The sequence below is a fragment of the Gobio gobio genome (assembly GCF_949357685.1).
Source record: "Gobio gobio genome assembly, chromosome: 22".
NCBI classification, from domain to species: domain Eukaryota; kingdom Metazoa; phylum Chordata; class Actinopteri; order Cypriniformes; family Gobionidae; genus Gobio; species Gobio gobio.
The window spans coordinates 38540176-38677367 of NC_137118.1; the positions used below are offsets into that span (position 1 = coordinate 38540176).

Below are 137192 nucleotides of genomic sequence, written 5' to 3' on the forward strand. Positions count from 1 at the left end.
CAAGAACAACACACAAATAGGTTGCACTGAAAACAGGGGCTAAAACTAACTTTTTGTCACCTCTGCCACTGGACTGTGACTTAAAGGGATAGTTCACCCAAAAATAAAAATTAGCCCATGATTTACTCACCCTCAAGCCATCCTAGGTTTATATGACATTCTTCTTTCAGACGAAAACAATCAGAGTTATATTTAAAATATGTCCTGGCTAATCCATTCCAAGCTTTATAATGGCAGCCCAAAATTTGAAGTCCAAAAAAGTGCATCCATCCATTAAGAAAGTAATCCACACGGCTCCGGGGGGTTAATAAAGGCCTTCTGAAGTGAATCAATGGGTTTGTGTAAGAAAAATATCCATATTTAAAACTTTATAAAGTCAAATATTTAGCTTCCAACAGACAACTTACGAAGAAAGTGTAACGCCTCTTGCAGTTCAAACCGCTTATGCTATGCCATACATCGTGTCATTTACGCTTTTTTCTTAAGTTGAATACGGAAGGCAGTTTTTTGCTGGCCATTTTTGCTAAAACAGGCAGTTATATTTCTTATAAAAGTTAAAAAAATCAAATTCTATTCTAATTTCGATACCCAGCCTAACTAATATAAATTTAAAACGTTATTAACTCTTTAATAACGGAATTTCAGGGTCTGAAATTCAGGTTATAGTATATAAATAATACTAAAATAACAATGTTAGCAACTTCCAGGCAAACAACCAAAACACCCCAACATCTTTTTGAAAATGATAAAATCTAGGTTCTAATTGAAGCTTGTAGCCTAAACATTTTATTAATGTATTGATTATTATTATTAATATTATCAGGGAGTAGTAATGATGATCAACGTTTGTTTATTGCAGGATCATGGCTATAAAAAAATATGGCTATGGCTTCAGACACTAGAGCTACATAAAGCAGAAGACAAGGCACGACAGGGTGGAAAATTCCACTCGTGTTGCTCAAATGTACAAACATTCATAGACAATTGGCTGCAAAACTAACCAGGAAACTATTAAAAATGTTACGTGTCACAGAGAAAGAAAATGGTTATACAACCTAAAAACAGAAGTCAAGGGAAGACTAAGTTTTTCATTACAAATGAATGTTTCACTTGGTTTAAAAGGGCTTAAACCAAGCTTGTGAAAACGTGTTCAACGTTGTTTTGTTTGCGAAAAACGTTTCTGTTCTTTGTACATTGTGGTCTTATAAACGTACCCTCCGAATTACAGACACATTGAGAAAAATATATTGGATACTGGTGGATTTACATAAATCAGCGAATACATTCTGCCTTTAAATATTAGAGGTGGTGTTAAAGGCTCCTTGTATCAAAAGCTGCGTTTCGATTTTTCTGTTTCTTCTGGTGTTTTCTAAAGACTGAATTAATTAAGTTAACCAAGAATTAAGTTAAGGTAAAGGGGAATATATGAAATAAATCTGTAGGCGGCTCATGCTGCGGTTCTGTCCCAGATTTTCCTTCAAGCAACTTCAAAAGACGTAAAGCAGTGGATTCTTCAAAAGCAGTGGCATGTGCCAATTCTTTAGCAGGAACCAGCCAATAGCAGCATGGCTGTTATTTCAATACCTTCATGGCACAGTGTCATTACTGGATAGAACTCATGACCTGTTATTCATCAATCCTGTCAGACACTTGAGAATGTATTTTTTCACACATTACCAAGTACGAATTAAATATAGAGAGCATAAAAAAATAAAAAACCCATTAATGAATTTTTGATAGACATGGCTCTTGATGTTGATCCTCAAATGCAACACACACACACACATTTTCTCAGAGGCAGCAAGGGAGGCAGTATCAGTATCATTTTTAGTAAACAAATAAATAAAAAAAACTGGATGAGAAAATAATCGATGTTACAAAAATAAAACAACGCACATACAAAAATGTGACATTAAAAGAAACATTGACACCAACAGTGACACCCATGGGTAAAGTTACAGCAGGAGGCTTGCCTCCCCTGAGCCCATTGACTTTTAACAGACCCCCTAAAGTGTGCGCTGGGTTTGGTGGGGGGTAATAGACTGGTGCAGTTATGGCATCACTTTGTAGGCCAACCGGGAGTTAGCATCACACTGGCTCCCTCGACAAAAACTCAATAGGATTTTTCCATAGGCTTTTGGTTTCTCGCATTAAACAAGCTCTGTGATCGACAAAAGTTTATGATACTTGCATGTTTTGTCCATCAAGATCACTTAAATGAATTAAGTTATAACTAAAAGTTTATAGAACACAATGCTGTAAACTATATAGGGAGCCCTTACTTGCACATTACTATAATAGTAAAGTATTAGCCTAAATTCAGTTGCTATTTATTTTTAGGTATAATAATCAACACTCAAATAGTATGCAAACTTCACATTAGGCAGTTTTTGCAATAACTTCTAAATCTAATTATAAAATAGTTTTTGGTAAATAATCAAGACATCACCAACAGGTTAAGTAGAATATAAGGAATATATAGGCTAATATAGAGCATATATTTAGTGAAAGAGTTGATTTCTCTAGTGAACACAATTTTGTGGACACAATGACTGCCTGAGGTAAATGTGATGCTACATGACATTGTTTAGTTAACAAGCAGTTTTATTGAGGTCTTTCCGCCGTTGAAACACCGATTGAGTGATTACACCACATATGATACGTGACAGTAAGTTGTACTGTATCCTCAACATACCTTCAGATGTTCATTTATGTTTATTCTTTAGGAAGAGATGATCGAACGCGTTCACAGATGATCGTGGCGCGGCTGCTTGTACTAACGCGCATATGATCAGTCACGCCACGGTAAAAAGAGCGTCAAAACCACATTTATCGTTTGAATTTCGTGATAAAATGGACTGCATACTTAATATGTTCGTGTGGGAACTAGGATTGAAGTGTGTTCCACGCTTTAAACAGGCCGACTGTTAACTGTTAAAGATTGCATTCCGAAACCGTTCGGTACACGCGTGCACCTCACAACTTACAGGACTTAAAGGATCTGCTGCTAACATCTTGGTGCCAGATACCACAGCACACCTTCAGGGGTCTAGTGGAGTCCATGCCTCGACGGGTCAGGGCTGTTTTGGCAGCAAAAAGGAGGACCAACAAAATATTAGGAAGGTCAGACGTGAAGTTTTTGATATTGTTGATCAAAAGAGCAGCAAAAAACAGAGGAGTTGAAAATCGCAAATAAATAAATAAAAATAAATTTATATATAATATAATTTAATATAATATAATAAACAATAAACTGTACATAAAGAAAATAACTTCTGGTTGATGTTTCAGCGTGTCCTGAGGATGTGTTCAAAGGATGATTAATATTAAGGAACAGTCAAAGACGAGACATTTTATCAAAGTCTTTATCATGTAAGGAATATACAGTGAATATACAGCAGATTGTTATATAGCAAAACTAGTATATCCACGACTACAGATTGTAAAAGTGCTTCAATGTTTTCACCACGCCAGATGGTGTGGATGTGACCGTCAGTTACTTTCAGTCCATTCTAGCCCTGCTTAGAAACGTCTACAGTACCTTGGGTTCAAGAAAAGCACAATATCAGCAAAGATACATTAATCTCCAGCCATTTTTACCTACATAAGGCCTCAACACAATTCTGTCACAAGATTCTGGATATTCTGCCTGCTTTGAGACTCAAAAAGGTAGATAGCACTACAAAACACCTTTGAAAAGTCTCATCAGCTGCTCCCTTATACAAAAATACTAGTAAACAGAGAGCAAAGGTGCAGACACTTTTAACATTGCAAAATTTCACAGACGAATTCCAGTCAATTCAATAGCAATCCGTGCGATTGGGAGTTTTGCGTGAGGGTGAAAAAGTTCCCAATGCAGATTTTCCTTTTGTTCAAGTTGGTCACACGAATGTGCAGCGCCAACCAACAGAACGTTTCTTGGTTTAAAACTTTTATTTGAGAACTGCTTCATATATTGCAAGGTAAAAATTTATTTTAAGGTGACCGTTAAATGTTACTACATGTCCTCACTATAGTAATAACAGTAAATGATGCATAATTACAAGCAGAGCTGGGTAGGTTACTGATTAAAAATTACATGGCAAGAATTGTAGTTAGTAACGTAATCCATTACATTACATATTTACGCTAATATAATCTGATTACTTTTAGATTACTTTTGACCTAACTTGTTTTTCACATTGATTTGAGTAGAATAATCTTGTACCATATTGATATAACAATACAAATAGAAAGAATATAGCTGCAAGCAGGCATTATCAGGGCCAAGCGCAAAGACGACAAGACATGCCAAAATGGCTGGGTGTCAGATCAACTGCAGCAATGAGCAATTAAACCAATTTTAAGATGATTGTAGGCAAAAAGGCTGAAAAATGCATTGTAGTCTATGGGAATTTCATGTTTTGTTCTATTATAGCGCCACCAAGAGGCACAATCCCACCATTTTTTTGTGTGTCCTCGGAGTGAGCCCATACATGCGTGTCAATTTTGATGAAAATATCTCATTTCTTTTTGGAGTTATAGACATTTATATGAAACAACACACACAAAAAAATTACTGACACCTGACTTTGATTGGATTTTACTAACCCTTACTATCAATATTTTGACATTTGGGCATTATCATATTGCTATCGACCTATGTTTCCGAACTTCTGATGCTGGTTTCGTCTCAATCGGACTAGCAGTTTCGAAGATATCAGCTCAAGTTTTTTTAAGCGCTAAATTACCACGCTGCACAAACCATATGCCGAAACCTGGCAAGTCTGGTATCGTTGGACTCGGCAATGACTCAGGAGACAAAAAATTATCCACTAGGTGGCGCTGTTTCTAAACTTCTCAGGCTCCTTCAGGGCATCGTGCTGATGACCCATACCGAGTGTCATAACAATCCGTTCATGTTTTCATAAAATACAGCATTTTACCACAATTCAAAATGTCCGAGAGCCAAAATGGCCGATATGGTATAATTGGATATCAGTCGACTCGGCATGACGTCCCGAATCTAACGAGATCACTTTTATGATTGGACAAACAGTTCAGAAGTTATAAGCAAAAATAGCCATTTTTCGTATCTTCGGACCAGGAGATGGCGCTGCGCTGAAACACTGCATGTTGCCTCAGGTCATGCTTGTAATGACATGTACCAAGTTTGGTTTGAATAGGATGAAGCGGTGCAGAGATATAGACTTACGTGTATTTTCGCAACAGCTTCGTAAAATTAGTTTTTTGGCGTTTATCGAAAACGATTTGACAAATCATCTTGAATTCCATAACTTTTGGTTGACACCGTCTGAAGATGATCTAGTTCAATTATCATGCAAATCGGACGAACCGTCTAGGACGAGAAAATTCAAAATGGCGGGAATTTTTTAATGACGGAAAATTACGTCATAGGGTGATTATGTGAATGTGTAAATATATTCGAATACGATCGAATTGACATGAGCTCAGGAATCAGAGGAAAAATATATTTTGTTTCTAGCCATTATGGTTAAAAAGATTATTATTATTTTAAGTTATTTTAAATCTAGCTTTACGAACTTTCAGAATACGCTTTAGTATCAGTGCTAGTCTCTTTTCCGCCGTTTTGTTAATTACATATTTAGTAAACTACATAACTAGCAAAAGCAGTGCTGCTTGCATCTCCTCCATACTTGTTATTGTTGCAGACAGTATCGCACAAAAATTATTATTGTCCGTCGGTGACTGGAGCAGTCGCACGCAGTCCCACGTCTCTGGACTAATTTGCCTAATCTTCGCGGTACTTTAAGCCGCAGCGGAAACGCAGACAATAGCAGATCTGGGGGGAAAAAAGTTCCTGGTACAAATTGTTCCAGGTAATTTCGGTGGAAACAGGGCTTATGACATTCTTCTTTCAGAGGAATAAAATCTGAGTTATATAAAAAAAATGTCCTGGCTCTTCCAAGCTTTATAATGGCAGTGAATGGTTGTGTCATTTTTGAAGTCCATAAAAGTGCATCTTTCCATCATATAACTGCTCCACACGGCTCCGTGGGTTTAATAAAGTCTTCACTTCTGAAGCGAAGTGGCGCGTTCGTGTAAGAAAAATATCCATATTGAAAACTTTATAGACTAAAATAAATAGCTTTCGGCGGTCAGCAGTATGCAAGTCGACTTGCGCTAAAACAAACTGGGCAACAAACTCACCCCCCTCTTCTCTTATATCGAAATCTTCCACCATTTCTCTTTAAAAAGTTCAGCTTTAGACTCTAATTCATGACTTGTGTTTTGTTTTGCTCTATCCTCTGCGCTTCTGTGTTCGTCAATACCATAGACCGTAAAAAAATATGGACGACGCGACTTCATTGACTTCCGCTGACCAAAGTTGAAGCTTTCGTAGGCCCGCTCACGGCGCTGACATCTTGGGACCGAGTCTGCGCAGTAGCGATCTCGGGACCGGAGTTGCGCAGTAGAGAGCAGGAAGTAGAGGCGCGATTATCAAAAGCCCGACCACACTCTCACAGATGCAGAATAATTAATTATGTTGGTGTGAAATAAACAGTTATGGAAGTGTAGAAATTAAAGCTAAAGCTCCAATCTCCTCCCAAAAATCCAGAAAAAAGTCCGTTAGTGCCTCAGTGACAACTTCACTCAGAGAAGCCGTCAATCTCAGCTGTCAATCATGACGTCACACCCCCCGTTTTTATAGCATCAAATAACTCACTAAAACTAAACTTATTTAAAAAACGAACACTTGAAATGAAATTATTGTAATAAAAACTGCCTAAAATGACAGAAACCATATTTAGGAAACAATTATTTGAAGTGTAATTAAATTGTTTAGTGTGTCTCGCGCCCATTCAAATTCATGGAGAGGTGGGGTTTAGGAGCTATACTGGGACCGGCCACCGGGGGGCGATCGAGGCGCAAAAGCTTCAATTTCTGACTGGAGCACTACAGGCTTGGTCAATACGCATGCGTCAAGGGTTACTCTTTTAGCGCAAGTCGACTTGCGTACTGCTGACCGTTGGAAGCTAGTTATTTTAGTCTATAAAGTTTTAAATATGGATATTTTTCTTACACAAATGCACCACTTCGCTTCAGAAGGCCTTTATTAACCCCCTGGAGCCGTGTGAAGCAGTAATATGATTGATAGATGCACTTTTAAGGACTTCAAAAACGACAACCATTCACTGCCATTATAAAGCTTTGAAGAGCCAGGACATTTTTAATAAAAATCTGATTGTATTCGTCTGAAAGTCATATACACCTAGGATGACTTGAGGGTGAGTAATTCATGGTCTAAATTTAATTTCTGGGTGAACTATCCCTTTAATGAAAAGCTATTAATAAAATCATTAAAATAACTAACTTTAAGTAAAAACATTCAGCAGACAAAAAAGTGAATGATACATTTGAATGAGTTTGAAATATAAAAAGCCTTCCAAAGACATTAATGCATGATTAAATAACACTGAAACAGTGATAATTCAAATAATAATGAATGTGTTATTCAGGAGTTGATTAGATATGTAAAAGTGAAATGATTTCTGTAAAATCCAGTGATCAATTGTGGTGTACTGTCTCAGTTTTCAGTGATAGTCACATGACCAGTGGGCTGGTCTGTGTGTGCAGTTCCACAAACCTGGAAGACCTTCTGAATAATCGGAAAATATAAAAGATAAAAAAGTAGTAGGGAGAATCAATGAATTATGGATATTTGACTGCCATTGTGAGAATAACATGAAATCAATAAAAAGTAACAATGAGTATTTTAAAAATGTAATATAATCCAATTACAAGTACTTAATTTTTGGAATCTGATTACATAATCCAGATTACATGTAATCATTTACTACCCAGCTCTGATTACAATTAACCAACCCTAAACTAAACCGTAACTCTACAGTAAGTACGTCACCTTAAACTAAAGTGTAACCCATCGCTACACTATTGACAATGTAAAAGGAACTTTTTTGCCTGCATTTCGCTAATGTGGCCACACCTTAAACTTCCTTCATTTTCACATTTTGTGTCCTTTTAATACTGGACTCAATGTAAAAGTAAGAAATAATTTACTACATAGGACATAAAAAAGCTTGTATAAACCATTACAAAGAGCGTCAAAAAAGAAATGGATGAATACATGTGGATTATAGACCTCTATATCAATCAAAAGATGAAATCGCTCTCTACATGTCTGGTGGCGCGACGGACAGAGGCCGAACATCGTAGTGTAGCGGAGCTAAAGTGCGGTGGAAACACCTGATGAGGTGTCACGGGGGCTGAGGTAGTCGTCTCACGATAGACTACGCCAGATTTGCCACAGATACGACCAGCACTGGGATGGCAAGACGGGGGCGTTCGCAGCATTCTCAAACATTAAGGCTTTCCCAATGGGCTACGAGGTTGGAACGGGGCCGCCAGGAAGGGGTCCATCACCGCTCGAACACCTACTGTCCAGGAGTGAAGGGGTCCGACGGGGACGGAGCTCACGGCTGCCTGCTGGCCCACGCTGGAGACCACGCGATGGGCAGCAATGGGCTGCTGGGGCATCGGAGCCTCAGCGCAATAGGGAAACCGTATCTGACTGTGCACGGGTGGATGGGGCAGAATGGGCTCGTTGCCATTCGAGCACCTTGTAAGATTTTGCGGATCGTTCCTCCTGCAGAAGGGTGCTTGGAGGAAGATGTCAGGCTGCGTATGGGCTCGTTGAAGTTGGGGAAATGGAGCACTGGTGAAGATGTCCCTACTGTCTTGCCCACATCCAGGGAATGGGGCATTTGAGAAAACGTCTGGAGAGGATGATGGCGAGAGTTTGAGCGCGGTAGTGTTAAGGAGTTTGGAGTCCAGCAGTAGAAGCGTTGAGCCACTGCACACGTGCAAACTCTCCTCCTCTTCTTCTGCAGGAACCTCTGAGCTCTGGATGTTACCGGCTCCCGAAGCAGAGACGTAGCCGTTCACATTAGGCAGATCATCTGCAAGAGAACAAGAGCACAACAAATTAAAAGGCGAGAATTCTTGCTTTTCTATAATATAAAAAAGTGAAATTTATGGTGTTACAACAAAAAGCCACCTGCAGTTGCCAGACCTTTACTACAAAAATATGGTAGCAACATTTTAGTCACTTCTTTAAGAAGTGAGTAAATATGAAAAACTATAAAATCTCCTGAAAGGCAGGAGTTTGAAAGAGAATGATGGTTGGTTTATGACAAAGATGAATAAAAATAACAACATGCTCAAGGTTCATATTTAAAAATGTAGCAACTAGGTTACACAGATTACACTTAAATTTACAGTTAACAAAACTTACATTTCTTTAACTAAAACAATAATGTTAATATAGCAAATAACTGAAATCTGTTTTATTAACTTTATAATATACTGACAAATTACCTTAAAACTGACAAATTACCTTAAAAAACACATATGGTAAAGAGAAAGCCACACGATGAACCAAAGTTCATCACCATTACCTTTTCCACAAACTGAGGTAAAGTTGCACAGTATCATACACACAAATACAAAACACCAGCACTGTAACGTACTTAAAACGAAAATAATGCAATATACGTTAATTTAACAAGATAAAACCCTAATGTACATAACTGATAAGAAAAAAAAACGTATTCCAATAAAGACATTAAATGTGAGCTTTGCTTCATTCATTCCAAATTCTGGGAATGTCAATTTACGGTTTTTGACTATAAATAATAGGATTACTTGTTCTATTCCATTAGATCTATTACAGTTTTTCATCAAATAGAGCAGGGGTGTCCTGCAAAGTTCCGATCCAATCCCAAATAAACACACCTGAACCAGTTAATGAAGGGCTGCATCCGAATACCCTTAAATAGGGCATTATTTGAAGGGACAGCCATTTGTAGTCGTGTCCGTAGAGGACACTATTGAGTGCACTTCATTTAATCCCACAATGCACTGCAATAACGAGTGTACAACCGATGTACGCCCAATGGCTACAAAATACCCATAATGCACTTTGAGAGTTGCGAGCTGAATTAATTCCTGCATTTGACCAGAAGATGGCGCCCGCAGCTGAATCATCCATCCATTTTCCAAACCGCTGGTCCAATGTGGCTACAGTGCAAGATCATACAGGTATAAATGCCTTTTTAAATGAATATTAAATTGTTTAATCACGGTTTATACATAGTTTCCTTGACAAAGTTCAAGATAAATCTTTTTATTACTGCTGGAGCTGCCGGTTTGCAAAGTTTCAAGTAATTATTAAACAGCAAGCTATGCAAAACTGGCAGCTCTTCTCAGTGCACAAATTCACTCGCTCGTTTTCATTCACTCTTTCGAGTGGACTAATGTTGGGAATAGTGAATGAGTGTATAGGGGGCGATTTCGGACACAGCAAAGGTCTTACTAGGCACTAGAAACTTCCAGGCAGGCGTGTTGACGCAAGTTGGCGCTAAACTCGAGTTTAGACATCCCTGATATAAAGGGATAAGACTTAAAGGGATAGTTCACTCAAAAATGCTCACCCACAAGTTGTTCCAAAACTGTATGAGTTTCTTTCTTCTGCTGAACACAATTTTGAAAAATGTAGGTATATCAAACAGTTGACGATAGTCGTTGACTTCCATAGTCGGAAGTAAAAAATACTATGGAAGCCAAAGGCTACCATCAACTGTCTGGTTACCAACATTCTTTAAAATACACTATATTGCCAAAATTATTGGGACACCCCTCTAAATCATTGAATTCAGGTGTTCCAATCACTTCCATGGCCACAGGTGTCTAAAATCAAGAACCTAGGCATGCAGACGCTTCTACAAACATTTGTGAAAGAATGGGTCGCTCTCAGGAGCTCAGTGAATTCAAGCGTGGTACCGTGATGGGTTTAAGTCCATTAGTGAAATTCTCACTACTAAATATTCCACGGTCAACAGTTATTATAAAGTGGAAGCATTTGGGAACAACAGCAACTCAGCCACGTAAAAATCACAGAGCTGGGTCAGCGCATGCCAAGGCGCACAGTACGCAGAAGTCACCAACTTTCTGCAGAGTCAATAGCTACAGAACTCCAAAATTGTTGTGTCGCCTTCAGATCAGCTCAAGAACAGTGCGTAGAGAGCTTCATGGAATGGGTTTCCATGGCAGAGCAGCTGCATCCAAGCCTTACATCAAGTGCAATGCAAAGCGTCAGATGAAGTAGTGTAAAGTACGCCACCACTGGACTCTAGAGCAGTGGAGACGTGTTCTCTGGAGTGACGAATCACACTTCTCTGTCTGGCAATCCGATGGACGAGTCTGGGTTTGGCGGTTGCCAGGGGAACTGTACTTGCCTGACTGCATTGTGCCAAGTGTAAAGTTTAGATGAGGGGAGATTATGGTGTGGGGTTGTTTTTCAGGGGTTGGGCTTGGCCAGGTGATTGAATAAGAAAAACTGTATTTTTATTGTATTGTTTTTTTATTGATTTAAATTTCTAAATAAAAAAAAAAAGGGAAAAGCCTCCTTTCAACCTCCAGTGAAACTCTAAATGCTTCAGCATACCAAGACATTTTGGACAACATGACTGCACACCAGTGCACAAAGCAAGATCCATAAAGACATGAGCGAGTTTGGTGTGGAGGAACTTGACTGAACTGCACCTCAACCCGATAGAACACTTTTGGAATGATTTAAAGCAGAAACTGAAGGTCTGTTCACACGGGGACGATTTTCGCACACGCGTTTATTGCAGACCTTTTAATGCCTCGTGACTAAACAAAGGGCGCCAATGTGAGTGTGCACACCGACGCGCAAAACGGCAGGCGTAAAAGCGTAATTTTTTAAAAAACGCCCAGTGATTCGTTCGTTCGTTTTTTTTTTTTTGATGCAGCGCGTTAAAAACTGTCCGACCAATGAGATCAGCGCTTTTGTTCACGTGCCTGGAGCTGCCGAAGTGACAGTAAAACACGACTTGGTGGCGCTCAAGCACAAAACGGTCTTGCCGAGCACACATTAATACGACGAAGAAGTAGTAAGTAGACAAAGAAGATGATGAGCTGCTAATGCTGCTTGCCAGTTAACAAAAAGTCTGTGAATGGTTTTGGTCATAGACATATAGCCTTGGCTTTGGAAGAGTCTCTCTTCTTCTGTGTGACAAGCGAGTGTCAGAAGTGTAAAGTGCCGCAGCACCACCTTGTGTACCGGGAGCGCTATCTACTGAATTTGCACGTTCACTCGGCGCATTGCCAGTGAAAATCGCTTGGGTGTGAACACTCAAGACGCGGCGAAAAACGCGCGCAATATTCGTCCCGGTGTGTACAGGCCTCGAGAGCCAGGCCTTCTCGTCCAACATCAGTGTCAAATGCGCTTCTATAAGAATGGTCAAAAATTCCCATAAACACTATCCTAAACCTTGTGGAAAGCCTTCCCAGAAGAGTTGAAGCTGTTATAGCTGCAAAGGGTGGGCCAACTCCAAATTAAGAAACTTTAAATGTCATTAAAGTTCATGTGCATGTAAAGGCAAAACTTTTGGTAATATAGTGTAACTTCTTTGGTGTTCAACGGAAGAAAGAAACACATACAGGTTTAGAACATGAGGATAAGTAAATTATGATCCCTTTAAGGTTAACCAATCAACAGGTTTTCAATGTAGCATTTTTACAGTCTTTTACTGTTGAAATCGCACTCATTTTTACGCAAACCTTCATCACCAGTCCAACCAGAGCAATCAAAGAAACATCATCTAAAGAGGTCCAAACAATGTGAACATTAACATGATGACACCCACATTTATCATCTATTCAGTATTCAACAACTTCACATAGGCAATCACCAAACAGGTCATTTGTATAAGGAAGCATGATAAGCTGCTTGTGAATTCATCAAAAGTGTAGATAATCAGGCCTTTGTAGATGGCTGTTTTTGTGCTATCGAATGCCAGCAGGGAATGCACAGCCTGAAGCACAATACCAAATTAGTTCTTGCGTCAAAGCCCTAATTTATTCATGAACTTGCTGCCTTAAGAGGTCATTTAAAGTCAATGGGATTTTAATGGAACGAAACTCCATAAAATCTCCTAAACAACTCCCAACAGGCAGCCTGGGAAGTTTGGCTACACTGACTTGTAAACACTATGCTTGAAAGAGAATGATGGTTGGTTTATGACAAAGATTAATAAAAATAAGAACATACCTAAGATTAATATTTAAACCGCTGAAAGCTTGCACTGGCATATCTTGAAATATGTCAGTGCCTTTGTTTTGTCTCAAGACGCACACCAGTATGTTATTTACTAAGGCATGTTCATAAAAGCTACTTAAATGTCCTAAATTGAACGAAGGCCTAATCCTGGCTTTAATTTAAGCCCTGTCTGTGAAACCAGGCAAAAAGATTTTAAGGTTATTCAGGTCTGGATGCAAACAGATCAAGGCTTCTGCAACAAGTAGAACTAGGACATAAAACCAGAAAGTACCTAGACATCCTTGAATTATGTTTTGTAAGATGCGCCATAAAGGAGACAGAAAGGCTGATGCTTTTGTCTTGTGATTCTGCAGGTTTTAAAATGATTACGTTGAGCCACCTGGCCTTGTGTGTCTGCCAGGAGCCCATTTCCTTCAATGAAATGCTTGCAATAACCTTGGCCGTCCTATCAAATGGGAATCTTATCTTGATTTCCAATCAGTAAACATATTTAGGTCTCAGGTGGAGGCCAATAGGATTTACTTTTCACGCCGCAGTCGTATAGTGCCATGTTTTGTTGTGAATGCGCAATTCTCTCATACAAGTGAATGCTCGAAAGACAAGGAAGGGAGAGAAGGAAGAGAAACATTGATGAAGAAATCTTACCTGGAGAAGACGCGGCTGTGTCAGCCAGACCTCCAGCAAAAAGTAGAAACGTGACAAGAATAAGAGAAAACCGTTTAACACCCAAGACCTTCAATATAGTATTCGATTTTTAAAGCCTGCAGTGTTACAGGAACAAATAGAGGCTTGAGTATCATCAATGCGAATCACAAAAAGAAGCTGATAAATATGTTGGCCTTTCTTTAAAAAAAAAAGCAAAAAGACTATTATATAAAAATGTATTGTGGAGGAAGTTAACAATTCAAGTGCAATTGTTTGGTGCATTAAATATTAGGGGTGTAACGATACACCTATGCCACTGATCGGTTCTTGTCACGGTTTTGGAGCCACGGTTCGGTTCTGTTTGCTGTGGAGTCATGGTTCAGGGCGGGCACCAGCAATGATAACGCTAGATTCACTTTTAACTTAATAACAACAACCGCAATAATTTAACTTTATACATTGGCTTCACGTTTTCTTTAGAGCAGTTAGCATACCCGAGTAAACTCAAATGAAAGGTCTGCACTGTAGACTAGTCAGGAATAATCTACGCATTTTACCATTTATCATAATGTTAAAAAAAAGCACATTTATTTCATAAAAATTGATGACACACAAGTAATGATAATAAAAAGGCTTATAAGTTAAAGATTTTAAAGGAACATGCCGTAGTAATCATGGAACTTTGCTGCCGTACCATGGGTGCAGCGGTGCAATGATATTACGCAGTGCCTGAAAATAGTCCCCAGCACACTCCATGTGCAAGCAGGTTGTCACTTTGGTTGACGGAAGTTAGCCTATTTTCAGGCGCTGTGTAATATCATTGCGCCGCTGCACTCATGGTACGGCTCAAAGTTCCTTGATCATTACGCATTGATCATTGTCACTTATTGAGCAGTAGGCTAGCTGGAGCCGTTTACCTCCAGTCTTTGTGCTAAGCTAGGCTAGCAGTGTGTGCGTCAGACAGAGTTATGGCACGCACGGAGATTAGAATGGTATGTATGGACTTATCTAACTCTGGGGGATACGTTGAAAAAGCTAAAGTCCCAAAAAGTCAGCGTGTTCCTTTAAATAGGAGTTTTTGTTAAAGTAGCCACCACACTGATTTAAAAATAAAATAAAGTGAAGATAAAGTGGCATTTTGTGCTTATGGAAACAACAGCTACCATGGCGAATACACAATTCTCCATGAACTGTTAATGAAAACTGCTCCAGATAAAAAGAATGCGCATCATAACTGCATGCTAATGCTTTCCAGCTCTCACACGTCGAACCAGTTACGTGATTTATTTGCACTTTACTTTTATTTCATGACATACAAGTTTACATCGTAACGTTGCATGCTCATAGTTTCTCTTGCGCTTATAATATACAGAGTGATAGGGTGCGCGTGTAACTTAAGAGTGTGCACTACGGGTGCAGTATAACGGCTTACAGGACAGGAAATCTGTTTTCTGAGATTTTTTATTTTGTAACAAGCTACGAAAATGACGATGTTGCTGGGACTCCAAGGTAGCATTTTGCCTACCCGGCTAAATGGGGAAACTGGCTCTCTTTGTCCTTTCACCATGCTGCAACTTGAGCGATCACCCAAGTCACGTGACATGCACTTGGAAGACAAAAGTTAGTGTATACTTAGTAAATAATATTATTATAATAATATATAGTAAAAATACAGCTCTTATTAGTTGTTAAAAGTGTCCTAATTTAATCTAATGTCAAGGAAGAAAAAAAATATTTTGGTGGCATAAGGTGAAGTGAGAGCTGGGCCGGGGCAGCAGGGGACGGGGCGCTTTCGTGGTTTTTCGGTTCGGTTTGAATATCGTTACACCCCTATTAAATATTCATTGAATGTAGTTAACACAGTTTTTAATAATCCCACCATTTATCTATTTGTTGATCAAAAATTTAATTATATATATATATATATATATATATATATATATATATATATATATATATATATATATATATATATATATATATATATATATATATATATATATATATATATATATATATATGTATATAAAAATTAAACATCAATATTTTTATGTATAATATAATCCAATATATAAATATATATATTTTTCTCTTATTACAACAACAGCATTCATATTCAAATTAGATTACATTATTATTCAACAGTGGTTCACATTTAGAAGATTGCGGTGCAAGATTAGCTTGACAACTAAAAGTGCAGGGTTTCAACAGACAAAAAAAAAGAAAGAAATGAACACCGGCACAATTTACATTCACATTTACATGTTTATTTACCACCCCTTTCTTTGTTTATTGGTTTTCACAAAAATAGAAGGTGCACATGAACCCATCACTGTTCTAACACTGGGCTGAGGGTGTTTGCTACAGAGACCAATGAGGTTCCAACTCTGGGGATAAACATGGTCATAAATATTGTTTTTCTCTGAACAAAAACAGCACATAAAAGGAATCTTTGATTTTTGCACAACAACACAAGTCAAACACTACCCGCGGGGCAAAGACCTCTACTGAGAACTACAAGATGAAGCATTAGGATTGCATAGGTTAACATGAGAGTCTGCGAACGGCTGTACAGAGGAGAGGCGAGGATATAGAAATCTCATAAATCGACACTGCCAACAACAAACATCAGTATTGGAGACCCAGCAGCATCTCTTTTCCTCTGTAAGAGCATCACTGACGTGCAGCGCTATTCTGTGGTTTTTCCACCAATGCCTCCAACAAAACGCCTCATAAAATACCCCAAGCTTTCATGGCAGCAGGAGCTTGAAGTTCTTCATTTTTTTGGTTTGATTGCTGCACTTTAGGGGTGGGCGGTATAACTAAAATCTCATTTCTCAATGTTATATAATGGTACATAATATATTTATTTGATGAAAAACAAACAAAAAGTTAAATACAAAAGAAAGGTATAACCTTTGATTTGTTTATCTTGATTATTTATATATAAATAATCACACACAGTGGGGGAAATAATTATTTGATCCCCTGCTGATTTTGTAAGTTTGCCCACTTACAAAACAAATGAAGGGTTTATACTTTTTATGCTAGGTTTATTTTAACAGATAGAGACAGAATATAAACAAAAAAATCCAGTTGTTGGCAAGCAGAGGTAAGATGTTTCTTGTAGTTGGTGTACGCATCTCCAGGGATTTTGGTCCACTATCCTTTAAAGATCCTCTCGAAATTCTTAAGGTTTATTGGCTGTTGCTTTTCGACTCAAAGTTTCAGCTCCCTCCACAGATTTTCTATAGGATTAAGGTCTGGAGACCAATAGGCCACTATGACCTTAATGTGCTTCTTCTTGAGCCACTCCTCAATGTTTTGGTTCATTGTCATGCTGGAAGAGCCATTCACGACCCATCTTCAGTGTTCTAACTGAGGGAAGGTTTTACGGTACATGGCCCCATCCATCAGGCCCTCAATGCGGTGAAGTCGCCCTGTACCCTTAGCAGAGAAACAGCCACAAAGCATGTTTCCACCTACGTGCTTGACTGTAGGGATGGTATTCTTGGGGTCATTGTCAGCATTTCTCACCCTCCAAACACGGCAAGAGCTCAAAGAGCTCAATTTTGGTCTCATCTGTCCACAGCACTTTCTCCCAAGCCTTCTCGGAATCATTTAGAGGTCCACTGGCAGACTTCAGACAAAAAAAAAGAAAGAAAAGAACACCGGCACAATTTACATTCACATGTACATGTGCCTTCTTGAGCAGGGGGACCTTGCGGGATATCAATCCATTGCAGCGTAGTGTGTTACCAATGTCTCCTCGGTGACTGTGGTCCCAACTGCTTTGAGATCAATAACAAGCTACTCCCGTGTAGTTCTGGGTTGATCCCTCACCTTCCTCTTGATTATCCTTACCCCATGAGGCGACATCTTGCATGGAGCTCCAGACCGAGGGTGATTGATCGTTTTTTTTTGTATTTCTTCCATTTCGAATAATCGCACCAACAGCTGGGTCCTTCTCACAAAGCTTCTTTCCGATGGTTTTATAGCCCATTTCAGCCTTGTACAGGTCTGCAATCATGTCTCCAACGGCCTTTGACAGCTCTTTTGTCTTGCCCATGGTGGTGGAGAGGTTGGAATGGAAGATACAGATTCTGTGGACAGGTGCCTTTTATTCACATAATGAGCTGATATTAGAAGTGACAGGACTAATCTGTGTTCCACATGGGCACAAATAATCTGTGGGAGGCAGAATTCTTATTGGTTGGTAGAAGATCATAAACTTATTTCACTCGATCAAATGCAAATCAATTTATAAAATTTTTTGATTGATATTCTGTCTCTATCCGTTAAAATAAACCTACCATAAAAATGATAGACCCTTCATTTCTTTGTAAGTGGGCAAACTTACAATCAGCAGGGGAACAAACAAATAAATATTATTTTTTATATATATTTTATAACACCCTGCTATTTTGCAAGTTCTCCCACTTAGAAATCATGGAGGGGTCTAAAATTGTCATCGTAGGTGCATGTCCACTGTGAGAGACATAATCTAGAAAAAAAAATCCAGAAATCACAATGTATGATTTTTTTACTATTTATTTGTATGATACAGCTGCAAATACATATTTGAACACCTGTCTATCAGCTAGAATTCTGACCCTCAAAGACCTGTTAGTCTGCCTTTAAAATGTCCACCTCCACTCCATTTATTATCCTAAATTAGATGCACCTGTTTGAGGTCGTTAGCTGCATAAAGACACCTGTCCACCCCATACAATCAGTAAGAATCCAACTACTAACATGGCCAAGACCAAAGAGCTGTCCAAAGACACTAGAGACAAAATTGTACACCTCCACAAGGCTGGAAAGGGCTACGGGGAAATTGCCAAGCAGCTTGGTAAAAAAAACGTCCACTGTTGGGAGTAATCATTAGAAAATGGAAGAAGATAAACATGGCTGTCAATCTGCCTCGGACTGGGGCTCCATGCAAGATCTTACCTTGTGGGGTCTCAATGATCCTAAGAAGAAATCAGCCCAGAACTACACGGGAGGAGCTGGTCAATGACCTGAAAAGAGCTGGGACCACCGTTTCCAAGGTTACTGTTGGTAATACACTAATACGTCATGGTTTGAAATCATGCATGGCACGGAAGGTTCCCCTGCTTAAACAAGCACATGTCCAGGCCCGTCTTAAGTTTGCCAATGACCATTTGGATGATCCAGAGGAGTCATGGGAGAAAGTCATGTGGTCAGATGAGACCAAAATAGAACTTTTTGGTCATAATTCCACTAAACGTGTTTGGAGGAAGAAGAATGATGAGTACCATCCCAAGAACACCATCCCTACTGTGAAGCATGGGGGTGGTAGCATCATGCTTTGGGGGTGTTTTTCTGCACATGGGACAGGGCGACTGCACTGTATTAAGGAGAGGATGACCGGCGCCATGTATTGTGAGATTTTGGGGAACAACCTCCTTCCCTCAGTTAGAGGATTGAAGATGGGTCGAGGCTGGGTCTTCCCACATGACAATGACCCGAAGCACATAGCCAGGATAACCTAGGAGTGGCTCTGTAAGAAGCATATCAAGGTTCTGGCGTGGCCTAGCCAGTCTCCAGACCTAAACCCAATAGAGAATCTTTGGAGGAAGCTCAAACTCCGTGTTTCTCAGCGACAGGCCAGAAACCTGACTGATCTAGAGAAGATCTGTGTGGAGGAGTGGGCCAAAATCCCTCCTGCAGTGTGTGCAAACCTGGTGAAAAACTACAGGAAACGTTTGACCTCTGTAATTGCAAACAAAGGCTACTGTACCAAATATTAACATTGATTTTCTCAGGTGTTCAAATACTTATTTGCAGCTGTATCATACAAATAAATAGTTTAAAAAAATCATACATTGTGATTTCTGGATTTTTTTTTTTTAGATTATGTCCTTCACAGTGGACATGCACATACGATGAAAATTTCAGACCCCTCCATAATTTCTAAGTGGGAGAACTTGCAAAATAGCAGGGTGTTCAAATACTTATTTTCATATACACATATATATATATAATTTATATGTGTATTATATATATATAATTTATATGTGTATTATATATATATATATATATATATATATATATATATATATATATATATATATATATATATATATATATATATATATATATATATATATATATATATATATATATATATATATATATACACACACACACACACGTGTATATATATCTGTATGTATATATGCATTATTATACATTATACACACAGCCATTCAAAAAAATTGGGGTCAGTAAGATTTTTTTGCAAGAAACTAATACTTTTGTTCACCAAAAATGCATTAAATTATAATGTTATACAATTTCTATTTCAAATTAATGCTGTTATTTTATTCAGCAACACAACTGTTTTCAACCTTGATAATAAAAATACTTTTTTTAACTATTTTCTTGAGCAACAAATCAGCATATTATAATGACAACAGAAATAAATAACTGTAAATGTAATCAAATAGAAAACAGTTATTTTAACTTTCAATATTGAACAATATTTCAGTTTTAACTGTATTTTTGATTAAATAAATGCAGCCTTGGTGAGCATAAGAGACTTCTTGGCAACACTTTACAATAAGGTCTCATTCGTTAATGCATTATTTTTTACAGCTTTTATTAATCCGTTTTAAATGTTAGTTAATTAAAATGTTCATGTATATGTAGAAATTAACATTAACTGAGATTAATAAACAAGTTCATTGTTAGCTCAGGGTAACTAATGTAGTTAACCAATGTTAACAAATTAAAACATATTGTAAAGTGGTACGAAATATATCTTACCAACCCAAATATATACATACATACATACATACATACACACACACACACACACACACCTAGCATCAAATGGGGGGAAAATAACGTAACATTCTGTAAGACAAAGCTGAAAAAAGAAGACTTAAATCCAGAAAAGGCAAATTTGACAGCATGGAAAAAGTCATTAATATTTTATAGCCATGCAAATATATCTAGCGATATAAACAGCATAGCAAATTGTCTATCGGACCGCCCAACCCTACTGCAGTTGCTCTTATGCATCTTGTGAAATGACAACCACTCTCTCAAACTCATTTCATGCCATTTACAGATACAGCCATGTCAAAAAGCTGATTTTGTTTTTATGATTACAGAACGTTCAATTCTACAGCATTTCTCACTGATTGGGAATCAGCTCTTCGTACAGCATTAGAGCGAGCATTTCCCCTGCTCTCAATCAGGTACTTCAATGTCTAATGACTCTCAGGTGAATGAGGAGAACCTGTGCTTGAAACCGAGGTGCCTGCTGCGGGTCCAGCTCTCCGAACGAAGCAGATAAACCATGTCAAAGACAAAACGACCTCACCACTTTCAACAACTAAGACTAGCTATTTATTTACCTCACGTCCACACATACAGGCACACACATACGTACAGTACTGATATGAAGATTGGCCACAGACATGTCTTAACTTCATATTCATAAATGCTGCCATGCTTCGATATGCGTCTGATTCACGAGAACTGTGCAAGAAAAGCATGGCATCGGGCGGTAGTTCGGAGGAGGAAAGGGTATACGTACAGCGTTGAGGAGACGTTTTTCCTCGAGACTACAACCTGTTTTTGTTGAGAGATATCTCCGAATAAAAGGCAATGAAAACCGAAAACAAATCCAGACGATTTGCTTGCAAATGGCATCAAACCGTGTCACGGTGCTTCGAGATTGTCCTCTTTTCCTAATTGACTTTGTTCAGCGATGGCCGTTGAGGATGAAAACCGACAATTTACATTCGCAAACACGTCTCAACACACAGAACAAAGAGATAAAGTTTCCTCTTAAATAGGTTTCATATACACATATCTGCATTTATATATGGATACTCGATTCATACATTCATTCTCTAACACTCTATTCATATTCACATAGAATCTTAACCTTATATGAAATATTTCTTTTAAATTATTCTCAATGTATACTATGGGGTGAGACGGGGATCTCTGAAAGAATCGCTGGACCAGATGCTTTATACACAGGAAGAACAAATCACTTTTGATGGCGGGAGAGTTGAATACTGCAGATATACAACAATTTACATTGCTTCGAGCCAACGTACAACATCAATAGAGCTATTTACAAAGAAATAACAGAGAAGTGATGGTCTGGAGGTCATGAGATGGTGAAAACGGGTACCACTGATGGCAATGAGGAGTTTCTAGTCTAGTCAGCTTTACATGAAGTGTTCAGATCTGTTCGTACCATGCACTCGGTCTGGATGAAGATAAATTCTTACAAGCTGTGCTTGCCTACCTGCAGGTCTGTAAACATCCAGCAAAAATATTCCTGTCTGTAAACATTTGGTTCCCTTGTACTTTCTGTCTGGAAGGAACCAACAGCATGAGTCTAAAACCCATGTGTGTTTAATCTGGAGACAAGCTTCCTGAGTGCCATTGAAAACACAGCTAAAGACAGAAGAGAAGACGGATTCGGCAAACATCTGATGTTTGAAGCTTGCGCTCTTGAATGCGAGGCAGATGAAATGTGTGACAGTCATGTATGCGTGTTCAAAGGAAGCAGAGATATGGATTGCCAGAGGAGACCGGATTTTGAGCCTGTAAAAAAAAAAAGGTCGCACTAAACTCGAATGAAAAAAAGTTGAACAAACTCATCAGGGAGATAAATGGCATGGTGCAGGGTAGGAATCAAATGAGCGATGATGATGCTGATGACGACAAGAAATGATGGAATGAAGCGACAGGGAAATAACATAAAACGCAAGATGTGACGAGCAGGAAGAATGGAATGATGAAGAACTGATTAAAGAAGGACCATGATATAGGGTGGAGGATAGGACAAAGGATAGCAGGAGGGATTCATGGTTAAAGGCAGAAGACTACAGCGGTTGACGTCATCTTCAGCACAGCAGGAATGATCTGTACGGTCTAGAGGTCGATGAGCTGGTCCACCAGCAGCAGGGAACGGGCCAGGTTGGGCAGGCTGGACTCAGAGCTGCCACTGTTACTGCGAGAGTGACCTCCTAAAAGAGGCCAGATGGACAGGAAGGTTAGGGGAGGAGGAGAGGGAGGACAGCCAAATCGAGACAAGGAGAGACCGAGGAAGGGGAAAGCAGAAGAGAGAGGGAGAGAGAGACACAAAGGTAAGTAAACGTTCACGAAAAGTCAAGAGAGACGGTTACGAGAGATCATGCGCAGGGTTGGGAATCGAGAACTTGGAAACTGATTTCTTTTAAATAGACTAATTACAGATGATATTTCACTCAGTTAAAAGACCCACAAAACACATGAAACATAAGGTTAATTTGTTCATTTTTAGTAGTTTCCTGCACCACTACTGAATCATAAAAAAATAGAAACGTAAGCTTGTCTCAGTGCTGCGTTTGATAACTAAAACGATTTGATCTATTTAATAAAAAATAATAAAAAAAAATGAAATAAAAGAAATAAGTATTAGATACAAATAACTTGAATGAAAATTAGGCACGTTGCCTTGGCTGGCAACTATCTTGAAAAAAAAATCAGTTTAAGTGCTAAAATTTAAAAAAGGAAAGCTACACAGAAATATTTAAAACAAAAAAACTGATTGAATAAGAATAAAATCTGATTTAACATAATACATAAATTATACTAAACAAAACTGGCTTGTCTGCATTGATACCACAAAATAATACAAAGAGTACAAAACGGCATATTCCTTTTGCAATATCCTCACTTGTTATGCACAATAACAAATATATATATATATATATATATATATATATATATATATATATATATATATATATATATATATATATATATATATATATATATATATATAAATCAGTCATGTAAAAAAACTCTATGTATATAGCGTCTAGTGTAGTTTGATTTGAGAAAGAATAACTCTGTGTCAACAATGAATCACAAGCAATATCTTGAACGATGACTAAAGCTTTGTATTACTGGCCTTCTTAAGATGAATCGCTTGTTGTATTCCTCAACTCTAAGGGTGCTTTCACACTTGGGTCGATTGCCTGGTCAGAACCCAAGATCGATTGCTCTCCCCTGCCCCTGCTGGAATGTGTCACAGCCGTGCGTTTGTGTCATCGAAGCAGCAGTTGTTTACCTCGTTGCTTGGTAATGACAGTGATGGAGAAGGTGGCAAAATGCATAGCGTTGAACCATTTTTTGGAACCATTGATTTCCAAAGCTTCAGTACATAACGGCGCTTGCGTCTTATTTGCCACGAATGTACGGCAAATGTAGCCTGGATGCCAGCCGAACTTAGCCCCGCCCAAAACATTTGAGGTCGGGAAGTTTGGTCTGGACTTGATCCGTTGTGGAGCAACTATGCTCAAACCAGGGCTGTTCGGACCAATCAAATTGTCAGGGTGGGCTTTATACGATGATGGACAGATGAGCAACAGTAATGTAATCAGTCACATCACCAAAGAGCGCTAGGATTTAATTTGTTTACTAAACGGAGAACTTTGTATATGCATTCACCGTTACTATTTCTCTCAAAAATGATGATCGTATAACTTAGTCCGTTGCTCTGATTGGTTGTAGGTCTATACAATTGAGTGCAGAGGCATTTTCTTTCCTGGTTCGGTTGAAACACGCCCCATAAAATCATAGCCCAATGGAGCAGTATAAGACTCATATTCTGACTAGAATCGGAGTATGATAACGTAACTACTGCACATTGCAAAAGTGAGTGAAACGCACACAAACACATTTTGTGCAACCGAGTTCGGAAGACAGCGTTCACATCATCCAAACGAACTCTGACGTCAATCGAACACGGGTACGCACCAAAAGCGCCAGTGTGAAAGCACCCGAAGTCGCTTTGGATAAAAGCGTCTGCTAAATGAGTAAATGTAAATTACAAGTAATTCCTTTTGTCATGTCAAACTCAAAATGAACTTTGAACTAGCTGCACAGTATTATGTGCATGAGGCTTAAATCTGTGAAATGATGGATTGGTGGTTCAAATGACAATGTACAGTTGAAGATATTTATCTTCTATATAATCTATTATAATGAATCGAAAAGTGGAACTGGAAACAGAATTTCTATTCCATTCCTAATCTGCCTTGAACAAAACATCTCAATTCGGTATCTTCGCAACTGCCAAAAATAAAAAAACGTCTGCAAAATACAGTTTGCACATACGCAAATATGTACTAGCTGCTTGCTTTCATTACAATGAGAGTGAGAAGCAAAATACTTACTCATTCTCAGAAAAAGGATTTGGTTCATCAAAGCTTTACCTTGGGAGTTTTTGGAGACCAGTACTGGAATGGGGTCAAATTCATCTTCATTGGCTGTCTCAGAGCTCAGAGGCTCAAAGCCGGAGATCAAACAGGAGTCTGCAGCGAAGAGGGGATGAGGGTTAGGGCAAAAGATAGTTTATGGATAAAACGATTTGAAAAAGGAGAAAAACAGAGAAAAATACAGCACTGTTAGCATGCTGTAAACCCTGAAACTTTCACTTTAATATGTTCTTGGCTGACACCTTACAAAAGCTAGACAAATATTGAGAGTCCAAATACGATAAATAAATACTAATTACTTTTCATTTTTTATTTCAATAAAATGTTCAGTTTTGTCCCCAAACTATATGCTTCACCAAGTCACATAAGCTATAAATGCCAGCAAAACAAAACATTGGTTGTACCTTGTATATTCTGGGAGTGGCCTCCTGAGACAGGTGCAAAGTCATCCAGACAGGAGGCGGAGCCAGTAGGGAGAGAACAGCCAAGCAGGGAGTCCTCGCCAATCAAAGAGTCTGTAGTGCAGTGGAGAGGAGCACCAGGGAAATGCATGAAAACATTAAATCATGTAAAGATGTTAACTACTTTTTTTTTTTTTTAATCAGGGGGTCATTTATTATTTTATGTTTTTGGAGATCCACTTATAATGCCAGTCAAGGATTTTGTGCTAAAAAGTGAATATAGTTTTTCATAATAATTTCCTACTCTTTTTCTGACCATCAAAATGTAATGAAATGATCATGTTGATGAATTTTCAGGTATGCTGATTCAAACAAGTTTCTGCTGGCCCATCTGGACACCAAACAGGCACATGTGTAAATGTGGAAGTTCATGCATACATGTGTTCAACATCTGTTAGCAAGTTGTGGAGGTTCAAAACAAGCCTTTTTTTTTATAAACATTTTTTTTTCTACAACTTTTCTATATATGAAATTTAAGGGCAAGAAAAGGTCCTTGTCTATTTGTCAATAGTGTAACGATGTATGAAGGGCAACTGTTTTGCATTGCCAACTTGAACCTGTTGCCAAATCTGAATGGGGAAGTTTTACACAAAAGTCCCAAGCCCAATTTCTTTTGAAAAATTTTGCAGTTTTTTTTCCAAAGTACATTGAAGTAATTTATATCTAAAGTTGAAGGGAATTTAGTTTCCTCATGATATGACCACTTTGAGCACATCTGAAATGAACTGCTTTTTAATGCGTGAATGTCATAGCCTCAGGCATTCTTTCCGCACAAAGAAAACTGCCACCTTTTAAGTATCTGATAGGTTGTTATAATGCTGTCTGTCTCTGATGCATATTTTTACCTGCCAGTGCTGATGATACTGATTCAGCCTCTGCAGGGTGCAGCTGAGCCTGAGGGGGCTCTAAGCCAGGAATGAGAGAGTCCAAACACACATCTGTTTTGACTGGGAGTAAGAGAGAGAGAGAGCAGTTAGGATTATGCCACAATGTACATTTGTGAGCACATTAAACTCATCACTACTATCTTTTATAATCACATTAAAACCAATCATCCATTTTTCTGCTGGACCTTGTGATGCCTTTAACACAGTGACTTAATGGATCATGTCTATTCTCTCTACAATGGACATCAAAATAGCTTCCTTTTGCTACTTTGAGCCCTACATGATAGTAGATTCTTCAAGGTATCTTGGAAAGGAGGGGTATGCAAGTCATATCAGCTAACTACAGGTGTACCTCAGAGTTCGGTGCTTGGCCCCCTCGTCTTTTTAAAATACGAAATATTTCTGGGACCCATCACTGAGCAATAAATCAGCTTTTTCTTCCAATGCAACGCCATAACACACAGCTCTGACTGTTGTTTCAGCCTTTTTTGTGTTTATTTCACAATGCCAAAACAAAACAATTTTTTCCCTCAAGGTAAAATTGTGTGTGGCAAGAAGAGAAAATTGCAAGCTAGCACAAATACAGGGATTGGATGAATTCAGAAAATGTCTTTTGTCTCAGAGAATAGGAAAGTGTTTAGTATAGCTTTTGTAAAAGGAGCAAGCGTGCAGAAGGGGAAGTCAGAGAGAGCTCTTACCATCTCTGGTGTCGTCCAAGGAGCTGCCGAAGGGGTCGGCCATGGACAGCAGATCAGGCAGCATGAGAGAGGTATCTGGAGACTTCAGGCCCTCTATCAGCTTCTCTGTAAGTCAGCCAGTGAAAACAGCCAACATTAGCCAAAGTAAACACGAAAATGTAAACATCCAACTAGGAGGAAAGGCAAAGGACAATGGAGGGTTTGAAAGCCAGACTGATGATTAGAAAAGGGTATCTTGCACAGACAGAAATAAACCCGCAGAAGAATTATCAATGGGTCTAAATTATACATTGCTCAATGCAGGCCAAGAGCAAAATGTAAAATACCCACTGGTTGTAATCATACTTTAGATCTAATAGTCACATGGAATCGATGTTGATGGTGTTGAAATTCTGCAGAAGAGTGATGACATGATAATTATCTAGTCTTGTGTATACAAAATAAACTCCCTGTTACAAATATGGTAGAACCATCACTTCAACCACTAAAGAATGCTTTATAAATATTCTTCCTGATCAGTTTCAACTCCTCAGCATACCAGATAGCTTAGAAGAATTCAATGTTGCAACAGAAACTACTGACTTTTCCTTTTCCAGCACTTAAGACACAGTAGTTCCTTTGCGCTTACAAAAGATTAAGGAAATAGTTCAACGCCGTGTTATAACGAGCACACTCGTGCCCTCTAAAGAGCAGCCCGAAAAATGGAGCGCAGCTGAAAGAAAACAAAACTAGAGGTATTTAGCATTTCATGGAAGGACAGTGTTACTTGTGTAAAGAAAGGCCTCAAATATTAGATCTGCTTACTTTTCGACTCTCTTAGAAGAGAACAAACACAACCCTAGGTATTTATTTGATACAGTGGCTAAATTAATGAGAAAAAGCTTCAACTTCAGAAGTTTCCAAACAGTGCAGCAGTAATGACTTTATGAATTTCTTTACTTGTAAGATTGATACTATTAGAGAAAATTATAAACATACAACCGTCTACTACAGTATCGCATCAAACGTTGTGCTATAGACCCCCTGAGGAACAATTCCATTCACTCTTTGCTATAAAGGAGGAAGAATAGTCTAAATTAGTTAAATCATCACACTCACTAGCATATATGTTAGACCCCTACCTGCTTCCAGGTAGTCATAAGTCATTAAACTTAATATTAAGATTTCATCATTATCATTAGGATACGTACCAAAAACCTTTAGGCTGGCTGTTATTAAACCTCTTATTAAAGAAAAACGCAACTTACAACTATTTAATTACAGACCAATCTCGAATCTCCCTTTTTCTGTCAAAAATACTACAAAAGGCAGTATCCTCATAACGATGTAACTTTTTAGAAAGAAATAGCATCTGTGGTAAATGAAGCAAGTGAATATATGTCATCAATCACAAGTGCAGTATGGAGTACCACAAGGCTCAGAACTAGGACCGTTGCTTTTTACTCTGTACATGCTACCCTTGGGAGATATCATTAGGAAGCATGGCTTTAGTTTTCACTAATGATACTCAGCTCTATATTGCTTTGTGCCCTGATAAAACATACCAATTTACAAAATTAACGGATACTGTCGAACACGCTGCATGTTCTGTCAAATCTTCGTCATCAGTTAGGAACTTGGGTGTGCTCTTTGATACCAATCTTTCATTTGAAAGCCACATTTCTAGCATCTGTAAAACCAAATTTTTCCATCTTAAAAATATATCTAAATAGTTCAGGCTTTCATTGGCCAGACTATAACTGGTCCCCCGACTGAACCTGGTTTCTCCCAAGGTTTTTTTTCTCCATTCGGTCAGCTGATGGAGTTTGGGTTTCTTGCCTCTGTCACCTCTGGCTTGCTTAGTTGGGGACACTTAATATTCAATAATTTATTGCTCTGACCGTACTGATGCTGTTGTATGAGAACAGAACTGAACTGGACGACGACATTTTTTTTTGCAGAACTGCTTTATACAAGAAATTAACTAATTTAATACTTGATCCTTACGATGGAACTGAATCAACACTGAACTGACTTCAGCTGAACAACGGCCAAAATGCAAATACATGCAATACATCTGCTTTGAAACAATCTGTATTGTATAAAGTGCTATAAAATAAAGATGAATTGACTTGACCTCATTATAATGCTCTACTGGGTGGTTGCCATGCATGCTTAACAAACAAACTCCAGCTGGTCCAAAATGCAGCAGCACTTCTAGAAACAGGAAGTTTGACCATATTAGCCTAGTTGTGTGTGTCAATACTGCATTTACTCCCTATTAAACATTGCATTGCATTTTTAAATCTTAGATCATGTTTTCCTATTTAGCACCCAAACAAGCCTTGTTTGGGAAACAGACACAATCTGTCAGTTTACATCTAGACTAAAAACACATCTCTTTAACCTGGCATACACACAGTGGTGGAGGAAGTACTGAATCTCAGTACTTAAGTAAAAGTACAAATACCCAGAGATATATTTACTTTAGTAAAAGTAGAAGTACCACAATGACAACCCTACTTAAGTAAAAAGTACCTGATTTTAAATATACTTTAAGTATTAAAAGTAAAAGTACTTGCATAATTTATTCTCTTAATGTATATATTCTAATAAATAAAATAAAAACATTATGGTCTGTGGCATTTTAACTAAGTTAGTTTTGGGTTAATGTAAATGTGCTTACCATCTGTTGCCCAGTTTACATTCTGACTTACAATTCTGGTTATCAGGGAGATCTGCAGAGTTAAATGTCATTATTCTGAAGCAATATTCTCACTATAGTGTTCAGTGAACAGCTCTGACATATTTAAATCTGCATATTTGTGATATTTTTACCTTTTATAAAGGACATTTTTTGCCCTAATCTTATTAAATATAGGATATGCTCTTAAATTAATTCTTAAATATTCTTAAATTTTATCAATAGCTTACATTAAATTAGAATATGACAATAAAGGGTTTCCAATTAAATGAAATAATTTACACTGAAAAATTACAACTTAATTAAATGATGTTATGAGATTGTTTAAAAAAAACTTTTGAATACAAATAAGAAATGTTGGAAAATGTTTTAACATGAAACTAAACTGCCAGTAGGTGGCGGCAGGTATTAATGAGTGAATCATTGAGTCGATTCGTTCAAACGGCTGATTTATGAACAGGTCATTAAATCTTTGATTCAACCCATTCATTCAAAACACTGAATCATTCAGTAACGCTCCGTTGCTGCTTTGTTTGGAACTATTTTCGCTGCTGAAATAGAACAAAAACAGTCAATATATTGCATCTAAAATGCAAGTAACTTTTTGTTAATTAATTGTTTATGGAACAGTAAGTGTCATATGAAATCAGTGTCATGATGGCATTCAGGAAAACAGCACTCTTGGTCGTGTGATGTTTTTAACTGTATTATATGTTTTAAAAATAAAAACTCCGCATTTTGAATCATTACTGCAGTATGTGACTGAGTTTCTCTCTGTGAGCGGCGCTGATTTGTTTCCATTTCTCCTCATGAGGCTGCGTCAGTTCATTACAAGAGGACAAGTGTTAATGTCGAGCCCTGAAACTGATCAGAAAATGTAACGAAACAGAAATGTAGTAGAGTAGAAAGTATAATAATTGCTGCAAAATGTAACGAAGTAAAAGTAAAAAGTATGCACTATTGATTCTACTGAAGTAAAGTACAGATACGTGAAAAATGTACTTAAAGGTCGGGTAGGTAAGAATGATCTAAAACACTTTTGTCCAAATTTGTTTAAACTTTCTTTATATGTCAATACATAATTCAAATGTAAGTACTCTGAAAAAGAGAGTATAAAAATCGAGTGACTCTTTAGACTTTTTAATCTGCAATAAACACCGTTCATCATTTTCGTTCGGGCCGAAACAAGTGATTGGCTTGGGCGAGTGTCACTCTCTCTCGCTACCATGGCTACCACCGCTTTTGCTCCAGGATCTGCCCACATGCGCGCACCCCAGTGTTGCCAAGTCGGGCTACTTGAAACACTGTTGCCGCGGGCTGTTTTTCATCTCCGCGGGTTGAAGCGACCCCAATTATGTGATATTTTGCCCCGGGATTTGCGAATTTTAGCAGGCAGTCCTACCAAAAAGGCACATATTTTACCCCCCAAATGCGGAGAAGCACAGAAACACGATTGGGCTTGTTTTGGGCTAGTTTTGAGTAGCAATTGGGCAGATTTTGTTGTGAAAACCTGGCAACCCTGGCGCACCCGTTTGAGTTCAAGAGGCTGTATTTCTGCTGGACAGGTAATCTTTCATTTTGATTATTTGATTCATTTTTTTGGTTTATGTTTTCATGAAGCATGTATCACTAGCACACGTAGCTGCCTAATATAGCTAACATAACATTACTTAGCATAAAGTTACAATGTTATACACTTAGCGAGCCATTAGTAGAGATGATAAATACTCAATATGCTTAGCTCAAGTTGATCGCTGTCGTGTTGAATTTCGCTAAATGTAACTTTAGATAACAAAATGCATGTGTAAAAGCTAGTACACCGCATCCAGGAACTTTTTTTAGAACTAAGTCAGCTTTAGCTACTACCCTCTGTCTAAACTATTTTACATGTTCACCGGGAACTTTACCTGCGCGTTTATTTCCGCGGTTTGTTTTTATATACTCTACCAATGTTTAGTACCTGATGCTTTTATCCTGTATCTGTGTGTGTCGTAGACGTGTTGTGTGTGTATTTTAAACTTTACCACTATCGGTATTCTAGCTTGATAGTGAGTACTAAAAGACATCTTATTTGTTTATATTCATAATGATAAAGTTAGATTTTTTATTACATGTGATTCTGACATGATGTCACTACATGCACTTCTTCTCCGCTCGTCTCAGGTAAATAATGCGTCTTTCAGCTGACGGTCGACGTGGCGCGTTCATGTGTTTTGGGGGCGTGGCTTTGGAAAGAGCCCAGAAGGGAGAAGGTGGAGTGAATGGAAATAATGAGCTGTCTTTAAAACAGTCGTGAGAGGTCTACAGACACTCAATTTTCATACTTTCTTTTTCAGAGTACTTACATTTTAATTATGTATTGATATATAAAGAAAGTTTAAACAAATTTGGAAAAAAAGTTTTATAACCAAATCCTACCTACCCTACCTTTAAGTAAAGTAACAAAGTATTTGTACTTCATTACATTCCACCACTGCATACACATAACTCATCAAATTTCTATAATTCACAACCGTTAAGGGATTGTTAGGCTGCATAAATAAAGTCAACTGGAATTGCATTTTTGCCAGAACACTTCCCATAACACCCGATGTACTTGTTACATCACAATAAGAATAGCATCTACGCTAATATTAGGCTCTCTGTTTATCCCGAGATTACCGTATCTCAGCCGTATCCAGTCCATTTCCAGATTAGATGGTGGACCTGCACCTAGACACGACCACAACGCAGCCCTGAAGGTCAGCAGAGATCCTGTCAACTAGACAATCCCCTGTGAAAGCCTCGTCGGCACGACAGCCATCGGCATAGATCCTCAGCAAAGACAACAAGAACCAGATACGTCCTCTGCACAGACCTATGACCAGCTTCATCTCCATACTGGCGTGATGAACCCGATCTTCAAGCAAAAGGAACTGGATGAAATATATGAATGCTATCGATCAACAATCTGCAGCCTGAATCATAACACCATGTTCGTTTGTTGGCCAGAGAAGAACTGCAGAAGGGCAGAACTGCTTTATAGATGAAATTAACTAATTTAATAATTGATGATCTTTACAACAGAACTGAATCAACACTGAACTCACTTCAGCTGAACAATGACACTATTTTCTTTAGAACTGCTGTACAACCGAAACATCACAGAATCATTTTCCTGTTATCACAGTTAAGCTGCTTTGAAACAATCTGCATTGTATAAAGGGCTATATAAATAAAAGGTGAATTTGCTTGACTTGAGAATGTGATCAATAAAGATACAACACATGGCACCAAGGCCATGGTCACACATGTGAAAGGATGACTTTTATCCAAGCTTCTGACAGAGATTCAAAGCAAACCATTAGAGGTAAGGATGGTACTAGGTACAGTTTGAATTGAAAGGCGACTTCTTCCAAACACTTGCATGCATATGTGCTCAAATGAACTTCTTGGTTTAACCATTCAAGCCCTAAATGCCTTTTTAGAGTTGTTGTTTTTTTTGAGTGACACACACAAAAGTAAAGACTCCTACATTTTTTTTGAAAAAATCATTACATTTGGACATTCTTATGCTGAGGAACTGCTGATAAAAGACAAAAAAAGGGTGCTCAAGGGAAATGTTACTTATCTTTCTTATTTGACATGCAATAACTGAGGAAGGAAAGGAAGGAGGAGGACCATTCTTTTTTGTGGTGATAGCACAAAGTAATCAAAAGTTTCAGCATTTGGAACCAAGGTAGCCTTCTTGATAAGCCCTTGACACCCGGAAGGCTTTTTTAAAAGGTGTTCCTCCGTGAGGAATATCTTGTGATCGACGCAATGGATTGTGTTGATTTTAAACTCATTTCAGTCGGGAGCATCCACTGAGGTGCCATTTTTTAGGATCTGTGCAAGTTTCATGATGTTACGAGTTGCTGAGTTCTAAGCTTTAAAATTATACAGATTTTGTGTTATTCCATTCAGTCGTTGCTTGGGATGGGGGGGGGGGGTGTATACATTTCAGGTTTAAAGGGTTAAAATGTCAATTTTGGAAAGGTATTAATGTAAACGTTTATTTGGCTTCCCTAAAGTAAGCAGGATAAAAATAAACAATCATACAACAAAAATCTAGATATAAAGATAAACTAAAAAGAAACCAATTAGTCATTTTTCAGTTGTCAGCATCCAATCAGTATATATTTTAAGTTTCAAATAATCTTGCCATGAAGAATACAGCAATTCTTTCAGTAAATTCAAATGTTTGTTTTTTCAAATTCCTAAATGTTACCGTGAATACTTGATATTTCGAAAGATATCTGATAAAAAAGTTGCTTTATAGAATTATCATTTATAGTTTGTTTTACATTTATTCAATTGCTTTTAATTTCTTTGTTCTTAAAGGAAGACTCCACTATTTCTGAAAATAGGCTCATTTTCCAACTCCCCTAGAGTTAAACAGTTGAGTTTTCGAATCCATTCAGCCAATCTCCAGGTCTGGCGGTAGCACTTTTAGCATAGATATTTTTCCTATTTAAAACTTGACTCTTCTGTAGTTTCATTGTGTACTAAGACCGACGGAAAATGAAAAGTTGTGATTTTCTAGGCCGATATGGCTAGGAACTATTCTCTCATTCCTGCGTAATAATCAAGGAACTTTGCTGCTGTACCATGGGTGCAACGGCGCAATATCATCACGCAGCGCCTGAAAATAGGCTAACTTCCGTCAACATAACCATGACAACCTGCTTGCACAGGGAGCATATTTTAGGCGCTGTGTAATATCATTACGCCGCTGCACCCATGGTACGGCACAAAGTTTCTTGATTATTACGCAGGAATGAGAGAATAGTTCCTAGCCATATCGGCCTAGAAAATCACTTTTCCTTTTCCGTCGGTCTTAGTACACAATGTAACTACAGAAGAGTCAAGTTTTAAATAGGAAAAATATTGAAACTCTTTGGTCATTTTTGAGCGAGATGCTAACGGTCTAATCAGATTCAATGATCTATGTTAAACTATGCTAAAAGTGCTACCGCCAGACCCGGAAATAGGCCGAATGCATTCGAAAACGGTAAAACTCAACTGTTTAACTCTAGGGGAGTTGGAAAATGAGCCTATATTTTTTTTGGAGTGTTCCTTTAAATGTATTATTGAGCATTTATTTTAGAAAAGCCTAAAAGACTGTTGCAGGATTAATTTGAAAATATTTTTCAAAATAAAAATAGTGTTCAGTAATATAAATGTGTTTCGCTTTGGTATCAAAACTATTATTGTGAATCACAATTTCAACAGCGTTGGTATTTGGTATTGTGACAACTGGAGGTGTGTGATGAGTGCTAAGGTGAGCACAGCTGGCATAGAGCTCTGCATTACCTGGCACAGCTAATAAACCAGCTCCTGTTTCCAAGCCTAGAATGTCAGTAGGTCTTTCAGCTGTATGAGAGCAGAGAAAAAGAAGATGAAATAAGGTAGTCAAGAAGAGCTGGACATCAACAGCAGTCAGTAAATGCTGAGCATCAGTGTAAATGAAGTAAGCACACAGACACTGACAAGCAGCTCAGCAGGGATGCTGAGGTAAGTGGTGGGATGTGATTCAAAGGACATAACGCACTGGAGTGTTTCATCTTAATAGGTGTCTCCTGCTGAGTCTGGAGACCAGCTTGACTACCTCAGATGTACAGAGTATTTTCTGACATATAGCGAAGGAGGCCAGGAATAGTATAGAAATAAAGAGAGAGACTGATGCTCTAACACGTACGGGGAAAAAAACAAGGATGTCACAGTTAGGGACTAGTCATATAGTAAATCTACAATATATTTGCCATGCGATTCCAATTCACTCAAATATATTGAGAGGAACATCAGATTAGGGCTGATAGTACACCTACCAGAAGATGGAGGAGCAGGTTCTGCAGCCTCCAGGCCGGGAATAAGACTCTCAGTAGCAGCAATCAGAGGTTCAACAGGTTCTGCAAACAGCAAAAACACTTTGGCTACAACACACTAATCCGGATACATTTGAAATCGCATCTTTTTCTCTATATTTTGGGCATCCGTCCACACCGAAATGTTTTCGTCCTGCGAAAAGCTTTCTGAAGACACTCTCCAAAGCATTGTAAGCATTTCAAACTAGGGATGGAACGGTATGAAAATGTCATATGATGTGCCCCAAATTATCACGATTATCAATATTATCACGGTTTTGTTCAAATGAGATGAAAGTGTTAAAAAAAGAACAGATACACACACTGAAAACAAGTTTTATATTTGAAAATCAACAAACAACAAATAAAACTTCTTGTTTTACTTCCATTCTATTCTTATTTCTAATTCTATTCTGTGGGATTTCCTTCCTTATAATGGCCGTCAATAGCAAAGCATTATCACAACGGACGTGCTCTCTCGTTTCATTCAAATGCAACTTGCGTCTCTGTTTTTGATTGTAATGAAAATGAAATCAGAGGACTTTACTTAGTGCTGGGCGGTATACCGGTTCATACCGAATACCGGTATTTATTTTTGTTATGATATGAATTTTGATTATACCGCAGAACACCGGTATATGTTGCTTATACAACATTTGGAACGCGCCGCAGTGCCACTGTTTGAGAGGGGTCCCATTTCACTGTTTCACTGTGTGTGTGAGAGAGCGAGTTGGCTCGCCCCTCCCTCGTGCAGTATAATTGGTTGACACCGCGTGATTGACAGGAACAGACGAATGAAGCTGATCAGACAGTTGAAACGAATGTGGTCTAACAGCGCTCGTCAATGTCAAAATGATTGAGATGGCCAATCAAATCAAAGTAGGCGGGGTTTACGTTCTCTTTTGGCTCGTGCACACTGCACAGTCTTCACACACAGACGAGCGCGTCAATCTATCGCTTAATGCCGTTGCTGAGAGAGATTCTATTCTTTCCGGTGAAATCACAAAACAAAATGCAAACGTGTCCATGGTCTCATTATACAATCATTGATGAACATCTTTGATTTTAATGAAGAAAAACTATATGAGAGCGGATTAGTACCCGGAACCTTAGACGCGGTTGACAAAAATTATTGGGACCATATTGGGACATTGGCGGCTTTTCTACAATGGAAGAGAGTGAAGGTGCGTCGTCTATAGTGCAAGGTGGAGAACCAGTAAGGGGTGGGATATTTTGCCAATAAAATTATTGTGCCAAAAGAACACCATAATACATTTAAGTTTGGTCTCTCTATATCATATCTGTGAGATTTCATACGTTTTACACATGCACAGGACAATGATTTTGGCATTTTCCGACATTTCAGTGAGTACAAAAAACTCTGGTGTGGACGGAGAGCGGTTTTCGATGAATCTGGACTGATGTAGATGTAGCCTTAAATATACTGATAACTGCATTCTGCAAAGTGTGCGAGCAAGCAAAGTTACCGTCAGCTAGCTTGGTGAAGTCTTTGTTGAGCAGGTCCTCAGCCGTGAGTTTGGAGAAATTGTCGTCACCGAAGGGATTCCAGGTAGGCTGGTCCGGGGGGCTTGTCAGGCTAGCAGCTGAGGCAGGAGCTTGTGGGACAGAAACGCTGCTTTGCTGGGCAGGCTGGTACACACTCTGCTGGGAGGACTGGGGAGAGTTGGAAGGGGTGGTGCTGGCTGACCTAGTTGTGCACAAACAATGAAAGAAGTGTTCATATATTAGTTTAAGTAGGTTCGAAGTTTCTTCTTGGTTATGTTGGCTCTATAATGGCAGTGTCACATTGCAATGGGCTTAAATCCAATATTTATAGGTTTGATTTCTCACTTTGACTTATTAAGGCTGGCTTCTGCTGTGGCCGCCTGCAGCTGCTGAGTGGACTGGCTGACCGGCACTCCGAACATTGCACTGTGGGTGACATCACTCTGGATGCGTCTATGCCCCGCCTTCTGGGCCGTCCTTGGGGACGAGGGAGGAGTCTGAGACAGGCCAGGGGCCAGAGGCTGACGAGATGAAGAAAACAAGAGGATAAAGCAACTAAGAACTCAAAATACAGAGAAATTTGAGTGTGACATGCAAATGAAATTTAAATGCGGTGAAGTGGCATGAATTAAAAACTAAAAAAGGTGATTGATCAAGCATTTGTGAACACAGATACATAATAAAAATATAAACAGATGACTTTTTCAATAGAAACTGTTCAGACAGGCAGTAAAAATATATTTTTGTAAACCCAATCCAAAATTACATCTCTTTGTGGTTTGATATGGTGAAATGGAAAATTTACACTCACATGTACCTTTAGAGCTATACTACCATTCAAAAGGATGGGGTTGGTAAGATTTTTTTATACTTTTATTCAACAAGGAAGCATTCAATTTATCAAAAGTGACCGTAAAGACATTTTTAATGGTAAAAAAGATTTCTATTTCAAATAAATGCTATTCTTTTGAACATATATTCTCCAAAGAATCCTGAAAAAAGTATAACTGTTTTCACAAAAATATATAAAGCAGCATGTTTTCAACTTTGATAATAATAACGAATGTTTCTTGAGCACCAACTCCGCATATTAGAATGATTTCTGAAGGATCATGTGACTGGAGAAATGGCTGCTGAAAACTCAGCTTTGCATCAACAGAATAATTCAATAACATATTCAGAAAACAGTTATTTTAAAATGTAATATTACTCTTTTTACTGTGTTTTTTAATCAAACAAATGTAGCCTTGGTGAGCATAAGAGACTTCTTTCAAAAACATTTTTAAAAAATCGTACAGACTTCGACATTTTGAATGAAAGTGTATATAGGGAATGTGGAAAATAGTGTATAAATAGTGCAGCAAATAGTGTTACTTTTGTCTCTCTTTGCCTCATGACACTGATACTAAAGTAATTTCTAAATCAAGTGATCTAATTACACAGGATATTTACTACACTGTCTGAACAAATGGATCGCATTTCATCATTTAACAAATAAATCAGATTTGAATGCAGTGTAAACGAAGCATACAAAACCATTCGCTTTTAACTTCATTTATTCAAAACGTATTGTCTGTCAGAGTCTTTTCAGACACTTTTCAGAGCAAATAAACCAAAACGAGCAAACATCCCTCACACAAACAATCAAAACCATCTACGCTGATCCAAAATAAACCCAAGGATGGATGGATGCAACACAATGGATGAGGCGGCGCCAGCACTTTGAAGCAGACGGGACAGAGCAGCATGCACAGGATGGAGGTGATTACCCTCTCCTCTGCGTTCTCTGGGCTGATCTGGGATTGAGGCGCTGGCTGTTGGACAGTGGGCGGCACTGCCGTAGGCTCTGCCTGTGCTGGAGGCGGGGCACCGGCCGCCTGAGTGGTAGCGGGCTGGACAGGCCCCGGCTGTTGCTGAGCCGCTGACGCCTGCTTACGACGGGCGCTCCGTGCAGGTGCGGTGGGCGGGGCAGGGCTGGATGGAGGAGGAGTGGCTACCACTTTCTGAGGCGCAGGGCTGCCAGCTGCTACTGGGACGCCCCCTCCTCCTACTGCAGCTGTGATGGGGATCGGCTGCACGGGCTGGCACACAGACAGGCACCAGACAACTATACCATGACTGCAAATGTGACCTTCACACGCCAGACTGTCAGTTTCCTTTAATACATGCAATCTACAGGCTGGAATAGTCATTGAAATGGATTAAACGATGTGATGCCAAAGAAAGACGTCATGTAAATCTCCCTGACTGCCTCTCATTTCTTTTCCAGACTTCACTACTTTCTACTGCTTCTGTAGGACTTCAAACCAATACACAGATTAGAAAACACATGTAATAAGATTGGCATCTCTGTCATTTCTAACAACCAATAGCGTGAGTTTGAAGCAGGGCTATATGTTTGTCCTACCAATGAAAGATGGAAATAATGTTCACAAAACCTTTTGGAAATCAGTAATTTTGCAGTCATATTTGGTGACATTAGATGCACAGAAATTCTTCTATGGAATTAAATGTAAAGTTAAAACAGAACAGCATTACATAGCTACTTTTCTGCCTTTTTACCTCAGTTCACTGTTAACCTGTTTTCTTGTTATTTGTAACAATTAAATACTCATTTGTAACTTACTACTCTAATAGATTATACAATTAAAAAGAGATGAGCATTGTGGGATTGGATTAGTGAGTTGAAATGCAGACAGAGTGAAGACACTCACTGTTTTCTGCTGAGGGGCTGGAGACGCCTGGGCTTTTTGAGACTGAAGCGCTGCAGCCGGCTGAGCCAAGTTCAGACTGACAGCTGGTAAACACACAGAGCACAATTGTGAGGAGTTAGTGGATATACTAACTCCACTAACTATATATTTTTATTAAGAGGCAAAATAAAAGAAACATATATTATATATATATATATACGCAAAGATATATTAAGAGAGAGAAAGAGAGGGAGAGAAAGACAGATATAATACAGTTATAACATATATAAAATGAACATTTACAATTATAAATATTTAAATTAATAGATTTAATATTCACATAAAATAATTTTAAATACTTATTATAAATAGTATATCATAATTGTGCACAAAACAAAAATATGATAAAATGTTAAATGAATAATGTTCCAAATAAAAAATAAACAACATTTTATTAAACATATCATAAACATTTATACAGCATTGCCCAAAGCATCACACTGCCTCCGCCGGCTTGCCGCCTTCCCATTGTGCATCCTGGTACCATGTGCTTCCCAGGTGAGCGGCGCACAAGCACCCGGCAATCCACGTGATGTAAAAGAAAACGTGATTCATCAGACGAGGCCACCTTCTTCCATTGCTCCGTTTACCTATTGGCTGGGCGACTCCGGCAGGCAAGTTGGCTCTCTTGCGTGGGGTCAGGGCAGCAGGCTGGATGGGCAGGATGCCTCCGAGTGCCTGAGACTGGGATTGTGCTGCTTTGGGCCGCTGGCGTGGGGTGATGGAAGTTTCAGTGGTGGGAATGGGGTCTGTAAGTCTACAGGACAAAAACAGAGACCATAAGTCTGGTCAAATTTACCGACCATAAAGCACTATGTAGCCTCTGGACCCGTACCTCGTCTTGGTCTGCGTTTGGCTCTTCTTTGCGGCTGCTTCGCTCGCTCTGATTGGCTCAGGAAGTTTAGCAGGAATGGGACAATTCTAGGGGGACATATTTCAAAATTAGTTTTGTTTTTAGGATTTCAGGCATTCCTTCAGGCTGACGCACACAAGGACGCAATCAAACAATTGATCCCAGAGGTAAAAGTGCTGACCCAACAACAGGCTGAGAATGACCCTGGAGGAGAGAAAGGAAAGAGACTAACCTTGACGTTTTGGACAGGGCAGTCCCGCCGGGCCAGTTTGAAAGCAAAGTAGGACACCTGATAAATGTCAGGCCTCTTATCAGGGTCTGGTTCCAGCATGTACCCTGATAAAAATCACCACCACAGAGAGAAGAAAAGAGGAGGGAGAGTGGGAGAAAGAGAGAGTGTCACAACGCGACAGACAGAAAAAAAGGGGAGAGTGGATGATCGGTATAAGCGTTCATAAATAGAACAAGTTGAAGGAATGGTTCATCCAAAAATTAGTCTTCATCATTTACTCACCCACAAGTTGTTCAAACCCATTCATACATCCATGAAACACAAAAGTAAAAAAAAAATCCATGCCAATCTTTTCCTTGTAATGAAAGTAAATGAGGATTAGGACTGTCAAGATCCTAAATGACTAAAAGTACACAAAACCACAAAAGTGATAGCTTTGTGTGAGAACAGACTGAAACTTAAAGGGATAGTTCACCCAAAATGTTTAATTCTGACATTTATTCATCCTCATGTTGTTCCAAACCTGAACATCTTTACTTTCTTATCTGGCTCCCATTGACTTCCATTGTGTGGACAAAAAATAAAATGGAAGTCAATGGGAATCGAAACTGTTAGGTTACCAACATTCTTTAAAATTTATTATTTTATGTTTAGCAGAAGAAAGCAAGTCATACAGCTTTGGAACAACATGAGTGTGAGTAAATGATAACAGAATTTTGGATGAACTGTTCCTGTATTTAACTTTTCTAAAATAGACCGTCATATAGACAACAAAAATACTGTGTAAACACCATTTCAAGCCAAACACCATTATTTTTTTGCAGCATGTCTCCTAAACAAACAACATTGACAACAATGTTGCCAGAAGGGAAGATATTTTGTGTATTTTGACTTACATTTTGCTCTGTCCTTCACACAAAGCCACTTTATAACTTAAGATTTTAAGTATGGTGGACGAGTCATTTTGACCACTTTTACATAAATGTTTTGTCATTTTGGACAGTTTTCTAATTCCATATCCTTTAATTAATGACTAGGATTTTTTTTCTCCAAATATTCCCCATTTGTGTTCCACAGAAGAAAGAAAGGACTTGAGGGTGAATAAATGATGACAAAAATGTCATTTTTTGCCTGAACTACCCCTTTCAAGTTAGACCCACAGCCATACTGAGCCAGTGGTGAGACAGAGAAACACCTTAGTCCCGTTTCCACCGAAATTACCCGGAACAATTTGTCCCAGGAACTCTCTTTTTTTTTTCCCCAGACCTGCTGCTGTCTGCGTGCGTTTCCATCGCAGTCTAAAGTACCATGAAGATTAGTCCGGTGACGCAGGACTGCATGCGACTTTCCAGAGCCCACTGGATTTTGTCCTCCGCAAATACACTTAATAAAGCCTGAACCTTGGCGCCGGTCCATCGGTCGTATTTTTTAAACTCCATTGTTGATTTGAATAGCAAACAACTCTTCCTGCACGCACCACAACAGACTTTTAGGTTGAAATAAAATGCTGGGTGAGCTCAACCAATCAGCATGTTCAGCGTCCGAGTACTACCTCGCAAGCAGGGCCGTTTTGAGGGGAAAATATTTCCCCCCGGAACTTCATTTAGACCCCGGTTCCTGCGGTCAAAACACACCGAGTACCACCCCAAAGTCCCAAGTTCCGTGGGAAAGTTGAGTTAAGTTCCATTAGAAACGCGAGCAGCGACAGGCAGATACTTACGGATGAGACGGTGCATGTCCTGTGAGTAGCGGGAATTGTCTGGAATAGTGAAGTTGCCATCACAAATGGCCACCTGACTCTCACCGAAGGGCAATGTGAAGAAACAGAGTTTATAGAGCAGACAGCCCATCGCCTGAAAGAACAAAAAACCCATGTCATTGTACAGTATAGGAAAAATTACACTTGATTGGGGTCATAAGGTAATAAAAGCCTTGAATGAGGCCTAATTAAACCTTACATCTAACTTCTGTTCTTTTAAATCAAATTAGTCTAGTTTTTTTTTTTAAATCCACTTTCAGGCAATTAATATAGACCAGAATACTCTTATTGAATGTTTTTCAAAAAGGCCATATTCCACCATTCTGTGTAGCATTTGATTTATTTCCCTTTGTATTATTTGAAGGGATAGTTACTCCAAAAATGAGTTCTGTCTTCGTCTCATTTTCATGTTGTTCCAAATAAATAAGACTTTTGATCATCTTCATAACACAAACGAAGATATTTTGAATGAAGTCTGAGAGATCCAAAATGCTTTGGGTGAATAGACTTTCAATGGAGGGACAGAAATCTTTCAAATGTCATTAAAAATATCTTAATTTATCTTTGTCGTCGTGCTTGCGAAATCTAAAATGCTTCCATTCCTCTGACTTTTTAAGTGAAGGTGGTGTTAAAGGATTAGTTCACCCCAAAATGAAAATTTCCTGATAATTTAACATTCCATCTTTTTAACCTAAATTGTTCATCTTGTGAAGCTCTGCGAGGTGCTAAGGATGACGTAAATCACGTCAGGACGGTCACGCTAGATATAGGCAGAAGTACCGCCCCCATGAGTGAAGAGTAATACAAACGCCCTTTAGCAAAAAACACTCCATTTTCAACTTCAAAATTAGGGATATATCGTTTTTATAACTTTTTTTTTTTTTCTTTTTTAAAATGACCAATCGTTTTGCTAGATAAGACCCTATTCCTCATCTGGGATCACGCAGAGCCTCTGGAGCCCATCGAAGCGCTTTGAAACTGCATTTATTTGGACCTTCAGCATTTTGGTTGCAACTGAAAAGCATTATATGATGAAAAACCCTGGAATGTTTTCTTCAACATACTTAATTTCTTTTCGACTGAAGAAAGAAAGACATGAACATCTTGGATGGCATTGGGGTGAGCAAATTATCAGGAATTTTTTTTGGGGGGTGAACTAATCCTTAAACTTTGAGAACGCACCTGAATCAGCCATTTTAAGTAATTCATGAATGATGGGCTCTCTGTTGTAATTAGGCCTGTCGCGATTGGTCGATACAATCGACTGCGTCGACGCTGTTAATTAGTTGACGTCCATATTTTTAGTCGACTGGGTAAGTTGGGTACGATATGAAATTGTATTAGTACCGGTAAATGACAGCACTCTAATAAGAGCAGCATTTCTTAATTTGCGTCGATGTGTGACGATGGGTTTGAATGGTAAAAAATATGTAAACATGCACGTCTTGGCGAGTATTCGGGTAAACGCAGTCGGATATGTCTTTAGTGAACGTATACAGTTTGAATGAGAAATCTGGTTTTACAATGAATTTGGTCCGTGCAGCTCTTAAAGGGCCGGACCTAATATACTGTGTGAAGCAGGGCAGGGCAGGAACATGCCGGCCAAGTGAGTTTTTAGGGTTTTTTAACCCTAAAACAATGATAAAACAATGAATAGTAAGTTCTGTCATAATACTCAATTACTTTTACAGTTTTTTTGCCATGGTATCGATTCAGTATCGGTATTGAGGTATTTTAGTCTGGTATCATATCAAAGTCATAATTTTGGTGTCGTGATAACACTATTCTATATAAAAAGTATGTGCTGATATTTTTTTTTTTTTTGTTATGTTGGTTTACAAATTTGTACCTTTTTACTCTTTTAGTTTTACATTTTGTCAAGGGCTTGTTTACATTTATACTAGTGCTGTCAAACGATTAAAATATTTAATCGCGATTAATCGCATTAATGTCATAGTTAACTCACAATTAATCACAATTAATCGCACATTTTTATTTATTCTAAATGTCCCTTGATTTCTTTTTGTCCCATTATTTTTTCTTATTTTAATGCTCTTATCAACATAGAAAAGTGGATCGGCTTGCTTTGTTCAAATGTTTGTTTTATTGAAAACAACATTGGCATACTTTAGTGTTCGATTTCACACCAACATTCTCACTTGGAGCAAATAATCTCACACAATGTAACACTGCCCATCAATAAAAGGGTGAAACAAATACTTTGTTGCACAAACAGCCCCTTCAACAGCCCTTTCTAAGGGATCAAAACAGGGTGATACAAAATAAAATTACAAAGTGCACATGCAAGGTAAACTAGGACTCCGCCTATAGTGCAGTTAAACCAGGGGTCGCCAACTAGTGAACTCCGGTCCGAATCCGGACCGCGAGATGCGTCCATCCGGACCGCGAAGCCTTTTGACATAATGAAACAGTTAACGTTGCAATGCTCTCTGTTACTACGTTCAGACCCAGACGCGCGGTCAAGCATGCAGTGAAGAGGAGACTGATGGTGCGCTCACACCGGACGCGAATGACGCGACATGCACGCCGCTTAATCCGCGCCGCAGAATGTCTATTTGCGTCTTTGCATTGACTTAAATCACTCGCGCAAAACGCTTCATTCGCGTCTGGTGTGTAGGCTACGCACCATCAGAGCAGAAAGCAGCGCTCAAGACAAGCACTTTTAGTTGAAGACCCCTGAGTTAAACCATGGCTTAATACGTTTCTCATTTCGGCGTCTCACGCTTGCCATCCACGTCTACTCTTTTAATGGCCCAAACGAGTGCGGGCAGCCGCAGCGTGCCTGATGTTTTGTTTCCGGTCTAGCTACATCCGGAGTGGTGTTGTAGTTTTTCTAACGTTACTAGTTGTTGCAACAGCATGTGAAAAAACTACAAAGTTTGTTAGACCAAAAAGAACGTTAATCTCGCGATAAAAAAATTGACGCCGTTAAAATAGGTTTGCGTTAACGCCGTTAATAACGCGTTTAACTGACAGCACTAATTTATACTTTTTTTATAGTACACTACTGAAGGCCAACGTTGCAAGTTAAATTAAATGTTTTTAAGCAAAATTGTTGAAAATTATTGTGATAAATTAGTTGATAGATTAATCGATAAATTAGTCGATAGATTAATCGATACAGCCCTAGTTGTAATATCACGCAAGGCAAATAAGGGGGTGACATCTAGTGGATTAGACTAGTAATAAGATTAACGTTAATCTTATGTTAAATGTTTGCGGAACTAGATATGAAAAAAAAAAAAACGATTTGTGGCCTTTGCGAATCGACCAAATTTTTTTTCCCAGCCCTAAAAATAAGCATAGAATAAAGTTAATAAGAAAGCAAAACTGACCATGCTTATTTTTTAAATACACATTCTGGTGTTATTGCGAACATTTTGTAATCTCTTCTTGAATTAATTTCCTTTTCTGTTGACTACAATATAACCAATAACCAAATAACTATTTAGGCATTGATTTATCAAACTTGCCATTAGTCTGGTGAAAGATAGATTTGAAAAGCGTAAGAAAAGCCAATGACTTTAAAATATCGTCTGATTGGCTGTGATATTTTTGATGTATTTACTTACCCAGACATCTGCTTTAGTGGTGATGATTTTGCCGTTGTACAGGTTCACCATTTCAGGAGCGCGATAGGACAGGGTTGTGTACCTAAACAAAACAGACAATTTCATGAATGCTCCATTATAATTAGTGTTATTATTAAGGAATGCATGATATGTGTGTGACCATATTGGAAATGTCCAACATGAGTGTTTTTTTTATTTTTTTTTATTAAAAAAACACTCCACTATTTTCAGGCGCTGCGTAATATCATTTCGCCTGCTGCACCCATGGTACGGCAGCAAAGTTCCTTGATTATTACGCAGGAATGAGAGAAAAGTTCCTAGCCATATCGGCCTAGAAAAATCACAACTTTTCATTTTCCGTCGGTCTTAGTAAACCAAGTAACTACAGAAGAGTCAAGTTTTAAATAGGAAAAATATTGAAACTCTTTGGTCATTTTTTGAGCGAGATGCGAAGCTATGCTAAAAGTGCTACCACCAGACCCGGTTAAAGGGCGAGAATCGACGAGAATAGTTTTTGTGCGCAAAAAAAACCTAAATAACGACTTATATAGTGATGACCGATTTCAAAACACAGCCTCATGAAGCTTCGAAGCGTTATGAATCAGCGAGTCGAATCATGATTCGGATCGTGTGTCAAACTGCCAAACTGCTGAAATCACGTGACTTTGGCGATCCAAACCGCTGAATCGACTCACTGATTCATAACGCTTCGAAGCTTTATGATGCTGTGTTTTGAAATCGTCATAAGTCGTTATTTAGGTTTTTTTAGCGCACAAAAACTATTCTCTTCGATTCATAACATTGTTGTAGAACCACTGTAGTGAGATGGACTTTGTAACGACGTCTTTAGTACTTTTAAGGGTCTTGTGAGTGTAAAGTGCATTGTGCCAATGGAGGCCTTTCTGAGCCATCGGATTTCAACTAAAATATCTTAATTTGTGTTCCGAAGATGAACGGAGGTCTTACGGGTGTTGAACGACATGAGGGTAAGTAATTAATGACAGAATTTTCATTTTTGGGTGAACTAACCCTTTAAGCCCTTTACGGTAATTGTTTCTCATGCGGTCGTAAGATATTTTCATCATTTACAGGGGCTAGTCTGTGATTTTATTGCTGTCTGAATCCAGAATGTCAGTGTTTACCACTGTTTCACTGTTTATATCATTTTTGACCACTGCGGAGCACCGTATCGTTGGACTTTGCTGTAATTTGGATGCATTTCAAAGATCTAGCCTAGACTTTTATTACTGAAATGATGGAAAGTATTTACAAAAATAATATTTTATTACCGCTCAAAAGGGAAAGAAGAAAAGCGCGTAAATATTTTTTATTACGGCAGTAATACTTAAAAATAACCAGGCAGCATTATTTTTTACCTCATCCTCATGTAAATAAGAGGCTGTATTAACTTACTCCTTTCTACATTTTTAAAAACACATTTTTAAAGATAAAATACAAGACAGAAAAGCATTTTAACTATAATGCGTCTATATCTTCCTATTGTTTTAAACAGAAGATTTAAATGAGAATCAGAATAGAATTTTCCTATTATTAAATTATGATTTTATTCTTATTATTATAAGTATATGACATTTTATTTACAGCAGGCAATCAGGCGACTGACCACGTGAGCATAGCGTTCCCGGGTTCGTAGGATCACAATACTCGCTCCTCCACCGTGAATAAATCGCCATCCGAATGCACAAGTTTTATAACTGTGGTGGCATGCAAATTTATTTTTTACAGACGTCCACATGAGAAACAATTACCGCCCGAATAGGGCTTTTGATTATTATTCAATCACAATGGTTATTAGGCTTGCTGCAATAGTCTGTGTTGCCGGTGTTCAGACACGACACCGGTTGCATCACTTGCCCACCGTTGCACTGCCGTCATTTTGATTTTTATAGTAATATAATCATTAAGTTCAGTTATAGAACAGACGCTACAATTAAAAACTGAACATGTCTGCTCAATACAGTGTGAGCCGAACGAGAGTCGCAGCAGGAGTCAGATTTCATTAATCACGAGAGCGAAGAGCTGACAGACTATGGCAAGCCGTATTGACTTTTATTCATTCACAAGATTTGAATTCTTGATATCAACAATTACATTTTCACTAGTGAAATGTCACCAAAGCCAGCCATTCAAATTCAATTGTTGATATCAATTATTGAGAAATTGATTTCTTTATTTTTGCAATTAGTATTCTCCACACTGAAAAATCCTTATATGTTTATTGAACTATGTGTGGAAAATATAGGACAAATCGCGTCACGTATTTATTTGATACAGGACACATCATTTTGCCTGTAAATACAGGACAATTCCGTATTTCACAGGACGGGTGGCGACCCTATAGTTCACCCAAAGATGAAAATCAAGTACTCGCCCTCATGTTGTTCCAAACCTGTACGAATTTCTTTCTGCTGAACACAAAGGAAGATATTTTGACAAATGTCGGTAACCAAACAGTTAATGGGCCCCATTGATTCCCCTATTATGGAAGTCAATGAGACCCATTAACTGTTTGTTTACCCATATTCTTAAAATATCTCCCTTTGTGTTCAGAAGAAAGAAATTCATACAGGTTTGGAACAACATGATTTAACTCTTTAATGAACTTGCAGACCATCAATACAACAATTTCCAACAATATGCACATCCATTCCACATAATCAATAGCCTCCTGGAATCCGTGAGTTCTGCACATTAGTAAGAAATCGATTAAAACTGTTTATTTTACAAGTAAACCTCCTCAGCGGATTACCACTGGTTATAAAACAAATTGAATTTTTTTACAGAAATGGGCTGATTGGAGAGAATTACTTTTTAATTTCGTCCTCCACCACAGTCACTCCTTCACTCTGGGGGTTCTGGAACTTCATGGTGGCGCTGCCAAAATCACACAGAACATAGTGTCCTCTGTCATGAAGCAGGATGTTTTCCACCTGCAAAGAGTCATACACAAATTACACTCCAGTACAACAACACATCTTCAACTAATGAAATAATGTTTGGGAAAAAAAAACAATGAGTAGGCTTCTTGATTAAGTGGTCACTCTGAAGGGGGTTTACCAAGGTAACAGTCAGTCACAAATGGCTGTTAACTGTGACTCATTTAATCAATGGCCCAAACTGAAAGACTCTCTCACACAATTTCCTTTTCTTGGAAAAAAAGTGCTGCTCATAAGAAAAGTAGAAAAGGAGGGAGAGGAGCAGAAAAAGCAAAGCAGATAATAAAGGAACCTTGAGGTCTCGGTGGATTATGGGAGTTTTGTACTGGTGCAGACGTGCCACAGCCTCACACGTGTCACAGAAGATCTGGAGCGCTTCCTGTTCGCTGAAGCCCGTCTGCAAACGCTGATTCATCAGGTTCACCACCTGACCACCTGCACGCAAACAAATGTAGAGATGTTAAACGCTGCTATACTTCAGTAACTAGTTAACACTAATGCCACATTGAGGGAATTTCAAAGAAATCTTAAAGGGATAGTTCACCCAAAAACGAAAAATCGGTCATCGTTTACTCACCCTCATGTTGTTCTAAACCTGGGTAAGTTTCTTTCTTCTGTTGAACACAAAAGAAGAGATATTTTCAAGAATGTTGGTAACCAGTTGATGGGCCGCATTAACTTCCATAGTATTTTTCCACTACTATGAAAGTCAATGGCTACCGTTTACGGTTTACCAACATTCTTTAAAATATCTTCTTTTGTGTTCAATAGAAGAATAAAACGCGTACAGGTTGGAACAACATGAGGGTAAATGACAGAATTTAAATTTTTGGGTGAACTATCCCTTTAAGGCAAGACAGTACAGGTTTTTTCAAGCACTGGTCAATTTTGAGGTATAACTAATATTGGTTGGTATTCGAATTTTGGGATGCATATAATAGTTGTTGTTTTTCTCGCAAACCCGGCATCCCCCTTGAAACAGTTCTCATTCGCGCTTGTATTGTATTTCGCCAGGTTTTATAGTGTAAACATATTACATTTTTGTTTTTTTACAATTATCTTATATCTTAGCCGTTTTAATATGATGGACAGTTGAATAGGAACCCAGCCTCTTTATACTTAATAAATATATTTGCTGCTTCTTAGCGTTCCCTGCAACGGAGTATTCTCTGTCTAGAGCGCACAACTGCATGAGCTTATGCCTGAGCTTGCATTTTGGGTTAAGCTGTTGGTTTGACATTGTGGAAAATAGAATAATAGAATCAAAATGTATTAGCCTTTTTACCCGTCAGGGATGTGACGGTGAGTGACACAACAACAAAACAGTACAATGACAAACTCACTTAAATAGGCGCTTTTACATTTTGCATTGAAACCAAATCTTCCGCGATCATCTTGTCATTCAGCTCCTCACTCTCGTGCTGCTGGTCTGTGCTCACGCTGCATGTTCAGTTTTTAATTGTAGTTAATCTATTCTTTAACTGAACTAAATGATTTTTACTAGCCTAGAAATCTAGACGCACCCTAGCAGCAGCAAATGTAATTTGCAGCCAGGGTAGTCTAGCAACTCGCTGTTGGCTAAAGGCCCGGGTATACTTCGGCCGTCCGCGTTCGTGCACCGCCCGCATGACGTAATTTTCGTCACTCGGAGGGCTCGCGGCCGGCCGCACACCCCGTCCGCGCGCAGCCCAAATTTTGTGACCGCGCGGAAGGTCCGCGTGCAACAGCGCATGCGCCAGCAGTACAGAAGAGTCCACTAGGTGGCAATAAACACAGTATTGAGCACAGTGTTCAGCCGTCGAAGAAGAGTGTGCAAAGACCGGTTTAAAAACAACACACTTGGAAAAAAAAGAGAGAATTTTTGATTCTTCAGTGTTTCTTCCAAACTATGTAGCAATGGTGGATGCACTACAGTTCTTCTCCGATCATGCCCAGCGAATGTCCCGTTGATGACAGGACTCAGTGCTGCCCTCCGATGTCTGGTGGAGCATAGACACTTTTTTACTGCGCATGTGTCGAACGCGATCCTCCGCGCGCATCCGTTGTGTAGTATACTTTGAAAGACGCGCGGACAGGGCTGCGCGCGTGACGCGTCCGGGCGCGGTAAGTGAAGTATACCCGGGCCTTTACGAGCTGGAAAAACCAAACTCTGGTCAGGCCAATCAAATAGTGTATAGAGTCTGTGGGCGGGCTTAACATAATGACGGCAGAGTTGCAGCGGTTCCGTGTGCTACTTGTAAACAAAGAAGCTGGCAAACAGCGGCCTTTCGAATCGGCTTTGGCCGCGACTCTGGAAGACTTGGAGTTAAGTTTTTGTTTGAGAAAATAACAAAGAACGGCACTGAAGTCATTCTTAAAAAAGCAAGATGTGTTCGGAGTTTTGCCGACCGGATATGGAGAAAGTTTAATCTATCTAGCTCCGCTTCACCTTCTTCGTTGCTCTGGTTGGTTGTAGCGCTTTCCTATTGCGTGCAGAGGGAATTTGAAAGACAACCATTTATCCCACTCCTCAGATTGAGCCCTGCCAATGGTGAGTTCCCAGACCCAACATCTTGATGTGGGTCTGGCTTGTCAGGCTAAATTTTTACTACTATAATTAGAGATGCACCGATTGATCGGCCAGGGATCGGAATTGGACGATTTTCTGCATGATTGGCCGATCAGTCTCACGTGTCTCCGATTTTGAGGCGATCCGTCTACATGCGGCTGTGAGCACCAGCCCGGCCACGATGTTGACGTCACAGCCACGCTCGCGTTAACAGCCGCATGCAAACATGTCGTTGCCATGGAAGTTTTTTACTGTGAGCGAAGAAGACACTAATTATGCCATTTGTAAAACTTGTAAGGTTAAAATAAACAGCGGGGGAACCACCAGGACAGCGCACAACACGACAAACCAAATTAGACACTTAAAACTCCATCACCCCGTGGAACTGCCCAGTTTGAAGAAGGTAGTAAAGGCAAAACGGCTAAAGCTAGCCAGAGCTCAGCAGCCTCTCCTATCTCTCCTTAGTATAAGCAACGAAAAGACCAAAGCAATTACAAAGAAAACTATGGAATTCATGGTGCTGGATGACCGCCCGAACGCATAAACCGTCACTTCATGAGAATTTACCGTTTCATTTGAGGAAACTGTGAACACAGACACTCAAAGCTCTTCATGGCAACCCGTCAAAATAAAAGTTTGGTTTAAAAAAAAAAATGAAATTAACAGAACTATATTAGGCTACTGTTGTAGCCTAAAGTAGATTTAGCTATGTCTCTATGTAATAATACGTCTCTACTAATAATAATAATTATGCCTAGATGGTTGATTATTTTTCATTTTATCTTTTTTTATAAACAATGTTTACTTTTAAACAGCATACAGCCTTTCAATATTTATGTATTTACTCATGATGATTATCATAAATAATACACTTAATAGATTTAATTAAAAAAAATGCAAATGGTTAAATAACAATTATATAAAAAAAACATTTAGCTGTACTGAAATTGGTACAGAGTACCGTAAAAGTTATGGTATTGTAACGACTACTGTAATTTTGGTACCGTGACATCCCTAGCTGGCAACATTTATTACCCAATTACGGAACTATTATTTCGAGGAGTACTGTACACTTCAGGTTTGTTCATTCATAGGATCTTTTGACTTTTGTAAGACTAGTAAAAAAAGAGAAAGGGGTCAATTTATAACGCTTTCCCTGAGCATATAAGCCCTGAGGCGTGCCGCTGAGGCGTGCCGCTTCTCGAGATTCCTGCCTTTACTAGAGAGAAGAATATGTTCAGCCCTCTCCCTCCGAAGCTTTGAATATCTTGGTGTTGATTACTACCGAAGCTTCGAATCTCAAAAAAATGGTATTCGGACCAGCCCTAAACTAGTGTAAAGAAAACATTTAAAATGCATGATTAAGTGTTTATTTTATTACACTACAATTGTGTGTCTGTAAATCTCAATTAAAATACATTTCTTTAAAGTAGGGGTGGGCGATACAGCCTCAAAATTATATCATGATATTTCAAGAATATTTGCGATAACGATATTTATGACGATATAGAAAAAAAAATATATGGAACAAAGTTTTATTGGTTATTGCAGCTGGTAGGCAGCAGCATTTAGTGCAAACAAAACCATAACATAACATTTGAGTTTAACAAAAACTAGTGTAATTTATGCCATGGTCTGTCTGAATATTTAATTCTGATTGGCTGGAAGGTTTGCAATAAAATCGTTTAATGCACAGGTAGTTCCAAGTCAGATGAATCGTTCTATATTAATGCGCTGTTTTCATTTCAGGTATGTTTACACGGAGCACTGTAATCGGTTTAAAAGTCAGAAAGTCCGAATGAAAATGCTGCATATAAATACTGCTTTCATAAGGATACACACATTTGTCTGAAGTGTTAAACTTTTTATTTTGTAACAAGTTATGAAGATAATTTTGCAATAATGACACAGACATAGCCTGGCTACACCATCTCATCTGACAGCGTTTTTTCCCCCAGGTACTTTCTACTTCAACTGCACCTGACAGAAGAATTTATTTTTCTGAGGTGTTTCTGAGGTGTTAGATATTTAATCCTATTTTAGGAGTTTGAAAAACTTAAGTGATCATTCACCATTTAAAAGGATACAAATTTATTATGAAAACCCCATTTCTAGAGCTTTTCCGAGAAAAACTTTAAGATTTCTGGCCTAGAAGCAGAGGTTTAATGGACGACTAAAAGAAAGAGAAATCTATTGAACCAAGCGAATTCAGACTTGGTTCCCAATGGGGATCAATTTGAGAGAATAAAGATTGGGGGTTAACATCTACAATAGAATGTAGAAGGGGTCTTCATCCATCCCCCCCCCCCCCCCCCCCCCAAATCATTAAAAAATATTGTGTTAAAGAAAAGCATGAGTTTGGTTTACACTATTATTTAAGACCAGTTATCATACAAAACATACCTTTAAAGGATTCATTAAGTCAGGGGTTTTCAAACTCCTCCAGAAGGTTCTAAGGGGTCCCCAGAACATTTCAGAAAATAAAAAGACAAAGCAAAAATGGATAAAGTCTACCGAACATTTCTAAATGTTTCTCTTCTTTCTTGCCATATACATACTTTCCAGAATTGTATATATTTGCTTTGTATCTTTCTATAGTTCCCTTGGTTGTAAGGCAGTATTCTTAAAGCAGTACATAGCCTAAATTTATTGTGAAAGATGCTTATACAAATCATTTTTAAGGTTTATACATCCAACATTAAGTATAACCAATTTAAGTTTGGAAACAATATGTTGTATTTATAATGTCACACTACTATTTATCTAAAAGTTAAAATGTTTTTTTTTCCCATGCATAAAAAATATAAAGATGGATTTTAGGAAGGGGATCCCTCATAAAAGTTTCATCATATTTGGGGGTCCTTGGCATCATAAAGTTTGAAAAACCCTGCATTAATTCACAGTTCTTGATTTGTTTTTTTGTTTAGTTTTTTACTATAACCAGGACACTATTTGAAGCGTTGCGATTGAGAGGCTATTCCCGGAGGTTCTTGAGGAGAATTAAAGCAGAGACACTACATGAAATTAGAATGAAAAATCCATGGTCCAAATCTAAACAATTAATTATCAATGCCTCCCTAGAAGTCACATACATGAACACAAGAACCCACATGTTGGCCCTTTAATCCATCTGTAAGCACTTCAGAAGTCCATCGGAAAGCAATTATGTCAATTTGCTTTCATTTGACTCCCTAGTGAACGTGTTCAATCGCAATCAATATCTCGCATATGTCAGTATCACAATGGAAGCTCACTGTGAAAACCGCATTCAAAAAATCCAATTGGTTGGCCTTTCGTGAAGACTCAAAAGAAAGAAACAAGCTCTTTTGGAATAATGAAAGAATCAATAATCTTTTCTGGGCTTTACAACATTCTGAGGAATAACTTAAGCAATAAAGACACAGGGAAACCCTTTCAGATGAAGACACTGGAAAATGTTTTTCCAGTAATGAGGTTTAGTCTTTTGTGTAGGTGCTGTTAGATGACATTCCAGCCATAATTCAAATAAAGAATAGCTTTCTCAAGATACACGAAGTTTAGGATATAAGGTCATGTCAGGCTGTGATGGAGTTCTGAAATCTATCTAAATAGCGCCTCCAGGTGGATGAATTGTATACACAGCACACACACCACGAGGAGATACTGTATGCAAGGCCCTGTTTACACCAGGTATTAAGATCTGTTTTGGTCGATTGGATCACCAGTAGATGAGGGAGACACATTCCAGTTTACACCTAGCATTTTAATCCGTCTTTTTTGTCCACTTTCAACCCCTTCTGTCCTGATTTCTTTAAGGGGAGGGCGGGTAACAGAATGGGGGGTTTTTTTCAGATCTTTCAATCTAATGGACAAAATAAGCTCACACAATTTACATATGAATGCGCCCGGAGACAACGGAAAACAGCAGCTTTCGTTTCTGCTCTGATAGTCGCAAAACCGAGCCAAACACTGAGTGCATGTAAGAAATCGGGAATGGTGAGAGAACATTGCACTACCGGCAAAGTTTAAATCCCGTCTGGTTAGCGCACTTCCCATAATGTTTATGCATTAGGTCAGTAGGCGGTCTTTTGTGGCTGTTCGAACACATTTGAGTAGGAGCGTTTACACTACGAAAGCAATCCGGTCGAATGCGTTTTCGACTCCCTCTGGAAATGGTCAAAAGTGGACAAGCTGAAAATGTTTTAGACCCCGTTTACACCTGTATTTAGCGTTGTCCACTTATGATCCGATCGACCAAAGCGCATCTTACAGTTTTTCTCGATTGCTAAGACACATTTCTTGAAAGCTGCTCTCCTTTTCTCTAAATTGTGAACACAAAACCCAATTTTCAAGCTACATTCACAAAACCTCAGACTCTTCTTGCAAAACCAAACTTTCACCTCAAAACAGTTCAATCTGTGCTCAAAACTGAACTATGTTGTCAAATCGTGCCCCGAGTCAATCAAAATAAAAAACACTACTGAACAGTCACTAAACACTACGTAGAAAAATAGAAAACACAATGCTCAGGACATGAAGCTGGAGAAATAAATGTTTATTGTTCACTGTAGGCTAAATGCATGTTGCAAAACAAAAACAAAAAAAACTGCATTTAGCACTTGGACAAAAATCAAAACATAATTCTTATGCGTTTTCCACTGTACAGTAAGCCCATGTAAAAATAAAGTACAAAAATATACATGGAATACTAGGCCTACAAACAGTTAGACCAACCCTCCATTTCAATACTACAGTATATTGGTACAGTGATGTACTGAAACATATTTACTTACAGTATACTGTGGTACAGTATATAGTATGTCATACAGTAATTGCTGTCAACATTTACATACTGTACTATAATGTCAAAAAAAGGTAATTACCTGTTCTCTTCTCTAAATCTTCGGATTATGGTGGACACAGTGAATCTACTGATGTTTGGATGTACCCTTTGTCCAGCCTCCCTCATGCTCATACCATGGACAAGAACATGGTCAATCACAGTAGCTCTGATTTCATCAGATATTACTGTTCTTTGTCTTTGCTGACCACCTTGACCACCTCGACCACCTTGACCACCTCAACCACCTCGACCACCTCGACCACCTCTCACACGGACTCTTCCTCTCAGATTTCTATCCATTGTAAGACCTCACAAACCAGTGCTCTCTGAACTGGCTTATATGTTCCCTCACATCATTAGTCACAAGTGTGATCAATTTTGAGTTGTTGTGTTCAACTGGTGACACCTGTGCTTTCATTGTGTTTGACTTTTGTCACTTGTGCTCACCATTCTGCAGCACAGGTGCATCACAATGAAAATGTGTTGACAAGTTGTGTCTAAACAGGTGAAAAGTGCTTATGGTTTTGCCAAAAGAGTGATTGATTCAATCAGTGGGTTCAGGCAACTGAGTATTTGGTTCAAACAATAGGGTTTAGTGTTTTAGCAATTGAGAAAAACTGTATTGTATGACATACTATAAACTGTACCACAGTATACTGTAAGTAAATATATGTTTCTGTACATCACTGTACCAATATACTGTAGAATTGTATTGGAGGGTTGGTCTAACTGTTCGTAGGCCAAGTATTCCATGTATATTTTTGTACTTTATTTTCACATGGGCTTACTGTACACAAGTGGCAAATGCATAAGATTTCTGTTTTGTCTTTTTGTACAAGTGCTAAATGAACAGGTTTTTTTTTGTTTTGCAACATGCATTTAGCCTACAGTGAACAATAAACATTTATTTCTCCAGCTTCATGTCCTGAGCATTGTGTTTTCTATTTTTCTACGTAGTGTTTGGTGACTGTTCAGTAGTGTTTTTTATTTTGATTGACGCGGGGCACGATTTGACAACATAGTTCAGTTTTGAGCACAGATTGAACTGTTTTGAGGTGAAAGTTTGGTTTTGAAAGAAGAGTCTGAGGTTTTGTGAATGTAGCTTGAAAATTGGGTTTTGTGTTCACAGTTTAGAGAAAAGGAGAGCAGCTTTCAAGAAATGTGTCTTAGCAATCGAGAAAAACTGTAAAAGCCAGGTGTAATACAAATATCTGTAATACAAATACAGATATGCACTGGATCTTTTGCCAACTCTTTTTCGCTAATAATATGCTATTATTATACAGTTATGGGCAGCTTTTCCCTCTAAAAGCAATCAGTAGCAGAAGCAGCAGGCGGCAGTGGTTTGAGTGAGACAATTACACGCTATTATCAAGTCCGTCCATGGCCATGTTCCCCCCATCCGGCACCGGGCCTGGTTTTGTGTGTTTTGTGTGTTTTGTGTGTTTTTCACGGCATTCACGCTGAAAACCAATGCTGCCTCTCAGTCTTTTTGCCACTCAGTGTGCATAGCCGGCGCAGTCACTCCAGCCAACGGTGACGTAGGGCTGGACAATAATTCAATATCACTATATAAATCACAATATTTTTTTTTTTTCCAATAACATTTCCGATATTTCAATATACATTACAGCATTTCTCACTGACTGACGTTAGGGCTGTCAATAGATTCATAATTTTAATAGCGATTAATCACACGCTTATTGTGAAATTAAAGGGTTAGTTCACCCAAAAATGAAAATTCTGTCATTAATTACTCACCCTCACGTCGTTCGAGACCCGTAAGACCTCCGTTCATATTCGGAACACAAATGAAGATATTTTTGTTGAAAGCTGATGGCTGAGAAAGGCCTCCATTGGCATTCAGTACACTTATACTCCCAAGACGGATAAAAGGCACTCAAAACATCGTTACAAAGTCCATCTCACCACAGTGACTCTACAATAATCTTACTATGCGACGACAATAGTTTTTGTGCGCAAAAAAAATCTAAATAACACCTTTTTCCAACTTGTTACTGCCTTCCGTGTGTGCCTCCACGACGCATGCGCGAGAATATGACGCAGATCTGGCGTTCGGACAGATGACCCAGAAGTGATTTGTTTACAATCAGAGGAAGACGCGCGTATCTCAGCTGTTGGATTCTACATTGATCGTGCTTTAGGTCTCGGCGTAGTGCTCAAAATGGGGTTAGAGTGTGCATTTCATGGAATCCCGAGCCCCGGCGTCACGTCATATTCTCGCGCATGCGTCGTGGAGGCACACGCGGAAGGCAATAACAAGCTGGATAAAGGTGTTCTTTTGATTTTTTTTTGCGCACAAAAACTATTGTCGTCGCATCGTAAGATTATTGTAGAGTCACTGTGGTGAGATGGACTTTGTAATGACCTTTTAACGCCGCATTCACACGGGGCATCGGCGTCAACGCTTCTCGTTTACTTTGAATGGGTGACGTCATGCGTTGCCGAACTGAATTGTGGGTTCCGTCGCGGCGCTTCACTCGCGTTGCAAGCGGCAAAAGTTGAAGATTTCTCAACTTTTCAAGCGCCAACGCAGGCGTCATCCAATCAGATCACCCTATGCAAATATCCTAGAGCAGACGCTAGCCAATTGCGTTCGTTTAAAACACCGGTGAATGAAGAGTGAATGAAGAGTAAAGAACGATCTAAAATGGAGGAAAAGCTAATAATTGCGGTGGATAATCACCCGGTCCTTTACTACCAATCATTATTTACATACCGGGACACAAACTGGAGAGACCAGGCCTGGAAGGAGGTGGCAGAGACGGTTGGAGAATCTGGAATGTATCATGCTTGTATTCCGTCCGTGTACTCTGTTTATCATTGAATGACAGCAGCATATCATATCATGTGTGGCTCAAATAGGCGCTATCCCCCAGCCAAATGAGGAATCAAATATTAAAGTGATCAGTTTTCATACACAAAATAGTCTCACAGACTAGCTGTCAAAAAAGGCGCTTTTTTTGTGTTGTGTTGTGGTCCAAGCGGCAAGTAATGTGATTAGCTGTTGTCACTATGACGGTCGCGTCAGGCACCAAGCTTCAGCCACGCCCTCCATCAAGCGTTGACGCCGACGCCCCGTGTGAATGCGGCGTAAGTGCCTTTTATCGGTCTTGGGAGTATAAGTGTACTGAATGCCAATGGAGGCCTATCTGAAGCCTTTCTCAGCCATCAGCTTTCAACAAAAATATCTTCATTTGTGTTCCGAATATGAACGGAGGTCTTACGGGTCTCGAACGACATAAGGGTGAGTAATTAATGACAGAATTTTCATTTTTGGGTGAACTAACCCTTTAAGCATACACCATTTAGCTTATTAAACAAATTCATTTTGTCATAATTTGCTATATCCAAAGTAAACTACTTAAGAAACCAGGGGCTTATCCACTTAATTTTGATCATTTTCGCCCAATTTCGAATTTCTCTCTAAGGTAGTGGAAAAGTAGCCAGACGTCGTCATACTCAATTCTAGTCAGAATATGAGTCTGATACTGCTCCGTTGGGCTGTGATTATGGGGCGTGTTTCAACCGAACCAGGAAAGACCTCAATTGGATAGACCTACAACCAATCAGAGCAACGGAGCGACGCATAACGTTAGTTATCAAATGTCAACAGAACTCAACTGCACTGTGTTGCCATGTCCGCGGGTTGAAGCGACCCCAATTATGTGATATACAGACCCAGGAATGCGATTTTTAGCTGCCAGCCATGCCAAAATAACACATATTTTACCCCCCAAATGCCTTTTTTCCCGGAGAACCCCCCCTGGAAAACTATCGGGCTTGTTTTTAGCTAGTTTTGAGGAACGTTAGCAATTGGGCGGGTTTTGTTGTAAAAACTTGGCAACCCTGTAACCTGCACGCACGCTGGAATAATGCTGCCTTCACGTGCTCTCGGAATTATCGTAAATACGAGTTTCCTGGGTAAACATTGCACATGAACGCCCTCACATTTTGAAACTTGAATGCAATGCGCTCGTAATCACGACTTCAGAAGTCAGAATCATCACATTTCCGATAGCACGTGAAGGCAGCATAAGTAGCCTAACGTTAGAAGAAAAATATGAGTGTAAACGATCTTTGCCGGTTTTGTAAAAAAAAGGATACACAGAGTTTACTTACCAACACGATCATCATTTCTGAGAGAAATAGTAAAGGTGAATGCATATAGGAACAAGTTCTCCGTTTAGGATTAGAACAAACTCAACCCAAGCGCCTTTGATGACGTAGATAATTACGTTACTGTTTATCATCTGTCCATCATCGTCTAAAGCCGCCCTGACAATTTCATTGGTCCGAACAGTTTCTGTTCGGGCATAATTACTTCTCTACCGATCAAGTCCAGACCGAACTGCCCGAGTAAAAATGTTGTGGACGGGGCTAAGTTCGGCTGGCATCCAGGCTAGTGGAAAAGTGTATTTCAATACAAATTCAAGAACATCTTTCTAATAATAATTTATATGAACAATTTCAATCTGGTTTTCGTCCTCATCATAGCACTGAGACTGCTCTTGTCAGCATAACCAACATAACCTATGGAAATCCCTTCCCCTTGATGTTCGCAATAGCGATTGTTAATTGACTTTTAAAACGCGTCTTAAAACATATCTTTTTATACAGGCTTATTTATAACATGTTTTATTGAGTCTTGACTGCACTTTATCTGTATATGCGGAGTGATCGTGTTGTGTTGTGTATTGATCTGTATTTGCTTGTGAGGTGACCTTGGGTGTTGTGAAAGGCGCCATTAAATAAAATGCATTATTAGTGGTGCTTGCCTGTAAAGGCGAAGCACACTATTACTATTCTGTGGGCTTATTATTATTATACATTATAAATTATTCTTCCGTAGAAATTTCGGCACGCTACTCCTCCCGCACCGTTTGTCACAGACCCATGAATAAGATGTCAAATCGACCGGCTTATTCAGGAATGGTGTGCTATGACTGTTCTAAGGGATCGGGGGTACGGTGTTCGCCCCAGGGGCCAAAAAGTAGCCCAAAAAATCCCATGCGCTTAACATTGCGACGAACTTTGACAAGTCATAGCTCCGAGCGAGGATTTCGTAGAAACTCGTGTGTCGCCACATTTGAAGAAGCTGACAGGCCCTGTAAGATGACACATCGCAATGGGGTATAAGTTGTACCCCTGGGGCGCTAGAGCTCCCCAAATTTCCTCAAATTTTCCCATTGACTTATAATGGGAGGGACGTCCCATTAAACGCATGTGTTTCTCTTACTATGGGAAATTGCATAGGGATTTTGTATTGACCACAGCTCTGGCTCACAGTGTCTCAGAGACAAGGGAGTGGGCTCAATTTACTCAGACAGCCAATCACTATCTCAGGATCACTGTGAACCTATCAAGCCACGCCCTAGCAACCATTTAGAGCTCCCTAGCAACTGTTCCCATAGACTTCCATTGAAAGAGATCAAAGGGATATCTTTTGATAGAAGTGTCATAGAAACATGAGGGTGGGTTTGTTTGACTCGGGGCATCAACAGAAAAGCAGAATCGTGTTAAAGAGTTAGAATGGAATTTCCTCTTACCAGGGTTACAGGTGCTTGTGGATGTTCAGTGTGATTGTGATAAACTCCTGATTTCTAAGATCCTCTAACTGTGTGGCAAAAATTACAATAATGACACAGCTTCACGTACTTCTGTCATTTATTTGCGTTATTTATTTGCGTTATTGCGGACTTTACATTAATCACATGTGTTAACATGTTGACGTATTATATATATATATATATATATATATGGGCAGTATGTGTGTAATTGTAATTATTATGGATATATAAATACACACACATTAATGTATATATTTAAGAAATATTTGCATCTATATAGTGCATATACATTTATATAATTTATATGATGTATAAATATTTCATATAGAAATATAAAAAACATTTTGTAAATATATACATGCATGTGTGCGTAAGGAAATATATTGTAGTATAAATTTTGGCCATATCGTCCAGCCCTATGGTGACATCACGTGCCTACCCTATACAGGTGGAAGTCGTCTAGTTACCTAATCTCTAGTCAAGTTTACTCTTTGCCAAGCGTATGTTTGTTTTTCCACACAGAGCACAAGGCGGCTGTGTGCAGAGGCATTATGTGGCTGAAAGGCAGACTTACCTCTGCAGAAGTCCATGAGGATAAACACCTCCCACACGTCTCCACCGCCTACAGCTGTGATGCTGGAGTCCAGGAACCCAACTATGTTCTTGTGACCGGTGAGATCCCGCTGGAACACAAGCCACAAAGAACAGAAATTGTATGAATGAATGAATGAATAAGACAAAATGCTCAGTGGTTAATCACAAAAAGCTAAGTATTTTAAATACTATTGAATTAAATATTGTATGGTACCTACCATTCAAAAGTTTGGGGTCGATAAGACTTTTTTTCAAAGGCTCACCAAGACTGCATTTATTTGATCATAAATACCGTAAGAATAGTCCTATTGTGAAATATTTCTACAATTTAAAAAAAAAGACCTAAATGTAATTTATTTATGTGATGCAAAGTTGAATTTTCAGCATCATTACTCCAGTCTTCAGTGTCAAATGATCCTTCAGAAATCATGCTAATACTGATTTGGTTCCACAAATATTCTTGTGGAATACATTTTTTCCCCAAGATTCTTTTATGAATGAAAACTTCAAAAGAACAGCATTTACTTGTTTAGAAATCGTTTGAAACATTATACATGTCTTTCCCATCACTTTTGATCAATTTAAAGGGTCACTTCAGTGATTTAGCATTAAGCTTTATATCAGTATAAACCCTGTAGTATATTTGAATTATGGTACTTTCCCCCCTCATATCCCCCTGAGACGAGAGAATTATGCAGTTTATTTCTGGAAAAAATTCTCAGATGATGCAAATATCGCCATTTTGCGTCAGAGGATTTTTTGGCCAGAGCCTAAAAACTACAGCCAGTAGTGTTGTAATGTTTTCAACCCGCCCACAGGGGAGGGATCTCACTCACAGAATGTAAATGCGCTCGGCCTCGGGTATTCATAACAGAGCGGAGTGAGTGTTTCAACTTTTTAATGAATTCCTATGAAAGTTTAGCTTCCATATGCGATCAGAAAACGCGCCAGACTAGACGCGCGCTGAGAATGACAGCCGCGCTTACCTCAGCTCTGCTCAGCGCTTACTTCCCTCTCGTGATGAATGAAATCTGACTCCTGCTGCATTTGTCCTGTGACTTTCGTTCGACTCACTCACACTTTATTGAAAACTCCACTCACTGGCAATATTTGAAAAATGCTGGAAAAGTGGGCCGAGCTCAGCAGAGACAGAGGGGACGAACGGAGGGCGAGGCTGAGTGACGGATTGATTGACAGCCGTCTTAACTCCCGATGATGCTAGCGAAGCAGCAGCACAAGAGAGAATGGAACCATTGACCTAATCTATGAACAGTCAAATCCTTATACTGAATGACGGGTACTAACAACTGCATTATTTAACTGTATTTTCTTCATTAGAATGTTGATAGCAAGTGTGAAGCAAGTTTTATTCATAATGTTTCAGCTTCATGTAACATGAGAGTTCATACTGGAGTGAAGCCGTTCTAATCATGTGATTGGGGAAAATATTTCTTAGGGCGTGGTGAGCTCGTGCCAGGGGCGCGGATAGTGAGCCTTTGGAAGAACCAACATATCACGATGACCTACAACGTCCAATAGGAAAATTCAACTGCAGTAGCCACCATTCAACCTTAAGAGGGCAGCACTCAGACATTTTTACACCATATATTGTGGAATTAAAACACTTTATACCCAAATGTCAAAACATTTACTCGAATCAATGAACAGCACTAATAAAGCCCCAGTCTTCCAGATCATTAACTAAAAAAAGTTACTTTAGGGTTTAGTTATCCTTTAAACAGCCACTCATTTTTCTGTATTCGCTACGGTGCACATCACATAACCAAAGAGTTAATACTTAAAGACTTAAGGCTATTTATTTTAAAACTTAAAGGTGAACTATGTAGGATTTTTGCAGTAAAATATCCAGAAACCACTAGGCCAGTGTTATATATTTTGTTCAGTTGAGTACTTAGAATATCCCAAATGTTTTCAACTATTTGTAAATCGTGAGAAAATTGCTATTTTAACCAAGGAACCGGGACGTGTGAGCTATGCGTGTGAGGGAGTCGCTTGTCGATTGCGTCATATCTGCGTCACCCTCGGTCTCCGGTTTTATTCAGTGAAACACTTTACTCTCACTGCATTGTGAACAAGTGTCATAGCAGCCGCCGAGCGAACGTCATAACTTCCTTTTCAACACACTCAGATATATCTAATACGATAAACAGAGTTGGGTTACCTCAGACTCATGACTGGAAAAGAGGAAGTAGCGCCGGCAACCGTGTCATAATAAAAGTCCCGCCAGCGACTATGCCATAATAACAGTCCCGCTCTTCAATCGCTCCTGCGGCCTTGCTCAGCTCCACAACACTCGCTCCTGCTCTACTTCAGACTACAGTAATGTTAATAATCGCATCCATGAACATGATTTCTGCCCGAGTCCTATCCTGACTGTTTTCCACCGGCTGTGAGGTGAAGACCACGTCCCGAGATTCTGCGCTCAAACGTGCCGTCATCAAACTACGCCTTTGTTTTGAACAGGCGACCTCTAGTGGACGGAAAAGTTACATAGTGTAGCTTTAAACATTTTATATTTTAATCTGGACTACATGCCCTAGATATTGTTTGAATATGTTCTGATTCTTTATTGTACAGTCACAAACTTTACAATAAGGCTCTGTTATTTAACATTAGTTAATTCATTAGTTAACAAACTGACAATGAAAAATACTTCTAAAACATTTATTAATCTTCAACATTTAACCCTTAAATGCATGACTGTTTCGCCAAACATTCTAACATATTCGGGTCTTTAGCGACCCGGATCTACATCTAACATGGATAGATCGATACCTGTCGCGATAATATATAAAACTCCTGATTTTAGAGTAACAATTACAGAAGAATAAAATAAAACATATATCGTTACCTTTTGGAGCTTGGAAGGGTTCAGTTTGAGCAGATGTTTTATACCATCATCACTGTCCTCGTCATAACTCATTTCCCAATACATTCTGCATCTGGATCATATTCGCCATCTCACGCATATCCTCAAAAATCATTTTCAACGTCTTGAAAATCAATATTTTGATTACTGACAGCTTCCTTCACCAGATCCATCATCAAGTGACAGTGACACTAATATTTGATTGTGTTCAGTACTTCCAGACTTCAGAACCATTTCAAGTTTTGCAGATTATAATTATTGGTTCGTTTTCAGTCTGCAGTAAGTATGAGTGAAACGTCACTTCATCATTGTGTATCAGACATTGCCACCTTGTGGAATAAAGGTGAATTGCAGTTATTTCGTCATTATAGATTCATTTATTATTTTGCAGGAAAAAAAAATATGTACAATCTTACACAACCCGGGTCGTTAGCAACCCTACACAATTCTGACAAAAAACTAGCGGAAAAACAGCATTAAATTATTTATAAATTTTTTTCTTGTTATATTGCTTAAAATGGATTAATTGAGGAATACTAAGGTGGTTGATGTCTAACTTTAAAAAATGAATGAGGAGGAGGGTAGTGAATGACGTCTCGGGTCGCTAAAGACCCGAGGTATGCATTTAAGGGTTAATAACACATAATTAAAACCAAAAGATATAACTTTATTATTTAACCCTTAAAGACCTAGACAGCCGCCCGTGGCTAAAAATAACTATCGTTCTAAAATGTTCAATAACTTATGCTGTAAAATGCACCGTAAACCGGCGAATCTCCGCTTTTCAGAAGTATCACATTTCACGCGAATGATTATTCAGAGGCTCCGTGGTGAGCGTGGATGCGTCATCAAAATCTGCAGCATTGATTCGTCAAGGAAACGCATGTGGGTTGTTCCCCTGAGCCAAACAGAAACGATTGTTGATCATTAGTCCCACCCTCCCCGTGCCCAGATCCGTTGAAACTGTCATCAACTCAACCAATAAACATAGTGTTTGGTTTTTTGAACCACCAATCACATGTTTCTCTGACACAACGTGAAAGTGGGTGTGTATTTGCGTGCATGAAAATAAACGCATGCAGACAGAGCACTCTCTCACATAGTACAGCACACAAAAGTCAGTATATTTCTCTATTTGTATGTAGTTTGTGTTTTACACCGTTTCAGTTCTGATATTATATAACAATATTTCTATTTATTTTACTCCCTGAACTTTTTTGGACATCTACATTGTCAGTAAATAAAATGCACCTGTTTTCACTCAAAAACGCCTAGAATAATATTATTACAAATAGCTATAACTTGCTGAGGGATTGTTACATGTAGACAAAATTTCATCTGGGAAGTCCAAAACAACCAAGTCTAACTTCCTAAAGGAAAAAATCCAAACTTCATGAAGTTCTTTTTGAGTTCACAGTAAAAACACCAAATTTTGCTGCCGTTTTTCTTAAAATTCTATTAATTTAATCCATTCTCAGACTAAATAAATGTAAAAGTGGGACTTCAAATGAGCTGGAAGGAAACTTCATGTTCTCCTGTTTAAAACGATATATGACACTTGATGCTAACTGCTAGAATTGCTGAGAAAATCAAAGAAAAGAAGAGGCAAGTCAGGCGCCCCAAAAATGTTCTAGGTCTTTAAGGGTTAATGGAGCTGAGCTAACATTAACTAACAGTTGCTTTTTTTTTTAACTAACGTTATCAAAGAAAAATAACTTCTGTAAAAAATGTAGCTATGTTAGTTAATGCATAAACTAGTGAGACCTTATTGTAAAGTGTTACCTTTTGTTCTTTTACACTTTAATCTGTTTGAAACATGCGTTTACTGTACACATTTTTGTGTTTTGCTTTATTGTTTTTAAATGTTCAGTTCTTTTTGTCATAAGAAAAAGTTATAGTAGGATATGATAACACTTTTTTTTGCAACTTATTTTAATACCGTGATAATACCATATAGCGTGATAAAAGCTTCAACAATTAAATCGCAACATGAAAATTTGATACCGCCACATGCCTAGTCAGAAATAACAATTCTCTTATCATTGCTAAAGCACAGAAGACATTACACCACGCTCACCATGATCTGGATCTCACGCTTGCAGACCTGCAGGTCGTATTCGTTGTTGACGTACATCCTCTTTAGGGCGCAGCGCACCCCCTGATTAGTCCGCACTAAGAAGACGATTGCGAAGCCGCCTGCAAAGACAAAAGCACAAAGTTTAGATGCTTTTGTTGAAGACAACCTTGAGAACTGAAGGAGTAAGGTGATATTTACACAACAACACTGCCTCCATGTGGAAATCAGCAGGAAATTGAAATTAGAAATGTATTTACAATAAATACAATTATTTACTTATTTTTAATTATTAATTAGTGATAAATCAAAGCAGCAATAATAATAATATTAATCATTTAAAATAATTTATTTCTATTTGTGATCAATTACTGGTCACCCGGTCTCAAATTGTGCTCGGAACACGTGTATAGACACTTAGTCTAAGCATTTAGTCATGGTGTTATAGTCGATGTTGATGTGTCCAGCCAGACATCAGAGCCTGTATGTTTGCACTCAGATTTGCTGTGTTAGCATAATGTGGAGCAGGGTGTTATTCCTCAAAGCAGGCACAGGGGAAACTGGTGGGGGAAAGTAGGACACATATTTCTTCAAGAATCTAGCTCTATAGCAACAGTGAATTCACAGTCAAACAATAAGTGTGATTATATCTGTTTTTTTATTGCAGAGCTGAAAAAAGATGCTGAGAGGTGTTTGAACAGCACAGATGAGTCTGAGATGCACCAGGCCCGGAAGTCTATTAGCTTTGTTACCAGTTCCATCTGTGAAATGGAAATTAAACTAAACCGAGTAAACAACGGTTTCCTTTACGACACTGATAACAAACGCAATTCATGACGACAAAATTAATGTGCACACTCAATCAATTTAATGCTTCTGTACACCACAAAAGAGGTTTTAGGCAGGAGTTTCATATTGATTTTTTTTTTTTTTTTAAGCTTTCACAGCACCTGGACAACATTCACATCCTACTAGTATGGTCAATAGTATCCTTAGAGTAAATAAATGACAATGTCATTGTTTCAACATATCAGTTTAGAATTAAAGGGATAGTTCACCCAAAAATGATAATTCTGTCATTGATTACGCACCCTCATGTTGCTACAAACCCGTAAGACTTTCGTTCATCTTCATAACACAAATGACGATTTTTTTTAAATGAAATCGGAGCGATTTCCGTCCCTCCATTGACAGCAACGCAACTACCATTTTGATGCTTCAAAAAGTTCATAAAGAGATCGTAAAACTAATCCATATGAATCAAGCGGTTTAGTCCAAATTTTCTGAAGAGAAGCGATCACTTTTATATTATGAACAAATTGTATTTAGGCTTATATCCTGAAGATGAACAAGTCTTACAGGTGAGTAATCAATGGCAGAATTTTCATTTTTGGGTGAACTAACCCTTTAACATACAGTTTAAAGATTTGGGGTCAGTAAGATTTTTTTTTTATATTTAAAAAGGCTGCGTTTATTTTATCAAAAATACTGTAAAAACTGCCCTATTCTGAAATATTACTATTTCAAATAACTACTTTTATATTTGAATATATTTAATCATCCAAAGGTGAATTCTCAGCATCATTACTGTCTTCAATGTCACATGATCCTTCAGAAATCATTAATATGCTGATTTGCTGCTCAAGAAACATTTCTGACTATGATATGATATTTACAACAGTTGTGCTGCTTAATATCTTTGTGGAAATTGTGATACATTTATTCAGGATTCATTATTTGATGAATAGGAAGTCCAAAAGAACATTTATTTTAAATAAAAATATTTTATTATAAATGGTCCCTTGAACAATTAATGCATCCTTGCTGAATAAAATAATTTGAATTAATTAATTAATTAATATAATATATATATATATATATATATTTAAATCTTACCCTAAACTTTTGAACAGTACAGTATATCTTTTTACTAGGGCTGTCAAAAGATTAATCGCATCCAAGATAAAAGTTTGTGTTTACATAATATACGTGTGTGTACTCTGTTAATAATTATTTATATATAAATACACACACATTCATGTAAATATTTAAGAAATATTTGCATGTATATACTGTATATACATTTATATAATCTATAATATATATAAATATAAATGTTTTAATATATAAAAATAATATTTTTTCTTAAATATATACATGCTTGTGTGTGTATTTATATATGAATAATAATTAACAGAGTACACACACATGTATTATGTTAACTAAACTTTTATTTTGGATGCGATTAATCGCGATTAATCTTTTGACAGCCCTACTTTTTACACTGTGACAAAACAATGTTTTAAAGTGCAAATACTCCATATAGTCTCACAATGAATATAAAATGAAATGCCTAGATGGAGTATAACATTTCACCCTGCCGGACATGTCAACACATGAGCAGGGATTTCCAGACAAAGGATTTAGGCCACTAAATAAAGCTGCCAGAGGAGCCGAGAAGAGCACTGAAATCTAACCACAGTTCACCGTCAGGCCATTTGTTTGGTGGATTAAATTATCTGTAACTAACTGGCCTGTTATATTGAACATCAAGAAGAGTTGAAAAGAAAACATTAAGCAGTGACAGAGCAATATGTCAACCAGATGAATTATTCAATATTTGGCCATTTCGAAATGATCAGCATTGGCCAATGACTGTGGCAGAAGTACTACCTGCCCATTTAGCAAGTCCAAAATTAACTGAAAACAACAAACATAAAGCATTTTTGAGTGAATTTTGAGAAAATATAGCGTAAAATAATTGTGTATTAAATTGTGTGTGTGTGTAGATAGATAGATAGCCAGACGTATATTTATATTAAATTACACATATTTCCATAAATGTACCAAACTCCTAACACTTTTACACTTTTCCATGACCATAGGATGACCACGATCATGTTGGGTAAGTTACTCTAAAAAAGTAATGAATTACTAACAACTAGGGGTGTAACAATATATCGTTTCACAATTTATTGCAATACAAAAATGCAACAATATGCATCTTGGATAGTGACAATATATTGTTTATAGCTCACCCAAAATGAAAATTACTGTGTGAGATAAAAAATAAAAAGTTTACAGAGTTTTAGTGTCAGTACTACATTAAAATACTATATAAATGTTGAATATAATCAGTGTTTCCCATAGGTTGAATTTACTTGTGGTGGTGGGCAGGGCCAAGTGGCGCGGTGTGGCTCAGTGCGGTGCTTGATGAGTGTGTTCAGAATAAACAAGTCAAACAAAGGTTTATTTTGATATGCAGATAAAATTAACTTTTAGTAGCTAATTTTTATAGGGAAAATGTAAATATTCTACTCTAATCTATAATTAAATGTACCATTGTTCTTTTATAGCATCACACTGAACTGACAGACAGCTTCAGTGATTATAAAAGGAGTGCTCTTTACTTAATTCAGTCATAATTTGAAGAAAAGTTTTTGTTTTTCATAAAACTTTGTGACTTCTGTTGCATTATTTTCCTGTTAACCACTATGAAGCTGCTTTGAAACAATCAGCATTGTAAAAAGCGCTATATAAATAAAAGTGACTTGACTTCCTTCTTTTTTCCATATATAAGGAGTGGAATTTGCTAACAAGTGCTCCTCTGCCGCTTATAGTGGTAATGTCTTTTTTTGAATAAAAGTGCTTTTTTAAAGCAGCACTAGGTAACTTTTCAACCTTCATAATATATTTTCAAGACTTTTGTGATGATACATCGACTTACAATAGGTTGAATGGCACGTCTGCCATAGCCTGACGGGGTCTGTATCTTTTTTAATCGTACTTTTAAACTCCGGGTTTCGGGTAGTAACCCGAGAACAAAAAAAATACAAAATTCGACTGCTTTACGGCATATACGTCACTACCACCACCACCCCCACTTCCTTAAATTCGGACGTGCGAGCCCAACTATCGTTTGTTTGCCAGATGTTATAGTCATGGCCGAAGCAGCACAGAAAAATAAGAAAGCAAAGGTTTTGTCGGAGGAGAGCAAAAAGAGGAAACGAGAAAGTGATCGGATTAAAGGCAGGACCAGGATCAACATTGGGCCAGCGTTTGCTCGTTGGCGTGAGCTGAAGGAGGAGGGGCTACATTCTTGCAAGTAAATACATAAGACGTACAAAATCTTATTTTAGGATACCTAACATGTCTGTGATATTTGTTTATTTGTCTTGCCTCAAGCTATAATGCAAATCGATTTTTCAAATATGCAGATTCATCTATGGTAGCTTGATATTATAATATTGACGATATATGGTTATTCACTCAAACATTGAATATCATATAGATTCTGTAAAACGGTAACCAATAGACTAGGCTACTATAACGACGCTGGCTTGTAATCGTGAGCATCGCGATCATTTGGCGTTTGAAAAAAATAAAACCCATGAAATAATATTCATATGACATGCTGAAACATATGCCACTGTACCTGGGATGAAGACATTTCACACGCGACGCAAGCAGAACACCTGCATGTGAACTCCTGCAGTGTTCAGGGCTATCATAGTTGTAGGATGACAGAGTTTACGACAGTAGTAGAGGACAATACTGTTTCCCAACTGTAGGGGGACCCCGAGAGCAAAACCTACCTAGTGCTGCTTTAAAACTCTCACCTTTAAACTTTTAGTTTTACAAATCATCAAATTAAAATCAGATTATCTAAATATTATCTAGTGCTGGAAAAAGTGTGAAGCCCTTGAATTTCACTGTCAAAAGGTTGTACAAACCCTGAGATGTATAATGACAACATTCAAAAAACATTCAACTATTTCTGCCACAATAACATGTGGTGTTACTACATTAAATCCATGCTATTGCTATTGCATGCCTTCTGACTTATTTACACTGGTAAAGAGTTGGATTCTCATGCAAAACATGGCAAAAATGTAAACACTGCCGCTGGCGAGAGCGTCAAAGTGGCCGGAAGTCATTCATTTTCAATGGGAGCCGGCGGCGAGACCGGCGAGGCTTGGACGCTTTGGGCATCGAGGAGAGTGGAAATTACTTAATGGTAATCAACTATATGGTAATTAGCTATGACGCGGTTCGGCGGCAACCAATCGGAAAGTAGAAGTGCTCCGCTTGAGATGATTCCAGATAACATCTGTCCTGTAAACTTTGGTTCAGACCACATTAGCTACAAAGCAAAATTAGGAGAGGTTGATCATTGCGGTGGCGGGTTTGATAAGGTGCGCAACACTATTTATAGGCAACATTTTCCCTCTAGAATGCTTGTTTTTCATCAGGAATACAATTAATTTGCTCAAAACACAGATTTGACAAATTGCATTAATGCTGCACTTCAACCAGGTTAAGTTAAGTTCTTTCCATCTGTTTTTTTTTTTTACTTTCACATTTAAACGATTTCTTGAGGTTAACTTATACGGCTATACCCTACTTGTGGTCAGTCAGCACAAATGACGATCAACATGATTGTTTGCTTTGGCCCCTTTAAATAGTTTAAAAAAATATCTAGCATTCGATCTACGTCAGAACGTCCACAAATCTTTCTACAACGTCGTTGGCAGGGTGAGAGCGAATTTTGACGTTCTCGCCGGCGGCGGTGTGAACGCACAGAAATACACTCCTTCAGGATTTGAACAAGTTTTGGAACGTTTTTTTCCCCCGAGTATGGCCCTGTATGAGCTCATAACGGGTGGAATTCCTTGTATGGGCACTTTTCCCGGGTGAGTGTGTGCACCCATCAACGAGCTTCGTTCGGGTTATAGAAGCCGTCGGCAGCGCTGTCATTTTGTTTTTAGACCATGAAATCAACAATGTCACTAAAGAAGTGTTTTTCTGGTTGTGAGGGAAAGAAAACTTTGTTCAGCTTCCCAAATAACCCAGCATTAAGGAAACAATGGATGCAGTTTTATTTTTTCGGAGCAGCAACAGAGTTCTGCAAGTGTGTTCCCGGTCATGAGTTGAAACTGCAGGCGGTGAGTGAAACTGCATCAAATGTTTGTTTTGTGTTGGCATTCGGCACATAATGTAAAAAAACACAAACATATAGTGAATCGAAACTTATCTGGGGATAATGGGACGATGCATTGTGTGTGTGTGTGTGTGTGTGTGTGTGTGTGTGTGTGTGTGTGTGTGTGTGTGTGTGTGTGTGTGTGTGTGTGTGTGTGTGTGTACGCTCATGAATCTTTAGCTCTGCCCACTGCACACATCCATGAGCTCGGCTGTTTTCTGAAAGAATCAGTACAGTGTATCTGTCTTTTATAAATATGATAAAACTAAAGACTCTTCGGCGATATGAAGGATGCAATACTACTCTATGGTACTCAAGATTAACATGAGATTGGCAGAAACTGTGTGTTATGTATGATAAAGGAAATATCAAACAGCCTAACGTACCTTCTGCCAAAGTTTCTTCTACAGTGACCTGGTGTCTTCCGACAGTGAAAGCCCGACCAATGAAATTCCCACCAACATTGCTGGACCCAGAACCTCCAGCTCCTCCTCCAGAACCGGGTCCAGAGCCCACCAGCTCCCTCCGGGAGTCAAAGAACTTCTTCATGGTGTGTCAAAGATCCCTTAAACACTTATGCAAGTCTTTAAGAATCTGAAGTGGGTTGGTTGTTCTGGTGCCAGAGGTCTAGATCAGCTGCGACTGTCAAACATGGACTTGCTGCCCAACTCTAGTGCTGATCACAGCTTAAATGAACCGTACAGCTACAAAAACGTACACGTAAATGATTGTAAACAGTATATGTACTAAATTAAAGCATCGCAGATGAGTATATTCAAATAAACAGCAGAAATCAGTGATGGCCTGATATGATTAATGTGTTTGTCTAGTGTATATACAAGTGACACGGGCCCATATCACGATATAAATATTTAAATCCAGCTCAAATCGATGTAAACATTCAAGCCTAGCTGAAGAGTGAACCTTCAAATGTTAAGTGAAGAGAAATGATTGTTTGAATGGATGAAAGTCAAACTCTCCATCATCAGCCAGCTGTGCAGTTCATTAAAACCCCTGAAAAAGCACCCACTTTTCACAGAAAAACGGATGACATGCGGATATTAATCAGAACGCTGGAGAATTTCATGAGTTAAACGCTCATAATTATATTAATTCGCCTCTTGATTGATGAAAAATAATAATTTAAATTCAATACATAATCAGCTAGGCGCTAACGCTAGCATTCCTGCAAAACCCACTCAGACGCGTTTCGCATCTCATCTGCGCGCTCCCGTCGGTGCCCTGCAGGTGAACGGTGGACGGATACGATTTGATATTAATCAGACAGAATCAAATTCAGGCAGAAATGAGCGTGTTGTTCATGGCGATTCTCGTCTGCGGCTTCGGATGCTGCAGATGCGCCAGCTAACCGGAAACCACACCGGAAGAGTGAAGCCAGCGCCAAAATGACTATGATAAAAGTCTGAAACTCTTAATAGAAAAACTCTTCATTAAGAAGTCATCCACATGTGGGAAATAAATTTAAAATTTTATTATTTCGTATTTCAAATATGACATATGTTATAATTGTACCTATTACATAAGATTTTTTTATAATTGTTATTATACATGAAAAAAAAAATGTAGGCTACGTCCACAAATGTAAATGGGCATCACAAAGACCTATTTTTACTCATTTTAAAATATAAATAGTTTGCTACCTTTATACTTTTAACAGCAATCAAGAAATAACAAAAGCAAAAAGACAAATTCCGTCATTAATTACTCATGTCGTTCCAAAACTTTAAGACTTTCGTTCTCTTTTTGATGAAATCTGAAAGCTTTCAGTCCCTCCATTGACAGATTCGCAACTACCACTTTGATGCTTGAAAAAGTTCATAAAGAGATCGTAAAACTAATCCGTAAGAATACAGTGGTTTAGTCCAAATTTTCTGAAGAGAAACGATTGCTTTATATTGATGAACAGATTTAATTTAGGCTTTTGTTCACAGATAAACAAACAGAAGCTCAACCGAATATGTGTTTTTGGGTGAATCCTTTTAAATATAATCTTTGATTGATTGATTCACAGCATGTGTTATTTTTGTTCTCTTCTATTAACATTATTGTGTTTATCAGTGTTTTATTTGCTATGATCTTTGTAGTGTTGCAATAAAATGTTTTGAAAATGTATTACAGAGACAATAAAGAATAAAAAGGAAGCCGTATATGGACGGGCACATTCAGTTTTGTCAACTTGTACCAAGGCAAGACACCATCCTGTAACAAGAACTGTCCTTCAGATGAGACCTTAAACCGATAGATCTATCTATCTATCTATCTATCTATCTATCTATCTATCTATCTATCTATCTATCTATCTATCTATCTATCTATCTATCTATCTATCTATCTATCTATCTATCTATCTATCTATCTATCTATCTATCTATCATAATGTAGTCTTGTTCATATGTTGATTCTTGTTTTAACTAATATATTAAACATGAAAAACAGAATAAATAATTATTCATCATACCATTCATGAAACCACAAAACTGTCAAGGTGCATATACATATCATGTACAGTTACAAAGTAAAGTTATTATTATTCAAGATATGGTATTTGTATTCAAATACAACATTTCACAAATAACTTTGAAACAAGTAAAACTTGAACAATAAATTGTTTTACTATATATTCACAGTATTGCATATATATACAAATATGTACAAGAACTGGGCTGGATGTGGCAGGGAACATGGCCACTATTTTAACATTTTCTCCACATCTGTGACCTGAAACAACAGCAAAAATCAGGTTTATTATACAAATAACTGGAAGTGAATGAGACTGGAAGGCACGTTCAAGTTACAAATGGCCGCTCTTATGTTAAGAATGAGGTGAAAATGTTCCTTATGTTCCAAACACATATAGTATAAATGACATGAGGAGAAAAAAAAACTTTTTTGCTGGGTAATATATCTTCAAAATATTTTTAGTTCAGTACCTCAAACCATTTATGCAGAAGGATCTTGTCCAAATCGAGTCGCTGGGTTGGCTCACTCTGAAGAAGAGCGCAGATCAATTGGCAGAAATCTGCGAAAAGATAGGAGAGACATTATTACGTTAAACTTATACTTCTTAGGTTAGAAATCTGAAAAAATCCTGCATTATCTACCCTGCCATGTTTTATTAAGACGTTCTATTGTCTGTTTTGTTTCTTTGTCGTGATAAAGATCTCACCTTGAGACAAGCCAAATATAAACCAACGGTTCATATTTATCAGGTCCAGGTCATGGCTGCCTGGAAATTTCCCGCAAACCATCGAGTACAAAAGCATCCCCAGTGAATAAACCGTTGCTGGCTCCCCGTGGTAATGGCCCTTTGACAAATATTCCGGTGGGCAGTACAGTCGTGTGCCTGTAAGAAAGAGAGTTTGTGTTATGGGAATTGCATTACCACAGCATTTTGCCTAGGTGTCCATTAGCATGCTAGAAATCATTAGGTGCTATTTGCTACTTCAATACATACCCATGAATGTAGTGTAGGGTGAGCTTCGAAGGAGGTCGCCGCAGCCAAAGTCAATGAGTTTGACTTCTAAGGACTCTTTGTTGATTAAAAGGTTTTCGTGTTTAATGTCTCTATGAAACACTCCACGTTGGCAGCTGATGTACGCGGCTTGTGTCACTTGCCGCATTATTTCCCTCGCTAAATTTTCATTAATTCGGCCTCCATGGCGTGTCACAAAGTGAAACATGTCCTCACAGGGAATAGGCCGCTCCAGCACCATGGTGTAGAATTCACCAGTATCCTTCCAGTCCAGCAGCTGGATTATCTGGGGCACTCTGGGGCCTTCATTTGCCAGAATTAACAGAGCGACCTCCAAAGGAAGAGGTTTGGGAGAGCCGGGCTAAAAGTAAGACAATTTTGTATGATGGTTAGATGGAGGTGGTTTTCCAAATATTGAAAACAGTGACAAAGGGAATAAAATGTAGAAAGCAGAGTCTATTTACAAGGCTGATATATTCCAAATCCTCTGTTTTTTGGACAATTTTCACTGCCACCTGATGAACGAAGGAAAGAGGAGGAAGGTGTAAAAATGATAAACAATTAACGCATTGATCAACAAACATGTAAAGGTTACATGAATTGAAAAACATGTAGAATATATTTGGTCCATCTGACAGTTTAAAGAGGTCTATTGCTCTATACTACAGGACTTGCAACAGATATTAAAAGGAAGAAGATAATAAATTACTAGTGAATATTGTAAAAAAAAAAAAAAAAAAAAAGAAACCTCAAGGCCATCTTTCATACGCCTTCCTTCATACACGGCTCCAAATCCCCCTTCACCCAGCATATTGCCGACTTCATAGATGGCAAAGATGTCTATAAAAAACAAATAAGGTTATTTGACATAATAAATCAAGCAGTGACATCCTACAGAGTGACATGCTCCATCTGAAACCATAATATTATTTATCAACCACCCAGTAAAAGTATAAACCTTCAAAGTGATAATTAAAAATGGCTTCATACTTGTGCAAGGATGCAATAAGGACGTGGTGCAGGCTGGAGCTTGATAGGCGTCCGCACTCCAGTCCGACTGAATCCGGCCTGGAGCTTGAAAGGCGTCCGCACTCCAGTCCGACTGAATGCGGACTGGAGCTTGAAAGGCTTCTGCACTCCAGTCCGACTGAATCCGGGCTGGAGCTTGAAAGGCTTCCGCACTCCAGTCCGACTGAATCCGGGCTGGAGCTTGAAAGGCTTCTGCACTCCAGTCCGACTGAATCCGGGCTGGAGCTTGAAAGGCGTCCGCACTCCAGTCCGACTGAATCCGGGCTGGAGCTTGAAAGGCGTCCGCACTCCAGTCCGACTGAATGCGGGCTGGAGCTTGAAAGGCTTCCGCACTCCAGTCCGACTGAATCCGGGCTGGAGCTTGAAAGGCTTCCGCACTCCAGTCCGACTGAATCCGGGCTGGAGCTTGAAGGCCATCCGCACTCCAGTCCGACTCAATGCGGACTGGAGCTTGAAGGCCATCCGCACTCCAGTCCGACTCAATGCGAACTGGAGCTTGAAGGCCATCCGCACTCCAGTCCGACTCAATGCGAACTGGAGCTTGAAGGCCATCCGCACTCCAGTCCGACTCAATGCGAACTGGGGCTTGAAGGCCATCCGCACTCCAGTCCGACTCAATGCGAACTGGAGCTTGAAGGCCATCCGCACTCCAGTCCGACTCAATGCGAACTGGGGCTTGAAGGCCATCCGCACTCCAGTCCGACTCAATGCGAACTGGAGCTTGAAGGCCATCCGCACTCCAGTCCGACTCAATGCGAACTGGGGCTTGAAGGCCATCCGCACTCCAGTCAGACTGAATGCGGGCTGGAGCTTGAAAGGCTTCCGCACTCCAGTCCGACTGAATCCGGGCTGGAGCTTGAAGGCCATCCGCACTCCAGTCCGACTCAATGCGGACTGGAGCTTGAAGGCCATCTGCACTCCAGTCCGACTCAATGCGGACTGTAGCTTGCAGGGCATCCGCACTCCATTCCGACTCCTTAGGTCTCCTGTGACCAAAAAGTACCATCCAAAACCTTTTCTTTTTACATTTTTCCTCCTTTTTTTCTCCTTTCGTCACTTCCACATCAGAAGCGGGATGGTGTTGGAGTGGGTCTGGAAATCTGGAAATCTGATCTAAAAATGAATGACATCAATCAAAATTATTATGAATAAATGAAATTATAATAATAATTATAATATATAAATATAAATAAATAATTACTTATTAGTGCCTACTCATATTATGATAGCTATAAATTATGAAGTGATTCTTCTATCCACCTTGTTTTTCAATGCGGAAGTAATGTATACTTTAATGCTTAAAAGATGATTAATTCAGTTTAGATTTTCAATGCCTCCTCGTTCAAAAGTATTTTATATTTTGACACATTAATGAATTATTAAACATTTTTGTGTGTTTTAAACTAATAAGTAAGTGTAGAGCCATGGACAGAACAAATGCATTTCATATTCTCACAACATGGTCATGTAACTTACTTTCAGATGTCCTGCTAGGCTGTGGCACGGCGGCATCAGCACTCTGTTCTTTTTGATCACCCTCAGCCTTGCTAGTTTTCTGGGTGTGTTTTTTATCAGGACTTTTACAAAAAAGTGCCGACCAAGCCCTCTTTGTCTTCTTAGATTTCTTCTCCACCACTCTTCCTTTCGCCACATCCACATTGGAAGCCAGATGGTGTTGGAGAGGGACTTTTACACAGTCAATTTGATCTAAAAAAAGAATGACATGAACCAAAATGATTATGAATAGATGAAATATGACTTATGAGCTATAAATTATGAAATGATTCTTCTATCCATCTTATTTTTCAATGCGGAAGTAAGCTATTTTCTGTGGCTAAAAATTCAAACCAAAAATGTTTTTTTCCACAAGAGCTCAGACACCCAATGTAATATATTTTTAACTGAATTAAAAGGGTTATGCATGAAATTGTGAGTTATTTTGAATTTCAAATGTATTTAAAATTTTGACACACTAATTAATTAATAAACATGTTTGTGTGTTTTAAACTAATAAGTAAGTGTAGAGCCCTGAACAGAACAAACAAATGCATTTCATATTCTCGTAACATGGTCATGTAACTTACTATCAGATGTTCTGCTAGACCCTGGCACGGCTGCATCATATTTTTCGGCTTTCTTGTAAAAAGAATTTAGCTGTCCCATTTTCGTTGCTATTCTGTAGCTAAATTCAAATTTTCAAAATACCAAGACGTGCAGTAGTTGTAAGAAGTAGTTGTTAGAAGTAGTTGTAAGAAGTAGTTGTAAGAAGTAGTTGTTAGAAGTAGTTGTAAGAAGTAGTTGTTAGAAGTAGTTGTAAGAAGTAGTTGTAAGAAGTAGTTGTAGTTGTAAGAAGCAGTTGTTAGAAGTAGTTGTAAGAAGTAGTTGTAGTTGTAAGAAGCAGTTGTTAGAAGTAGTTGTAGTTGTTAGAAGCAGTTGTGAGTTGTGATAAGAATTGCAGGCACTAATATCCTCAAATCATTGTGATGTCACTATTAGAATCCAAAGATTCTATTGTATTCCAAGGATGCCTGGTTTTGCTAAAATAGATGTGCATTAAATGTAAATGCAGACTAATAAACCTGCCACATGTTCTATTACTGTTATGGGTTTCTTGGTTTCTGTGACTTCCAATTCATTTGTCAATATTGGTAAATAATTATAAGTGACATCTGATCACAAATGATAAATTAATGCTTTATAAAAATGCTCAATATTCAAACCAAAAATGCTAACACTTTACCAAAAAATAATTGTATATGTCTACATGTGTATGAACTGAATGCACTGACTTTAGGACCCAGCGGAACAGCTCATTTGCTCCATATAGAGCTATAAGGCATGAAATATCCTGTCATATTATTTTTCCACAAGAGCTCAGACACCCAATGTAATATATTTTGAACTAAATTAAAAGGGTTATGCAGGAAATTGTGAGTTATTTTGAATGTAAATTGAAATAATGTGAAAAATGTGCTTAAATATTTTAGTTTTACTTTTTATGTATCAATAAAATCTAGTAATTTAAAGGTAAATAAAATAAAAAAAGAACAAAAAATATGAACAGAAAAATGCATTAAAAAAATAGAAAAAAATATTATTAAAATGAAATGAAAGAAGCTTTCTGGACAAAATCATTTTGACTAGCGGGTGAAGGATTTGTTACAAAGTGCGAGGGACAAATCAAGGGTTAACAAAAAAAAATTCACATTATGTACATTAATGCTTAACATTTGATTAATTCAGTTCAGATTTTCAATGTCTCTTTTTTCAAATCTAATTTGTATTTTGACTCATTAATGTGTCCCTAATTTTTTTGATATTGCCCTATTTTTATTTTTTACAATGTCCTAAACTAAAAAATAAGTGTAGAGCTATGGACCGAACAAACAATGATGAAGGTCATGGGACAGAAACGCTGCAAATGAAGCATTTTTTGATACTTAAGTTACTTAGATAGTGTGCTTGACTTTATTTTATATATTCAGCTCTGGAAACAATTAAGAGAAATCAATGTTAAGTGATCTCTTCATTTTTTTCCAGAGCTATATATATATTTTTTTTTACAAGTGTCCAAAACTAATAAGTAAGTGTAGAGCCATGGACAGAAGAAATGCATTTCATATTCTCATAACATGTAACTTACCATCAGATGTTCTGCTAGACTCTGGCACGGCTGCATCTGCACTCTGGTCTGTTTTGGTCTTCTGGGTGTGTTTTTTACCAGGTTTTCTCTTCACATCCAGTGGGACTTTTACAGTGTCAATCTGATCTAAAAAAGAATGACATCAACCACAATTATTATGAATAAATGAAATATGACTTTTTAGTGCCTACTCATATTACTACAGCTATGATAGCTATAAATTATTAAATGATTCATCTATCCATCTTATTTTCAATGCGGAAGTAAGCTATTTTCTGTGATTTCCAAATAATTTGTCAATATAAAAAGTACCATTATCTATTATAACCATTATCTGCCTCACAAATGATAAATTAATACTTTATAAAAATGCTCAAAATTCAAACCAAAAATGCTAACACTTTACCAAAAAATAATTGTATATGTCTACATGTGAATGATCTGAATGCACTGACTTAGGACCCAGTGGAAATGCTCATTTGCTCCATATATATGAAATATCATGTCATATTATTTTTTTTCCACTAGGGCTCAGACACGCAATGTAATATATTTTGAACTGAATTAAAATGGTTATGCATGAAATTGTGAGCTTTTTTGAATTTCAAATGTATTTTATATTTTGACACACTTATGAATTAATAAACATGTTTGTGTGTTTTAAACTAATAAGTAAGTGTAGAGCCCTGGACAAAACAAACAAATGCATTTCATATTCGCATAACATGGTCATGTAACTTACTATCAGATGTTCTGCTAGACCCTGGCACGGCTGCATCATATTTTTCGGCTTTCTTGTAAAAAGAATTTAGCTGTCCCATTTTCGTTGCTATTCTGTAGCTAAATTCAAATTTTCAAAATACCAAGACGTGCAGTAGTTGTAAGAAGTAACGTTAGTTGTTAGAAGTAGTTGTAAGAAGTAGTTGTAAGAAGTAGTTGTTAGAAGTAGTTGTAAGAAGTAGTTGTAAGAAGTAGTTGTTAGAAGTAGTTGTAAGAAGTAGTTGTAGTTGTAAGAAGTAGTTGTTAGAAGTAGTTGTAAGAAGTAACGTTAGTTGTTAGAAGTAGTTGTAGTTGTAAGAAGCAGTTGTTAGAAGTAGTTGTAAGAAGTAGTTGTAGTTGTAAGCAGTTGTTAGAAGTAGTTGTAAGAAGTAGTTGTAGTTGTAAGTAGTTGTAGTTGTAAGTAGTTGTAGTTGTAAGTAGTTGTAGTTGTAAGTAGTTGTAGTTGTTAGAAGCAGTTGTGAGTTGTGATAAGAATTGCAGGCACTAATATCCTCAAGTCATTGTGATGTCACTATTAGAATCCAAAGATTCTATTGTATTCCAAGGATGCCTGGTTTTGCTAAAATAGATGTGCATTAAATGTAAATGCAGACTAATAAACCTGCCACATGTTCTATTACTGTTATGGGTTTCTTGGTTTCTGTGACTTCCAATTAATTTGTCAATATTGGTAAATAATTATAAGTGACATCTGATCACAAATGATAAATTAATGCTTTATAAAAATGCTCAATATTCAAACCAAAAATGCTAACACTTTACCAAAAAATAATTGTATATGTCTACATGTGTATGAACTGAATGCACTGACTTTAGGACCCAGCGGAACAGCTCATTTGCTCCATATAGAGCTATAAGGCATGAAATATCCTGTCATATTATTTTTCCACAAGAGCTCAGACACCCAATGTAATATATTTTGAACTAAATTAAAAGGGTTATGCAGGAAATTGTGAGTTATTTTGAATGTAAATTGAAATAATGTGAAAAATGTGCTTAAATATTTTAGTTTTACTTTTTATGTATCAATAAAATCTAGTAATTTAAAGGTAAATAAAATAAAAAAAGAACAAAAAATATGAACAGAAAAATGCATTAAAAAAATAGAAAAAAATATTATTAAAATGAAATGAAAGAAGCTTTCTGGACAAAATCATTTTGACTAGCGGGTGAAGGATTTGTTACAAAGTGCGAGGGACAAATCAAGGGTTAACAAAAAAAAATTCACATTATGTACATTAATGCTTAACATTTGATTAATTCAGTTCAGATTTTCAATGTCTCTTTGTTCAAATCTAATTTGTATTTTGACTCATTAATGTGTCCCTAATTTTTTTGATATTGCCCTATTTTTATTTTTTACAATGTCCTAAACTAAAAAATAAGTGTAGAGCTATGGACCGAACAAACAATGATGAAGGTCATGGGACAGAAACGCTGCAAATGAAGCATTTTTTGATACTTAAGTTACTTAGATAGTGTGCTTGACTTTATTTTATATATTCAGCTCTGGAAACAATTAAGAGAAATCAATGTTAAGTGATCTCTTCATTTTTTTCCAGAGCTATATATATATTTTTTTTTTACAAGTGTCCAAAACTAATAAGTAAGTGTAGAGCCATGGACAGAAGAAATGCATTTCATATTCTCATAACATGTAACTTACCATCAGATGTTCTGCTAGACTCTGGCACGGCTGCATCTGCACTCTGGTCTGTTTTGGTCTTCTGGGTGTGTTTTTTACCAGGTTTTCTCTTCACATCCAGTGGGACTTTTACAGTGTCAATCTGATCTAAAAAAGAATGACATCAACCACAATTATTATGAATAAATGAAATATGACTTTTTAGTGCCTACTCATATTACTACAGCTATGATATAAATTATTAAATGATTCATCTATCCATCTTATTTTCAATGCGGAAGTAAGCTATTTTCTGTGATTTCCAAATAATTTGTCAATATAAAAAGTACCATTATCTATTATAACCATTATCTGCCTCACAATTGATAAATTAATACTTTATAAAAATGCTCAAAATTCAAACCAAAAATGCTAACACTTTACCAAAAAATAATTGTATATGTCTACATGTGAATGATCTGAATGCACTGACTTTAAGACCCAGTGGAAATGCTCATTTGCTCCATATATATGAAATATCATGTCATATTATTTTTTTTCCACTAGGGCTCAGACACGCAATGTAATATATTTTGAACTGAATTAAAATGGTTATGCATGAAATTGTGAGCTTTTTTGAATTTCAAATGTATTTTATATTTTGACACACTAATGAATTAATAAACATGTTTGTGTGTTTTAAACTAATAAGTAAGTGTAGAGCCCTGGACAGAACAAACAAATGCATTTCATATTCGCATAACATGGTCATGTAACTTACTATCAGATGTTCTGCTAGACCCTGGCACGGCTGCATCATATTTTTCGGCTTTCTTGTAAAAAGAATTTAGCTGTCCCATTTTCGCTGCTATTCTGTAGCTAAATTCAAATTTTCAAAAAACCAAGAAGTGCAGTAGTTGTAAAGAGTAGTTGTTAGAAGTAGTTGTAAGAAGTAGTTGTTAGAAGTAGTTGTAAGAAATAGTTGTTAGAAGTAGTAGTAAGAAGTAGTTGTTAGAAGTAGTTGTTAGAAGTAGTTGTAGTTGTAAGAAATAGTTGTTAGAAGTAGTTGTTAGAAGTAGTTGTTAGAAGTAGTTGTAGTTGTAAGAAATAGTTGTTAGAAGTAGTTGTTAGAAGTAGTTGTAGTTGTAAGAAGAAGTTGTAGTTGTTATAAGTAGTTGTAGTTGTTAGAAGCAGTTGTGAGTTGTGATAAGAATTTCAGTCACTAATATCCTCAAGTCATGGTGATGTCACTATTAGAATCCAAAGATGTATTAATCCTCAATACATTCCAACGATGCCTGGATTTGCTACATATTGGCTTACCTGCAAAACTTGCAATACATAATACGTTGTCAATATAACAGTGTACACTGTCATTAGGCTATTTTCTACATGCCCTGCACATGACATGCAGGAAAAACCTAAGTTGGGCTAAATAGTGCACACGATTTATAAGTCGATGGAACAAATTAGTAATCGTGTGGACGGTTTAGCAAGTCGAGGGAACGAAGTAGTAAATCGTCCGCACGATTTAGCACATTGCGCGGACGAATCGTGCAGCAACAACAACAACAACAAAAACTCTGTGATTGACATATATATTTGTTATTTTTCATGTTGCTAAGTATACACACAGCAAAGTTTTAGTAATGACTAACTTTTTTTAAGTACAGGATTGAATCCAAAATTGTATTGATTGACATGGTGATAACCAGCATTGGGTGGGACAAAAAAAATCTGATGTCAAAATAGATGTGCATTAAAGGGATAGTTCACCCAAAAATGAAAATTGTCATCATTTACTCCCCTTAAGTTGTTCCAAACCTGTGTGAGTTTCTTTGTTCTGCTGAACACAAAATATGTTTTCCCCTACTATGGTAGTCAAAGGTTGCTCTATCTGCTTGGTTACAAACATTCTTCAAAATATCATCTTTTGTGTTCAGCAGAACAAAGAAACTCATACAGGTTTGGAACAACTTGAGGGTGAGTAGAACATGTGGTTCTATTACGGTTATGGGTTTCTTTGTTTTTAATCAGCTTTGTCCTTGACTAATATTTTTATTTTTAAATAGTTAAACAAAACATTAAAATAGTTCTAATATTTTTTTTCTATGATACTGACACTGCTCTCGTTCATTTGTCTGAATGTATGATTAAAAAAAATAATATTAAAACAGATTGTATAGTAAAGTCATGGAAATAAACAATGGAAGCTTGTTTCTGCCACTGAATTGTACATGACGTGCAAGAAAAAAAAGTAAATTGTGCACACAATGTAGACCTACTATCGTTCCCTCTATTTATAAATCATGTGCACGGTTTACTATTTAGTTCCCTCGATTTGCTATATCTTGCGGACGATTCACTACTTCGTTCCCTTGATTTATAAATCGTGTGCACGATTTAGCCTACAAATTTTATTTTTGCATGTCATGTGCAGGGCTCCCTAGAATTGCAACTTTTTCATCTCACAATAAAAAATAAAAAAACTTTCACAGTTGTGAGTTTACATCATTTTGATGTGTTATAAAGTAAAACATTGCAAGATATAATTGCTATAAAGTCAGAATTGCATGATATAAACTGTGTGTGTGTGTGTGTGTGTGTGTGTGTGTGTGTGTGTGTGTGTGTGTGTGTGTGTGTGTGTGTGTGTGTGTGTGTGTGTGTGTGTGTGTGTGTGTGTGTGTGTGTGTGTGTGTGTGTGTGTGTGTGTGTGTGTGTGTGTGTGTGTGTGTGTGTGTGTGTGTGTGTATAAAAAATAAAAAAAATATATATATATATGAAACCACAACATTTACAAAGTGCCTATCATGTACAATTATAAAGTTATTATTATTCAAAATATATTTTTATTAAAATACACAATTTAACAAATAAACAAAAACTTTTACAATAAATTGTGTTTTACAAAGAAAGGCCTGTTCACGCAATAAAAAAATATGGACAACGCAACTTCATTGGCTTCCGCTGAAGTTATTGAAGCCTCCGGAGGTCTGAATATGGCGCTGACATCTTGCGCAGATTTGGGACCTGGGGCCTCATTTAAAAACTATGCGTATGATTTGAGTCAGAAGTGGCGTACGGATGAAACATAGGACGTGCGTACACACAGAAATATTCAGATTTATAAAACCGCGCACACGCAGATCCTACGCAGTTTTCCCTTAATAAATCACAATCAATTCTAAATGTAGCGTAGCTTTTGCGGCTTCATGTCACGCCCATAGTTGCCAATAAATAGTCCATGAAACGCCCACAAGTTAATATTCATCGATTGCGAAATCATGGCAAACACAGAGAGGAAATTTAAAAAAACGTAACTTCACTCAATGTGAAGTAGAAGTTATCGTTGGCGAGGTTGAAAAGAGGAGAACAATTTGGTTTTGGAGGGCACAGTGTGGGCATTACTAATGCCAAAAAGGCACTTGAGTGGCAAAAGGTTGCAGACGCCGTAAATGCTGTAGCCTCACAACCTTGGACCATGGCCGAAATAAAAAAGAAATGGTCGGACATCAAAGTCGAGGCAAAAAAGCGTCTAGCGCTCCATCGCCAGAGTGTGTCCTCGTTTGCCAGCAAGTCTTCTTGCTTTCTGAAGATGCGTTCACTCCGAATCCTTCCATTTGCCACATCTTCTAAGAGCGCAAGATCAGCCATTGTGCGTCATTACGCATTCTGATGGGGCATTTCCATCCATTTAATTGAATCTGACAAGCTACAGATGTCGGTTATAATCTACGTGGAAATGGGAAATAGTTCAGTGCAAATGTAATGTCTTGCAGCTTTCTAAATGGTTGAGACGTTATTTTATCAAAAATAAAACTAAAGGCATATGCATGAATGATTCCGTAACTGATGAAGAAATGTTACTATGAAAACAACTTTCCCCAGTGGACAATTAATACATCTATCAATCTATATCCCTAATGATCTATATATCTGTCTATCTAATTGCATCTATATCTGCTCCGCCAGACTAGGCTGATTAGGCTGTTAATTGTAAGACTTGCTTTGTGAAGTCTTCATGTTATTTATGAGAGGCAGTATAGCCATTTCTTTTACACAACGGTCTACAGTTTCACACACTTTCACGTGTTTCTTCCATCTGCCGACGGTGTCGCCATTTCTCATTTCACCCGTTTTTGTGCGTACGCCCGGGTCAGAGCTTGCGTGAAGGACCGCACATTTTCCGTCAAGTTTGCTTTTTATAAATACCAATTATTGCGTAGAGAGCGGCGTACGCCTTCTTTTGTGCGTACGCAACGTTTATAAATGAGGCCCCAGGTCTGCGCAGTAGTGATCTTGGGACCGGAATCTGCATGGTAGAGAGCAGGAAGTAGAGGTGCGATATCAAAAGCCTGCCCACACTCTCGCAGATGCAGAACAATTCATTATGTTGGTGTGAAATAAATAGTTATGGAAATGTAGAAATTAAAGCTAAAGCTCCAAAAAAGTCTGTTGTGCCTCGGTGACAACTTCACTCAGAGAAGCCGTCAATCTCAGCTGTCAATCATGACGTCACACCCCCCGTTTTTATAGCATCAAATAACTAACTAAAACTAAACTTATTTAAAAAATGAACCCTTGAAATTAAATTGCAGACGTTTAACGCCTCGTGACTTCCAAATATTATAAAGATTTGAAAATGTTTTGCCATGAAATGGTTGCACACTGAAGCTAAGCAGAGTTGAGCCTGGTCAGTACCTGGTTGGGTATGGAAGACTCCTGGGAAAACTATAGAGGGTATGCATTGACGTCCCTTTCCCGCCGGAACACGCCCATTTCAGCCGGACTGACTGGCAAAAGAGCTGCTGCATGCCTGGAGTTCATAGGGGAAACTGCGAAAACAGTTTAAAACAAAAAAATTTTAGTTTTAAATTAAAGGTTGGACTAGATAAAAGTGTTCCTTACAACTTACCAAATATCCAGTGATCCATGGATATTGACATACAGCCAGGAATCATGTTTCCTGACATTTATATAAGCCTGATTTCGACGCCAGGGAAATACATAAAGCAAATTGCCTGTGAACGCTTTATATAAATACATTAGGTAGGTCTAAATCCAGTTGATTACTTATATCAATGTTATATATACCATTCATCCCTAAAACTTGTATCGTTTTTGTCAGTGTTTATAACATCCAATTAGGCATGTGCCGGTATCAAATTTTCATGTTGCGATTAATTGCTGAAGCTTTTATCACGGTATACGGTATTATCACGGTATTGAAATTTGTTGCAAAAAGTGTTAAAATGTGTTATTAAATGCTGAAATTTACATTTAACTAAGATTAATACATGCTTTAGAAGTATTTTTTATTGTCAGTTTGTTAATGAATGAACTAATGTTAAAAAATTTGGGCGGACGAGACACTTCAGCCACATGTATAACTGTCAAAGAGTGCATTTTGAAATCAGAATAAAGATTTATGCCTTGTAACCTGAAATTGCATTGTACTGTTGTGTTTCTGCATTTATGTTGTGCTTTAGTGTTTTTAGGAGGCTACTGCAAATGTTTGAACAATGATTTCGTTAACCACATGAATTTTGAAGCAGTTAATTATTTAAATGATGATTAAATAAATGTGTAATTCAACAACATTGTATACACAAAACTTATATGAAATACTTATACTCATATAACACTATGGAAACTGTCTTTAAGAGTCTGAAATAGACGTTGTTCAATCAGGAAATAAAATACACACATCATAACGCTGACTTTATTTCCGAGATGATGCATGGAAAACTTTGAATTGTAATACAATATGCAATATAGAGGCTTGTATTAATATTGTATAAGCTATTCAAATCGATTTCTGCAGCTAAACACAGATCCCAGGTGAAAAAGAAATATATTTAAATTGTGCTTTTTTGGACATATTTATTATATTTAAATTATACTATACTAAATGCATAATAAATGTATTATTTTGAAACAACTTTAAGTATATTAAGTGCATTTTAAGATATGCTTAAGATCAATTTTAAGCTATTTGCAATATATTTTAATATATTAAATTGTGCTAAAATGGAACAACTTTAAGTACATTTAGTGCAATTTAAATGTATTTCTTTAAAATTAATTTAAAATATATTTTTAATAATTCATTTTAATGCACTTCAAAAACATTTTAATAGCATTTTTAGCACATTAGAAATGCATTAGTATTACACTACTAATATATTATAAAGCTGTTTTTTCAGTATTCAAAATGGTATAAAAAGGTGCAAAATTTTTAAATAGAAATGTTAAGACACGTACACACTTTGAAATCTAGAACACTTTAATGTACTATATCATTATATACATTACAAAATAGGGATGAAACGGTATGGAAATTTCACATCACGACTAGTGACCTAAATTATCATGGTTATCAATATTATCACGGTTTTGGTCAAATGAGATGAAAGTGTTCAAAAAGAACAGATGCACACACTTAAAACATTTCAACAAGTTTTATATTTGAAAATCAACAAACAACAAATAAATCAATCAGCTCTATGCACTTTTTTAAGCTAGATTCTATTCTATGGGATTTCCTTCCTTATAATGGCCATCGTCAATAGCAAAGCATAACACATAAATAATAATAATTTGGTGTAAATATAATATCTAATATTATCTCTGTAAATATATTGACACATTTAAATCTACCATATTTTGTGTATGAGCCCAAACAGTTTCCTGGTGAAATAATGCACATCCATATTTTCATATGATTTGAGTTTATTTTATTAAATATAAAAAATACCTGACACCAAGTTGAACACTTTACAGCTGGTTTTATGACTAAGTAATTTTCTTCAAATGCTATTGAAGCTAGACACGTGTATATCTTGTATGTAACTTTAGAGACGGTCCCTAAATTCGCGGCTCTCGAACGTCAAGCCAGCGTTATGCCAGTCATATCAGATGCGCTGTGGTTCTGTTTTCGCTGCTGAAATAGAACAAAAACAGTCAACCACAGTAGGGCTGCAACGACGTGCGTGAAATGCGTCGACGGCACATTATTTACGTTCTAGAATGGAACAGAAGATCTAGAATAATGGCAGCTTCTCCTCCCGGGCATAGTGAAAATGATCATTTATCATATAAAGCCAGACCGCGACATTCAAAAGTGTGGGAGAACTTTAAACAGAAGCCGAATAAAACTGTGCTTTGTTCGCTCTGTAACGCCGGTTTCACACTGCACGCGGTGGCAGAGCAGAAGCTGTGCGCGTGGAGAGCGGGAGCTTTCACACTGCAGTCAGTCCGCTTTTTTTAATTGGGCTACTTCTACACTGTTGCCGCGGGCTGTGTCTCATGTCCGCGGGTTGAAGCAAAAAAACACACATATTTATCCCCCCGAACGCGATGTTTACCAGAGAACCTCCCCGAAACGCGATTGGGCTTGTTTTGGGCTAGTTTTGAGTAACGAATGGGTGGGGTTTGTTGTGTAAACCTGGCAACCCTGCCAGTGTTCTCTCGCGCAGCTGAACCGTGGCGCGTGTATTGCAACAGACGGTCACATTTTCCTGGGTTCTTCTCCGACCCCAGTACGTCTCGTGCTTTTATTTATTATGGGCTGCATATATCTCCTGTTAATGCGACCTGGTTCCGCTCTGTCCCAAACACATATGCATAATAACTTGCTGTATATAGGTAGTTTACATGATTACAGTAACATTAAAGTTAAGATATGCCTCTAGCTTTAATCATTTAAATGTGTCTTTGAAGTTGGGGAAAAACTTCTGGCAGCTTTAGTCGTTGTTTATGCACATGTATCTTCAAAATAGACGACTAGTTATACATTAACACTATGCTGAAAGCTCCTGTATGCAGGCCCGGATTAAGAACATGTAGGGCCCTGGGGCTATGACAAACCCAAGGGCCCCCATAGTAGCCGATCTTAGTGCCACAACGTTTTCTACCACAGAAATAATTAGTATCTTTTAAAAACTAAATCTTCAAAGCACAGAGATACAATGAGTATATACTGTCTGAATTTTCCATTTTAATATTCAGTAGGCCTTAAATGCATAAATGCATTAACTCCAGATATGAGGTCAAAGCAAACCGGTTTCCAGAAAAAGCAACAACTTTTGAGTATATACAACTGCCTTAAGGAGTTTTAAAACCTGTGAGGTCCCAAATTTGAGGTATTTTGGGGGGTTTGGGGGCATGGTCCCCCAAGAAAATTTTGATTTCTCTGATCGTTATATGTGCATTTTAAGATGTTTGAAGGCTAAATTTTTTTTAATAATAAGCTTTCAAAACCATGCAGGTGGGCAGTAGATTGTCATACCCATAGTTGTACCCAATACCCATAGTTGTACCCAAAATGTGTTTGCTTGTTAGGGAAATATGACAAGCAACTTCATTTCTTTACATTTATGGTCGCTGTTTTGTCCAATACATTGACTGACACTGTCTTCTCAAAGCTAATAGCCAATCAGTGCTATGATACAAATGCTGTAGTAATTCGTTCTCACATCCCGCCTCCTTCTCCCCCTCATTGAAGAAAAATTGCATTCAATGTGACATTATAAATGCACGTAATGATAGTTAGTAGACGTAAATAGACGTATACATTTCCACAAACAATGCCACCAGCAGAGATGAACAGAGATGGAGAGGAAACAGGGAGGACAGGCACCTCATTTAATTTTAAAAAATATTTGTATAACATATTTATCATTACAGGCTATAATAAAAATAAAAACTAGTATACTAACAGTAGGTATGGTTCCCAATTATTTTATAATAAATATGTGGCTATATTGCAGCACTCCCTTAGTGCTTGCATACATCCCAATGTGCATACTATCCAATTCTAAATAGCATGTGACATTAGTAATTTTCAATACTATTTAGGGCAGATAGTATCAGATTGAGATGCAGGGCTTGTCTTTTTCACAGTTTGTAGTGCGTGTTAACTACTCTGCACCTAATATGTGTGCACTAACTCCGACTAAATTGGCCTTCACGTCACTTTTTCCATCTCCAAACCTCTTCTGTTCACTGCTGATTGGAGGATATTTCATGCCCTTTATTGCAATTTGATGATTTTTTGTAAAATCACATCTGTTTTTGCTTTTCAAACTCAGAGAGGTTTCAGTTTAAAATGTTGCAGGCTCATTTATTGATAACAAAATAACTGATAATAAATTATATTGATGATAATAAATAATATAATAATATTGGGCTTGTTTTTGAAGCTGTGGTTGCTTATTTGTCTTGCCAGAGTTGGCAACACTGGTCATACCTGCTCTCTCCTCATTTCATCACTCTCTCATTCTTTTTCTCTCAGTTTCCTTCTCTTGCCCTGTCTCTTCCCCTCCTAAAGCTGAGCTCTGGCTGATAGTCTGTTCGTTGTTTAACATTGAACGTTGTTTGAAATATGAAATGTTTAGTTTGGCTATAATGTATAGGCTACTTACATCTCACACCGTTTACTGAAGCGTCGCGTGACTCGCGCAGCAGCTTATGTGTACATAAAGCACTCTATTGGTGGTCAATTATTTCACAACATTTATTAGCTATGTAGCCTACACCTCGGAAAAATACAGCGGTCCGGACCTCGGAGACCTCATAGCTGGCTACGGCCATCGTGTAGTCTATATTTACCTCAACAATACAGACATGGTCGGAGCTTTTCAGTCTGGTTCAGCCAATGTCGCCACAGAGCCTTTACTGTACACATGATGTTGAGCTTGTATCAAATTCAAATGGATAAAACGACTGCCTGGCGCTCGTTATGACTTCAATGGAGCGGCGAAAGCGCCGAACGAGTTTGTCAGCGACGACCCAGCTGCTCTCGCGCTGCCACTGCTGGATGCGCGTGCGGTTTATTCAGGTAGCGCCGTTTCTTCACCTGCACCTGGCTTTTGATTTTCCCATGCACTCGCAGCACTCCAGTAGCCTAAATAACAGCGCTTAATTTGTGGGGGCGTGGTGTGGTTTTGCGAGCGGCCCAACAGGAAAACTTTAGGTGCTCCCGATCGATTGTCAATCATTTTCTCGGCCAATCACGGGCCCCCTCCGTGCTCGGGCCCTGGGGCTTCAGCCCCACCTAGCCCTTATGTTAATCCGGCCCTGCCTGTATGTGAACCTTTTGCAGATAAATACAAGTGCATTTTCGTATACGTATTTCGTATACTCTGTATACATTTTATGATGAATAGTATCATTATATATTATGTTTAAAAAGCTTCTTTTGTTCATATATTTCATTATAAAATGGCATACTATGTACACTACCCTTCCTGAAATACAATTAATATTGTCATCATTCATTGATTTCATGTTAAAATAATATACAAATTCACTACCCTCTTTGAAATACAATAATCAGTAAAAAAGAATAATAAGATTAATCTGGAAAAATAATCGTTAGATTAGTCGACTAATCGAAAAAAATAATCGTTAGATTAGTCGACAGAAAAAATAATCGTTAGTTGCAGCTCTAAACCACAGTATGATGAATGAATCTCCTGCATACGTCGCAACTCTAGTGCTGATCACAGCTTAAATGAACCGTACAGCTACAAAAACGTACACGTAAATGATTGTAAACAGTATATGTACTAAATTAAAGCATCGCAGATGAGTATATTCAAATAAACAGCAGAAATCAGTGATGGCCTGATATGATTAATGTGTTTGTCTAGTGTATATACAAGTGACACGGGCCCATATCACGATATAAATATTTAAATCCAGCTCAAATCGATGTAAACATTCAAGCCTAGCTGAAGAGTGAACCTTCAAATGTTAAGTGAAGAGAAATGATTGTTTGAATGGATGAAAGTCAAACTCTCCATCATCAGCCAGCTGTGCAGTTCATTAAAACCCCTGAAAAAGCACCCACTTTTCACAGAAAAACGGATGACATGCGGATATTAATCAGAACGCTGGAGAATTTCATGAGTTAAACGCTCATAATTATATTAATTCGCCTCTTGATTGATGAAAAATAATAATTTAAATTCAATACATAATCAGCTAGGCGCTAACGCTAGCATTCCTGCAAAACCCACTCAGACGCGTTTCGCATCTCATCTGCGCGCTCCCGTCGGTGCCCTGCAGGTGAACGGTGGACGGATGCGATTTGATATTAATCAGACAGAATCAAATTCAGGCAGAAATGAGCGTGTTGTTCATGGCGATTCTCGTCTGCGGCTTCGGATGCTGCAGATGCGCCAGCTAACCGGAAACCACACCGGAAGAGTGAAGCCAGCGCCAAAATGACTATGATAAAAGTCTGAAACTCTTAATAGAAAAACTCTTCATTAAGAAGTCATCCACATGTGGGAAATAAATTTAAAATATTAATATTTCGTATTTCAAATATGACATATGTTATAATTGTACCTATTACATAAGATTTTTTTATAATTGTTATTATACATGAAAAAAAAATGTAGGCTACGTCCACAAATGTAAATGGGCATCACAAAGACCTATTTTTACTCATTTTAAAATATAAATAGTTTGCTACCTTTATACTTTTAACAGCAATCAAGAAATAACAAAAGCAAAAAGACAAATTCCGTCATTAATTACTCATGTCGTTCCAAAACTTTAAGACTTTCGTTCTCTTTTTGATGAAATCTGAAAGCTTTCAGTCCCTCCATTGACAGATTCGCAACTACCACTTTGATGCTTGAAAAAGTTCATAAAGAGATCGTAAAACTAATCCGTAAGAATACAGTGGTTTAGTCCAAATTTTCTGAAGAGAAACGATTGCTTTATATTGATGAACAGATTTAATTTAGGCTTTTGTTCACAGATAAACAAACAGAAGCTCAACCGAATATGTGTTTTTGGGTGAATCCTTTTAAATATAATCTTTGATTGATTGATTCACAGCATGTGTTATTTTTGTTCTCTTCTATTAACATTATTGTGTTTATCAGTGTTTTATTTGCTATGATCTTTGTAGTGTTGCAATAAAATGTTTTGAAAATGTATTACAGAGACAATAAAGAATAAAAAGGAAGCCGTATATGGACGGGCACATTCAGTTTTGTCAACTTGTACCAAGGCAAGACACCATCCTGTAACAAGAACTGTCCTTCAGATGAGACCTTAAACCGATAGATCTATCTATCTATCTATCTATCTATCTATCTATCTATCTATCTATCTATCTATCTATCTATCTATCTATCTATCTATCTATCTATCTATCTATCTATCTATCTATCTATCTATCTATCTATCTATCTATCTATCTATCTAGTCTTGTTCATATGTTGATTCTTGTTTTAACTAATATATTAAACATGAAAAACAGAATAAATAATTATTCATCATACCATTCATGAAACCACAAAACTGTCAAGGTGCATATACATATCATGTACAGTTACAAAGTAAAGTTATTATTATTCAAGATATGGTATATTTGTATTCAAATACAACATTTCACAAATAACTTTGAAACAAGTAAAACTTGAACAATAAATTGTTTTACTATATATTCACAGTATTGCATTTATATACAAATATGTACAAGAACTGGGCTGGATGTGGCAGGGAACATGGCCACTATTTTAACATTTTCTCCACATCTGTGACCTGAAACAACAGCAAAAATCAGGTTTATTATACAAATAACTGGAAGTGAATGAGACTGGAAGGCACGTTCAAGTTACAAATGGCCGCTCTTATGTTAAGAATGAGGTGAAAATGTTCCTTATGTTCCAAACACATATAGTATAAATGACATGAGGAGAAAAAAAAACTTTTTTGCTGGATTATATCTTCAAAATATTTTTAGTTCAGTACCTCAAACCATTTATGCAGAAGGATCTTGTCCAAATCGAGTCGCTGGGTTGGCTCACTCTGAAGAAGAGCGCAGATCAATTGGCAGAAATCTGCGAAAAGATAGGAGAGACATTATTACGTTAAACTTATACTTCTTAGGTTAGAAATCTGAAAAAATCCTGCATTATCTACCCTGCCATGTTTTATTAAGATGTTCTATTGCCTGTTTTGTTTCTTTGTCGTGATAAAGATCTCACCTTGAGACAAGCCAAATATAAACCAACGGTTCATATTTATCAGGTCCAGGTCATGGCTGCCTGGAAATTTCCCGCAAACCATCGAGTACAAAAGCATCCCCAGTGAATAAACCGTTGCTGGCTCCCCGTGGTAATGGCCCTTTGACAAATATTCCGGTGGGCAGTACAGTCGTGTGCCTGTAAGAAAGAGAGTTTGTGTTATGGGAATTGCATTACCACAGCATTTTGCCTAGGTGTCCATTAGCATGCTAGAAATCATTAGGTGCTATTTGCTACTTCAATACATACCCATGAATGTAGTGTAGGGTGAGCTTCGAAGGAGGTCGCCGCAGCCAAAGTCAATGAGTTTGACTTCTAAGGACTCTTTGTTGATTAAAAGGTTTTCGTGTTTAATGTCTCTATGAAACACTCCACGTTGGCAGCTGATGTACGCGGCTTGTGTCACTTGCCGCATTATGTCCCTCGCTAAATTTTCATTAATTCGGCCTCCATGGCGTGTCACAAAGTGAAACATGTCCTCACAGGGAATAGGCCGCTCCAGCACCATGGTGTAGAATTCACCAGTATCCTTCCAGTCCAGCAGCTGGATTATCTGGGGCACTCTGGGGCCTTCATTTGCCAGAATTAACAGAGCGACCTCCAAAGGAAGAGGTTTGGGAGAGCCGGGCTAAAAGTAAGACAATTTTGTATGATGGTTAGATGGAGGTGGTTTTCCAAATATTGAAAACAGTGACAAAGGGAATAAAATGTAGAAAGCAGAGTCTACTTACAAGGCTGATATATTCCAAATCCTCTGTTTTTTGGACAATTTTCACTGCCACCTGATGAACGAAGGAAAGAGGAGGAAGGTGTAAAAATGATAAACAATTAACGCATTGATCAACAAACATGTAAAGGTTACATGAATTGAAAAACATGTAGAATATATTTGGTCCATCTGACAGTTTAAAGAGGTCTATTGCTCTATACTACAGGACTTGCAACAGATATTAAAAGGATGAAGATAATAAATTACTAGTGAATATTGTAAAAAAAAAAAAAAAAAAAAAGAAACCTCAAGGCCATCTTTCATACGCCTTCCTTCATACACGGCTCCAAATCCCCCTTCACCCAGCATATTGCCGACTTCATAGATGGCAAAGATGTCTATAAAAAACAAATAAGGTTATTTGACATAATAAATCAAGCAGTGACATCCTACAGAGTGACATGCTCCATCTGAAACCATAATATTATTTATCAACCACCCAGTAAAAGTATAAACCTTCAAAGTGATAATTAAAAATGGCTTCATACTTGTGCAAGGATGCAATAAGGACGTGGTGCAGGCTGGAGCTTGATAGGCGTCCGCACTCCAGTCCGACTGAATCCGGCCTGGAGCTTGAAAGGCGTCCGCACTCCAGTCCGACTGAATGCGGACTGGAGCTTGAAAGGCTTCTGCACTCCAGTCCGACTGAATCCGGGCTGGAGCTTGAAAGGCTTCCGCACTCCAGTCCGACTGAATCCGGGCTGGAGCTTGAAAGGCTTCTGCACTCCAGTCCGACTGAATCCGGGCTGGAGCTTGAAAGGCGTCCGCACTCCAGTCCGACTGAATCCGGGCTGGAGCTTGAAAGGCGTCCGCACTCCAGTCCGACTGAATGCGGGCTGGAGCTTGAAAGGCTTCCGCACTCCAGTCCGACTGAATCCGGGCTGGAGCTTGAAAGGCTTCCGCACTCCAGTCCGACTGAATCCGGGCTGGAGCTTGAAGGCCATCCGCACTCCAGTCCGACTCAATGCGGACTGGAGCTTGAAGGCCATCCGCACTCCAGTCCGACTCAATGCGAACTGGAGCTTGAAGGCCATCCGCACTCCAGTCCGACTCAATGCGAACTGGAGCTTGAAGGCCATCCGCACTCCAGTCCGACTCAATGCGAACTGGGGCTTGAAGGCCATCCGCACTCCAGTCCGACTCAATGCGAACTGGAGCTTGAAGGCCATCCGCACTCCAGTCCGACTCAATGCGAACTGGGGCTTGAAGGCCATCCGCACTCCAGTCAGACTGAATCCGGGCTGGAGCTTGAAAGGCGTCCGCACTCCAGTCCGACTGAATGCGGGCTGGAGCTTGAAAGGCTTCCGCACTCCAGTCCGACTGAATCCGGGCTGGAGCTTGAAGGCCATCCGCACTCCAGTCCGACTCAATGCGGACTGGAGCTTGAAGGCCATCTGCACTCCAGTCCGACTCAATGCGGACTGGAGCTTGAAGGCCATCCGCACTCCAGTCCGACTCAATGCGAACTGGAGCTTGAAGGCCATCTGCACTCCAGTCAGACTCAATGCGGACTGTAGCTTGCAGGGCATCCGCACTCCATTCCGACTCCTTAGGTCTCCTGTGACCAAAAAGTACCATCCAAAACCTTTTCTTTTTACATTTTTCCTCCTTTTTTTCTCCTTTCGTCACTTCCACATCAGAAGCGGGATGGTGTTGGAGTGGGTCTGGAAATCTGGAAATCTGATCTAAAAATGAATGACATCAATCAAAATTATTATGAATAAATGAAATTATAATAATAATTATAATATATAAATATAAATAAATAATTACTTATTAGTGCCTACTCATATTATGATAGCTATAAATTATGAAGTGATTCTTCTATCCACCTTGTTTTTCAATGCGGAAGTAATGTATACTTTAATGCTTGAAAGATGATTAATTCAGTTTAGATTTTCAATGCCTCCTCGTTCAAAAGTATTTTATATTTTGACACATTAATGAATTATTAAACATTTTTGTGTGTTTTAAACTAATAAGTAAGTGTAGAGCCATGGACAGAACAAATGCATTTCATATTCTCATAACATGGTCATGTAACTTACTTTCAGATGTCCTGCTAGGCTGTGGCACGGCGGCATCAGCACTCTGTTCTTTTTGATCACCCTCAGCCTTGCTAGTTTTCTTGGTGTGTTTTTTATCAGGACTTTTACAAAAAAGTGCCGACCAAGCCCTCTTTGTCTTCTTAGATTTCTTCTCCACCACTCTTCCTTTCGCCACATCCACATTGGAAGCCAGATGGTGTTGGAGTGGGACTTTTACACAGTCAATTTGATCTAAAAAAAGAATGACATGAACCAAAATGATTATGAATAGATGAAATATGACTTATGAGCTATAAATTATGAAATGATTCTTCTATCCATCTTATTTTTCAATGCGGAAGTAAGCTATTTTCTGTGGCTAAAAATTCAAACCAAAAATGTTTTTTTCCACAAGAGCTCAGACACCCAATGTAATATATTTTTAACTGAATTAAAAGGGTTATGCATGAAATTGTGAGTTATTTTGAATTTCAAATGTATTTAAAATTTTGACACACTAATTAATTAATAAACATGTTTGTGTGTTTTAAACTAATAAGTAAGTGTAGAGCCCTGGACAGAACAAACAAATGCATTTCATATTCTCGTAACATGGTCATGTAACTTACTATCAGATGTTCTGCTAGACCCTGGCACGGCTGCATCATATTTTTCGGCTTTCTTGTAAAAAGAATTTAGCTGTCCCATTTTCGTTGCTATTCTGTAGCTAAATTCAAATTTTCAAAATACCAAGACGTGCAGTAGTTGTAAGAAGTAGTTGTTAGAAGTAGTTGTAAGAAGTAGTTGTAAGAAGTAGTTGTAAGAAGTAGTTGTTAGAAGTAGTTGTAAGAAGTAGTTGTTAGAAGTAGTTGTAAGAAGTAGTTGTTAGAAGTAGTTGTAAGAAGTAGTTGTAAGAAGTAGTTGTTAGAAGTAGTTGTAAGAAGTAGTTGTTAGAAGTAGTTGTAAGAAGTAGTTGTAAGAAGTAGTTGTAGTTGTAAGAAGCAGTTGTTAGAAGTAGTTGTAAGAAGTAGTTGTAGTTGTAAGAAGCAGTTGTTAGAAGTAGTTGTAAGAAGTAGTTGTTAGAAGTAGTTGTAGTTGTTAGAAGCAGTTGTGAGTTGTGATAAGAATTGCAGGCACTAATATCCTCAAGTCATTGTGATGTCACTATTAGAATCCAAAGATTCTATTGTATTCCAAGGATGCCTGGTTTTGCTAAAATAGATGTGCATTAAATGTAAATGCAGACTAATAAACCTGCCACATGTTCTATTACTGTTATGGGTTTCTTGGTTTCTGTGACTTCCAATTAATTTGTCAATATTGGTAAATAATTATAAGTGACATCTGATCACAAATGATAAATTAATGCTTTATAAAAATGCTCAATATTCAAACCAAAAATGCTAACACTTTACCAAAAAATAATTGTATATGTCTACATGTGTATGAACTGAATGCACTGACTTTAGGACCCAGCGGAACAGCTCATTTGCTCCATATAGAGCTATAAGGCATGAAATATCCTGTCATATTATTTTTCCACAAGAGCTCAGACACCCAATGTAATATATTTTGAACTAAATTAAAAGGGTTATGCAGGAAATTGTGAGTTATTTTGAATGTAAATTGAAATAATGTGAAAAATGTGCTTAAATATTTTTGTTTTACTTTTTATGTATCAATAAAATCTAGTAATTTAAAGGTAAATAAAATAAAAAAAGAACAAAAAATATGAACAGAAAAATGCATTAAAAAAATAGAAAAAAATATTATTAAAATGAAATGAAAGAAGCTTTCTGGACAAAATCATTTTGACTAGCGGGTGAAGGATTTGTTACAAAGTGCGAGGGACAAATCAAGGGTTAACAAAAAAAAATTCACATTATGTACATTAATGCTTAACATTTGATTAATTCAGTTCAGATTTTCAATGTCTCTTTGTTCAAATCTAATTTGTATTTTGACTCATTAATGTGTCCCTAATTTTTTTGATATTGCCCTATTTTTATTTTTTACAATGTCCTAAACTAAAAAATAAGTGTAGAGCTATGGACCGAACAAACAATGATGAAGGTCATGGGACAGAAACGCTGCAAATGAAGCATTTTTTGATACTTAAGTTACTTAGATAGTGTGCTTGACTTTATTTTATATATTCAGCTCTGGAAACAATTAAGAGAAATCAATGTTAAGTGATCTCTTCATTTTTTTCCAGAGCTATATATATATTTTTTTTTACAAGTGTCCAAAACTAATAAGTAAGTGTAGAGCCATGGACAGAAGAAATGCATTTCATATTCTCATAACATGTAACTTACCATCAGATGTTCTGCTAGACTCTGGCACGGCTGCATCTGCACTCTGGTCTGTTTTGGTCTTCTGGGTGTGTTTTTTACCAGGTTTTCTCTTCACATCCAGTGGGACTTTTACAGTGTCAATCTGATCTAAAAAAGAATGACATCAACCACAATTATTATGAATAAATGAAATATGACTTTTTAGTGCCTACTCATATTACTACAGCTATGATAGCTATAAATTATTAAATGATTCATCTATCCATCTTATTTTCAATGCGGAAGTAAGCTATTTTCTGTGATTTCCAAATAATTTGTCAATATAAAAAGTACCATTATCTATTATAACCATTATCTGCCTCACAAATGATAAATTAATACTTTATAAAAATGCTCAAAATTCAAACCAAAAATGCTAACACTTTACCAAAAAATAATTGTATATGTCTACATGTGAATGATCTGAATGCACTGACTTTAGGACCCAGTGGAAATGCTCATTTGCTCCATATATATGAAATATCATGTCATATTATTTTTTTTCCACTAGGGCTCAGACACGCAATGTAATATATTTTGAACTGAATTAAAATGGTTATGCATGAAATTGTGAGCTTTTTTGAATTTCAAATGTATTTTATATTTTGACACACTTATGAATTAATAAACATGTTTGTGTGTTTTAAACTAATAAGTAAGTGTAGAGCCCTGGACAAAACAAACAAATGCATTTCATATTCGCATTACATGGTCATGTAACTTACTATCAGATGTTCTGCTAGACCCTGGCACGGCTGCATCATATTTTTCGGCTTTCTTGTAAAAAGAATTTAGCTGTCCCATTTTCGTTGCTATTCTGTAGCTAAATTCAAATTTTCAAAATACCAAGACGTGCAGTATTTGTAAGAAGTAGTTGTTAGAAGTAGTTGTAAGAAGTAGTTGTTAGAAGTAGTTGTAAGAAGTAGTTGTAAGAAGTAGTTGTTAGAAGTAGTTGTAAGAAGTAGTTGTAGTTGTAAGAAGCAGTTGTTAGAAGTAGTTGTAAGAAGTAACGTTAGTTGTTAGAAGTAGTTGTAGTTGTAAGAAGCAGTTGTTAGAAGTAGTTGTAAGAAGTAGTTGTAGTTGTAAGCAGTTGTTAGAAGTAGTTGTAAGAAGTAGTTGTAGTTGTAAGTAGTTGTAGTTGTAAGTAGTTGTAGTTGTAAGTAGTTGTAGTTGTTAGAAGCAGTTGTGAGTTGTGATAAGAATTGCAGGCACTAATATCCTCAAGTCATTGTGATGTCACTATTAGAATCCAAAGATTCTATTGTATTCCAAGGATGCCTGGTTTTGCTAAAATAGATGTGCATTAAATGTAAATGCAGACTAATAAACCTGCCACATGTTCTATTACTGTTATGGGTTTCTTGGTTTCTGTGACTTCCAATTAATTTGTCAATATTGGTAAATAATTATAAGTGACATCTGATCACAAATGATAAATTAATGCTTTATAAAAATGCTCAATATTCAAACCAAAAATGCTAACACTTTACCAAAAAATAATTGTATATGTCTACATGTGTATGAACTGAATGCACTGACTTTAGGACCCAGCGGAACAGCTCATTTGCTCCATATAGAGCTATAAGGCATGAAATATCCTGTCATATTATTTTTCCACAAGAGCTCAGACACCCAATGTAATATATTTTGAACTAAATTAAAAGGGTTATGCAGGAAATTGTGAGTTATTTTGAATGTAAATTGAAATAATGTGAAAAATGTGCTTAAATATTTTAGTTTTACTTTTTATGTATCAATAAAATCTAGTAATTTAAAGGTAAATAAAATAAAAAAAGAACAAAAAATATGAACAGAAAAATGCATTAAAAAAATAGAAAAAAATATTATTAAAATGAAATGAAAGAAGCTTTCTGGACAAAATCATTTTGACTAGCGGGTGAAGGATTTGTTACAAAGTGCGAGGGACAAATCAAGGGTTAACAAAAAAAAATTCACATTATGTACATTAATGCTTAACATTTGATTAATTCAGTTCAGATTTTCAATGTCTCTTTGTTCAAATCTAATTTGTATTTTGACTCATTAATGTGTCCCTAATTTTTTTGATATTGCCCTATTTTTATTTTTTACAATGTCCTAAACTAAAAAATAAGTGTAGAGCTATGGACCGAACAAACAATGATGAAGGTCATGGGACAGAAACGCTGCAAATGAAGCATTTTTTGATACTTAAGTTACTTAGATAGTGTGCTTGACTTTATTTTATATATTCAGCTCTGGAAACAATTAAGAGAAATCAATGTTAAGTGATCTCTTCATTTTTTTCCAGAGCTATATATATATTTTTTTTTACAAGTGTCCAAAACTAATAAGTAAGTGTAGAGCCATGGACAGAAGAAATGCATTTCATATTCTCATAACATGTAACTTACCATCAGATGTTCTGCTAGACTCTGGCACGGCTGCATCTGCACTCTGGTCTGTTTTGGTCTTCTGGGTGTGTTTTTTACCAGGTTTTCTCTTCACATCCAGTGGGACTTTTACAGTGTCAATCTGATCTAAAAAAGAATGACATCAACCACAATTATTATGAATAAATGAAATATGACTTTTTAGTGCCTACTCATATTACTACAGCTATGATATAAATTATTAAATGATTCATCTATCCATCTTATTTTCAATGCGGAAGTAAGCTATTTTCTGTGATTTCCAAATAATTTGTCAATATAAAAAGTACCATTATCTATTATAACCATTATCTGCCTCACAATTGATAAATTAATACTTTATAAAAATGCTCAAAATTCAAACCAAAAATGCTAACACTTTACCAAAAAATAATTGTATATGTCTACATGTGAATGATCTGAATGCACTGACTTTAGGACCCAGTGGAAATGCTCATTTGCTCCATATATATGAAATATCATGTCATATTATTTTTTTTCCACTAGGGCTCAGACACGCAATGTAATATATTTTGAACTGAATTAAAATGGTTATGCATGAAATTGTGAGCTTTTTTGAATTTCAAATGTATTTTATATTTTGACACACTAATGAATTAATAAACATGTTTGTGTGTTTTAAACTAATAAGTAAGTGTAGAGCCCTGGACAAAACAAACAAATGCATTTCATATTCGCATAACATGGTCATGTAACTTACTATCAGATGTTCTGCTAGACCCTGGCACGGCTGCATCATATTTTTCGGCTTTCTTGTAAAAAGAATTTAGCTGTCCCATTTTCGCTGCTATTCTGTAGCTAAATTCAAATTTTCAAAAAACCAAGAAGTGCAGTAGTTGTAAAGAGTAGTTGTTAGAAGTAGTTGTAAGAAGTAGTTGTTAGAAGTAGTTGTAAGAAATAGTTGTTAGAAGTAGTAGTAAGAAGTAGTTGTTAGAAGTAGTTGTTAGAAGTAGTTGTAGTTGTAAGAAGTAGTTGTTAGAAGTAGTTGTAGTTGTAAGAAATAGTTGTTAGAAGTAGTTGTTAGAAGTAGTTGAAGTTGTAAGAAGTAGTTGTAGTTGTTATAAGTAGTTGTAGTTGTAAGAAGCAGTTGTTAGAAGTAGTTGTAAGAAGTAGTTGTAGTTGTAAGAAGTAGTTGTAGTTGTAAGTAGTTGTAGTTGTTAGAAGCAGTTGTGAGTTGTGATAAGAATTTCAGTCACTAATATCCTCAAGTCATGGTGATGTCACTATTAGAATCCAAAGATGTATTAATCCTCAATACATTCCAACGATGCCTGGATTTGCTACATATTGGCTTACCTGCAAAACTTGCAATACATAATACGTTGTCAATATAACAGTGTACACTGTCATTAGGCTATTTTCTACGGAGCCCTGCACATGACATGCAGGAAAAACCTAAGTTGGGCTAAATAGTGCACACGATTTATAAGTCGATGGAACAAATTAGTAATCGTGTGGACGGTTTAGCAAGTCGAGGGAACGAAGTAGTAAATCGTCCGCACGATTTAGCACATTGCGCGGACGAATCGTGCAGCAACAACAACAACAACAAAAACTCTGTGATTGACATATATATTTGTTATTTATCATGTTGCTAAGTATACACACAGCAAAGTTTTAGTAATGACTAACTTTTTTTAAGTACAGGATTGAATCCAAAATTGTATTGATTGACATGGTAATAACCAGCATTGGGTGGGACAAAAAAAATCTGATGTCAAAATAGATGTGCATTAAAGGGATAGTTCACCCAAAAATGAAAATTGTCATCATTTACTCCCCTTAAGTTGTTCCAAACCTGTGTGAGTTTCTTTTTTTCTGCTGAACACAAAATATGTTTTCCCCTACTATGGTTGTCAATGGTTGCTCTATCTGCTTGGTTACAAACATTCTTCAAAATATCATCTTTTGTGTTCAGCAGAACAAAGAAACTCATACAGGTTTGGAACAACTTGAGGGTGAGTAGAACATGTGGTTCTATTACGGTTATGGGTTTCTTTGTTTTTAATCAGCTTTGTCCTTGACTAATATTTTTATTTTTAAATAGTTAAACAAAACATTAAAATAGTTCTAATATTTTTTTTCTATGATACTGACACTGCTCTCGTTCATTTGTCTGAATGTATGATTAAAAAAAATAATATTAAAACAGATTGTATAGTAAAGTCATGGAAATAAACAATGGAAGCTTGTTTCTGCCACTGAATTGTACATGACGTGCAAGAAAAAAAAGTAAATTGTGCACACAATGTAGACCTACTATCGTTCCCTCTATTTATAAATCATGTGCACGGTTTACTATTTAGTTCCCTCGATTTGCTATATCTTGCGGACGATTTACTACTTCGTTCCCTTGATTTATAAATCGTGTGCACGATTTAGCCTACAAATTTTCTTTTTGCATGTCATGTGCAGGGCTCCCTAGAATTGCAACTTTTTCATCTCACAATAAAAAATAAAAAAACTTTCACAGTTGTGAGTTTACATCATTTTGATGTGTTATAAAGTAAAACATTGCAAGATATAATTGCTATAAAGTCAGAATTGCATGATATAAACGTGTGTGTGTGTGTGTGTGTGTGTGTGTGTGTGTGTGTGTGTGTGTGTGTGTGTGTGTGTGCGCGTGTGTGTGTGTGTGTGTGTGTGTGTGTGTGTGTGTGTGTGTGTGTATAAAAAAAAAAAAAATATATATATATATGAAACCACAACATTTACAAAGTGCCTATCATGTACAATTATAAAGTTATTATTATTCAAAATATATTTTTATTAAAATACACAATTTAACAAATAAACAAAAACTTTTACAATAAATTGTGTTTTACAAAGAAAGGCCTGTTCACGCAATAAAAAAATATGGACAACGCAACTTAATTGGCTTCCGCTGAAGTTATTGAAGCCTCCGGAGGTCTGAATATGGCGCTGACATCTTGCGCAGATTTGGGACCTGGGGCCTCATTTATAAAACTATGCGTATGATTTGAGTCAGAAGTGGCGTACGGATGAAACATAGGACGTGCGTACACACAGAAATATTCAGATTTATAAAACCGCGCACACGCAGATCCTACGCAGTTTTCCCTTAATAAATCACAATCAATTCTAAATGTAGCGTAGCTTTTGCGGCTTCATGTCACGCCCATAGTTGCCAATAAATAGTCCATGAAACGCCCACAAGTTAATATTCATCGATTGCGAAATCATGGCAAACACAGAGAGGAAATTTAAAAAAACGTAACTTCACTCAATGTGAAGTAGAAGTTATCGTTGGCGAGGTTGAAAAGAGGAGAACAATTTGGTTTTGGAGGGCACAGTGTGGGCATTACTAATGCCAAAAAGGCACTTGAGTGGCAAAAGGTTGCAGACGCCGTAAATGCTGTAGCCTCACAACCTTGGACCATGGCCGAAATAAAAAAGAAATGGTCGGACATCAAAGTCGAGGCAAAAAAGCGTCTAGCGCTCCATCGCCAGAGTGTGTCCTCGTTTGCCAGCAAGTCTTCTTGCTGTCTGAAGATGCGTTCACTCCGAATCCTTCCATTTGCCACATCTTCTAAGAGCGCAAGATCAGCCATTGTGCGTCATTACGCATTGTGATGGGGCATTTTATTTCCATCCATTTAATTGAATCTGACAAGCTACAGATGTCGGTTATAATCTACGTGGAAATGGGAAATAGTTCAGTGCAAATGTAATGTCTTGCAGCTTTCTAAATGGTTGAGACGTTATTTTATCAAAAATAAAACTAAAGGCATATGCATGAATGATTCCGTAACTGATGAAGAAATTTTACTATGAAAACAACTTTCCCCAGTGGACAATTAATACATCTATCAATCTATATCCCTAATGATCTATATATCTGTCTATCTAATTGCATCTATATCTGCTCCGCCAGACTAGGCTGATTAGGCTGTTAATTGTAAGACTTGCTTTGTGAAGTCTTCATGTTATTTATGAGAGGCAGTATAGCCATTTCTTTTACACAACGGTCTACAGTTTCACACACTTTCACGTGTTTCTTCCATCTGCCGACGATGTCGCCATTTCTCATTTCACCCGTTTTTGTGCGTACGCCCGGGTCAGAGCTTGCGTGAAGGACCGCACATTTTCCGTCAAGTTTGCTTTTTATAAATACCAATTATTGCGTAGAGAGCGGCGTACGCCTTCTTTTGTGCGTACGCAACGTTTATAAATGAGGCCCCAGGTCTGCGCAGTAGTGATCTTGGGACCGGAATCTGCATGGTAGAGAGCAGGAAGTAGAGGTGCGATATCAAAAGCCTGCCCACACTCTCGCAGATGCAGAACAATTCATTATGTTGGTGTGAAATAAATAGTTATGTAAATGTAGAAATTAAAGCTAAAGCTCCAAAAAAGTCTGTTGTGCCTCGGTGACAACTTCACTCAGAGAAGCCGTCAATCTCAGCTGTCAATCATGACGTCACATCCCCCGTTTTTATAGCATCAAATAACTAACTAAAACTAAACTTATTTAAAAAATGAACCCTTGAAATTAAATTGCAGACGTTTAACGCCTCGTGACTTCCAAATATTATAAAGATTTGAAAATGTTTTGCCATGAAATGGTTGCACACTGAAGCTAAGCAGAGTTGAGCCTGGTCAGTACCTGGTTGGGTATGGAAGACTCCTGGGAAAACTATAGAGGGTATGCATTGACGTCCCTTTCCCGCCGGAACACGCCCATTTCAGCCGGACTGACTGGCAAAAGAGCTGCTGCATGCCTGGAGTTCATAGGGGAAACTGCGAAAACAGTTTAAAACAAAAAATTTTTAGTTTTAAATTAAAGGTTGGACTAGATAAAAGTGTTCCTTACAACTTACCAAATATCCAGTGATCCATGGATATTAACATACAGCCAGGAATCATGTTTCCTGACATTTATATAAGCCTGATTTCGACGCCAGGGAAATACATAAAGCAAATTGCCTGTGAACGCTTTATATTAGGTAGGTCTAAATCCAGTTGATTACTTATATCAATGTTATATATACCATTCATCCCTAAAACTTGTATCGTTTTTGTCAGTGTTTATAACATCCAATTAGGCATGTGCCGGTATCAAATTTTCATGTTGCGATTAATTGCTGAAGCTTTTATCACGGTATACGGTATTATCACGGTATTGAAATTTGTTGCAAAAAGTGTTAAAATGTGTTATTAAATGCTGAAATTTACATTTAACTAAGATTAATACATGCTTTAGAAGTATTTTTTATTGTCAGTTTGTTAATGAATGAACTAATGTTAAAAAATTTGGGCGGACGAGACACTTCAGCCACATGTATAACTGTCAAAGAGTGCATTTTGAAATCAGAATAAAGATTTATGCTTTGTAACCTGAAATTGCATTGTACTGTTGTGTTTCTGCATTTATGTTGTGCTTTAGTGTTTTTATTCATACAGGAGGCTACTGCAAATGTTTGAACAATGATTTCGTTAACCACATGAATTTTGAAGCAGTTAATTATTTAAATGATGATTAAATAAATGTGTAATTCAACAACATTGTATACACAAAACTTATATGAAATACTTATACTCATATAACACTATGGAAACTGTCTTTAAGAGTCTGAAATAGACGTTGTTCAATCAGGAAATAAAATACACACATCATAACGCTGACTTTATTTCCGAGATGATGCATGGAAAACTTTGAATTGTAATACAATATGCAATATAGAGGCTTGTATTAATATTGTATAAGCTATTCAATACGATTTCTGCAGCTAAACACAGATCCCAGGTGAAAAAGAAATATATTTAAATTGTGCTTTTTTGGACATATTTATTATATTTAAATTATACTATACTAAATGCATAATAAATGTATTATTTTGAAACAACTTTAAGTATATTAAGTGCATTTTAAGATATGCTTAAGATCAATTTTAAGCTATTTGCAATATATTTTAATATATTAAATTGTGCTAAAATGGAACAACTTTAAGTACATTTAGTGCAATTTAAATGTATTTCTTTAAAATTAATTTAAAATATATTTTTAATAATTCATTTTAATGCACTTCAAAAACATTTTAATAGCATTTTTAGCACATTAGAAATGCATTAGTATTACACTACTAGTATATTATAAAGCTGTTTTTTCAGTATTCAAAATGGTATAAAAAGGTGCAAAATTTTTAAATAGAAATGTTAAGACACGTACACACTTTGAAATCTAGAACACTTTAATGTACTATATCATTATATACATTACAAAATAGGGATGAAACGGTATGGAAATTTCACATCACGACTATAGTGACCTAAATTATCATGGTTATCAATATTATCACGGTTTTGGTCAAATGAGATGAAAGTGTTCAAAAAGAACAGATGCACACACTTAAAACATTTCAACAAGTTTTATATTTGAAAATCAACAAACAACAAATAAATCAATCAGCTCTATGCACTTTTTTAAGCTAGATTCTATTCTATGGGATTTCCTTCCTTATAATGGCCATCGTCAATAGCAAAGCATAACACATAAATAATAATAATTTGGTGTAAATATAATATCTAATATTATCTCTGTAAATATATTGACACATTTAAATCTACCATATTTTGTGTATGAGCCCAAACAGTTTCCTGGTGAAATAATGCACATCCATATTTTCATATGATTTGAGTTTATTTTATTAAATATAAAAAATACCTGACACCAAGTTGAACACTTTACAGCTGGTTTTATGACTAAGTAATTTTCTTCAAATGCTATTGAAGCTAGACACGTGTATATCTTGTATGTAACTTTAGAGACGGTCCCTAAATTCGCGGCTCTCGAACGTCAAGCCAGCGTTATGCCAGTCATATCAGATGCGCTGTGGTTCTGTTTTCGCTGCTGAAATAGAACAAAAACAGTCAACCACAGTAGGGCTGCAACGACGTGCGTGAAATGCGTCGACGGCACATTATTTACGTTCTAGAATGGAACAGAAGATCTAGAATAATGGCAGCTTCTCCTCCCGGGCATAGTGAAAATGATCATTTATCATATAAAGCCAGACCGCGACATTCAAAAGTGTGGGAGAACTTTAAACAGAAGCCGAATAAAACTGTGCTTTGTTCGCTCTGTAACGCCGGTTTCACACTGCACGCGGTGGCAGAGCAGAAGCTGTGCGCGTGGAGAGCGGGAGCTTTCACACTGCAGTCAGTCCGCTTTTTTTAATTGGGCTACTTCTACACTGTTGCGGCGGGCTGTGTCTCATGTCCGCGGGTTGAAGCAAAAAAACACACATATTTATCCCCCCGAACGCGATGTTTACCAGAGAACCTCCCCGAAACGCGATTGGGCTTGTTTTGGGCTAGTTTTGAGTAACGAATGGGTGGGGTTTGTTGTGTAAACCTGGCAACCCTGCCAGTGTTCTCTCGCGCAGCTGAACCGTGGCGCGTGTATTGCAACAGACGGTCACATTTTCCTGGGTTCTTCTCCGACCCCAGTACGTCTCGTGCTTTTATTTATTATGGGCTGCATATATCTCCTGTTAATGCGACCTGGTTCCGCTCTGTCCCAAACACATATGCATAATAACTTGTTGTATATAGGTAGTTTACATGATTAAAGTAACATTAAAGTTAAGATATGCCTCTAGCTTTAATCATTTAAATGTGTCTTTGAAGTTGGGGAAAAACTTCTGGCAGCTTTAGTCGTTGTTTATGCACATGTATCTTCAAAATAGACGACTAGTTATACATTAACACTATGCTGAAAGCTCCTGTATGTGAACCTTTTGCAGATAAATACAAGTGCATTTTCGTTTACTATTGACACAAATCAATAAGTAAATCATATTCAACTACTATAGTAAACAACTTTTCCTAATTAGGCCTACTCTGTATACATTTTATGATGAATAGTATCATTATATATTATGTTTAAAAAGCTTCTTTTGTTCATATATTTCATTATAAAATGGCATACTATGTACACTACCCTTCCTGAAATACAATTAATATTGTCATCATTCATTGATTTCATGTTAAAATAATATACAAATTCACTACCCTCTTTGAAATACAATAATCAGTAAAAAAGAATAATAAGATTAATCTGGAAAAATAATCGTTAGATTAGTCGACAGAAAAAATAATCGTTAGTTGCAGCTCTAAACCACAGTATGATGAATGAATCTCCTGCATACGTCGCAACTCTAGTGCTGATCACAGCTTAAATGAACCGTACAGCTACAAAAACGTACACGTAAATGATTGTAAACAGTATATGTACTAAATTAAAGCATCGCAGATGAGTATATTCAAATAAACAGCAGAAATCAGTGATGGCCTGATATGATTAATGTGTTTGTCTAGTGTATATACAAGTGACACGGGCCCATATCACGATATAAATATTTAAATCCAGCTCAAATCGATGTAAACATTCAAGCCTAGCTGAAGAGTGAACCTTCAAATGTTAAGTGAAGAGAAATGATTGTTTGAATGGATGAAAGTCAAACTCTCCATCATCAGCCAGCTGTGCAGTTCATTAAAACCCCTGAAAAAGCACCCACTTTTCACAGAAAAACGGATGACATGCGGATATTAATCAGAACGCTGGAGAATTTCATGAGTTAAACGCTCATAATTATATTAATTCGCCTCTTGATTGATGAAAAATAATAATTTAAATTCAATACATAATCAGCTAGGCGCTAACGCTAGCATTCCTGCAAAACCCACTCAGACGCGTTTCGCATCTCATCTGCGCGCTCCCGTCGGTGCCCTGCAGGTGAACGGTGGACGGATACGATTTGATATTAATCAGACAGAATCAAATTCAGGCAGAAATGAGCGTGTTGTTCATGGCGATTCTCGTCTGCGGCTTCGGATGCTGCAGATGCGCCAGCTAACCGGAAACCACACCGGAAGAGTGAAGCCAGCGCCAAAATGACTATGATAAAAGTCTGAAACTCTTAATAGAAAAACTCTTCATTAAGAAGTCATCCACATGTGGGAAATAAATTTAAAATATTAATATTTCGTATTTCAAATATGACATATGTTATAATTGTACCTATTACATAAGATTTTTTTATAATTGTTATTATACATGAAAAAAAAATGTAGGCTACGTCCACAAATGTAAATGGGCATCACAAAGACCTATTTTTACTCATTTTAAAATATAAATAGTTTGCTACCTTTATACTTTTAACAGCAATCAAGAAATAACAAAAGCAAAAAGACAAATTCCGTCATTAATTACTCATGTCGTTCCAAAACTTTAAGACTTTCGTTCTCTTTTTGATGAAATCTGAAAGCTTTCAGTCCCTCCATTGACAGATTCGCAACTACCACTTTGATGCTTGAAAAAGTTCATAAAGAGATCGTAAAACTAATCCGTAAGAATACAGTGGTTTAGTCCAAATTTTCTGAAGAGAAACGATTGCTTTATATTGATGAACAGATTTAATTTAGGCTTTTGTTCACAGATAAACAAACAGAAGCTCAACCGAATATGTGTTTTTGGGTGAATCCTTTTAAATATAATCTTTGATTGATTGATTCACAGCATGTGTTATTTTTGTTCTCTTCTATTAACATTATTGTGTTTATCAGTGTTTTATTTGCTATGATCTTTGTAGTGTTGCAATAAAATGTTTTGAAAATGTATTACAGAGACAATAAAGAATAAAAAGGAAGCCGTATATGGACGGGCACATTCAGTTTTGTCAACTTGTACCAAGGCAAGACACCATCCTGTAACAAGAACTGTCCTTCAGATGAGACCTTAAACCGATAGATCTATCTATCTATCTATCTATCTATCTATCTATCTATCTATCTATCTATCTATCTATCTATCTATCTATCTATCTATCTATCTATCTATCTATCTATCTATCTATCTATCTATCTATCTATCTATCTATCTATCTATCTATCTAGTCTTGTTCATATGTTGATTCTTGTTTTAACTAATATATTAAACATGAAAAACAGAATAAATAATTATTCATCATACCATTCATGAAACCACAAAACTGTCAAGGTGCATATACATATCATGTACAGTTACAAAGTAAAGTTATTATTATTCAAGATATGGTATATTTGTATTCAAATACAACATTTCACAAATAACTTTGAAACAAGTAAAACTTGAACAATAAATTGTTTTACTATATATTCACAGTATTGCATTTATATACAAATATGTACAAGAACTGGGCTGGATGTGGCAGGGAACATGGCCACTATTTTAACATTTTCTCCACATCTGTGACCTGAAACAACAGCAAAAATCAGGTTTATTATACAAATAACTGGAAGTGAATGAGACTGGAAGGCACGTTCAAGTTACAAATGGCCGCTCTTATGTTAAGAATGAGGTGAAAATGTTCCTTATGTTCCAAACACATATAGTATAAATGACATGAGGAGAAAAAAAAACTTTTTTGCTGGATTATATCTTCAAAATATTTTTAGTTCAGTACCTCAAACCATTTATGCAGAAGGATCTTGTCCAAATCGAGTCGCTGGGTTGGCTCACTCTGAAGAAGAGCGCAGATCAATTGGCAGAAATCTGCGAAAAGATAGGAGAGACATTATTACGTTAAACTTATACTTCTTAGGTTAGAAATCTGAAAAAATCCTGCATTATCTACCCTGCCATGTTTTATTAAGATGTTCTATTGTCTGTTTTGTTTCTTTGTCGTGATAAAGATCTCACCTTGAGACAAGCCAAATATAAACCAACGGTTCATATTTATCAGGTCCAGGTCATGGCTGCCTGGAAATTTCCCGCAAACCATCGAGTACAAAAGCATCCCCAGTGAATAAACCGTTGCTGGCTCCCCGTGGTAATGGCCCTTTGACAAATATTCCGGTGGGCAGTACAGTCGTGTGCCTGTAAGAAAGAGAGTTTGTGTTATGGGAATTGCATTACCACAGCATTTTGCCTAGGTGTCCATTAGCATGCTAGAAATCATTAGGTGCTATTTGCTACTTCAATACATACCCATGAATGTAGTGTAGGGTGAGCTTCGAAGGAGGTCGCCGCAGCCAAAGTCAATGAGTTTGACTTCTAAGGACTCTTTGTTGATTAAAAGGTTTTCGTGTTTAATGTCTCTATGAAACACTCCACGTTGGCAGCTGATGTACGCGGCTTGTGTCACTTGCCGCATTATGTCCCTCGCTAAATTTTCATTAATTCGGCCTCCATGGCGTGTCACAAAGTGAAACATGTCCTCACAGGGAATAGGCCGCTCCAGCACCATGGTGTAGAATTCACCAGTATCCTTCCAGTCCAGCAGCTGGATTATCTGGGGCACTCTGGGGCCTTCATTTGCCAGAATTAACAGAGCGACCTCCAAAGGAAGAGGTTTGGGAGAGCCGGGCTAAAAGTAAGACAATTTTGTATGATGGTTAGATGGAGGTGGTTTTCCAAATATTGAAAACAGTGACAAAGGGAATAAAATGTAGAAAGCAGAGTCTACTTACAAGGCTGATATATTCCAAATCCTCTGTTTTTTGGACAATTTTCACTGCCACCTGATGAACGAAGGAAAGAGGAGGAAGGTGTAAAAATGATAAACAATTAACGCATTGATCAACAAACATGTAAAGGTTACATGAATTGAAAAACATGTAGAATATATTTGGTCCATCTGACAGTTTAAAGAGGTCTATTGCTCTATACTACAGGACTTGCAACAGATATTAAAAGGATGAAGATAATAAATTACTAGTGAATATTGTAAAAAAAAAAAAAAAAAAAAAGAAACCTCAAGGCCATCTTTCATACGCCTTCCTTCATACACGGCTCCAAATCCCCCTTCACCCAGCATATTGCCGACTTCATAGATGGCAAAGATGTCTATAAAAAACAAATAAGGTTATTTGACATAATAAATCAAGCAGTGACATCCTACAGAGTGACATGCTCCATCTGAAACCATAATATTATTTATCAACCACCCAGTAAAAGTATAAACCTTCAAAGTGATAATTAAAAATGGCTTCATACTTGTGCAAGGATGCAATAAGGACGTGGTGCAGGCTGGAGCTTGATAGGCGTCCGCACTCCAGTCCGACTGAATCCGGCCTGGAGCTTGAAAGGCGTCCGCACTCCAGTCCGACTGAATGCGGACTGGAGCTTGAAAGGCTTCTGCACTCCAGTCCGACTGAATCCGGGCTGGAGCTTGAAAGGCTTCCGCACTCCAGTCCGACTGAATCCGGGCTGGAGCTTGAAAGGCTTCTGCACTCCAGTCCGACTGAATCCGGGCTGGAGCTTGAAAGGCGTCCGCACTCCAGTCCGACTGAATCCGGGCTGGAGCTTGAAAGGCGTCCGCACTCCAGTCCGACTGAATGCGGGCTGGAGCTTGAAAGGCTTCCGCACTCCAGTCCGACTGAATCCGGGCTGGAGCTTGAAAGGCTTCCGCACTCCAGTCCGACTGAATCCGGGCTGGAGCTTGAAGGCCATCCGCACTCCAGTCCGACTCAATGCGGACTGGAGCTTGAAGGCCATCCGCACTCCAGTCCGACTCAATGCGAACTGGAGCTTGAAGGCCATCCGCACTCCAGTCCGACTCAATGCGAACTGGAGCTTGAAGGCCATCCGCACTCCAGTCCGACTCAATGCGAACTGGGGCTTGAAGGCCATCCGCACTCCAGTCCGACTCAATGCGAACTGGAGCTTGAAGGCCATCCGCACTCCAGTCCGACTCAATGCGAACTGGGGCTTGAAGGCCATCCGCACTCCAGTCAGACTGAATCCGGGCTGGAGCTTGAAAGGCGTCCGCACTCCAGTCCGACTGAATCCGGGCTGGAGCTTGAAGGCCATCCGCACTCCAGTCCGACTCAATGCGGACTGGAGCTTGAAGGCCATCTGCACTCCAGTCCGACTCAATGCGGACTGGAGCTTGAAGGCCATCCGCACTCCAGTCCGACTCAATGCGAACTGGAGCTTGAAGGCCATCTGCACTCCAGTCAGACTCAATGCGGACTGTAGCTTGCAGGGCATCCGCACTCCATTCCGACTCCTTAGGTCTCCTGTGACCAAAAAGTACCATCCAAAACCTTTTCTTTTTACATTTTTCCTCCTTTTTTTCTCCTTTCGTCACTTCCACATCAGAAGCGGGATGGTGTTGGAGTGGGTCTGGAAATCTGGAAATCTGATCTAAAAATGAATGACATCAATCAAAATTATTATGAATAAATGAAATTATAATAATAATTATAATATATAAATATAAATAAATAATTACTTATTAGTGCCTACTCATATTATGATAGCTATAAATTATGAAGTGATTCTTCTATCCACCTTGTTTTTCAATGCGGAAGTAATGTATACTTTAATGCTTGAAAGATGATTAATTCAGTTTAGATTTTCAATGCCTCCTCGTTCAAAAGTATTTTATATTTTGACACATTAATGAATTATTAAACATTTTTGTGTGTTTTAAACTAATAAGTAAGTGTAGAGCCATGGACAGAACAAATGCATTTCATATTCTCATAACATGGTCATGTAACTTACTTTCAGATGTCCTGCTAGGCTGTGGCACGGCGGCATCAGCACTCTGTTCTTTTTGATCACCCTCAGCCTTGCTAGTTTTCTTGGTGTGTTTTTTATCAGGACTTTTACAAAAAAGTGCCGACCAAGCCCTCTTTGTCTTCTTAGATTTCTTCTCCACCACTCTTCCTTTCGCCACATCCACATTGGAAGCCAGATGGTGTTGGAGTGGGACTTTTACACAGTCAATTTGATCTAAAAAAAGAATGACATGAACCAAAATGATTATGAATAGATGAAATATGACTTATGAGCTATAAATTATGAAATGATTCTTCTATCCATCTTATTTTTCAATGCGGAAGTAAGCTATTTTCTGTGGCTAAAAATTCAAACCAAAAATGTTTTTTTCCACAAGAGCTCAGACACCCAATGTAATATATTTTTAACTGAATTAAAAGGGTTATGCATGAAATTGTGAGTTATTTTGAATTTCAAATGTATTTAAAATTTTGACACACTAATTAATTAATAAACATGTTTGTGTGTTTTAAACTAATAAGTAAGTGTAGAGCCCTGGACAGAACAAACAAATGGATTTCATATTCTCGTAACATGGTCATGTAACTTACTATCAGATGTTCTGCTAGACCCTGGCACGGCTGCATCATATTTTTCGGCTTTCTTGTAAAAAGAATTTAGCTGTCCCATTTTCGTTGCTATTCTGTAGCTAAATTCAAATTTTCAAAATACCAAGACGTGCAGTAGTTGTAAGAAGTAGTTGTTAGAAGTAGTTGTTAGAAGTAGTTGTAAGAAGTAGTTGTAAGAAGTAGTTGTTAGAAGTAGTTGTAAGAAGTAGTTGTTAGAAGTAGTTGTAAGAAGTAGTTGTTAGAAGTAGTTGTAAGAAGTAGTTGTAAGAAGTAGTTGTTAGAAGTAGTTGTAAGAAGTAGTTGTTAGAAGTAGTTGTAAGAAGTAGTTGTAAGAAGTAGTTGTAGTTGTAAGAAGCAGTTGTTAGAAGTAGTTGTAAGAAGTAGTTGTAGTTGTAAGAAGCAGTTGTTAGAAGTAGTTGTTAGAAGTAGTTGTAGTTGTTAGAAGCAGTTGTGAGTTGTGATAAGAATTGCAGGCACTAATATCCTCAAGTCATTGTGATGTCACTATTAGAATCCAAAGATTCTATTGTATTCCAAGGATGCCTGGTTTTGCTAAAATAGATGTGCATTAAATGTAAATGCAGACTAATAAACCTGCCACATGTTCTATTACTGTTATGGGTTTCTTGGTTTCTGTGACTTCCAATTAATTTGTCAATATTGGTAAATAATTATAAGTGACATCTGATCACAAATGATAAATTAATGCTTTATAAAAATGCTCAATATTCAAACCAAAAATGCTAACACTTTACCAAAAAATAATTGTATATGTCTACATGTGTATGAACTGAATGCACTGACTTTAGGACCCAGCGGAACAGCTCATTTGCTCCATATAGAGCTATAAGGCATGAAATATCCTGTCATATTATTTTTCCACAAGAGCTCAGACACCCAATGTAATATATTTTGAACTAAATTAAAAGGGTTATGCAGGAAATTGTGAGTTATTTTGAATGTAAATTGAAATAATGTGAAAAATGTGCTTAAATATTTTTGTTTTACTTTTTATGTATCAATAAAATCTAGTAATTTAAAGGTAAATAAAATAAAAAAGAACAAAAAATATGAACAGAAAAATGCATTAAAAAAATAGAAAAAAATATTATTAAAATGAAATGAAAGAAGCTTTCTGGACAAAATCATTTTGACTAGCGGGTGAAGGATTTGTTACAAAGTGCGAGGGACAAATCAAGGGTTAACAAAAAAAAATTCACATTATGTACATTAATGCTTAACATTTGATTAATTCAGTTCAGATTTTCAATGTCTCTTTGTTCAAATCTAATTTGTATTTTGACTCATTAATGTGTCCCTAATTTTTTTGATATTGCCCTATTTTTATTTTTTACAATGTCCTAAACTAAAAAATAAGTGTAGAGCTATGGACCGAACAAACAATGATGAAGGTCATGGGACAGAAACGCTGCAAATGAAGCATTTTTTGATACTTAAGTTACTTAGATAGTGTGCTTGACTTTATTTTATATATTCAGCTCTGGAAACAATTAAGAGAAATCAATGTTAAGTGATCTCTTCATTTTTTTCCAGAGCTATATATATATTTTTTTTTACAAGTGTCCAAAACTAATAAGTAAGTGTAGAGCCATGGACAGAAGAAATGCATTTCATATTCTCATAACATGTAACTTACCATCAGATGTTCTGCTAGACTCTGGCACGGCTGCATCTGCACTCTGGTCTGTTTTGGTCTTCTGGGTGTGTTTTTTACCAGGTTTTCTCTTCACATCCAGTGGGACTTTTACAGTGTCAATCTGATCTAAAAAAGAATGACATCAACCACAATTATTATGAATAAATGAAATATGACTTTTTAGTGCCTACTCATATTACTACAGCTATGATAGCTATAAATTATTAAATGATTCATCTATCCATCTTATTTTCAATGCGGAAGTAAGCTATTTTCTGTGATTTCCAAATAATTTGTCAATATAAAAAGTACCATTATCTATTATAACCATTATCTGCCTCACAAATGATAAATTAATACTTTATAAAAATGCTCAAAATTCAAACCAAAAATGCTAACACTTTACCAAAAAATAATTGTATATGTCTACATGTGAATGATCTGAATGCACTGACTTTAGGACCCAGTGGAAATGCTCATTTGCTCCATATATATGAAATATCATGTCATATTATTTTTTTTCCACTAGGGCTCAGACACGCAATGTAATATATTTTGAACTGAATTAAAATGGTTATGCATGAAATTGTGAGCTTTTTTGAATTTCAAATGTATTTTATATTTTGACACACTTATGAATTAATAAACATGTTTGTGTGTTTTAAACTAATAAGTAAGTGTAGAGCCCTGGACAAAACAAACAAATGCATTTCATATTCGCATAACATGGTCATGTAACTTACTATCAGATGTTCTGCTAGACCCTGGCACGGCTGCATCATATTTTTCGGCTTTCTTGTAAAAAGAATTTAGCTGTCCCATTTTCGTTGCTATTCTGTAGCTAAATTCAAATTTTCAAAATACCAAGACGTGCAGTAGTTGTAAGAAGTAGTTGTTAGAAGTAGTTGTAAGAAGTAGTTGTAAGAAGTAGTTGTTAGAAGTAGTTGTAAGAAGTAGTTGTAAGAAGTAGTTGTTAGAAGTAGTTGTAAGAAGTAGTTGTAGTTGTAAGAAGTAGTTGTTAGAAGTAGTTGTAAGAAGTAACGTTAGTTGTTAGAAGTAGTTGTAGTTGTAAGAAGCAGTTGTTAGAAGTAGTTGTAAGAAGTAGTTGTAGTTGTAAGCAGTTGTTAGAAGTAGTTGTAAGAAGTAGTTGTAGTTGTAAGTAGTTGTAGTTGTAAGTAGTTGTAGTTGTAAGTAGTTGTAGTTGTTAGAAGCAGTTGTGAGTTGTGATAAGAATTGCAGGCACTAATATCCTCAAGTCATTGTGATGTCACTATTAGAATCCAAAGATTCTATTGTATTCCAAGGATGCCTGGTTTTGCTAAAATAGATGTGCATTAAATGTAAATGCAGACTAATAAACCTGCCACATGTTCTATTACTGTTATGGGTTTCTTGGTTTCTGTGACTTCCAATTAATTTGTCAATATTGGTAAATAATTATAAGTGACATCTGATCACAAATGATAAATTAATGCTTTATAAAAATGCTCAATATTCAAACCAAAAATGCTAACACTTTACCAAAAAATAATTGTATATGTCTACATGTGTATGAACTGAATGCACTGACTTTAGGACCCAGCGGAACAGCTCATTTGCTCCATATAGAGCTATAAGGCATGAAATATCCTGTCATATTATTTTTCCACAAGAGCTCAGACACCCAATGTAATATATTTTGAACTAAATTAAAAGGGTTATGCAGGAAATTGTGAGTTATTTTGAATGTAAATTGAAATAATGTGAAAAATGTGCTTAAATATTTTTGTTTTACTTTTTATGTATCAATAAAATCTAGTAATTTAAAGGTAAATAAAATAAAAAAAGAACAAAAAATATGAACAGAAAAATGCATTAAAAAAATAGAAAAAAATATTATTAAAATGAAATGAAAGAAGCTTTCTGGACAAAATCATTTTGACTAGCGGGTGAAGGATTTGTTACAAAGTGCGAGGGACAAATCAAGGGTTAACAAAAAAAAATTCACATTATGTACATTAATGCTTAACATTTGATTAATTCAGTTCAGATTTTCAATGTCTCTTTGTTCAAATCTAATTTGTATTTTGACTCATTAATGTGTCCCTAATTTTTTTGATATTGCCCTATTTTTATTTTTTACAATGTCCTAAACTAAAAAATAAGTGTAGAGCTATGGACCGAACAAACAATGATGAAGGTCATGGGACAGAAACGCTGCAAATGAAGCATTTTTTGATACTTAAGTTACTTAGATAGTGTGCTTGACTTTATTTTATATATTCAGCTCTGGAAACAATTAAGAGAAATCAATGTTAAGTGATCTCTTCATTTTTTTCCAGAGCTATATATATATATTTTTTTACAAGTGTCCAAAACTAATAAGTAAGTGTAGAGCCATGGACAGAAGAAATGCATTTCATATTCTCATAACATGTAACTTACCATCAGATGTTCTGCTAGACTCTGGCACGGCTGCATCTGCACTCTGGTCTGTTTTGGTCTTCTGGGTGTGTTTTTTACCAGGTTTTCTCTTCACATCCAGTGGGACTTTTACAGTGTCAATCTGATCTAAAAAAGAATGACATCAACCACAATTATTATGAATAAATGAAATATGACTTTTTAGTGCCTACTCATATTACTACAGCTATGATATAAATTATTAAATGATTCATCTATCCATCTTATTTTCAATGCGGAAGTAAGCTATTTTCTGTGATTTCCAAATAATTTGTCAATATAAAAAGTACCATTATCTATTATAACCATTATCTGCCTCACAATTGATAAATTAATACTTTATAAAAATGCTCAAAATTCAAACCAAAAATGCTAACACTTTACCAAAAAATAATTGTATATGTCTACATGTGAATGATCTGAATGCACTGACTTTAGGACCCAGTGGAAATGCTCATTTGCTCCATATATATGAAATATCATGTCATATTATTTTTTTTCCACTAGGGCTCAGACACGCAATGTAATATATTTTGAACTGAATTAAAATGGTTATGCATGAAATTGTGAGCTTTTTTGAATTTCAAATGTATTTTATATTTTGACACACTAATGAATTAATAAACATGTTTGTGTGTTTTAAACTAATAAGTAAGTGTAGAGCCCTGGACAGAACAAACAAATGCATTTCATATTCGCATAACATGGTCATGTAACTTACTATCAGATGTTCTGCTAGACCCTGGCACGGCTGCATCATATTTTTCGGCTTTCTTGTAAAAAGAATTTAGCTGTCCCATTTTCGCTGCTATTCTGTAGCTAAATTCAAATTTTCAAAAAACCAAGAAGTGCAGTAGTTGTAAAGAGTAGTTGTTAGAAGTAGTTGTAAGAAGTAGTTGTTAGAAGTAGTTGTAAGAAATAGTTGTTAGAAGTAGTAGTAAGAAGTAGTTGTTAGAAGTAGTTGTTAGAAGTAGTTGTAGTTGTAAGAAGTAGTTGTTAGAAGTAGTTGTAGTTGTAAGAAATAGTTGTTAGAAGTAGTTGTTAGAAGTAGTTGAAGTTGTAAGAAGTAGTTGTAGTTGTTATAAGTAGTTGTAGTTGTAAGAAGCAGTTGTTAGAAGTAGTTGTAAGAAGTAGTTGTAGTTGTAAGAAGTAGTTGTAGTTGTAAGTAGTTGTAGTTGTTAGAAGCAGTTGTGAGTTGTGATAAGAATTTCAGTCACTAATATCCTCAAGTCATGGTGATGTCACTATTAGAATCCAAAGATGTATTAATCCTCAATACATTCCAACGATGCCTGGATTTGCTACATATTGGCTTACCTGCAAAACTTGCAATACATAATACGTTGTCAATATAACAGTGTACACTGTCATTAGGCTATTTTCTACGGAGCCCTGCACATGACATGCAGGAAAAACCTAAGTTGGGCTAAATAGTGCACACGATTTATAAGTCGATGGAACAAATTAGTAATCGTGTGGACGGTTTAGCAAGTCGAGGGAACGAAGTAGTAAATCGTCCGCACGATTTAGCACATTGCGCGGACGAATCGTGCAGCAACAACAACAACAACAAAAACTCTGTGATTGACATATATATTTGTTATTTATCATGTTGCTAAGTATACACACAGCAAAGTTTTAGTAATGACTAACTTTTTTTAAGTACAGGATTGAATCCAAAATTGTATTGATTGACATGGTGATAACCAGCATTGGGTGGGACAAAAAAAATCTGATGTCAAAATAGATGTGCATTAAAGGGATAGTTCACCCAAAAATGAAAATTGTCATCATTTACTCCCCTTAAGTTGTTCCAAACCTGTGTGAGTTTCTTTTTTTCTGCTGAACACAAAATATGTTTTCCCCTACTATGGTTGTCAATGGTTGCTCTATCTGCTTGGTTACAAACATTCTTCAAAATATCATCTTTTGTGTTCAGCAGAACAAAGAAACTCATACAGGTTTGGAACAACTTGAGGGTGAGTAGAACATGTGGTTCTATTACGGTTATGGGTTTCTTTGTTTTTAATCAGCTTTGTCCTTGACTAATATTTTTATTTTTAAATAGTTAAACAAAACATTAAAATAGTTCTAATATTTTTTTTCTATGATACTGACACTGCTCTCGTTCATTTGTCTGAATGTATGATTAAAAAAAATAATATTAAAACAGATTGTATAGTAAAGTCATGGAAATAAACAATGGAAGCTTGTTTCTGCCACTGAATTGTACATGACGTGCAAGAAAAAAAAGTAAATTGTGCACACAATGTAGACCTACTATCGTTCCCTCTATTTATAAATCATGTGCACGGTTTACTATTTAGTTCCCTCGATTTGCTATATCTTGCGGACGATTTACTACTTCGTTCCCTTGATTTATAAATCGTGTGCACGATTTAGCCTACAAATTTTCTTTTTGCATGTCATGTGCAGGGCTCCCTAGAATTGCAACTTTTTCATCTCACAATAAAAAATAAAAAAACTTTCACAGTTGTGAGTTTACATCATTTTGATGTGTTATAAAGTAAAACATTGCAAGATATAATTGCTATAAAGTCAGAATTGCATGATATAAACGTGTGTGTGTGTGTGTGTGTGTGTGTGTGTGTGTGTGTGTGTGTGTGTGTGTGTGTGCGTGTGTGTGTGTGTGTGTGTGTGTGTGTGTGTGTGTATAAAAAAAAAATATATATATATATATATGAAACCACAACATTTACAAAGTGCCTATCATGTACAATTATAAAGTTATTATTATTCAAAATATATTTTTATTAAAATACACAATTTAACAAATAAACAAAAACTTTTACAATAAATTGTGTTTTACAAAGAAAGGCCTGTTCACGCAATAAAAAAATATGGACAACGCAACTTAATTGGCTTCCGCTGAAGTTATTGAAGCCTCCGGAGGTCTGAATATGGCGCTGACATCTTGCGCAGATTTGGGACCTGGGGCCTCATTTATAAAACTATGCGTATGATTTGAGTCAGAAGTGGCGTACGGATGAAACATAGGACGTGCGTACACACAGAAATATTCAGATTTATAAAACCGCGCACACGCAGATCCTACGCAGTTTTCCCTTAATAAATCACAATCAATTCTAAATGTAGCGCAGCTTTTGCGGCTTCATGTCACGCCCATAGTTGCCAATAAATAGTCCATGAAACGCCCACAAGTTAATATTCATCGATTGCGAAATCATGGCAAACACAGAGAGGAAATTTAAAAAAACGTAACTTCACTCAATGTGAAGTAGAAGTTATCGTTGGCGAGGTTGAAAAGAGGAGAACAATTTGGTTTTGGAGGGCACAGTGTGGGCATTACTAATGCCAAAAAGGCACTTGAGTGGCAAAAGGTTGCAGACGCCGTAAATGCTGTAGCCTCACAACCTTGGACCATGGCCGAAATAAAAAAGAAATGGTCGGACATCAAAGTCGAGGCAAAAAAGCGTCTAGCGCTCCATCGCCAGAGTGTGTCCTCGTTTGCCAGCAAGTCTTCTTGCTTTCTGAAGATGCGTTCACTCCGAATCCTTCCATTTGCCACATCTTCTAAGAGCGCAAGATCAGCCATTGTGCGTCATTACGCATTGTGATGGGGCATTTTATTTCCATCCATTTAATTGAATCTGACAAGCTACAGATGTCGGTTATAATCTACGTGGAAATGGGAAATAGTTCAGTGCAAATGTAATGTCTTGCAGCTTTCTAAATGGTTGAGACGTTATTTTATCAAAAATAAAACTAAAGGCATATGCATGAATGATTCCGTAACTGATGAAGAAATTTTACTATGAAAACAACTTTCCCCAGTGGACAATTAATACATCTATCAATCTATATCCCTAATGATCTATATATCTGTCTATCTAATTGCATCTATATCTGCTCCGCCAGACTAGGCTGATTAGGCTGTTAATTGTAAGACTTGCTTTGTGAAGTCTTCATGTTATTTATGAGAGGCAGTATAGCCATTTCTTTTACACAACGGTCTACAGTTTCACACACTTTCACGTGTTTCTTCCATCTGCCGACGGTGTCGCCATTTCTCATTTCACCCGTTTTTGTGCGTACGCCCGGGTCAGAGCTTGCGTGAAGGACCGCACATTTTCCGTCAAGTTTGCTTTTTATAAATACCAATTATTGCGTAGAGAGCGGCGTACGCCTTCTTTTGTGCGCAACGTTTATAAATGAGGCCCCAGGTCTGCGCAGTAGTGATCTTGGGACCGGAATCTGCATGGTAGAGAGCAGGAAGTAGAGGTGCGATATCAAAAGCCTGCCCACACTCTCGCAGATGCAGAACAATTCATTATGTTCAGGGTTCCTACACAATTTTCATTTCAAAATTCCATACTTTTCTAGACTCGAATTTCCAGACTTCCTACAGATGTTTCTGATCATATTTAACTTGTTCTGATAAAATGTTTTCAAATTCAACTGCTAACAAGTGTTACATTCTAAAGATTTAGTATTGGCGTTTTTGCCTTTGATTAGGATAGGAATGTAGCTAGACAGGATGTAAGGAGGGAGAGAGAGGGGGGCGGGATTGGGAAAAGTCCATGAGGCAGGACTCGAACTCGGGTCTCCAGAAGCTCAACAGCACTACATGGCGATGCACTTACCCACAATGCTATCGGCACCGACAAGTATGTTACACTCTGAGTCAAAACCTCTATGTAGGCTATCTAATATTTAGAAATCCTATATTAAAATTGTGCCTTTTGTGACCTTAATGATCAAAATGCTATTTTAAATTTTTTTTTAAAGGGTTTTATTTCTATCATAATTTACTTACCCTAATGTCATTCTAAACTAATAAGACTTTTGTTAATCTTGGAAATCTTGGACACATGAAGGTATTTAAAGGATTGGTTCACCTCAAAATGAAAATGTCCTAATCATTTACTCACCCAAATGCCATCCAAAATGGCAACCAACTCAGTTGGTTGCTCAAAAACTTAATTTCTCTTTCACTGAAGAAAGTAATTCATGGATATCTTGGATGGCATTGAGGTGAGTAAATGATTAGGACATTTTCATTTTGGGGTAAATAAAGGGACTGAAATCTCTCAGATTTAAAATATTAAAAATGTTAATATAATAAAGTGTTATGGTTTTGAAAGACATGGGGGTAAATAAATGACACATTTTCATTTTGGGTGTACTATTCCTTTAAGGACTCCACTATCGACTCTGTTTTATCCTCAAACCCAACTTGCTTTCTCAAACTACGAAGTGCTGTGTTAACCACTGTTGAACTGTGAAAAGGAAGGAACACACAGCTCTGACCTTTACTGCCATAGCTAGGCTACAAGTTTTTCATTCATTGAAAAAAAAAAAAAAGATTGTGTATATATTTATTATATACATTTAGAAATTCTTAATTTTATATTTAGAAAATGAAATAGGGACAATAGTCTGGAAACATAAATATTTTTCCATACTTTTCCAGACCTGGAAATTACTCAAATCAAATTCCATACTTTTCCAAACCCCGTAGGAACCCTGTATGTTGGTGTGAAATAAATAGTTATGGAAATGTAGAAATTAAAGCTAAAGCTCCAAAAAAGTCTGTTGTGCCTCAGTGACAACTTCACTCAGAGAAGCCGTCAATCTCAGCTGTCAATCATGACGTCACACCCCCCCCGTTTTTATAGCATCAAATAACTAACTAAAACTAAACTTATTTAAAAAATGAACACTTGAAATTAAATTGCAGACGTTTAACGCCTCGTGACTTCCAAATATTATAAAGATTTGAAAATGTTTTGCCATGAAATGGTTGCACACTGAAGCTAAGCAGAGTTGAGCCTGGTCAGTACCTGGTTGGGTATGGAAGACTCCTGGGAAAACTATAGAGGGTATGCATTGACGTCCCTTTCCCGCCGGAACACGCCCATTTCAGCCGGACTGACTGGCAAAAGAGCTGCTGCATGCCTGGAGTTCATAGGGGAAACTGCGAAAACAGTTTAAAACAAAAAAATTTTAGTTTTAAATTAAAGGTTGGACTAGATAAAAGTGTTCCTTACAACTTACCAAATATCCAGTGATCCATGGATATTAACATACAGCCAGGAATCATGTTTCCTGACATTTATATAAGCCTGATTTCGACGCCAGGGAAATACATAAAGCAAATTGCCTGTGAACGCTTTATATAAATACATTAGGTAGGTCTAAATCCAGTTGATTACTTATATCAATGTTATATATACCATTCATCCCTAAAACTTGTATCGTTTTTGTCAGTGTTTATAACATCCAATTAGGCATGTGCCGGTATCAAATTTTCATGTTGCGATTAATTGCTGAAGCTTTTATCACGGTATACGGTATTATCACGGTATTGAAATTTGTTGCAAAAAGTGTTAAAATGTGTTATTAAATGCTGAAATTTACATTTAACTAAGATTAATACATGCTTTAGAAGTATTTTTTATTGTCAGTTTGTTAATGAATGAACTAATGTTAAAAAATGTGGGCGGACGAGACACTTCAGCCACATGTATAACTGTCAAAGAGTGCATTTTGAAATCAGAATAAAGATTTATGCCTTGTAACCTGAAATTGCATTGTACTGTTGTGTTTCTGCATTTATGTTGTGCTTTAGTGTTTTTATTCATACAGGAGGCTACTGCAAATGTTTGAACAATGATTTCGTTAACCACATGAATTTTGAAGCAGTTAATTATTTAAATGATTAAATAAATGTGTAATTCAACAACATTGTATACACAAAACTTATATGAAATACTTATACTCATATAACACTATGGAAACTGTCTTTAAGAGTCTGAAATAGACGTTGTTCAATCAGGAAATAAAATACACACATCATAACGCTGACTTTATTTCCGAGATGATGCATGGAAAACTTTGAATTGTAATACAATATGCAATATAGAGGCTTGTATTAATATTGTATAAGCTATTCAAATCGATTTCTGCAGCTAAACACAGATCCCAGGTGAAAAAGAAATATATTTAAATTGTGCTTTTTTGGACATATTTATTATATTTAAATTATACTATACTAAATGCATATTAAATGTATTATTTTGAAACAACTTTAAGTATATTAAGTGCATTTTAAGATATGCTTAAGATCAATTTTAAGCTATTTGCAATATATTTTAATATATTAAATTGTGCTAAAATGGAACAACTTTAAGTACATTTAGTGAAATTTAAATGTATTTCTTTAAAATTAATTTAAAATATATTTTTAATAATTCATTTTAATGCACTTCAAAAACATTTTAATAGCATTTTTAGCACATTAGAAATGCATTAGTATTACACTACTAGTATATTATAAAGCTGTTTTTTCAGTATTCAAAATGGTATAAAAAGGTGCAAAATTTTTAAATAGAAATGTTAAGACACGTACACACTTTGAAATCTAGAACACTTTAATGTACTATATCATTATATACATTACAAAATAGGGATGAAACGGTATGGAAATTTCACATCACGACTATAGTGACCCAAATTATCATGGTTATCAATATTATCACGGTTTTGGTCAAATGAGATGAAAGTGTTCAAAAAGAACAGATACACACACTTAAAACATTTCAACAAGTTTTATATTTGAAAATCAACAAACAACAAATAAATCAATCAGCTCTATGCACTTTTTTAAGCTAGATTCTATTCTATGGGATTTCCTTCCTTATAATGGCCATCGTCAATAGCAAAGCATAACACATAAATAATAATAATTTGGTGTAAATATAATATCTAATATTATCTCTGTAAATATATTGACACATTTAAATCTACCATATTTTGTGTATGAGCCCAAACAGTTTCCTAGTGAAATAATGCACATCCATATTTTCATATGATTTGAGTTTATTTTATTAAATATAAAAAATACCTGACACCAAGTTGAACACTTTACAGCTGGTTTTATGACTAAGTAATTTTCTTCAAATGCTATTAAAGGGTAACTAAACCCTAAACCAACTTTTTTTAGTTAATGATCTGTAATAATGGGGCTTTATTAATGCTGTTCATTGATTCGAGTAAATGTTTTGACATTTGAGTATAAAGTGTTTTAATTCTATAAAATATGGTGTAAAACCGCCAAAGTGCTGCCCTCTTAAGGTTGAACGGTGGCTACTGCAGTTGAATTTTCCTATTGGACGTTGTGGTACATCGTGACGTAGGATGGTACCTCCAACGGCTCTCTATCCGCGCCCCTAGCATGAGCTCACCACGCCCTCAGAAATGTTTCCCCCAATCACACGATGAGAACGGCTTCACTCCAGTACGAACTGTCATGTTACATGAAGTAAACATTATGAATGAAACTCACTTGACACTTGCTTTAACATTGTATTGAAGAAAATACGGTTAAATAATGCAGTTGTCAGTACACGTCAGGCTTTTCTTGCGATATTATTGCCGCCCGTCATGTGTACAGATAATTTTCATACATGAGACGCGCTTTTCAAACCCTGACACGCAAGTGGTTGCCGCGGACGCAGATAGATTAGGTCAGTTCTCTTGCGCGGCTGCTTCACTGGCATCGTCGGCATCGGGAGTTAACGCAGTTTGAGCAGCGGCTCGCATTGATAAGGCTCCGGGTTTGTGTCTGTTACAGACAATCCACCCTCCTCCACTTCAGGTGAAGGTAGGAGAAATGACCGCTCTGTTGCAAAGCTGGCGTCACTCCAGTCATTCTCCATCTTTGCAACTCGCGAGTCTGACAGCTGTCAGTCAATCCGTCACTGCGGGTCTCAGGTGCACACCCTCCGCTCAGCCCCGCCCTCGGTTCGTCCCCTCTGTGTCCGCCGGGCTCTGCCCACTTTTCCAGCATTTTTTGAAAATTGCCAGTGGGTGGAGTTAAGCTCTGAGCAGGGGTTTAGTTACCCTTTAAAGTTAGACACGTGTATATCTTGTATGTAACTTTAGAGACGGTCCCTAAATTCGCGGCTCTCGAACGTCAAGCCAGCGTTATGCCAGTCATATCAGATGCGCTGTGGTTCTGTTTTCGCTGCTGAAATAGAACAAAAACAGTCAACCACAGTAGGGCTGCAACGACGTGCGTGAAATGCGTCGACGGCACATTATTTACGTTCTAGAATGGAACAGAAGATCTAGAATAATGGCAGCTTCTCCTCCCGGGCATAGTGAAAATGATCATTTATCATATAAAGCCAGACCGCGACATTCAAAAGTGTGGGAGAACTTTAAACAGAAGCCGAATAAAACTGTGCTTTCGCCGGTTTCACACTGCACGCGGTGGCAGAGCAGAAGCTGTGCGCGTGGAGAGCGGGAGCTTTCACACTGCAGTCAGTCCGCTTTTTTCCGCGGAATTGGGCTACTTCTACACTGTTGCCGCGGGCTGTGTCTCATGTCCGCGGGTTGAAGCAAAAAACACACATATTTATCCCCCCGAACGCGATGTTTACCAGAGAACCTCCCCGAAACGCGATTGGGCTTGTTTTGGGCTAGTTTTGAGTAACGAATGGGTGGGTTTTGTTGTGTAAACCTGGCAACCCTTCCAGTGTTCTCTCGCGCAGCGTGAGCGCGTGTATTGCAACAGACGGTCACATTTTCCTGGGTTCTTCTCCGACCCCAGTACGTCTCGTGCTTTTATTTATTATGGGCTGCATATATCTCCTGTTAATGCGACCTGGTTCCGCTCTGTCCCAAACACATATGCATAATAACTTGTTGTATATAGGTAGTTTACATGATTAAAGTAACATTAAAGTTAAGATATGCCTCTAGCTTTAATCATTTAAATGTGTCTTTGAAGTTGGGGAAAAACTTCTGGCAGCTTTAGTCGTTGTTTATGCACATGTATCTTCAAAATAGACGACTAGTTATACATTAAAGGTCCCATGGCATGGCATTTTTCTATTATTTTATAATGTTTCCTGAGCTGTACTTATATTGTTAGTATGACTTTTACATCATAAAATGTCATAATTTAGAAATAAAAGGCATTTTTTCTATACTGCTGTTTGCCCTGTGGCTGAATGCCCTGCTTCAAGAGGCGTGTCTGCTGTGAGACTTCAGTAAAAACGCCCACTGTTGTGATTGGCTGACATCTTTGCATTTTATATGAGCGGAGGGGGCGTGGTTTATCGAGGCACGAGCAGGCACGAGTCTGCCAGGGAGACGGATGGACCTGAGTTCACTTCACATCAGTTCTCAGCATGTCTGAACTGTTTTAGTTACAGCATATACTTTAGGTTATTAGTCTATTTCTAGTCGGAGGGACTGTCACTCATGTCAGAAAGTTAGTAACTTTAGTAAATTATGGATCAGCGCTGACTGGAGACGCGAACCGTTTAGAACGATTCAGTCCGATTTGGTGAACTGATTCGGTTCACTAAAAAGAACTGGTTCAAAAGAAAGATCGTTCGCGAACCGGACATCACTAATGTATCAGAGACTGAGCTCAGCGATTGCTAACAAAGTTATTTATAGTAACTACTGAGTTATGAGAGCGCTGTCAGTCAGCGCGAGTTTATTGTGTTTGTATCTGAGAGTTCTGAATAAACAGTCACACCGAGTCCGTCTCTTCATCATTATTCTACCAACTTTGTAACACATGCAAAGTACCATTACAGCTGTCGAGATGAACGAGTTAAAAGTAAGTGTTGATAATAGCATTATTTTTAAAATAAAATAAAAGCGTCAGTGACGCGCGTTGAGTACACAGCGCAAACAAAGACACAACAGCAGTAATCGGATGTAATCCAGTTTATTGTGGGGCTAGGCTGGCTAGCCCGGATATGCTCAAGCTTACCCCCCTTCTGCTTAATCTCACGCCGCGTTTGGTGCCTCCGCTGTGGGCCAGATGCAGTACTGTGGGTCGGGGATGTTGAAGGCCGAGCTTCGGCGTGTGTGAGGTTTATCTCTGCTGATGTTGAGCAGAAACTCATGACTGTATGCACATTTTAGAACCGATAGACGCGACGAGGACGTACAAAAACACTGACTCACAAGATATAAAACACGAAAACACCGTTCTGTCTGGAGAGAGAGAAGCTGCATTGTGTGCACGAATAATAAATAATTAGCTACACATCAGAAATCACTGATCACAGATCAGAAGGAACTGAAAAAAGACTTCTGTTTTCATTTGTACATCCAAACACTGAGAAACTGCCAGCGTTCACTCGTTCACAAGCAATGATGCAATGATCTCTCGACGAGCGTTTGCTTGGGCGTGCCAGATTCTCTGGGCGGAGGAAAGGGAGGAAACCGTGCCTGCTTGGACGTCAAACCAGGAGACTTCAGGATTGGCTAGTCTGGCCTGTCATTTTCTCAAAGGCAGAGAAAGACAGCCACAACTCGGTTTTACACCGATCAACATTTCTATCCACTTGGGGACAATATTCAGGCTAGGGGAACTCATATTAATGTTGAAAAACCTCATAAAATGAAAATTTCATGCCATGGGACCTTTAACACTATGCTGAAAGCTCCTGTATGTGAACCTTTTGCAGATAAATACAAGTGCATTTTTGTTTACTATTGACACAAATCAATAAGTAAATCATATTCAACTACTATAGTAAACAACTTTTCCTAATTAGGCCTACTCTGTATACATTTTATGATGAATAGTATCATTATATATTATGTTTAAAAAGCTTCTTTTGTTCATATATTTCATTATAAAATGGCATACTATGTACACTACCCTTCCTGAAATACAATTAATATTGTCATCATTCATTGATTTCATGTTAAAATAATATACAAATTCACTACCCTCTTTGAAATACAATAATCAGTAAAAAAGAATAATAAGATTAATCTGGAAAAATAATCGTTAGATTAGTCGACTAATCGAAAAAATAATCGTTAGATTAGTCGACAGAAAAAATAATCGTTAGTTGCAGCTCTAAACCACAGTATGATGAATGAATCTCCTGCATACGTCGCACGTTTTCAGTGAGTGAGAGCGTGCTCGACAAAACTCCGGCTAATCTGAACGCCTCTGATCATTAAAAACACGACTGGACAGGATTTATTTTTTTCGTGATAATCACGAGAGGTTTTAATGATAATTAATTTTTAAACGGTATTACTAACTGCCAGTACATTTTATTGTGGTTTATCGTGAAACCGGTAATCGTTCCATCCCTATTACAAAATAAATTCCTTGAGTACATTAAAACAGTACAGCAGCATACATAATCTCTTGACAAATACATTATAATAAATGAAAGATCAGTGAAATGCTATGGCACAGCTATTTTCATCCACTTGTAGAACATTTAAGTTATACCTATATTACTGAAAAGCACACTATGAATATGACATTGAATAAAAGTCAGAAACAAAGCCCAGGTGAAAAAGACATACTATTAAATGTATTAGAAATGCAATTGAAATTCAAGTAGTATGTTTATATTATATTTGAATTGTACTAAAAACATACAAGTACATTTTTAATACATTTAATAGTGTCTTTTTCACCTGGGACTTTTTTTTTTTAATTTAACGAACAAGCCTGCAATAGGCTGAACCAAACAAAGAAACAGAAGAGTTTAAATGCCACATCATCTTCAAGTGGACGCTCACTTCGGAGTACGACTACTTGCATTTTCTGCAACTGAGGGCTTACAATTCAGACACTGTAATGTTTGAAGACCTCTTTATCACAGGATCTGTGAAAGTGAAAAAAATATTTATATAAAATGAATCAATGATTAACAGTTTTGCATCCATGTTTGATTATAATATTTAATATATAATTTACATAGATATGCATTACAATTTCGTGACTTCTCAGTTTACCTTTCAAATCTTTGACTATATCTTCATCAAGCTTGTCCATTTGTATCCTCTTGTCTGTCGTCACTATACAGCACTCTATGAGTTAAGATGAACATAAGATTAGAAGAAGAGAAATACCTGAACCTGGTATATAACCTGAAATACACAGGTTGCATTATTGCTTCAAATAACAATATCAGTGACTGATGAATCTCTACTCACTGATATTGTTATTTAAGCAATAATGCAACCTGTGTATTTCAGGTTATATACCAGGTTCGGGTATTTCTACATATATAAATGCAGTACAATTACCATTTACATCACTTTGTAGGCCAAAGCACAGAAGCGAGTTAGCATTTGGCACTTCCGGTTCTCTCGTACCGAAGTCAATGTTTTTTGAATGCGATTTTGTTTAAATGGCTGAAATAAGGTCTGTGGTGAACACAAGCTCAAGACACTTTCACATTTTATTCTACGACATAAAACTGTGCCACTTTATTGTGGTTTATTTTAACCTACATTTCCAATTAATGTGTCTATTGTAGTCATGATAACATGCACTCTTCACCTCTGTTGCAGATATTTAAGGAAATTAGAAGTAGTGCAAAATGGCATGCCAGGACGACTATGACAAGTGACCTGGGGCTTTACCGAAAAACAAAAACAATTAAATAACAGACAGATTTTTACATGAATGACTCAAAGGAAGCACAGAAATTAGCCATTTGGAGCCAGTTGTGATATAATTTTCCTATCAAGACTGACCGAATCACCCTCCATTAGGCATGATTCAAAATCTGTACAACAGAGGTGATACAAGATTAAATCATACTTACTTCTCTCTTCTTTGCTTGTCTCTGCACTCTGTCTTCTATAGCAGCTGATCTGAAAGGAAAAATTTATTAATATTTCACAAAAAACAGGCAGACAAATGATGATGAATGATTTGTTTTCTTTTTAAGAATGACGTGAGTACAATGAATGTAATATAACCAAAACCCTTCACAGCCTCAGCAGTTTCAGATGTACACTCTCTTATAAGCATTCCTTTTTACAATTTAATCTTTGTCATATCTGTAATTAAAAATATATTTTAGAAAATAAACAAAAAGGCAGGTTGTCAAGCTTGAACAAATATAAACACCAATCAATGTTGCCATAGTTGGCTGGTCAGCTCAAGACAAAGTAAATTTATGTTCATATAACATGGTT

General features: G+C 37.3%; 2 protein-coding genes and 1 long non-coding RNA gene across 4 annotated transcripts; all 3 read right to left on the reverse strand.

The window, feature by feature from the left end:
- Positions 1 to 7285: 7285 nt before the first annotated feature.
- aak1b (AP2 associated kinase 1b) lies at positions 7286 to 74465 on the reverse strand. Of its 2 annotated transcripts, none has more exons than XM_079804286.1 (20): positions 74185 to 74465; positions 67822 to 67940; positions 62835 to 62943; positions 49592 to 49734; positions 49172 to 49293; positions 46343 to 46424; positions 42711 to 42843; positions 40991 to 41094; positions 40741 to 40826; positions 40496 to 40662; positions 39867 to 39949; positions 37498 to 37673; positions 37134 to 37354; positions 35611 to 35691; positions 35096 to 35155; positions 27079 to 27183; positions 26339 to 26440; positions 25437 to 25547; positions 25030 to 25128; positions 7286 to 8942 (listed from the first exon to the last, which is right to left on the reverse strand). In XM_079804286.1, exons 1-20 carry the CDS (start codon positions 74345 to 74347, stop codon positions 8347 to 8349), a joined length of 2862 nt encoding a protein of 953 aa, XP_079660412.1. In that variant the 5' UTR covers positions 74348 to 74465; the 3' UTR covers positions 7286 to 8346. The 2 variants fall into 2 exon arrangements, with proteins under 2 accessions (XP_079660412.1, XP_079660413.1); XM_079804287.1 differs by lacking the exon at positions 7286 to 8942 and adding an exon at positions 22680 to 22794.
- Positions 74466 to 76414: 1949 nt separating this feature from the next.
- On the reverse strand, positions 76415 to 89189 carry LOC307118715 (uncharacterized protein). Its single transcript, XM_079804436.1, has 11 exons — positions 89069 to 89189; positions 84410 to 84535; positions 81964 to 82089; positions 79797 to 80027; positions 78282 to 79433; positions 78040 to 78131; positions 77756 to 77806; positions 77274 to 77652; positions 76986 to 77162; positions 76750 to 76838; positions 76415 to 76537 (listed from the first exon to the last, which is right to left on the reverse strand). Exons 5-11 carry the CDS (start codon positions 79324 to 79326, stop codon positions 76508 to 76510), a joined length of 1863 nt encoding a protein of 620 aa, XP_079660562.1. The 5' UTR covers positions 79327 to 79433; positions 79797 to 80027; positions 81964 to 82089; positions 84410 to 84535; positions 89069 to 89189; the 3' UTR covers positions 76415 to 76507.
- Positions 89190 to 102560: 13371 nt separating this feature from the next.
- On the reverse strand, positions 102561 to 109733 carry LOC307118570. Its single transcript, XR_013815559.1, has 3 exons — positions 109608 to 109733; positions 104945 to 105070; positions 102561 to 102659 (listed from the first exon to the last, which is right to left on the reverse strand). It is a non-coding gene; the product is annotated as an uncharacterized lncRNA (long non-coding RNA).
- Between the last annotated feature and the right edge of the window lie 27459 nt (positions 109734 to 137192).

What these genes read in the sequence shown, in the direction of transcription:
- LOC307118715 (XM_079804436.1), bottom strand. Translation starts at nt 79,326, where the DNA reads ATGGTACTTTTTGGTCACAGGAGACCTAAGGAGTCGGAATGGAGTGCG. An exon ending in GTATGAAAGATGGCCTTGAG is followed by an intron (nt 77,807 to 78,039) that starts GTTTCTTTTTTT and finishes TTCGTTCATCAG; the next exon opens with GTGGCAGTGAAAATTGTCCA. An exon ending in ATTTGGAATATATCAGCCTT is followed by an intron (nt 77,653 to 77,755) that starts GTAAATAGACTC and finishes TCTTACTTTTAG; the next exon opens with CCCGGCTCTCCCAAACCTCT.
- aak1b (XM_079804286.1), bottom strand. Translation starts at nt 74,347, where the DNA reads ATGAAGAAGTTCTTTGACTCCCGGAGGGAGCTGGTGGGCTCTGGACCC. An exon ending in AGAAGAAACTTTGGCAGAAG is followed by an intron (nt 67,941 to 74,184) that starts GTACGTTAGGCT and finishes TTGTCTTTGCAG; the next exon opens with GCGGCTTCGCAATCGTCTTC. An exon ending in TGGTTTATTAGCTGTGCCAG is followed by an intron (nt 27,184 to 35,095) that starts GTAATGCAGAGC and finishes GCTGACTTACAG; the next exon opens with AGAAGCTGATAGAGGGCCTG.